Raw genomic sequence first — 144,179 nt, forward strand, 5'->3', positions numbered from 1 at the left:
GACTATTTCCATCAGCCATCATGGCTCTAGCAAGGCTGTGCTACATGCAAAAGGCTTTTTCCCAATGGGCGGTTGTGGTGTGATTTAGTCTGACAGGCCGCTCGGCACCACAGGGTTTGCTCCTTGTAGGGAGATGGAGGGGTGAATAGGAAAAAGGTTACACTTGTGGGTTTGAGATAAAGAAAGTTGAGTAGAACAGAAAAGGAAGACGAAGCAAGAGTCAGTCCACACACACAAAGCAAACTGCAGATATCACTTAGTCTCATATTTCCTAACTGAGCTTAGGAAATCTGCATCGTGCGTTGAAAGAGCAAAGAATAATTTCTTTTTGTATCATCTTGCAGAATGGAAACAAATTCAGAAGAAGATAACATTTTGAGACCATCCTATGTAGCTGGCATAGAGCTTCCTGAAAGAACAGGACTGGTAAATGTGGAAGACATAAAAACAAATCTCTCTGATGAGTTTAGTTCAGTTTCTTCCAGCTCAGACATGAGCCAGGTAAGAAAGCTTCAATGTTAAAATTAATTGGATCTTGTAAAAGAAACTTCATTCTTTTCTTGGTAAGAAGAATTAGAATCTTAAAGAAGAGATGACAGTCATCTGTGCCTTTAGACTGTGCATAGACATGTGTGTGTGTGTTGCTTTGATACCTTGTGAGGTGTCCCAGTCTCAGTGGGTGAAGCTGACGTCACTTCAGAGAAGCAGAGTGATGGAAGACTTGTGCTTATAGTTGGCCTGAATGCAGTACATGAGTGTACTGCAGTATTATTTGTTTTGAAACTCTAGGCTCTCACAAGGAAGTTTAGCAGGGGCCAAAGCACTTGTGAAAACAGAGTGAAATATTCGTGCTTCCCTTGTCATCAAATGAGTCTGTTACAACAGGCTGATGACAAGAATGCTGTGTAAATGTGCTAATCATCAAAGAGAGGATCTAGTCAGATTTGTAACTTCCAGCTCTTTCCATTTCAGAGGTCTAGTTTGGAGCCTAGGGGACACATACAAGTTTGCCTGCGCATTAAGCCCTTCACAGCACTGGAAAGAGCAAATGGATCACAGGTAGGACATTTACTTAATCTTAACACTAAAAACAAACAAACAAAAAAAGCAAACTACCAAACAAAAGAAAACAAACAACCCTTAATGTATACGTGTTTTCTTTTCCCCTCATGATGATCTTTTAAAACACTTTTGATGCCTGCGTTACTTGTGCTTCCTTTTAATAGGGGTGTGTTTCACTTGAGGACTCAACAAGCGTTATACTGAAACCCCCTAAGAGCTCCTGGAGTCGACCGACTGACAAAACTGCAGGACAGGCGATACAGAAATTCAGCTTTTCACGAGTAAATGAATTTTCTTTAAATGCCTCTGAGTTATGTGTGGAAGATGTTGCTTGTCTTCTGTTACTTAAGAGAAGCTTGTTTGTTTTATATTAAGAATTCTCTGTATGATTATAAGCGTGTATCTGACTCCTACAAGTATGTAAGGATTGCTTAAACAATCTAAAGAGATTAACCAGCTTCTTGGTAACGTTCAGGTGTTTGGACCTGAAGCAACTCAAGAAGAATTCTTTGAAGGTACAGTGAAGCAGCCAGTGCTAGACTTCCTAGAAGGATGTAATCGCCTTGTTTTTACGTATGGCATTACAAATGCTGGGAAAACCTACACATTCCAAGGTAAGAGTAGAAATTTTTTTTTTCCCTTGAATTAGTTTCTTAAAGCAGGATTTACTTCAGATTATTTCAGAGAGGGGAGGAAGCCTGGAAAACAGTTGAAAGCTTGCATATTTGTTAAATGTGGGATTTTGCTGCGTTTTCTTTTCCCCCTTCTCTTATGGCGAAGCTGATGCAGAACATCCTGGCTGTTTTCAAGTGATGCCCTGTAATGTCTAAGGAATGGGTTGTGTTTCACTAGTAAAACTGCAAACGCTGCTTCAGACTGTAACTGGCCTCTAAATTCTTTGTGCGTGCCTTGAGATTCAAATCAGTTATCTTCGTCTTTGTTCACTTTGTACGTTGCTCATGATAATTACTGGGGCCTTTCTTTTGCTTACAGGGACAGAAGATGATGTTGGTATTTTGCCAAGGACGATGGATATGTTGTTTAAAACTATTGGAGGAAGGCTGTACACAAAAATGGATCTGAAACCTATTCGGTGGCGAGATTACCTAAAACTGACCAAAGACCAAGTGAGAGAAGAAGCTGCTCTTAAAAATTCCTTGCTTCGTCTGACAAAAGAGGTAGGAGACTACTTCATAAAGAAACGATGAGTACATGCGTCTTGAGAGAGCTCAGTGTGATCCTGTGCATTGTGTGATGAAAGAGGCTTGTGTGTTCTCACGTAGTTGTTTATTCATCTTTCTGTTCCTGTCGAAAAAGAATGAAGCATCTTCTTAGTGGCATGCCACACCATAGTGGGGTATTTCAGTTGTGGAGTTAGATTGATCTTATTGAGGAGTTAGTTAAGTGTGCGTCAAAGGCAGGTGGCAGTCAGACTCTTTCTGAATAACTTTGAGAGCCCAGGCACGTGTTAAGTCTGGCTGCAATGATGTGTAAGTATGGCGGGGGGAAACAACACCTGTCTTCTACATGTGCATGAACCAAAGCTGTGTAAAACTGTTCCAGGTTTAGTGAGGATGTGGAAAGAAAATGCAGTGAACAGCTGTATGCTGATCTTAACTCTCTAATGGAGTAGGATGAGATGTGATCATGTGCTGGAGGTGCCTCCTCTGGTTTCAAGAGCCATGTTTGTAGGTAGAACACTTGACCTGATAAACTGAGTAGCTGCAAGCTTTGCTGCCTACCCAAAGCCAGATCTGTGTGCGTTGTGTAGATGAAAATTTCCCAGTTTTTCTTCTTAAGCATACTGTGTCTGGTAGGTGAGACTCCTCGTCTTCACTTTGGTAGATGGGAATTTCTTTCTACTTTTGTGCTTTAAGAGGAAAAAAAAAACGCCACTCAGAATCTGTAGCCTGGGAACTGATTATGCGTGTGTGAACATCATAAGTTCTGGATGTTGGGAACCATTTTATATTATTAAGCAGTTTGGACAAAGAAAATAGTATATTTACAAAGTTTAGAGTTAATTTCAGTTGTGTAAGACTTTGACAGCCTGTGTTAAGAAGCAATGAGCTGCTTACCTACACTAAATGATAAAGTATTCTACCTTAACTTCAGTTTCCAAGAGTTGACCCAATAAGCCATAAGATATGGAAGTCCTGAATTATGAAAATGACAAAAAGAAAAATACTTCAGGAATCCTCGTTTGATGAAATCGAGGGTAATACGCAGACTACAACCAGGCTGTTGAAAATCATTCTGTTAAGTAACTCCTTCCAGTTTGGGATTCTCCTCCATTTTTTCTTTTTTCCCCCTGTATCGGCAAGCTGTAGTATGTTACAGTAAAGGAAATGCCAGGAATGAGTAGTAAGGTAAAAACACAGGAATGTGTGAGTGCACTGAAGCAATTGTAATGTACAGCCAGGATTTTGGTGTTGGCATATTGAAACTATGCTGTATTGCTTTCTGGGAGGGCCATATAGCTGTATTTTAAAAAAAGAAAAAAACAAAACAAAAAAACAAGAAAACCAAACAGGCAACAGGTGGTGTGTTGGTACTGTACTTCAGTAATAAATCCAGAAGTCTCTCTTTTCTTTTGCAGGTAGACCATCGCAATAGCCCTAACGGCAAAGCACCGGCTGATTCTAAGGGTATGTTTTGTATTAAACAATACCGAAGCTTTTCTAACTGCTAAGGTCAAGAACTGACTCTTGGCTAATGTTAGTAATAAAAGGATTATTTGGCTTTTATTTGTGATGGATTGGAATAATGGGCAGGACATCTGGGCAGAAAACAGAAGGGATGAAGTGGTTAGGAGACTACTTGGACGTCTAGCCTAACCTGGTGTTAAGCACGAGGTGTAAGTAAAACGAAGAGAAAGAGTATGGCTTGTGATAAGATTCCTAGTGATATTCTGTCAGGCTTTTAGGGCATTTAAGAACTACATTAAAAAGCCTTTGAAGAGCTCAGAATATTTCTAACCCAACTAGACGCGTTAGATTAGGTTTTGGAAGTGAAAAAGCAAGCTCTCAAGTAGATGTGTCTTTGCGAAGGTGTAGGGCAAGCATATGACTTCCAGATGCTCTGTGTGTGTATGGGAGGAGGGGGATGTCCGTGGTTTTTGCCTGGGAAAAGTTTTCTTTAATTAACAAGGCTGCTGTAATCTTAGTCGTTACTTATTTTTAAATGCAATTAGTTTTGCTGTCTCTAGATTGACATGTAATATTTTCTACTTTGCAGGTGTAGGAAATCTCTCAAAAGGATCAGAACAATCTAGCAGATTATCTCTAGATAATTTCTCAAAGTTCTCTGTTTGGGTTTCATTTCTTGAGATTTACAACGAATGTTTTTATGATTTACTGGCTCCTATGTCGGATGACAAGAAAAAGAAGACACTTCGCCTTGCTCCAGACATCAAGGGATATTCTTACGTGAAAGGTAACTGGAGTGCTTTGCAAATCGCCAAGCTTGTCATGGAAAAGTGCTATTTCTGTAATAATGTTTCTTCTGAGATAGAAAACTCTTAAATGTGTTCAGTTTAGCTCTAGAAATGTCTGCTTGAATGCAGAGGCATACTGTATCTTGTCCTTTTCCATGGGAGGAAGAATCTTAGTCTTATCTCTTGTCAGCTTATTGTGTGTCTGAAGCAGACTTAATACAATATTTTCTTGTGTTGCCTAAATGTATTATTCTTTGTTTGTATACCTCATTTCTTGTTCACTTTTCCTTTTGCTAATGAAGCTGCCAAAGTCACTTTTCCTTCTTTTGAAAGGTCTGCAGTGGGTTCAGGTCTCTGATTGTGAAGAAGCTTTTAGACTTTTTAAACTGGGACAGAAACACCGGAGTTTTGCAAGCACAAAGCTGAATGCTTGCTCCAGCCGAAGGTGGGAGACTTTGTCTGAGGTTGGGTATAAGATGGTGTGGGGAAGAGGGATAAATGAAAATACTGCCTGTGGCTTTTGTAGGGCAGAAGACTTTAAAAAGGCTTGATATCGAGTGTTCCATTAGATGTCCTGTAACTGCATGTGATTCTAGTGCTTGAAGCAAGATGGATTAGTCCTTCAAGCAGATAAGCGTGTACAAAAGCCAATTGTTTCATCAAAAACTCTCAGCAGAATAACTAAGCCTTCTTCCATCTAAGTACCTGTGGTATGGGAGAGGGAAGAAAAGCAAAACAAGCTGAGAAAAAAGTCTCTTTAAAAGGCTTACTGCATCCAGTAGAATTATGAAGTTAATTGAATCTCAAGTAGATCCAGCAGCGTTTTGACTAGATGTTGTAGATTTGTAAAAATATATATGTATTTCTGACTATTGATCTTGCTTCATTTCTCCTTACTGGTTTTTAAATGTCTCCTTTTAGCCACAGTATATTTACCATCAAGTTACTAAAAATTGAAGACCTTGAAATGCCACGAGTGACACGAGTCAATGAGTAAGTTCAGAGCAAAGGTCCCTTCTTCTTTTGGGGTGAAATTGTCAGTTGTTTTCAGTGTTGGTGTATTGATGCTAGGCTACGTACTCAGTGTTCCCTGATGGAGCCTCGTGTATGAGTGGTGGTTCCCCATTTCCTATCGTCATACGGTACTAAACCATCCAGTTGCAGTGCTGTTCTGCATCTTGTGCCCTCTGTTCAGCACAGTGTTCCTCTATCCTGCTCCACTTGACTTCTGAACTAACGTTAAGTCCTCAGAAAGAAGCGCATGGCAGAAAAATGGAAGCTTTGTTGAAGAAGCATTTGGCAGGAAGTAGCGTGCAGCTTTGCTAGGAAAGCAACATTAAAAAGCATGGGAGGGTTCAAGAAATTCTTCCGTTGGGAGGAGTGGTTGTGTTAGAAATGAAAATAATCAGGGCACGTTCCGAGGCAAGAAAACTTAATTTTCCTTATCTGCCTTCAGGTTCTCCCTGTGTGATCTTGCTGGTTCAGAAAGGTATACCAAGACGCGCAACGAAGGTGATAGGCTGAAAGAGAGTGGAAATATCAATACGTCTCTCCTGACTCTAAGCAAGTGTATTAGTGCACTCAGGATCAGTCAGCAGTCAAAGTAAGTCCTTGTACAAACTGGAAACCAGGTGTGGATTTCAGGTATTGCGTGCAACGTTTAAGCTATTGTCTAAAATGCAGAGTACAAAACTAAGGCTTGAGTGAAAAGTATACGTAGACTTCTGCAGTTGTGTGAAGCCTTGTTGATCTAACAAAGTGGTCTATAAACTTGTCTGCTTTGTTTATTTTTTATTTGTTTTAATAAGCCTTTAAGTTCTGAATCTTTGAACATGTTATCGTGGACTAAAGCAACTTAACATTGTTTCTTCTGGCCTTGCCTTCTCAAAGAAATCCTGGGATAAGATAGACAATTTCTCTTCACTATTTTCTCTACAATACTGCAGGCAGAAGAGAAGCCTACGTGCTACTTTTGCCTGCGGTTGGGCTCTAAGTGAGTGCAGGCAGAACTTTCTGTATTTTAAAAGGATGTAGTATTTATTTACAGTCACAGCTGGATGCAACCGCTCAGGAGCAGCTTTCTCTGTAGATTCTCATTTCAAGATGTCTTTCTCCCACACAGATTAAGTGTGCTCTGTGCTTGGGAAATGCCATTGTGTGCTTTAAGAAATTCTCTTGTTTGCTAACACTCTGCCTGGTAGCCTACTCAAATTCTGTTGTGCTTTAAAGAAGATGAAAATAGGCCTAGCTAGAGGTTTACTCTCTCGTCGGTCCTTCCTTTCTAGGTAAGAAGGGTGCCTTTAAAGTTAGCTGCTTCTTGAAGAGCTGTGATGTATTCAGAACTGTTTTATGTTCTGGTCCTGATCACTTGACATCTTAACAACTCAGAAGAAATGTACTGAAGCTTAATCACTTATCATATTGATAGATGACTTTGATAGTCATTTTCTTAACACGACTCTTGTTTAGCACTCCTGCAGTAGAGCTGCTTCTGGGTTGTGTGTGTGTTGTGACAGCAGTGTAACTATCTGAAGCTTTCTTGCACTATTTGCAGAATTCAGTAGCTGTCAAGAGTGCAGTGGGCAACCTCACCAGGGAGGTGAGGTTTTCTTACAAGTAGAAACTGTTTTCTGAGAAGTAGATAGGCCGTTTTTGCAAAGATGGTAAGGGAAAGAGAAAGGAGAGAGAGAATTGAAGGTAATGTGAGGCCATGTGACCTAACAGAGGCCAAATGTTGAACGTACTTTTTGTTTTAAATATTCTCGTGCGATGTCCAAGAAGATAAAGGCTGCGTAGTAGCTGGAACAACCACACAACCTGTCTGCAGACTAGCAAAAAGCGATAGCATTAAAAACCGCCCACAACCCAAACTGATGTAAGGACTACTGCCGCTATTAATATGCTGTCTTCCACTTGGATAGCTCGTACACTGAACTGAAGGTGTTAACTTGTGGTAATGGGCTTTGCTGTGGTTTTTGTCTCCAAAGGGTGCAGCAGCACATACCGTTTCGGGAGAGTAAGTTGACGCACTTTCTTCAGGGATTCTTCAGTGGAAAAGGGAAGATACACATGTTAGTAAACATCAGCCAGTGTGCTTCAGCCTATGATGAAACATTCAATGTGCTGAGGTTCTCAGCTCTTGCACAAAAAGTGAGTGTGCTGTAGTCTCTCCTGGGGTTGTTGTGCTTCTTTGGGGTGTGAGGGCGGAAGCCCTTCTCTTCTGAGAATCTTATTCCTAAAAGGTATTCAGCCTAACAAGAAGCAACTTGTTATATTGGGAGGAAATTCTCCACTATTGACTTAATTTTCCTCTCTTCCCAAAATATGATCCCACCCAGGAAAGCAAATCCAGCTAGCCCATACGTGTTGTAATTTTGACTCTTGTTCAGGTCAAGCCCTGACAATATAAATGGAGCAGCAAAGAGTTTGAAAGGCTGTGTTATGGCCGTAAGAGGCTTCAGTGGGGAAGAAGCGGAGGTTAGTCAGAATGGGTAGGAATGAGAGTCATGATATAAGGCTGAAGAAGTTAAACTGTCCGATCAGTGCTGCAGGCTTGATGGAAGTGTTTGAAGCGTTGGCAGTTTGTTGTCTGAAGCGTGATTGGTGGATGTGTGCCCTCGGATTGTAGCCGTATCTAAGGAGGTTAAGTGGGAAAGTAGAAGGAGCAGCCTATGAGGGTGATGTGGTTGTGCAAGACAAAGACCTGAAAAGATGATGTCCAGTTGCATTGAGTGGAATTGGAGCAACTGGAAACTGAAAGCAAAAGCAGAAACCTGTGGCTTCGTGAAGTGGCAGTTCTTGCACGTTGTTTGGCTAGTGATAGTCTTGAGACTAAGGGGAGGATTGGAGTCTGCAGTAACTCCTTTCTACTTTCTTGAAAACTAGTTGAAGTAGTGACCAAACAAAGGCTATAGGCCAAGGGAGTAGTAAGCTCTGGAGAGGAAATGACAGCAGGTCCCTCTTGGAAGTTCTAGTCAAGGTTGAAGGAATACTGATGGCTTTGTTCTTTTATTTCCTGGGCAGGTTATAGTAACGGATGCATCTGTTCCTCCTCGTGATGAGTCATTTGGCCAGAACTCAGCCAGTGGGTCATCAACGCCTTGTTGCTCTAAAATGACCGTCCCAAGGAGAAGCACTGGATTTCTGTGGGACCGGACCCTAGAAGATGGAGTGGAAGATGATGACTATGAGATGGAGCAAGAACATAAGAAGTCAGGAGAAGAAACAGTGCTGAAATATGAAGAAAATAAAGTCCTGGTAGGGAAAGAAGAATATTCAGTAAGTGCCCAGACTGCTTTAAGAATTAGTGAATCCCTGAGGCTTGTAACAACATCCTTCTTTTCTTCCATCTCCCTCCTCTTCGTTCTGAGCACCCTTTCTGTCCCTAAATTCAATGTTAAGAACTAAGTGGAATTTCCGAATTACTGAATGGCCAGGGTTGGAAGGGACCTCAAGGATCATGGATCTCCAACCCCCCTGCCGCATGCAGGGACACCAACCTCCCCATTCAATACCAGACTAGGCTGCCCAGGTCTCCATCCAATCTGGCCTTGAACACCTCTAGGGATGGGGCACCCATAATCTCTCTGGGCAGCCTGTTCCAGCACTTCACCACTTCCTCTGTAAAGAACTTCCCCCTGACATCCAACTTAAACCGTCCCTCCCTCAACTTAAAACCCTTTGCCCTTGTCCTGCTGTTATCTGTCCTTTCAACGAGGTAATTCCCCTCCTGTCTGTGGATGAATTTGGAATGACTGTGACTTAGTGTCTTGTGTGGGGAAGCTGTGTGAAATGTATCCAAATTGAAATAGAGCAATGAGGCATGCAGATGTGTTATTATTTTCTTGTGGTCAGTACATAGCAAGGATACAGGTGTTTTATTCTCTTTTAGGACCTTGCTTTGCTTCTTTTAAAAGTAACTTCTAGATTGGGCAAAGAGGCAGGAACAGAAGGCTTGAGAATATTTTGGTAGCATTTAATTAGCATTATCTCTCCCACCACCCCCTTCCCCCTCCCACCCCCCCCCAAAAAAAGGGCATCTGCAAAGTAACAGCTGAATTCTATATAAGTTATCTGCTTTAGATTTCTTGGCAAATGACTTATCTGAGCAAGCCTGTAAGTTATTGAGCTAGGACCAAATGTGAAGGCTTCTGTTTATGAATAAGTTAATAAAAGAAGTGGGAGGTCATTTTCAAATAGAGTGAAGGGAGAAAACTCAGTTCTAGCGAAACCATTGCTTGATGAAAAACTTAATAGTGCTGTTATCCTAGGCACTGCTGAATCTTGTGGAAGACTTGAAGAACCAACTTATTGCTGAGAAGAAGGACAAGTTACTGCTGGAACTGAAAATTCGTGATGAAGTGGCCCAAGAATTTACCCGATATTTTGCTCAGCAGGAAACAGAGTTCAAGTAAGTTAGCTTTAAACGCTCTTAAAGTTATTGGTTGAAAAGGAAAGGTGAGGGTGTATTCCCGTGTTGATGAGAGTTGGATTCGATGGAAGAATAGTCTATTATTCTGCTGGACTTGCTCTTTTACTCTTACTTGGTCTCTGGTAAGAAATCAGTTTCTACCTGGACGGTGGATTGTAGGAGAAATACTGCGTAGGACAGGCTTTGATTTGGAGGCTGAGGAGAGGAGGGTATCTTTACTGACTGCTCTCTTAGTGGCAAACAGAATTTTTCTGGCTCGAGGAGCTCAGGAAGAAGTCTTCTAGTAAACATTTACATCTGTTGTCACCTGCTGCTGCTCTCCCTCACCTCCATCAGGTCTTGGGGAATGGGGAAATACATTTCTATGTCAGTGTAGCAATAATATTCTGTGTATTATTCTGTGGTGCCAAAATAGAGAAACATCTTTGTTTTCAAGAAACTGCGCTAATAACGTAGCGGTTGAGATGGGTTGGCTTTTAGCTGACGTATGTTCTGTCTTTTGTTCTACAGAGAATGCCTTTCCCAGGAACGAGAACGGCTTGAAGAAAATTCTGAAAAGCGCCTTGACATTTTCAAGGAACTTGTAAGTGGTTATGCTGACAACCCAGGCGAAGAGAAACTAAAGAATCTGCCTCGCAGCGAACAAGCTGAACCCCTGGTATTTTTTCGTTCTTGCTTTTTCTTAAATATTTTCCTTTTTACTAGTTAAGTGGTATGGGCGCGTCTTAGGGAGCTAAAAGGCTGGTCACGAGGAAACGCAGGCTGTGTTGCTGTATGGTGAGCAAGATGCATCTATTCTTCATCTAGTACGAATGGTTGCTGAGCCTTTCAGAAAGCTTTGGGAATTTGACGGCTTTTCTTTGTGTTTCTGCAACAGAAAACGAAAAATTACCCTGTGTTCAAGGAAAAAGGGAATCCTAGCTTATAGGTTAAATTTGCAGGAGTTGTATCTGTGGTAATATAAGAAAGGAGTGTGATAGTGGGTCGTCAAATACTATAAAATATAATAGCTGTTGCTAGATTGCCAATTCATATCTCCCACTCCCCGCGCCCCCCAGTACAACTCTCTGTTAAGTTGCACGTGAACTTGCAAGGTGGGCTTTGAAGCTGGAATTAAAAACTGTTTAGGTGGTTGACTTCACAGTGGCTATCCAAACTATCTGTAGAAGTAACAGCTATTGCGTAGGTAGCTATCCACCAACTGTAACTGACAAGAAATTGTGTTCCAGGGTGGAGAACATAGCGCTGTGCCTGACACCTGTGCTGATCTTGAGGGCATTCTTGATTCTCTGCAGCGTGATGTTATGGATATTAAAAAGCAAGCTGTGGCAGCACATGGTTACATTGCATCCCTGGAGCATGCACAGGAAGCTATTGGTCGGCTTGAGGAGCAGCTGGAAAAAACTGGCTTTGAACTCATGAAGACCAAGGAAGAGCTGACAGAGAAAAACACCAAACTACTGAAAACTGAGGAAGAGCTGAGACAGAAGAACAAAGGTGAGTTGTGTGATGCCATGGGTAGAAGAAAGAAATAGTTCACTAATCCGAAGTAGAAATAACCAATTTGAGCTGGAAGTAGAGGAGATGTTCTACGTTTGGAACCATCGCCTGTATATAATACAAAGCCTGTGTGCAACATGAAGTGATTGTTTGTTCTGTGCATGTGTTCAGGTTGAACAATTGCACGGTTCTTGGTTATTTCATGTGTTTTCCGCTTAGGCTGCAGCTAGCAGGCTGAAGCTTTCAGAAGTATGGGGTTAAAAGTCTCTGTGTAGATTTTGCAGTTATATTGTAATCCCTGCTCTTCTTTACATCTTGCTGATGCAACCTTTTCATTCCAACAAATACAACTGTTGAAACACTCCTATAAGTGCAGGCCACATTAATTTCTTCAAATCTACTCCAGCATCAGAATGCCTGGGAACATCTGGGATTACTGAATGAACTACCTATTGGCTACTTATTAATGCCAGTTTTTCTGTGTGTTACAGACTTTGAAATGAAGGTGATTCAATTGGATGAGTCTGTTGAGCAACTGAAAGAAGCAACCGAGGTAACTTTATCAAGAAAATCCTGTGCAGGATTATTTGTTTAAAACCAAGTTGTGGTAGCTTAAAATGCTGTTCCAGTAGGCTCCAGGAGTAGCTTTCTCACCAAGTTTAGCGAAACTGAACTTGCGTTTAAAATGCATTGTGCAATTCGGCTACTTAACACTGCATTAGAAGCTGATGACTGAACTATTTTTTTGTTTTTATTTCCAAGAGAATGAATGTGCAAAACGAAAGGATTCAAGAGCTAACAGACATCGTGGTGCAGAAAGATGCCATTATTACAAAGCTACAAGACTTGAGATCTCATTTAGAAGAAAAAGTGAAGGACTATGTGAGTTTTGCCCATCTCACTATCTTTACACCGAAACAACCCATCCCAAACCCTATGCTTGTAATGCATTCACTTCTGTAAAAGTGATTTTCTGTATGAAGCTGGTACTGTTTGAAACTGTAAACAATTCAGGTTAACCTGAAGATAGTTGTTGTTAACACAAGCAACAAAAATATCAGTGTGTTCCACCAACTGCTACCTCACGCTCCTACATCAAAGGAAGAGCAGCAGTAGGAGTATATTGAGCGGAGTTTGAAGTATGAGTGGATGGCCAGGATACCTCTACATTCTATGCAGTTAATAGAACTCTCCTGACTAATGTACTGCAAGCTACTGAGTATGTGAAGAGTAGCTTGGCTAGAAGTGTGTGTGCATACCACTTCTGGTGGCTTTTCTTCATTTTCTACCTTGATGTGTGGTAGCCTGAAGTAGCTCTGAAAGCATTTATAGTTAATTCTGTCACTCTGGTAAACTCCTCTTGATTGTGTGCAAGTCTTTTGCTTTGTAACCTGCTAGGCTCTTGCTCTCCCTTGTATACTGCGCCGAGTATTGTGCTCGTCCTTATCTGAAGGTGTACCTGTTCTTGCTGTTGCTGGGATTTGTAACTGACATCTTTAGGGTCACGGGATAAACGTTGCAGCTGTGTAGTTTTGTGAAAATGTTTGCCTACAGAAGATTACTGTGCGTTAAGTGGTCCTTTTGTTCAGCTTCAATGTAACTGGTCTTATATCAATACAGGAAAAGACTATAACTACTTTTAAAACAAAGCTGGCAAATGAGAACTCTAATAAAGCTAGTGAAAGCAGCCGATTCAAGGGACGTGAGGAAAGTGAGTTGGAAGTGGGCAGAAAGCGCTGTTTTGAAGATAAGCCTCCTGTGGAAGAGCCACCTCCAAAGAAAGGTACAGTTTCTTCCATCGCTGAACCAGGGGTCTTCCAAAAAACCAAATTGATTCCTATTCTGGAATGGAAGCAAAAGGTTGTGAAGCGCAACCTTATGGTATGAGGAGAAAATCCCGTGTTATTCTGTCAATAGAAGTAACTGTAATGTAAATATCCCTTTTGCAGAAGGTCCTATGCTGTTCATTTTTGAATGCTTAAAATAAAAGCTTTTTGCACTATTTATTTCCTTTTTGCTGCTTTTTCCTCATCCACAGCTTAGCTGTAGTCCCTTCCTTTCTTGCCTTTCCCTTGCGAAATATGTGCAAGAGAGGAAAGCAATGCCTTGTTTGTATGAGAATGCTTCTCTTGGATGATTTCCCTCTGCCATCTTTAGGATCCAGTATTCATGCCAAATAATGTGACCACTGAATGGTATCACGTATATTTGTATTACCAGAGACAGAGGAAGAGAAATACAGCTGATGTGGACTTTGTCGTACTTCAAATTGTAGTAGGCTTGTTATAATCATATGACTGAAGCTCTCATTTAAAAAGTTAATGGTAGTACTCTTCCAGCTAGGAATTAAAATGGATAACTGATACTCACAAGGTCAGCCTTGAGTTTTCTGTGAAGAAATACTGACTATTCAATCATGTTGAATGTTGGTTTTTTTTAATTTGTATTATAAGTGTCCAATTACTGTTTAATATATTTTCTTTCACTATATTAAATATACACAATGTAACAATGAGCACAGGTGTGTTGTGCTGATTCTCTTATAGAATTTAGTTATCCTAGTAGCGTGAGCAAAATTTCATTAGAGACGATAGGTTATCTTGGATTGAAGTTCAGGGTATTTACACCATTCACTGAGCTTTAGGTCCTGTTTCCCATGTTTTGGGATCATGCTTTTTCCTTACTTGGTGCATAAGGAGCTTCTAGACTAAACATCACATACCTTCTTGCAGTCTTACTTCTCTTGCTTTAGTGTTTGCTTGTACATTTCAGCACAAAACATTTAGATTACTTCCAAGTCTTCCAATGGAGGATTTTACTCACCTTTGCTAGAGGTGCTAGGAGCAATTAAAACCCAAAACCTGGTTTGGGATCGAAGATGCCACTGCTGTTGCTTCAGAACGACTGAATCACTTGGGGGCCGTCTATGGAACTTGTTGGATCGGTTAAGAGGCCGTTTCCAGGCAATCCACGTGTATCTGTGTGTAATGCTGGCTGTGTGTGGATGCTACAAAGTTTTTTCACAGTGCTTTTCTGTGGTTGTAGTAATAACAGGACTCTACAAAATTTCTGTGGAATATATTGTGCTGTCACAATCCCTAGTCATTTAAGTCTTGACTTATTTTTTAAAGGCTGAAGCAAAGTATGCATATTACTTAATGGACGTAGCTGGATTCTAAAGCAAGGAAGAAGTACAGCAGGAGTCACTTCTGATAGGAAGAAAATGCATGTAATTTTAGTTAGTGCTCACTAGTTCAGGAAAAACCAGCCCCAAGCTAATGCAATGTTTATGGAAACTTGAGTCTGCAAATGTGTACCTTTCTCTGAGCAAGCTTTCTATGCAAAATAGTAGGTGTGGACAGAAGTAGGAATCCTCATAAGTTGTTTAGAGACCAACTGAAAAAAAGGAGGCAGCAGATACCCACACTGAAGTGATCAACTTTTCCTGGATTTTATCTTTGTAAAGTAAGAGCACCATGAGCTTAAATGAAACTTCTCAGAGAACTGTCTAATACCTCTTAGATATATCTGTGTTATAGGGATTGCTGAAGCAGGGAAGGTGGAAGCAATATAGCTGAATTATCTATTTCATTCCCATGTTTCTTAAAACTAACCACATGTTCTACTAGTGTGCAGTGGAAGGTTGGAGTAGTGCCACGGTAAAAGCGTTCTTGCGGACTGAAAGCTTTTTGCTGCAAACTATGTCTAGAAGTCTGAGGCACGTGATTACGAGTTCAGAGGGCTTTAACTCCATTGGTACTTTCAAATACCACGAGATGTGAGGGTATGGCTTTCATGTTAAGACAGTTTTTCATCTAGTAGTTGATACTTGGTATTGTGAACTACTACCGAATATTGATTTTCATCAACGTGAGCTGCATTCCTTTTCTTTGTGTGGTGTTTTTTTTCCAGTTGTTGTGAAGGAGAGAAAGAAAAAGAGCAGTCTAGAGCAAAAGAGAATGGAATACATGAAGCAGAAGTGCTCTGCATACCATATGGAAGTACTAGCACTGAGGGAAAGATCTGAAACCTCAGAACGTCACTTAGCTGTGCTTGAAGAGCATTGCAGGAGAGAAGAAAATAAAAAAGAAGATCTCAGTAAGCAGGTCACAAGCCTGTGTACTAAGCTCTCTTTTTCTGAAGAAACAGCTGCTGACCTCTGTGAACAACTTCGGCAGTGTCAAGCTGAGTATCGGGAAATTGCTTCTGAGCTGGATGAACAGAGATCTGTAAATATGGGGCTGGAAGGAAAAAATGTTCAACTAAATAACATCATAGAAGCTGCCAAACAAAACATAATTGATAAAGTGTCACAAGTAAAAGCAGTGCAGACCAAATTAGGTGACTTATACAGACGTCACTTAGAGTCCTACGCTATCGATACTGACTTAGTCAATGTAGAAGATTCCTCAGGCTCTGAGGAAGATGAACCAGAGAGATCTCAAATTAGTTCTGCATGCCTTCAGTCACAGGCTTCTTCTATGTCAGATCTTGCACAGGACCGCTCCTTTTACCACGGTCTTGAAAGGATTTGGGAAGCATGCAAAAGTATTATTGATGTTTCCTCACAAAAAAGTCAGCGGATCGAAGCACTGCTTCAAGATGTTGAAAGCCTAAGGAAGGGACTGAAAGATGCTGAGAATTGTAATAATCGACTTGAAATGAAGCTAAGCGAGGTTACAAATCCAGGTAGTCAGAAAGAAGATCCTATGAATCAGTTACAAGAGCAAATAGAAAAGAAAACCTGGGACTTTGAAAAAAAGGCTGCGGAAGATCACAGAGTAATTGCACATTTTGAGGAGGAAGTTGCCAACTGTGAGGTAAAAATAAGAGAGCTTGAATGTCTCCTGGAAGCTTTCAGAGCAAAGGAAGGCAGCGTGACAAAACTCGAAGAGTTACTTAAGGAAAAGGAATCCATTATTGTAAATCTAGAAGCAGTTATGGCAGCTCTGCAGGAGAAGTCTGCTAATGAAGACATCAGTGTTGAAGAGCTAAATAATGAAAAAGCAAATCTGATGGAAGAAGTTGTGCAGCTGAAAAACAGCTTGGAGCGGATGAAACACTCTCTTTGGGAAAAGGAAAAGAGCGAAAAGGAGAAAATGCAAACTATAGAATCGTAAGTAACTCCTGAGATAATTTACAGCCCTTTGAGAACGAGCTAGAGTTAAAACTCGTTCTTGTGAACATCCCTTTGACTTAATGCTTTTGCATGTTTATCAGTAGCCAAGCTACTACTTTAGGATGCTTTGGTATGCTACTTGAGTTCAAAGGGAAACCAGGAGCGTGCAAGGAAGCAAAGAATAACTTGGGGATTTCTGGTGGTTTTGTTGTACATCCCTCAGAACAGAATCTGAAGTATTTGTAGCTTCAGAATCTGATTATGAGAGGCAAGCTGAAATTTGAAAGTAATTGTTTAAATCTTGTCACTGGTCTAGATAGATCTAAGATTCTATTTACAAGTGGATACCAGCAGGCAGGGCCTGGATTAAGCCACAAATGCTGTTTCCGTGAGATGCGTACAGTAATGTTCTTTGTTTCTTTATTTTTAACATAAGGCTTAAAAAGGCTGTTGCTGAGAGCTCTGTCCTTGTGCGGAATTTGAAAAAAGATTTGCAGAGGAAAGAAGAAGAGTATGCAGACTTAAAAGACAAACTTCCTGATGCCAAGAAACAAATTCTGCAAGTACAAAGCGAGGTTTGTAGTCAAGTTTCTTCTAGAAGATTGTGCTTGGCTTTCTGTTGTTAGAACTTGTTTGCTCAAACCTTACCTACAAAGCTTAAAAATGTGTCACGCTGGTGGGGCAAGCAGCAACACTTAGTGAATGTTGCCATTGAAGCTGTAGAGGAGACCAGAAGTCAAGACATGGTTTCATAAAGATAACAAACAGAGGAAAGTAAACTTTGTTGGTAGTCTTGAATAATGTTTGTGAAAAGAATGGCTAATCGGCTTCTGGAGGGGGACTTGTGGCGATCTCTGTAGTAACAGTAGCCTTGCCTCTGGTATTTGTGGCAACTCCAAAACCTCAAACCTGACTCTTGTGGAAAGTGCTGATAACTGGGAAGAAAAATGGTATTTACCTGACGAGAAATAGACTGATTTCCAGAGGCTCTTTGATATGAGGGATATATATATTTTTTTCTTTATTTTCATCTTAATGATATTAATGATTATAATCTAGTTATTAAGCAGGTAGATATTTTACAAGTGATTTTGCAGGCACTGAGTTGGAAATGTTATTGTTAGTTGGAAGTGTTTAGGGTGGAAAATTGAGGCATAAAAATGGTTTTAGGTAACTTGGTTTACAGAAGTCTTAAAATAACTGTGTGCTTTACTTATGTTACAGGTGTCCTTATTGCATTCTATGGAGAAATCTCTGAGGAACAGAATTGATGAACTTGAAAAGATTAAACAACAGTTCAGTGAAGAGCTGGATGTCAAAAGGCTTACTATCCAGCAACTTAGACAGGTACATGACTTTCATTAAAATTTCCTTGCTCATAATTTTTTTTTTTTTTTTAAACGAATGATGCGAGTATTCCAAGCACAGGAAAAAGCTTACAGAAATTGGGGTAAAATGAAAGTAGCCAACTGAAATTAGTGATAGACCATGAAAGGTGTTCAAATAATTTGTCACTGCAGAGTGCTGGCAGATTGCTTTAAATACAATAAGCTACATAGTAAATACATGTTTAATAGCTGCATATAACCTGATTCTGATGAGTGACATCTCTGTATGTTAATTGAAATGTCTCATCTCAAACCATTCTTATCAGCTTGAATGCTTATTTGTACTTTATGAAAAAATGACTAATTCTAGGCTGTCTTAAAAATTTGCTTGTTTCTACTGTGTATGCTTTTCTCTCAATGTGAAATATAGGAGCTGTTGAATAACAAGGAGTTGGAAGAAGTCACCAGACAATATGAGAAAATACGTGAAGGTCAGCCATTATTTTTCCTCTCTCTCTCTCTCTCTCACTCTCTCTCTCTCTCTCTCTCTATCTCTGTGTAGTATCCATGTCAATGTTGTCACATCGCTAATGACTTTGGCGAGTCTTACACTTTTATATTTTAAAACATGATTTGAGAAACTCCAAACTAGATGTTTAATAGTTACGCACTGCTTTAAATGTTATTGTATGACTATTATCAAGTAAACTTGAAAGTAAAGCAGCAGATTTGGGAGAAGTCTCCAAGAAAGTGCAGATTTGCAGTGCTTTTTAAAAAGTCTGCTGCTCATGTGCTGTTTTAGTTGTCCTTTTGAGGTAATCTCAACCTCTGAAATGTCAAGTTCTGCAATAACAGATTCTGTAGGCTGTAGGATGAACTTAGAGCAGTTGAACTACAGTCATTTTCTCATGTAATAAACTCCATATTCTGATTGTCCCTAGCATTAGAATTCTCACCTAAAACAAGTTGGTGAGAGTCACTTAAGAACTCTGTATGTATCTGTATGTGAATATTTCAATAGAGATGCTCTATTTCTTTCAAGAGAGCTTTTGGTCATGGGGGAACCTTGACTTGAAAACTCCTCGGGAAAGGATAACGGGAACTAATAGGGAGTTCATCTGTAAATTTTCAAACCTCCAGATCTGTGTGCAAAAGAAAAAATAATTGAAGCTATGAAGATGACATTAGAAGAACAAGAAGAGACTCAGCTTGAACAAGATCAAGCGCTTGAAGCTCAGTTAGAAGAGAATGAAAGATTAGCTTCAGGTAATCTTTCAGTGGAAAGGGAGCAGTGATGCGTAAGTGCTTTAGATGTATTGTGATAGCCACTTCCATTTTCATTTGGCTTGGGCATTAATGTTCCATAGTAAACAACAAATTTCTACTTGTTAAAAGCTTCTGTTATTTCTCTGTTCTACAGCAGGCAAAACCTAAGTGGCTTTAGTAAAAAGTCATTAATGTGGTGTTTCAAATACACATTTGAAACCATAAGGTGTCTAACCTCTTACTGTGTATTGAGTAGAACTGGAGACGTGGAAGCGTAGATGCAGAGAACTGCAGAACCAGAGCAATAGTGACCAGCAGCAAAAGGACAGGGAAAGGGAAGAGGCAAACGTGAATGAAAACCATACAGAATTAATAAAGCTGCAAAAAGAGCTGAAGGTAACTTCACTTTAAAGTTGTAACTTCAACTTAGGAGACTACTTATAACGTGATAAAGTAAACTGTTACACTGATGAAGAAAACTTCCTGTACAACCTGCAGTGCAGTGTGCAATAAGGACGAGGTACATCTAGGAATATTAACTCAAAGCAGATTATAACTTTTTGTCAAAGCGTTTTTCTATTAGTTGCTTGGGCAATTTGTATAAGCTATCCAAATCAGCACCTAGCTTTATCGCCAGGAAGCCTTTTTTTGTTGTGCTGAGGGTCTAATTTTAATTTTCTTGAAGAAACAAGTCTATTTAATGACGTCCTGGCTTTTAAGACTTTTATTCCTTAATCACTTAGTATTTCATTTCTGATTCCTTTGAAATAGACAAGTGAGGCCAAGTATCAAACTGATAGAAAGAAGTGGCTGGAGGAAAAAGAAGGACTCCTGAATCAGGTAAAAGAAGCTGAGAAACTTCGCAACAGAGAAATGAAGAAGTTTGCTGAGGACCGACAACGGCACGGAAAGCAACAAGCAGAAATTGTAAGTGACGAGGTCTTGGCAGAGTCATCCAGAGTCTGTAGTTTGGAGACAACTTCACGCCAAGTACTAACAGTATGGGCACGTAAGAGTAGCTTGTCCAAGTCCCCTTGCTTTCTTATGAAGCCCGTATGAGAACTGCTTGATTTGGAAAAGGGAGGAATAGGAGGGTCACAAAAAGACAAAGCTTTCCTAACTACGTAATGAAATGTAACGTACGTGGGACTTAAATAAGAAAATTACAGTTGACAAATAAATTACTGCTTAATGAGTCTAAGAAAACATTTTGAACAATAGGATTTGTTTGTTTTCTTTTCTGGAACACAGAAGGCCTCTAAGCCTTTATAAGGAAGAAAAAGGCAATGGAGTTTCCAAAGGAACCCCACAAACTTCTCTCCAGATACTGAATAAAACTGCTGGGTCAATCTGCTTCCTTTTTTTTGCTCCCTTATCACTTTCCAAGAAGTGACTGATAACAAAGTGGTTGCTTGAGCTGTTCACTGAGCTGTTGTCATGTAACTTCTCAAACATGTAAATCTGTATGGTGCACAAAACCTTTTTTGCATCCGGAAGTAGTTAGTCCTGACTTTCTGGACCTGCAAGCAGCACAGAGGATGTGAGGAGACCGGTACTGTTAGTAATCACTAAATGAGCAAACCAAAGTGGAGCTTCTTAAATAATACCAATGATAATTTTTCACAAGGACAGTAACAGAGATTGTCTAATAGAAGCATGGTTTTGCTTCTGTAGTTTGTAGTGCAGTAGTTCTAGAGCTCCCGTGGATCTTGAAGAGATCATACATTTACTAAGACTGTAAAACAGTGCTACCTACCAAACTGTAAGAACCCTTCAGTGTGTGCTAGTGCTGTTCATCGATAATCTTTTCTTTGTTTAGGCAAGACTTGTTGCCCAGCTGGAGGAAAAGGACTGCGATCTTCAAAAGTGGCGTGAAGAGAGAGATCAGTTAGTAGAAGCTTTGGAAGTACAGCTCAAAACGTTGGCTGCTAATGCCGTGCAAAGAGAGAGAGAAATAGCAGAACTGAAACGATCGGCCTTAAAGGATTCAAGCAAGGTCAGCTCTCTTTTGTTCCCGCCTGATTGGCTACCCATAAATCTGCAAAACGCTATGCCTGCTCTTTGTATTTTGGGTGTAGTTCTGTTCTTGAACACTGTCGTGTTGACATCGTGTGCAGTGCAGCTAACCAAAAAAAGCACCAGATTTTACTTCCGTTCTTCAGAAACAGGATTTCTGTTAGTGCTAGAGTTTCAAAATTTTTAGTAGTTCAAATAAACGGACGTCAGTTTGATGCTTTTGATCCTAAGGTTAGTCTGGACGTCTGTAACTTTTTCCCATAATTCACAGCGTTTCTTGGTCCCAAGCTGGGCTCAATACTTGGTATTATAGTAGTTCTGTCTCAGGTTTCTTACTTTCTTTGTTTTCTCTGAGCTAGTATCTACAATGGCATGGAAAGACGGAAGGAGATGTGAAGAGAGATGCAGGGAAGCATCAAAGGCAGAGGGGGAATGATCTCTGGAAGTTGCCTTTTTTATTTCACTGTCCAGCTTTAAATCAGGACAGCCAATCTAAGCAATAGCATGGAACTTCAGAAGCTAAACAGAAGACTAATTGAGTTGTGCTTTTTTGAGGATGTTTGGATATCTCCTTCTGTGGGATGGGAGCTGTGCTCATAACAAAACTTCCCCTACAACTGCTGACAATTCTCACAGTACAGAGGTCTTCGTGAACAAATAAAAACTCTTTTTATTCTTGTATCTTAAGAGAGGCTGAAGCACAAGAGGAGAAGAAAAGAAAAGAATTCAATATATATTGTATTACATCTTCCCAGGCAATTAGGTGACTACTGCACTTGTAGCAGTGACCATACAAAACCATGAAATGTTATTGTTCTTGATTAGCTTACTGCCTTAGCCTGCAATTCTGAAACGGTTGCTACTAAGTAACTGCAGTGCTGCTTGTGTGTGTTAGCTCCTTTTGCCAATCCTGCAACTGAGCAATTTTTACGGTGTTTATTAGGATAATGAAACTGTGATAGAAGAGGTAAGAAAAGAACTGGCTGACAAAGATGACTTTATAAAGGAATTAAAACAACGCATTAACCACAATTGTCCCCAGGCTTTATAACATCTGACCTGGTCTCTTTTGGAGGTAGAGTACTGAATGAGGCTGTTGGAGAGACCCAGTAGGGTGAATCTGAAGATTACACGATGAATGGATGTTACTGCCTTCACAGACTTGTGCTGTGTTTCAACTTACTTGTTCATGTGGTGTCTGAGCTTGAGATTCTATACTGGAACTTTAGAAAACTCAAAATATTTTGGAGGTGTGCTGCACAGCTTGATCTTTACTGATTTTAAATGTTTACAGGCTGTGAAAAAAGAAAGCAAAACTGAAAACAGAGATGAAGAAAGTATTCCAGGAAGACGTGAAGCTAAAGGGAATTATTCATCAACTCGACGTCCTAGCAGTGTCACTTCATTAAATGAATCTGAGGTTAGTATGCAACTTCAAATCTGAAAATGTTGTAGTTGTACTGATCTTGATAAGGAATGAGTAGGAAAAGGTCTCGAGTTCTCTACACAATTCTCAAGCTTTGTTTATCCCTTTCAAGGTGATCAGATCATCTGTTTTCATAGCCTTTGGTAGGAATAAAAGCTGTTGAAACCATTGTGTGATGAATTCCTCTTATTTGCTGTTGAAAACTTTCCTCTCATTGATGCTTATGACGTGGCTCATGATTAAATGAGTCACCTGGAAAGCAATTTACAGAGCCACTGAAATGGGCACAGCAAATTGAACTTGTTTTCTTCCCCTGCAGGATTTCTAACTGTGCTAGCTTTCGTAAAGTAGCAGTTCTATGCATTTATGGCAGTAGTAGCAGCCATCTGCCATTTCCTGATGTCCCCAGCAGCCCGTCTTCCATGCTCTGTTCAACATCTGAACTTGCTTTTGATACGCTAGCTACTAGCTGAATTCCTGCCATAGAGAAGGAGGAGTCCAGGTGATCACAGCTCTGACTCTGTTGTTCCTGCCGAGAAAAACAGGGTTGGGTGGATCTCTGCAACTCTAGTGTAGAAGAGGAAGGGCAAACTGCCTAAAACTAAGCTGGACGATAATAAGGCACTTGAGTCAAAAGCTTCTGTTCCTGCCCAGTTCTGCAGCAGCAGAGTTGAGATGAAGAAAATCATGTCAGTTAATTGTAGAAAGAGAATGGTTGTCTGTGCCCTTGAGAAAAATGACCTGTGAAGCATCAGGCTCAATGTAACATGGAAAACTTTTTCTGTTACCTTAGATTGGAAACAATAATTTTAATTGTAACAGGTTCTGGGAAAGAAGGGCTAAACTCTGCTGTAACTGAAATAGACTTCTTCTTCGGTTAGAAGTGTTCTGTAAGCTAACAGCTGGGATACTGCGTGTTTGCATATCCTTTTCCAGATGCATGATAGTTTTTTAACCTCATGGCTTCCCTAACACTTGCACTTAAAATTTCTCTGTGCTATCAGGAGCATTTGGAAACTGACCTCCACTCTTCTGAAGCATCCACAGAAAATGGAAAAACTGGTTGTTTCTCAAAACCAGAGGTGGAAATCCAACTGTCACCTCTGCAACCTGATAAGATGGAGATAAAGCGGTGCGACAGCATGTTACCTGCAAGGGTGAAAATGCCTAGGACAAGAAAGAAGAGAAAAAGTGATGACATGGATGAGGTATGACCTACACCAAACAGAAAACGAAATATCTGATGCCTTTCTACCGTTCCTCGTTTAAGCTTTAAAAAATGCTACTTCTACCTCAGGAAAGTGGTTGAAGCATTTAATTGATGAACCTTGGTGTGGAGAGTCCAAGCTTTAATGAAACTAAACTAGTAGCCAAGCTGGGTGATAATGATTTAAGAGAAGGGAAAGAATTTATCTCAACTCCCTTGTGAATTTTCTTTGAAAATCCGTAGACATCAGTCAGCTTTTTAGACTTCTTATACATTTGCTTTCTATTTTGTGTGAAATATCTGAGTGTTTCCTCTGACTTGTCAACATGCAGTTTTGCTTCTTATGAGTCTTGGGGAGAAAAAAGTCCGCTCCGTATGGGGATGGCATCGCATCACAGGATGTCTAATACTGATATCTTAATAATGCTACCAACCCGTTTGTGCACTTGAATGTTTATTTAGTATTTGATTCACATTGGAATTGTTACTACTTGCAAATACCTCCCTATTACTGAATGCAATAGCATTGAAAGTGTTTGCTTTTGTGATCTACCTAATGAAAAGTGAATCTTTCTAAACGATTTGTGGCTAAAACTTGTCTTATTTTCCCAGGATTTTGTGATAAGTGAGAACTCGAAAAATGCAAAGTCTGCCATGGCTTGTAATTCACCCTCTACAAGTGACGAGAAAATGGTTGGTTTTTGTTCTAGTTTGGAAGCTAATTTGGGACTTTCTGTCATAGTGTGGCCATTTGAAGGGAGTAAACATTCTTATGCAGCAGTGTCTTATCCTTATTTGTGTAGCTGAATGGGAATCTTAAACTCTTATGACCTCCTCCTATTAAATCCCATAAGCTTACCATAGAGCAAGTTGGTCTGTCCCAAGAGTGTATAATGGCTGGGCTGTAGTGTGGAATGATTTGGTGGAAAGCATATCGCAGACTGAATAGCTGGGAGGAGAAGTCTGAGCGTATTATCATGGGCTTTTGTAAGTGAAGCCCTTGTATTAAGCTGAGATTCATGTGATTTGTATGCATGGGAATGATTAAAAAGAGAGGTTTTAATGTCTTAGGAGTATCCTTGGCATGGTTAGAGTGTGAAGAGTAGGTTTTTCCCAATCTGTTGTCTTCTGTTTTGTATGTTTGTTTATTTTTTTATAATTAGAACTGCTTATGTAAGAAACATCTCCACAGCTTGGGATTTACTATTAAAGAAACTACTGCTTCTTTAACAAATGTTAAGAAACTTATGCCTTGGAATTGCTGAGACTTTGACAACTCCCTAAAGGGTATAAAACTGTCTACGTTACTTGCAGTTGTAATATCATTAGCATAATAAACACAGGTGTCAGTAGCAAAGCTCAAAATGTCGGCTTAAGATAACACTGACCTAAAATAAAGCTTAAACACTGCTCTTATTTCTTGTTCACGTGTCTGTTAAACAGAAATCCAGAAAAGAGTACTTCCTTAGAAAGCGAGTATGTACTTCCGGTAGAAGATTGACTAGCAGGAGTGATGGAACTCTACAAAAAGTTGGAGATTTTCTTCAAAGTACTCCTTCTATTATTCACTCTAAAGGTTGGTGTAGAATAAGTAAGATTTATTCCACCTTCTGTAGGCACTGCAGAATGGCTTGTTTCTGCTGTAGGCTATGAACGTATATATTCTTAGAGAACTTGTCTGCCATGGTAAGTTGCTCTTCAACTTATGAAATAAATGCATTTATTCATCTCTTCCGAGATTTACCACTACTTGAATGAAAATCTGCAAGTATGCAGAGGAAGCTGACTCCACCTTGTGCTTCTGTCAGCACAAAAGTGAGGCCTGTTGTTTAGCTCCTGCCAAAGTTCCTCACTTCCAGCGACTTCTGAGTCATGTTTGTTCTTCATACCCTTGATGGACCATTGCAATTTCTGAATATTTTAATTTAAACTTGATGTATCACTTATAAACCAAGTTTATAATGAAGCTTTTGGCATTTGTTGATATAAAGACTCACAAAATCCCTAAGTTGGCTAGTTTATGAATCAAAACAAATTCCTTCTAGCCAAGAAGCTGATGGCAGCAGTAAGCTCCCCAAAATCTCCTGAACCAGAAAGTCTTGGAAAGGAGGAGTTGAAGCCAAAAAGATCCAAAAGGAAGCTGTATTCAACTGACATTTCCTGCCCTCTAGACTTACCTGCTTCTTGGGTGAGCGATTATACATTACTGTTCTGTCCAATGTAATGCATTTCTGTAGTCTTGTCTCAACATAAACTACTCAGGAGTCCAACAAACTTGAAGATTTCACCTATGTGCAGGAGGAGGTTGAAAGTGCTGAGCTATTTCTTTGTTTGACCTAGTCATTCTTGTTGGTTTTCCTCCTGCAGTTTTATTTTATTTTCTCTTTGAAGATCTCTGTATTTGGCTGCTGGCTTACAGCAGCCTATGTAGGGAATGTAGCAATCATGGAGACGTCTTCCAATTTGGAATCATAGACACAGTGTGTTGGGTTGGGATTTTTCTACTACAGCTCTGCTTTTCTAAAGCACAACTTAAACAGCTCTTTAGGTATGCTGAAACTGCGTTGTCCTGCCTAAGCCACCTTGTCAAGGATCTGAAGTGCCAGGACTTGATGCACCATTTCAGAAAGCAATTTTGTGACTCTGCCAGCAGCTATGGTGCTGAGAGTTCTTGCTCTGTTGGAGCCGCATCCTTTAATTATGTTAGAGTCCTTTTTCTGTTCAATATAGTGTTCATTTGCCCACACTGTAACATCCCACTGAATTTTCTGTTGATTTGATGGATGGGGGGGGCAGAAACCAAAATGGTTTTTGTTAGAGCATGAAGGAAATGAGGCAATTTTTTCTCTCACTGTACTTCTGAGAGCATGGAACTGAACAGAGAAGTGAATTGCTGGGCAAGTCATAGCTACAGGGATTTAGGCTAGAAATGTTTTCTGAACACCCCATGTTTCACAAAACGTGCATTAGAATGCTCATTTGAAAATAAGCATTTTCGTGCTCTTTAACATCTTTATTAATGACATCGATGAGGGAATTGAGTGCACCCTCAGCAAGTTTGCTGACGACACCAAGCTGAGTGGTGCAGTTGATACGGTGGAAGGAAGGGATGCCATTCAGAGGGACCTCGACAGGCTGGAGGGCTGGGCTCGGGTGAACCTAATGAGGTTCAACACGGCAAAGTGCAAGGTTTTGCATTTGGGCTGGAGGAACCCCAGGCACCTGTACAGGCTGGGAGGAGTGGTCCTTGAGAGCAGCTCGGCAGAGAAGGACCTGGGGGTCCTGATGGACGAGAGACTGAACATGAGCCAGCAGTGCGCTCTGGCAGCTCGAAAGGCAAATGGGATCCTGGGCTCCATCAGGAGAGGGGTGGTCAGCAGGGACAGGGAGGTGATTGTCCCTCTCTGTTCGGCTCTTGTGAGGCCCCATCTGGAGTACTGTGTCCAGGTGTGGAGCCCTCAGTACAAGAAAGACATTGAGATTTTGGAAAGGGTCCAGAGGAGGGCGACTAAGATGATCAGGGGGCTGGAGCACCTCCCCTATGAGGACAGGCTGAGGGAGTTGGGCTTGTTCAGCCTGGAGAAGAGAAGGCTGCGGGGTGACCTAATTGCAGCCTATCAATACCTGAAGGGAACCTACACCCAAGAGGGGAGTAAACTCTTCAAAAGGCCTGACAACAGCAGGACTAGGGGAAATGGTTTTAAGTTGAAGGAGGGAAGATTTAGGTTGGATGTTAGGGGGAAGTTCTTTACTAGGAGAGTGGTTAGGCCCTGGAACGGGCTGCCCAGGGAGGTTGTGGATGCCCCGTCCTTGGACGTGTTTAAGGCCAGGTTGGACGGGGTCCTGGGCTACCTGATCTGAATGTGTATGTTTGGTGGCCCTGCTAGGCAGGGGGGTTGGAACTACATGATCCTTGGGGTCCCTTCCAACCCGGGTGATTCTGTGATTCTGTGATTCTGTGATTTTAATGTGAATGCTGCCTTCAGGTTTTCTTTGGGTGTGGTTATTTTTTAAAATAAACAGCATTTTGTACATTTGTCTTATTTGTTCCTTCTGATTAAGCTGCATCAAAACAATCTCTGTATCCTATAGATTTCTGTATCCTGTAGAATTCTGATTAAAAGATAATAAGCAAATGCCATTCTGAAATCCATTTAGGGGAAGAAATATGTTTGCATGGGTCATTGTCAGTCTTGTGTAAAAAGATGAGTAACTTTTGAAATATTTTCTTCAGGTTTCTGTGGAACAGAGCAAGAAGGAAAGCGACCTTGTAATCATCAAGTGACGACTACATCCAAAAAACGCTAAATAACCTTGAAGAAGCATGTTTGTTCCACTTAGTCACGACTTAGTTCTATTATATTGTTATTGTTATAACTGGTTGTTATTGAACGTTAACAGTTGCTTAGTTGTGCTCTTAGGTTTGTCTATAGTATAGTATATATAGGTGTATTGTGTCTTTCTGACGTTTCAAACTGACTCTTGAAGTTGAAATAAACACCAGTTTTCTTGAATTATGTGTTTGGCTTTTTTTTGTTTGTTTGCTTGGGTTTTTTTTTTTTTTTTTTTTTTTTTTCTTTTGCTGCTTTTGTTTTTTGTTTGTTTTGCCTCCCCTGTATAGGAATGGTGTCTTTAGAAATGTTTGTTATTTACCCATTGTGCAGTAGTAATAACATACTTGTTGAGGATGGCCTGAATTGCTTTTCTCAGGTGACTGGTGTGCTTAGCAGAACTTTGCGGGAGAGGAATGGGATCAGCGCATGATAATGCTTGATTTTTGAATCTTTTTAAAGAATTTTCTTTGGAGAGAAGATAGTGCCAGTTCCTCAATGTGGAAGACAGGCTTTCTCACCTCTTCATTCAAATACAACAGAGAATAAGCTGCCCGTCTCTCAAATTTGGCTTTCCTTCCTAAGTAGAGATGAATGCATCTGTCGTGAAATCTTGTTTAATGTTTTCATAGGTAGTTTTACGCTTTGAGGTCCTTTGTCCTTCTGTCCGGATCTTCTGTTTTCTCCCACCTGTGCTTTGGTTATCTGTCTAGACTGACCTTTTTCAGGGCTAGAGTTGAGCTCTTTCAGGACTTGAGAAGAGTGCATCGCTGATGACTCTTAGCTAGGTGGTAGGTGAGCGTTTCTGCCTTTTATGCAAGTGTCATAGCTGGAGGCATAATAAATAACAAAGTGAAAGTCATGGCACAGTCTTAAACAGTGGGCCGTACTTAGCGTATTGCTTCTTTGCCTTTCTCAGAGTTCTGTCTGCTTTGTTCCACGCTCAGCACAAGTTCAACCAGCTGCTCATCTTGCCCCCCATCTTGTTCTTCTGTACAGTTCAAGTTAATTTTAGAGCCCATCAATACATGCCTGTTGAGCAGGACTGTTCCTCCCGTTGCGCAACCTTGCTCTTGCCTGCAGAGAGATTCACGGTCCATCACGCTGCTTTGAATGACGGCTTGATTGCTTGTCATTAAATCACCAAATAAGCTTTGAAACCAAGAAAAATCTACAAGGTAAGTGCAGGATAGGAAGCACGTTGAATTCCTTGTGGTATGATTTCTTTGTTGATTTGATTGTTCTTTTCCCCACCAAATGTAAAATGTCGTAGTTTCCAATATTTTCTTCCAGCTCTTGCGGGTAAAAATGTTGCACGTGGAACAGCTGTGACAGTGGGTTTTCCTTGTTGGGTTTTTGCTCCTTTCCATGAAAGGAGAACCGAATATTTTGGGGAGTCTTCTTTGTGATAGGACAGCTTTAAGTAGGCATGCTAATACCTGAGCTTCTTGGGGCTCGACTTGTGCTGTGACTGAAGAAAAGTCGAGCTATGAACAAGAAGTGCGTATGTGGGTGAGCACGTGCGTCTGCATGCGTGTAGGCCAGCCGGCGCGGCGCCCGCACGATGGCGCTGCGGCCCTTCTGATCCCGAGTCAGCAGCCCTCCCTCTGCCAGCGGCGGGGAGCAGAAGTGCTTTGCTCCTTTCCGACGCGCCCGAATCTCGGCGCGCTTGGCCGAGCTTCGTGGAGCTGTGCTGCTGCTAGTGGAGCTCCTTCAGCTCCTGCATTTCCCTGTCGCCTGTAGGGAGCGTCTGTACTGCAGCACATTCCATGTCTCTCCCCTCTGTCACTTCTGGAGTTACCTTTTGCACACTCGCCCTGCTGAAGAGATGTACTGCCTATACAGTGTTGTTTCAGAACGGTGCCCAGCGCTTCATGGGCTTCTGTGCCATTTCCTGTACCTGGAAAGGATTGAAAATTACATTGCAACTCATCTGAACCGCCTGGGGGCAAAGGTTGGGCTGCCCTCTGCACGCTGGCACCCAGTGCCTGCATTGCTTGAAGGTTTTCCAGTTTTCTCATGAACATCTAGTGTTGTTCCTCAGTACATCTGTACCAGTCGCTAAGGCATCCTCTTGAAAGCTCTCTGAAGAGTGGAATTATTACCAAAAAGTGTATATTTGCCGAATATTTACTTTACTTCTTTTTAGTCTTTAATACTTCTGTTTAAATTACTTTACTACTTTTTAATCTTTACTTCCGTCTTCAGTGGAAAGGCTCTCCCTCAGGTTTCCCATACCCTGGAGGTTAGTGAGAGGGTCTGGGGAATGGGAGACTTCCCTTAGTCAGGGAAGAGGTGATCCGTAAGTGCCTAGGCAGTACTAAGGTCCACAAGTCCATGGGACCTGATGGGGTGCATCCACGTGTGCTGAGGGAGCTGGCAGAGGTCATTGCCGAACCTCCCTCCATCATCTTTGTGAGGTCTTGCATAATGAGGGAGGTCATGAAGACTGAAGGATAGCCAGTGTCACTCCAGTCTTCAAAAAGGGCAAGAAGGAAGACCTGGGTAATTATAGGCCTGTCAGCCTCCCCTCTGTCCCTGGAAAGGTGATGGTACAGCTTGTGCTGGATGCCATCTCCAGACAACTGGGAGAAAAGGAGGTTATCAGGAGTAGTCAGCATGGGTTCACCAAGGGGAGGTCTTACTCAACCAACCTGATGGCCTTCTATGATGTTGTGACATGCTGGGTGGATGGGGGGAGAGCGTAGATGTAGTCTACCTTGATTTTAGAATGGCATTTGATACTGTCTCCCACGACATCCTTATAACAAAGCTGAGGAAGTGTGGGATAGACGAGTGGACAGTGAGGTGGGTTGAGAACTGGCTGACTGGCAGAGCACAGAGGGTTGTCGTTGGTGGTGCAGAGTCTGCCTGGAGACCTGTAACCAGTGGTGTCCCCCAGGGGTCTGTGCTGGGTCCGGTCTTGTTCAACATCTTCATCAATGACCTTGATGGGGGGATAGTGGCCACCCTCAGCAAGTTTGCTGATGATACAAAGTTGGGAGGATTGGCTGACACGCCTGAAGGCTGGGCTGCCATTCAGCGAGACCTGGACAGGCTGGAGAGCTGGGCAGTAAGAAACCAGATGAGGTTCAACAAAAGCAAGTGTAGGGTCGTGCACCTAGGGAGGAATAATTGCATGCACCAGTACAGGCTGGGGGATGAGCTGCTGGAGAGGAGCTCTGCAGAGAGGGACCTGGGCGTCCTGGTGGACAACAGGTTGGCCATGAGCCAGCAGTGTGCCCTTGTGGCCAAAAAGGCCAATGGCATTCTGGGGTGCATTAAAAAGAGCGTGGCCAGCAGGTCGAGGGAGGTGATCCTCCCCCTCTACTCTGCCCTGGTAAGGCCTCATCTGGAGTACTGTGTCCAGTTCTGGGCTCCCCAGTACAAAGAAGACAGGGACCTCTTGGAAAGAGTCCAGCAGAGGGCCACAAAAATGGTGAAGGGCCTGGAGCATCTCCCCTATGAAGAAAGGCTGAGTGAACTGGGTCTGTTTAGCCTTGAGAAAAGACGAGTGAGAGGGGGTGGAATCCAGGTTAATAAATATCTGAGGTGTGGGGGCCATAGTGGTGAGGCCTGTCTCTTTCCAGTGGTACGTGGAGACAGGACAAAGGGAAACGGACATAAGCTGCAGCAGAGGAAGTTCCTCACGAATGTGCGCAAGAACTTCTTTACGGTGAGGGTGATGGAGCACTGGAACAGGCTGCCCAGGGGGGTTGTGGAGTCTCCTTCTCTGGAGATATTCAAGACTTGCCTGGACGCCTACCTGTGCGACCTGGTGTAGGTATTAGGCAGAAAAGAGATCCTCTGTAGTTTAAGGTCAAGTATGGGAGATCACCTTTGCTAAGGAAGAGTTTGTTTTTGAAGTTGCTGAATTTAACATTCATAGATCCCCCTATTAAGTTCATCTCTAGTTTTTCCCAGAAACATTGATGTGAAACAAAAATGTGATTCTACTCTGGGAGCTTAGAATGCATGTCTAGTAAATGCTACAATCTCCTTTTATTTCTGAGTGCTCTACGGGAATGAGATTTCTCCTTTTGAGAAACGGAGTTTGGATGTTTTATGGTACAAAAATTCCAAATTGCACCTTTCCTGCTGGATGCTGAAGACTTCTTGCGCTCTGCGATTTATTGTTGAAAGAAGGTGTCATTGTTTCCGGTGGGATGGAATTGTGTTGCTTCACAATGTCTAGTGACTATGCTATGTTTTGGCTCTATGAGGAAAACAGTGTTGATAACACATTGATGTTTCTAGTTGTTGCTGAGCTGCGCTGCACAGAGCTGAGGACCCCTCAGTCTGTCCCACTGTGCTACTGATGAGGAGCAAGAAAAGGAGCTGAGAGGCACAGGGTGCCCAAGGAGCTGGCCAAGGCGATATTCCTTGCAGAAGGAGAGTTTGCAGAGGAGGAGGAGTTAATCTCTGGCTCTCTCTTCAAGTGCTTGGAGACTTGCCGGGCACTTGTTGGTGGGTGGTGAGCAATTGATTGCTTGTGCATCGCTTGTTACGTACATATGTATGTATGTCATAATTATTTTCCTGTTCCTTTTCTCCATCTTTGCACATAGTTTTATTTTCACCCATAAGTTCTACTTTTTTTTTTTTTTTAATTCTCTCCCCCATCCCATTTGAACAACATTTCCAACTGCTTGAAGTGTGTTCTGTTTAAGTCTTTTTCATTGTAAAAGTGATGTCTTGGTGTCACTGCATGCCAGATGGGGAAGAATGAAAATACTGGGGAAAAAAAGTGGAAAAGGACAGGTGTACTATCTATTAAGGTGAAGTATTGTACCTCATGAGCAGGTACAGCTCAGAGACCTCATTGAACATGGGTAATTTTGACCATATCTGGGGAAAGCTGTTCAGTAATGCTTTCATGTGCCTGTGGTTAACCAAGAAAGATGTAGGTGTTCTTCTCTGCTACTGTTTGAAGCGTTCTAGCCTGGAGTACACATTTCAGAGTCTTCTCTATTCCTCCAGTCTCAACTACAGCTAGAACAGGTAATATTGAGGCAGAGGAGGCCTTTGCAGCGGGGTGCTGTGAAATCCTGGGCTCCCCGTGCCACGAAATGGCAGGATAAGGGTCGCCGTGTCCCCGGAGGGGGGGAACTGGCAGAGGGGCTGCCCCTGCCACCCCAGGCTGCCTCTCGAGGCGCAGCAGGCGCATGCAGGCCTGCCTTCTGCTTCTCAAGCGAGAAATCACAACGCGAGAGCAGGATCCTGCTAAATGCCGCTTTGCGAGCAGCCATCGCTGCACGTGAGTGAGGCGGCGGTTATGAGACGTGCGGCCCCTTTGGCGGCGTCGGCGGTTTGCGGTTGCCTAGCGACCTGCGGGAGCGACCGTGCTCGGCGGGGGTCCGTTTGTTTCCCGTAAGACGGCGTTTGCTGAAGCTCGGGCGGTATTTCAGGGCGGGCTTTCCCCTGTTTTGAACAGCTGCCCGTCGTGCTTGCAAGCTGTAGGGAGAGGGAAGGGAACGCCTGGCCCGTTCCCTTCAGCGTGACTTTCGGCGATGTCTGCCTAGCCCTGTCCGACTCGGTAGCTGCGTTTTGCTGGTCGGGTAGGAGGGCTGAGCTGTGTGTTGCTCCATCCCGGCTTTTTGTGCTGCTCGCGCAGATCAAAAACGTGACTGCTGTCAGCGAGCGAAGGGCCGTGCCCCAGCGCTGGTCCCATCGGCCGCTTTAACCGCTGAAGTTTATCAAAGGTTTCCTATTCCCTATTAGCACTTACGGACACTGTATGTGCGCTGCTGGAGCTTGGCGTGAGGGTGTAGGGTTGTAAGGCGGCTGAATCGCTGTCCAAGCTGTAGGAAGCCGGGCAGCACCAAGTGTTAGAGTGCTTTTTGCCGTGACAGGTGAGTGATATCCTGACAAGCTATTTCAGAGGGCAAATATAAACTGCAAAGATGGCACCTGTAGTATCAGAGGAAGAAGTAGCAGGAGAATGAAGTGTGGGCAAAATACGCGGGTATTTGTATGTCAGATGTGCGTCTTAAGGGTTATTTGGGTGTCCTGTCACGCTGAATCAATTACACTTTTCTGTAGCAGATCACTGCTGAGACTGAGATGCACTGAAGGAGTTAAATTGCGGATTTAAAAGCCAACAGTTGTACTCTGGCATGAGGTTTTCTGATGTTTAGTATCCTCTTAATACCAAAGCTACCTGTTAGACTTCACAGTGCCTCTGAGTCCTGCCTTGTGTAAAACTGCATCGGGTTATCCTTTTTCATACCAACGATTGATTAGGTGCCACAGGGATAAGCCATTGCAATGTTCTATTGTGATAAGCTTCTATTCCAAAAGGAGACTCGAACTGCAAAATGAGATGATGGGAAAGGTTATGTGGAGCGGGCCTGCTTTTACTAAATGGTATCTGTGACTATTTCCATCAGCCATCATGGCTCTAGCAAGGCTGTGCTACATGCAAAAGGCTTTTTCCCGATGGGCGGTTGTGGTGTGATTTAGTCTGACAGGCCGCTTGGCACCACAGGGTTTGCTCCTTGTAGGGAGATGGAGGGGAGAATAGGAAAAAGGTTACACTTGTGGGTTTGAAATAAAGTTGAGTAGAACAGAAAAGGAAGACGAAGCAAGAGTCAGTCCACACACACAAAGCAAACTGCAGATATCACTTAGTCTCATGTTTCCTAACTGAGCTTAGGAAATCTGCATCATGTGTTGAAAGAGCAAAGAATAATTTCTTTTTGTATCATCTTGCAGAATGGAAACAAATTCAGAAGAAGATAACATTTTGAGACCATCCTATGTAGCTGGCATAGAGCTTCCTGAAAGAACAGGACTGGTAAATGTGGAAGACATAAAAACAAATCTCTCTGATGAGTTTAGTTCAGTTTCTTCAAGCTCAGACATGAGCCGGGTAAGAAAGCTTCAATATTAAAATTAATTGGATCTTGTAAAAGAAACTTCATTCTTTTCTTGGTAAGAAGAATTAGAATCTTAAAGAAGAGATGACAGTCATCTGTGCCTTTAGACTGTGCATAGACACGTGTGTGTGTGTTGCTTTGATACCTTGTGAGGTGCCCCAGTCTCAGTGGGTGAAGCTGACGTCACTTCAGAGAAGCAGAGTGATGGAAGACTTGTGCTTATAGTTGGCCTGAATGCAGTACATGAGTGTACTGCAGTATTATTTGTTTTGAAACTCTAGGCTCTCACAAGGAAGTTTAGCAGGGGCCAAAGCACTTGTGAAAACAGAGTGAAATATTTGTGCTTCCCGTGTCATCAAATGAATCTGTTACAACAGGCTGATGACAAGAATGCTGTGTAAATGTGCTAATCATCAAAGAGAGGATCTAGTCAGATTTGTAACTTCCAGCTCTTTCCATTTTAGAGGTCTAGTTTGGAGCCTAGGGGACACATACAAGTTTGCCTGCGCATTAAGCCCTTCACAGCACTGGAAAGAGCAAATGGATCACAGGTAGGACATTTACTTAATCTTAACACTAAAAACAAACAAACAAAAAAAGCAAACTACCAAACAAAAGAAAACAAACTACCCTTAATGTATACGTGTTTTCTTTTCCCCTTATGATGATCTTTTAAAACACTTTTGATGCCTGCGTTACTTGTGCTTCCTTTTAATAGGGGTGTGTTTCACTTGAGGACTCAACAAGCGTTATACTGAAACCCCCTAAGAGCTCCTGGAGTCGACCGACTGACAAAACTGCAGGACAGGCGATACAGAAATTCAGCTTTTCACGAGTAAATGAATTTTCTTTAAATGCCTCTAAGTTATGTGTGGAAGATGTTGCTTGTCTTCTGTTACTTAACATAAAACAAACAAGCTTCTCTTAAGAATTCTCTGTATGATTATAAGCGTGTATCTGACTCCTACAAGTATGTAAGGATTGCTTAAACAATCTAAAGAGATTAACCAGCTTCTTGGTAACGTTCAGGTGTTTGGACCTGAAACAACTCAAGAAGAATTCTTTGAAGGTACAGTGAAGCAGCCAGTGCTAGACTTCCTAGAAGGATGTAATCGCCTTGTTTTTACGTATGGCGTTAGAAATGCTGGGAAAACCTACACATTCCAAGGTAAGAGTAGAAATTTTTTTTTTTCCTTGAATTAGTTTCTTAAAGCAGGATTTACTTCAGATTATTTCAGAGAGGGGAGGAAGCCTGGAAAACAGTTGAAAGCTTGCATATTTGTTAAATGTGGGATTTTGCTGCGTTTTCTTTTCCCCCTTCTCTTATGGCTAAGCTGATGCAGAACATCCTGGCTGTTTTCAAGTGATGCCCTGTAATGTCTGAGGAATGGGTTGTGTTTCACTAGTAAAACTGCAAACGCTGCTTCAGACTGTAACTGGCCTCTAAACTCTTTGTGTGTGCCTTGAGATTCAAATCAGTTATCTTCGTCTTCGTTTACTTTGTACGTTGCTCATGATAATTCTGGGGCCTTTCTTTTGCTTACAGGGACAGAAGATGATGTTGGTATTTTGCCAAGGACGATGGATATGTTGTTTAAAACTATTGGAGGAAGGCTGTACACAAAAATGGATCTGAAACCTATTCGGTGGCGAGATTACCTAAAACTGACCAAAGACCAAGTGAGAGAAGAAGCTGCTCTTAAAAATTCCTTGCTTCGTCTGACAAAAGAGGTAGGAGACTACTTCATAAAGAAACGATGAGTACATGCGTCTTGAGAGAGCTCAGTGTGATCCTGTGCATTGTGTGATGAAAGAGGCTTGTGTGTTCTCACGTAGTTGTTTATTCATCTTTCTGTTCCTGTCGAAAAAGAATGAAGCATCTTCTTAGTGGCATGCCACACCATAGTGGGGTATTTCAGTTGTGGAGTTAGATTGATCTTATTGAGGAGTTAGTTAAGTGTGCGTCAAAGGCAGGTGGCAGTCAGACTCTTTCTGAATAACTTTGAGAGCCCAGGCACGTGTTAAGTCTGGCTGCAATGATGTGTAAGTATGGCGGGGGGAAACAACACCTGTCTTCTACATCTGCATGAACCAAAGCTGTGTAAAACTGTTCCCGGTTTAGTGAGGATGTGGAAAGAAAATGCAGTGAACAGCTGTATGCTGATCTTAACTCTCTAATGGAGTAGGATGAGATGTGATCATGTGCTAGAGGTGCCTCCTCTGGTTTCAAGAGCCATGTTTGTAGGTAGAACACTTGACCTGATAAGCTGAGTAGCCGCAAGCTTTGCTGCCTACCCAAAGCCAGATCTGTGTGCGTTGTGTAGATGAAAATTTCCCAGTTTTTCTTCTTAAGCATACTGTGTCTGGTAGGTGAGACTCCTCGTCTTCACTTTAGTAGATGGGAATTTCTTTCTACTTTTGTGCTTTAATAGGAAAAAAAAAACACCACTCAGAATCTGTAGCCTGGGAACTGATAATGCGTGTGTGAACATCATAAGTTCTGGATGTTGGGAACCATTTTATATTATTAAGCAGTTTGGACAAAGAAAATAGTATATTTACAAAGTTTAGAGTTAATTTCAGTTGTGTAAGACTTTGACAGCCTGTGTTAAGAAGCAATGAGCTGCTTACCTACACTAAATGATAAAGTATTCTACCTTAACTTCAGTTTCCAAGAGTTGACCCAATAAGCCATAAGATATGGAAGTCCTGAATTATGAAAATGACAAAAAGAAAAATACTTCAGGAATCCTCGTTTGATGAAATCGAGGGTAATATGCAGACTACAACCGGGCTGTTGGAAATCATTCTGTTAAGTAACTCCTTCCAGTTTGGGATTCTCTTCCATTTTTTCTTTTTCCCCCCTGTATCGGCGAGCTGTAGTATGTTACAGTAAAGGAAATGCCAGGAATGAGAAGTAAGGTAAAAACACAGGAATGTATGAGTGCACTGAAGCAATTGTAATGTACAGCCAGGATTTTGGTGTTGGCATATTGAAACTATGCTGTATTGCTTTCTGGGAGGGCCATATAGCTGTATTTTAAAAAAAGAAGAAAACAAAACAAAACAAAAAAACAAGAAAACCAAACAGGCAACAGGTGGTGTGTTGGTGCTGTACTTCAGTAATAAATCCAGAAGTCTCTCTTTTCTTTTGCAGGTAGACCATCGCAATAGCCCTAACGGCAAAGCACCGGCTGATTCTAAGGGTATGTTTTGTATTAAACAATACAGAAGCTTTTCTAACTGCTAAGGTCAAGAACTGACTCTTGGCTAATGTTAGTAATAAAAGGATTATTTGGCTTTTATTTGTGATGGATTGGAATAATGGGCAGGACATCTGGGCAGAAAACAGAAGGGATGAAGTGGTTAGGAGACTACTTGGACGTCTAGCCTAACCTGGTGTTAAGCACGAGGTGTAAGTAAAACGAAGAGAAAGAGTATGGCTTGTGATAAGATTCCTAGTGATATTCTGACAGGCTTTCAGGGCATTTAAGAACTACATTAAAAAGCCTTTGAAGAGTTCAGAATATTTCTAACCCAACTAGACGCGTTAGATTAGGTTTTGGAAGTGAAAAAGCAAGCTCTCAAGTAGATGTGTCTTTGCGAAGGTGTAGGGCAAGCATATGACTTCCAGATGCTCTGTGTGTGTATGGGAGGAGGGGGATGTCCGTGGTTTTTGCCTGGGAAAAGTTTTCTTTAATTAACAAGGCTGCTGTAATCTTAGTCGTTACTTATTTTTAAATGCAATTAGTTTTGCTGTCTCTAGATTGACTTGTAATATTTTCTACTTTGCAGGTGTAGGAAATCTCTCAAAAGGATCAGAACAATCTAGCAGATTATCTCTAGATAATTTCTCAAAGTTCTCTGTTTGGGTTTCATTTCTTGAGATTTACAACGAATGTTTTTATGATTTACTGGCTCCTATGTCGGATGACAAGAAAAAGAAGACGCTTGGCCTTGCTCTAGACATCAAGGGATATTCTTACGTGAAAGGTAACTGGAGTGCTTTGCAAATCACCAAGCTTGTCATGGAAAAGTGCTATTTCTGTAATAATGTTTCTTCTGAAATAGAAAACTCTTAAATGTGTTCAGTTTAGCTCTAGAAATGTCTGCTTGAATGCAGAGGCATACTGTATCTTGTCCTTTTCCATGGGAGGAAGAATCTTAGTCTTATCTCTCGTCAGCTTATCGTGTGTCCGAAGCAGACTTAATACAATATTTTCTTGTGTTGCCTAAATGTATTATTCTTTGTTTGTATACCTCATTTCTTGTTCACTTTTCCTTTTGCTAATGAAGCTGCCAAAGTCACTTTTCCTTCTTTTGAAAGGTCTGCAGTGGGTTCAGGTCTCTGATTGTGAAGAAGCTTTTAGACTTTTTAAACTGGGACAGAAACACCGGAGTTTTGCAAGCCCAAAGCTGAATGCTTGCTCCAGCCGAAGGTGGGAGACTTTGTCTGAGGTTGGGTATAAGATGGTGTGGGGAAGAGGGATAAGTGAAAATACTGCCTGTGGCTTTTGTAGGGCAGAAGGCTTTAAAAAGGCTTGATATCGAGTGTTCCATTAGATATCCTGTAACTGCATGTGATTCTAGTGCTTGAAGCAAGATGGATTAGTCCTTCAAGCAGATAAGCGTGTACAAAAGCCAATGGTTTTATCAAAAACTCTCAGCAGAATAACTAAGCCTTCTTCTGTCTAAGTACTGGTGGGTTGGGGGAGGGAAGAAAAGCAAAATAAGCTGAGAAAAAAGTCTCTTTAAAAGGCTTACTGCATCCAGTAGAATTATGAAGTTAATTGAATCTCAAGTAGATCCAGCAGCGTTTTGACTAGATGTTGTAGATTTGTAAAAATATATATGTATTTCTGACTATTGATCTTGCTTCATTTCTCCTTACTGGTTTTTAAATGTCTCCTTTTAGCCACAGTATATTTACCATCAAGTTACTAAAAATTGAAGACCTTGAAATGCCACGAGTGACACGAGTCAATGAGTAAGTTCAGAGCAAAGGTCCCTTCTTCTTTTGGGGTGAAATTGTCAGTTGTTTTCAGTGTTGGTGTATTGATGCTAGGCTACGTACTCAGTGTTCCCTGATGGAGCCTCGTGTATGAGTGGTGGTTCCCCATTTCCTATCGTCATACGGTACTAAACCATCCAGTTGCAGTGCTGTTCTGCATCTTGTGCCCTCTGTTCAGCACAGTGTTCCTCTATCCTGCTCCACTTGACTTCTGAACTAACGTTAAGTCCTCAGAAAGAAGCGCATGGCAGAAAAATGGAAGCTTTGTTGAAGAAGCATTTGGCAGGAAGTAGCGTGCAGCTTCACTAGGAAAGCAACATTAAAAAGCATGGGAGGGTTCAAGAAATTCTTCCTTTGGGAGGAGTGGTTGTGTTAGAATGAAAATAATCAGGGCACGTTCCGAGGCAAGAAAACTTAATTTTCCTTATCTGCCTTCAGGTTCTCCCTGTGTGATCTTGCTGGTTCAGAAAGGTATACCAAGACGCGCAACGAAGGTGATAGGCTGAAAGAGAGTGGAAATATCAATACGTCTCTCCTGACTCTAAGCAAGTGTATTAGTGCACTCAGGATCAGTCAGCAGTCAAAGTAAGTCCTTGTACAAACTGGAAACCAGGTGTGGATTTCAGGTATTGCATGCAACGTTTAAGCTATTGTCTAAAATGCAGAGTACAAAACTAAGGCTTGAGTGAAAAGTATACGTAGACTTCTGCAGTTGTGTGAAGCCTTGTTGATCTAACAAAGTGGTCTATAAACTTGTCTGCTTTGTTTATTTTTTATTTGTTTTAATAAGCCTTTAAGTTCTGAATCTTTGAACATGTTATCGTGGACTTAAGCAACTTAACATTGTTTCTTCTGGCCTTGCCTTCTCAAAGAAATCCTGGGATAAGATAGACAATTTCTCTTCACTATTATCTCCACAATAATGCAGACAGAAGAGAAGCCTACGTGCTACTTTTGCCTGCGGTTGGGCTCTAAGTGAGTGCAGGCAGAACTTTCTGTTTTTTAAAAGGATGTAGTATTTATTTACAGTCACAGCTGGATGCAACCGCTCAGGAGCAGCTTTCTCTGTAGATTCTCATTTCAAGATGTCTTTCTCCCACACAGATTAAGTGTGCTCTGTGCTTGGGAAATGCCATTGTGTGCTTTAAGAAATTCTCTTGTTTGCTAACACTCTGCCTGGTAGCCTACTCAAATTCTGTTGTGCTTTAAAGAAGATGAAAATAGGCCTAGCTAGAGGTTTACTCTCTCGTCGGTCCTTCTTTTCTAGGTAAGAAGGGTGCCTTTAAAGTTAGCTGCTTCTTGAAGAGCTGTGATGTATTCAGAACTGTTTTATGTTCTGGTCCTGATCACTTGACATCTTAACAACTCAGAAGAAATGTGCTGAAGCTTAATCACTTATCATATTGATAGATGACTTTGATAGTCATTTTCTTAACACGACTCTTGTTTAGCACTCCTGCAGTAGAGCTGCTTATGGGTTGTGTGTGTGCTGTGACAGCAGTGTAACTATCTGAAGCTTTCTTGCACTATTTGCAGAATTCAGTAGCTGTCAAGAGTGCAGTGGGCAACCTCACTAGGGAGGTGAGGTTTTCTTACAAGTAGAAACTGTTTTCTGAGAAGTAGATAGGCCGTTTTTGCAAAGATGGTAAGGGAAAGAGAAAGGAGAGAGAGAATTGAAGGTAATGTGAGGCCGTGTGACCTAACAGAGGCCAAATGTTGAACGTACTTTTTGTTTTAAATATTCTCGTGCGATGTCCAAGAAGATAAAGGCTGCGTAGTAGCTGGAACAACCACACAACCTGTCTGCAGACTAGCAAAAAGCGATAGCATTAAAAACCGCCCACAACCCAAACTGATGTAAGGACTACTGCCGCTATTAATATGCTGTCTTCCACTTGGATAGCTCGTACACTGAACTGAAGGTGTTAACTTGTGGTAATGGGCTTTGCTGTGGTTTTTGTCTCCAAAGGGTGCAGCAGCACATACCGTTTCGGGAGAGTAAGTTGACGCACTTTCTTCAGGGATTCTTCAGTGGAAAAGGGAAGATACACATGTTAGTAAACATCAGCCAGTGTGCTTCAGCCTATGATGAAACATTCAATGTGCTGAGGTTCTCAGCTCTTGCACAAAAAGTGAGTGTGCTGTAGTCTCTCCTGGGGTTGTTGTGCTTCTTTGGGGTGTGAGGGCGGAAGCCCTTCTCTTCTGAGAATCTTATTCCTGAAAGGTATTCAGCCTAACAAGAAGCAACTTGTTATATTGGGAGGAAATTCTCCACTATTGACTTAATTTTCCTCTCTTCCCAAAATATGATCCCACCCAGGAAAGCAAATCCAGCTAGCCCATACGTGTTGTAATTTTGACTCTTGTTCAGGTCAAGCCCTGACAATATAAATGGAGCAGCAAAGAGTTTGAAAGGCTGTGTTATGGCCGTAAGAGGCTTCAGTGGGGAAGAAGCGGAGGTTAGTCAGAATGGGTAGGAATGAGAGTCATGATATAAGGCTGAAGAAGTTAAAGTGTCCGATCAGTGCTGCAGGCTTGATGGAAGTGTTTGAAGCGTTGGCAGTTTGTTGTCTGAAGCGTGATTGGTGGATGTGTGCCCTCGGATTGTGGCCGTATCTAAGGAGGTTAAGTGGGAAAGTAGAAGGAGCAGCCTATGAGGGTGATGTGGTTGTGCAAGACAAAGACCTGAAAAGATGATGTCCAGTTGCATTGAGTGGAATTGGAGCAACTGGAAACTGAAAGCAAAAGCAGAAACCTGTGGCTTCGTGAAGTGGCAGTTCTTGCACGTTGTTTGGCTAGTGATAGTCTTGAGACTAAGGGGAGGATTGGAGTCTGCAGTAATTCCTTTCTACTTTCTTGAAAACTGGTTGAAGTAGTGACCAAACAAAGGCTATAGGCCAAGGGAGTAGTAAGCTCTGGAGAGGAAACGACAGCAGGTCCCTCTTGGAAGTTCTAGTCAAGGTTGAAGGAATACTGATGGCTTTGTTCTTTTATTTCCTGGGCAGGTTATAGTAACGGATGCATCTGTTCCTCCTTGTGATGAGTCATTTGGCCAGAACTCAGCCAGTGGGTCATCAATGCCTTGTTGCTCTAAAATGACCGTCCCAAGGAGAAGCACTGGATTTCTGTGGGACCGGACCCAAAAAGATGGAGTGGAAGATGATGACTATGAGATGGAGCAAGAACATAAGAAGTCAGGAGAAGAAACAGTGCTGAAATACGAAGAAAATAAAGTCCTGGTAGGGAAAGAAGAATATTCAGTAAGTGCCCAGACTGCTTTAAGAATTAGTGCATCCCTGAGGCTTGTAACAACATCCTTCTTTTCTTCCATCTCCCTCCTCTTCGTTCTGAGCACCCTTTCTGTCCCTAAATTCAATGTTAAGAACTAAGTGGAATTTCCGAATTACTGAATGGCCAGGGTTGGAAGGGACCTCAAGGATCATGGATCTCCAACCCCCCTGCCACATGCAGGGACACCAACCTCCCCATTCAATACCAGACTAGGCTGCCCAGGTCTCCATCCAATCTGGCCTTGAACACCTCTAGGGATGGGGCACCCATAATCTCTCTGGGCAGCCTGTTCCAGCACTTCACCACTTCCTCTGTAAAGAACTTCCCCCTGACATCCAACTTAAATCGTCCCTCCCTCAACTTAAAACCCTTTGCCCTTGTCCTGCTGTTATCTGTCCTTTCAACGAGGTAATTCCCCTCCTGTCTGTGGATGAATTTGGAATGACTGTGACTTAGTGTCTTGTGTGGGGAAGCTGTGTGAAATGTGTCCAAATTGAAATAGAGCAATGAGGCATGCAGATGTGTTATTATTTTCTTGTGGTCAGTACATAGCAAGGATACAGGTGTTTTATTCTCTTTTAGGACCTTGCTTTGCTTCTTTTAAAAGTAACTTCTAGATTGGGCAAAGAGGCAGGAACAGAAGGCTTGAGAATATTTTGGTAGCATTTAATTAGTATTTTTTCTCCCACCACCCCCTTCCCCCACCCACCCCCCCAAAAAAAAGTGCATCTGCAAAGTAACAGCTGAATTCTATATAAGTTATCTGCTTTAGATTTCTTGGCAAATGACTTATCTGAGCAAGCCTGTAAGTTATTGAGCTAGGACCAAATGTGAAGGCTTCTGTTTATGAATAAGTTAATAAAAGAAGTGGGAGGTCATTTTCAAATAGAGTGAAGGGAGAAAACTCAGTTCTAGCGAAACCATTGCTTGATGAAAAACTTAATAGTGCTGTTATCCTAGGCACTGCTGAATCTTGTGGAAGACTCGAAGAACCAACTTATTGCTGAGAAGAAGGACAAGTTACTGCTGGAACTGAAAATTCGTGATGAAGTGGCCCAAGAATTTACCCGATATTTTGCTCAGCAGGAAACAGAGTTCAAGTAAGTTAGCTTTAAACGCTCTTAAAGTTATTGGTTGAAAAGGAAAGGTGAGGGTGTATTCCCGTGTTGATGAGAGTTGGATTCGATGGAAGAATAGTCTATTATTCTGCTGGACTTGCTCTTTTACTCTTACTTGGTCTCTGGTAAGAAATCAGTTTCTACCTGGACGGTGGATTGTAGGAGAAATACGGCGTAGGAAAGGCTTTGATTTGGAGGCTGAGGTGAGGAGGGTATCTTTACTGACTGCTCTCTTAGTGGCAAACAGAATTTTTCTGGCTCGAGGAGCTCAGGAAGAAGTCTTCTAGTAAACATTTGCATCTGTTGTCACCTGCTGCTGCTCTCCCTCACCTCCATCAGATCTTGGGGAGTGGGGAAATACATTTCTATGTCAGTGTAGCAGTAATATTCTGTGTATTATTCTGTGGTGCCAAAATAGAGAAACATCTTTGTTTTCAAGAAACTGCGCTAATAACGTAGCGGTTGAGATGGGTTGGCTTTTAGCTGACGTATGTTCTGTCTTTTGTTCTACAGAGAATGCCTTTCCCAGGAACGAGAACGGCTTGAAGAAAATTCTGAAAAGCGCCTTGACATTTTCAAGGAACTTGTAAGTGGTTATGCTGACAACCCAGGCGAAGAGAAACTAAAGAATCTGCCTCGCAGCGAACAAGCTGAACCCCTGGTATTTTTTCGTTCTTGCTTTTTCTTAAATATTTTCCTTTTTACTAGTTAAGTGGTATGGGCGCGTCTTAGGGAGCTAAAAGGCTGGTCACGAGGAAACGCAGGCTGTGTTGCTGTATGGTGAGCAAGATGCATCTATTCTTCATCTAGTACGAATGGTTGCTGAGCCTTTCAGAAAGCTTTGGGAATTTGACGGCTTTTCTTTGTGTTTCTGCAACAGAAAACGAAAAATTACCCTGTGTTCAAGGAAAAAGGGAATCCTAGCTTATAGGTTAAATTTGCAGGAGTTGTATCTGTGGTAATATAAGAAAGGAGTGTGATAGTGGGTCGTCAAATACTATAAAATATAATAGCTGTTGCTAGATTGCCAATTCATATCTCCCACTCCCCGCGCCCCCCAGTACAACTCTCTGTTAAGTTGCACGTGAACTTGCAAGGTGGGCTTTGAAGCTGGAATTAAAAACTGTTTAGGTGGTTGACTTCACAGTGGCTATCCAAACTATCTGTAGAAGTAACAGCTATTGCGTAGGTAGCTATCCACCAACTGTAACTGACAAGAAATTGTGTTCCAGGGTGGAGAACATAGCGCAGTGCGTGACACCTGTGCTGATCTTGAGGGCATTCTTGATTCTCTGCAGCGTGATGTTATGGATATTAAAAAGCAAGCTGTGGCAGCACATGGTTACATTGCATCCCTGGAGGATGCACAGGAAGCTATTGGTCGGCTTGAGGAGCAGCTGGAAAAAACTGGCTTTGAACTCATGAAGACCAAGGAAGAGCTGACAGAGAAAAACACCAAACTACTGAAAACTGAGGAAGAGCTGAGACAGAAGAACAAAGGTGAGTTGTGTGATGCCATGGGTAGAAGAAAGAAATAGTTCACTAATCCGAAGTAGAAATAACCAATTTGAGCTGGAAGTAGAGGAGATGTTCTACGTTTGGAACCATCGCCTGTATACAATACAAAGCCTGTGTGCAATATGAAGTGATTGTTTGTTCTGTGCATGTGTTCAGGTTGAACAATTGCACAGTTCTTGGTTATTTCATGTTTTTTCCGCTTAGGCTGCAGCTAGCAGGCTGAAGCTTTCAGAAGTATGGGGTTAAATGTCTCTGTGTAGATTTTGCTGTTATATTGTAATCCCTGCTCTTCTTTACATCTTGCTGATGCAACCTTTTCATTCCAACAAATACAACTGTTGAAACACTCCTATAAGTGCAGGCCACGTGCAAATGAATTAATTTCTTCAAATCTTCTCCAGCATCAGAATGCCTGGGAACATCTGGGATTACTGAATGAACTACCTATTGGCTACTTATTAATGCCAGTTTTTCTGTGTGTTACAGACTTTGAAATGAAGGTGATTCAATTGGATGAGTCTGTTGAGCAACTGAAAGAAGCAACCGAGGTAACTTTATCAAGAAAATCCTGTGCAGGATTATTTGTTTAAAACCAAGTTGTGGTAGCTTAAAATGCTGTTCCAGTAGGCTCCAGGAGTAGCTTTCTCACCAAGTTTAGCGAAACTGAACTTGCGTTTAAAATGCATTGTGCAATTCGGCTACTTAACACTGCATTAGAAGCTGATGACTGAACTATTTTTTTGTTTTTATTTCCAAGAGAATGAATGTGCAAAACGAAAGGATTCAAGTGCTAACAGACATCGTGGTGCAGAAAGATGCCATTATTACAAAGCTACAAGACTTGAGATCTCATTTAGAAGAAAAAGTGAAGGACTATGTGAGTTTTGCCCATCTCACTATCTTTACACCGAAACAACCCATCCCAAACCCTATGCTTGTAATGCATTCACTTCTGTAAAAGTGATTTTCTGTATGAAGCTGGTACTGTTTGAAACTGTAAACAATTCAGGTTAATCTGAAGATAGTTGTTGTTAACACAAGCAACAAAAATATCAGTGTGTTCCACCAACTGCTACCTCACGCTCCTACATCAAAGGAAGAGCAGCAGTAGGAGTATATTGAGCGGAGTTTGAAGTATGAGTGGATGGCCAGGATACCTCTACATTCTATGCAGTTAATAGAACTCTCCTGACTAATGTACTGCAAGCTACTGAGTATGTGAAGAGTAGCTTGGCTAGAAGTGTGTGTGCATACCACTTCTGGTGGCTTTTCTTCATTTTCTACCTTGATGTGTGGTAGCCTGAAGTAGCTCTGAAAGCATTTATAGTTAATTCTGTCACTCTGGTAAACTCCTCTTGATTGTGTGCAAGTCTTTTGCTTTGTAACCTGCTAGGCTCTTGCTCTCCCTTGTATACTGCACCGAGTATTGTGCTCGTCCTTATCTGAAGGTGTACCTGTTCTTGCTGTGCGTTAAGTGGTCCTTTTGTTCAGCTTCAATGTAACTGGTCTTATATCAATACAGGAAAAGACTATAACTACTTTTAAAACAAAGCTGGCAAATGAGAACTCTAATAAAGTTAGTGAAAGCAGCCGATTCAAGGGACGTGAGGAAAGTGAGTTGGAAGTGGGCAGAAAGCGCTGTTTTGAAGATAAGCCTCCTGTGGAAGAGCCACCTCCAAAGAAAGGTACAGTTTCTTCCATCGCTGAACCAGGGGTCTTCCAAAAAACCAAATTGATTCCTATTCTGGAATGGAAGCAAAAGGTTGTGAAGCGCAACCTTATGGTATGAGGAGAAAATCCCGTGTTATTCTGTCAATAGAAGTAACTGTAATGTAAATATCCCTTTTGCAGAAGGTCCTATGCTGTTCATTTTTGAATGCTTAAAATAAAAGCTTTTTGCACTATTTATTTCCTTTTTGCTGCTTTTTCCTCATCCACAGCTTAGCTGTAGTCCCTTCCTTTCTTGCCTTTCCCTTGCGAAATATGTGCAAGAGAGGAAAGCAATGCCTTGTTTGTATGAGAATGCTTCTCTTGGATGATTTCCCTCTGCCATCTTTAGGATCCAGTATTCATGCCAAATAATGTGACCACTGAATGGTATCACGTATATTTGTATTACCAGAGACAGAGGAAGAGAAATACAGCTGATGTGGACTTTGTCGTACTTCAAATTGTAGTAGGCTTGTTATAATCATATGACTGAAGCTCTCATTTAAAAAGTTAATGGTAGTACTCTTCCAGCTAGGAATTAAAATGGATAACTGATACTCACAAGGTCAGCCTTGAGTTTTCTGTGAAGAAATACTGACTATTCAATCATGTTGAATGTTGGTTTTTTTTAATTTGTATTATAAGTGTCCAATTACTGTTTAATATATTTTCTTTCACTATATTAAATATACACAATGTAACAATGAGCACAGGTGTGTTGTGCTGATTCTCTTATAGAATTTAGTTATCCTAGTAGCGTGAGCAAAATTTCATTAGAGACGATAGGTTATCTTGGTTTGAAGTTCAGGGTATTTACACCATTCACTGAGCTTTAGGTCCTGTTTCCCATGTTTTGGGATCATGCTTTTTCCTTACTTGGTGCATAAGGAGCTTCTAGACTAAACATCACATACCTTCTTGCAGTCTTACTTCTCTTGCTTTAGTGTTTGCTTGTACATTTCAGCACAAAGCATTTAGATTACTTCCAAGTCTTCCAATGGAGGATTTTACTCGCCTTTGCTAGAGGTGCTGGGAGCAATTAAAACCCAAAACCTGGTTTGGGATTGAAGATGCCACTGCTGTTGCTTCAGAACGACTTCTAAATCACTTGGGGGCCATCTATGGAACTTGTTGGATCGGTTAAGAGGCCGTTTCCAGGCAATCCACGTGTATCTGTGTGTAATGCTGGCTGTGTGTGCATGCTACAAAGTTTTTTCACAGTGCTTTTCTGTGGTTGTAGTAATAACAGGACTCTACAAAATTTCTGTGGAATATATTGTGCTGTCACAATCCCTAGTCATTTAAGTCTTGACTTATTTTTTCAATGCTGAAGCAAAGTATGCATATTACTTAATGGACGTAGCTGGATTCTAAAGCAAGGAAGAAGTACAGCAGGAGTCACTTCTGATAGGAAGAAAATGCATGTAATTTTAGTTAGTGCTCACTAGTTAAGGAAAAACCAGCCCCAAGCTAATGCAATGTTTATGGAAACTTGAGTCTGCAAATGTGTACCTTTCTCTGAGCAAGCTTTCTATGCAAAATAGTAGGTGTGGACAGAAGTAGGAATCCTCATAAGTTGTTTAGAGACCAACTGAAAAAAAGGAGGCAGCAGATACCCACACTGAAGTGATCAACTTTTCCCGGATTTTACCTTTTTAAAGTAAGAGCACCATGAGCTTAAATGAAACTTCTCAGAGAACTGTCTAATACCTCTTAGATATATCTGTGTCATAGGGATTGCTGAAGCAGGGAAGGTGGAAGCAATATAGCTGAATTATCTGTTTCATTCCCATGTTTCTTAAAACTAACCACATGTTCTACTAGTGTGCAGTGGAAGGTTGGAGTAGTGCCACGGTAAAAGTGTTCTTGCGGACTGAAAGCTTTTTGCTGCAAACTATGTCTAGAAGTCTGAGGCACGTGATTACGAGTTCAGAGGGCTTTAACTCCATTTTTACTTTCAAATACCATGAGATGTGAGGGTATGGCTTTCATGTTAAGACAGTTTTTCATTTAGTAGTTGATACTTGGTATTGTGAACTACTACCGAATATTGATTTTCATCAACGTGAGCTGCATTCCTTTTCTTTGTGTGGTGTTTTTTTTCCAGTTGTTGTGAAGGAGAGAAAGAAAAAGAGCAGTCTAGAGCAAAAGAGAATGGAATACATGAAGCAGAAGTGCTCTGCATACCATATGGAAGTACTAGCACTGAGGGAAAGATCTGAAACCTCGGAACGTCACTTAGCTGTGCTTGAAGAGCATTGCAGGAGAGAAGAAAATAAAAAAGAAGGTCTCAGTAAGCAGGTCACAAGCCTGCGTACTAAGCTCTCTTTTTCTGAAGAAACAGCTGCTGACCTCTGTGAACAACTTCGGCAGTGTCAAGCTGAGTATCAGGAAATTGCTTCTGAGCTGGATGAACAGAGATCTGTAAATATGGGGCTGGAAGAAAAAAATGTTCAACTAAATAACATCATAGAAGCTGCCAAACAAAACATAATTGATAAAGTGTCACAAGTAAAAGCAGTGCAGACCAAATTAGGTGACTTATACAGACGTCACTTAGAGTCCTACGCTATCGATACTGACTTAGTCAATGTAGAGGATTCCTCAGGCTCTGAGGAAGATGAACCAGAGAGATCTCAAATTAGTTCTGCATGCCTTCAGTCACAGGCTTCTTCTATGTCAGATCTTGCACAGGACCGCTCCTTTTACCACAGTCTTGAAAGGATTTGGGAAGCATGCAAAAGTATTATTGATGTTTCCTCACAAAAAAGTCAGCGGATCGAAGCACTGCTTCAAGATGTTGAAAGCCTAAGGAAGGGACTGAAAGATGCTGAGAATTGTAATAATCGACTTGAAATGAAGCTAAGCGAGGTTACAAATCCAGGTAGTCAGAAAGAAGATCTTATGAATCAGTTACAAGAGCAAATAGAAAAGAAAACCTGGGACTTTGAAAAAAAGGCTGCGGAAGATCACAGAGTAATTGCACATTTTGAGGAGGAAGTTGCCAACTGTGAGGTAAAAATAAGAGAGCTTGAATGTCTCCTGGAAGCTTTCAGAGCAAAGGAAGGCAGCGTGACAAAACTCGAAGAGTTACTTAAGGAAAAGGAATCCGTTACTGTAAATCTAGAAACAGTTATGGCAGCTCTGCAGGAGAAGTCTGCTAATGAAGACACAAAGGTTGAAGAGCTAAATAATGAAAAAGCAAATCTGATGGAAGAAGTTGTGCAGCTGAAAAACAGCTTGGAGCGGATGAAACACTCTCTTTGGGAAAAGGAAAAGAGTGAAAAGGAGAAAATGCAAACTATAGAATCGTAAGTAACTCCTGAGATAACTTACAGCCCTTTGAGAACGAGCTAGAGTTAAAACTCGTTCTTGTGAACATCCCTTTGACTTAATGCTTTTGCATGTTTATCAGTAGCCAAGCAACTACTTTAGGATGCTTTGGTATGCTACTTGAGTTCAAAGGGAAACCAGGAGCGTGCAAGGAAGCAAAGAATAACTTGGGGATTTCTGGTGGTTTTGTTGTACATCCCTCAGAACAGAATCTGAAGTATTTGTAGCTTCAGAATCTGATTATGAGAGGCAAGCTGAAATTTGAAAGTAATTGTTTAAATCTTGCCACTGGTCTAGATAGATCTAAGATTCTATTTACAAGTAGAAACCAGCAGGCAGGGCCTGAATTAAGCCACAAATGCTGTTTCCATGAGATGCGTACAGTAATGTTCTTTGTCTCTTTATTTTTAACATAAGGCTTAAAAAGGCTGTTGCTGAGAGCTCTGTCCTTGTGCGGAATTTGAAAAAAGATTTGCAGAGGAAAGAAGAAGAGTATGCAGACTTAAAAGGCAAACTTTCCGATGCCAAGAAACAAATTCTGCAAATACAAAGCGAGGTTTGTAGTCAAGTTTCTTCTAGAAGATTGTGCTTGGCTTTCTGTTGTTAGAACTTGTTTGCTCAAACCTTACCTACAAAGCTTAAAAATGTGTCACGCTGGTGGGGCAAGCAGCAACGCTTAGTGAATGTTGCCATTGAAGCTGTAGAGGAGACCAGAAGTCAAGACATGGTTTCATAAAGATAATGAACAGAGGAAAGTAAACTTTGTTGGTCGTCTTGAATAATGTTTGTGAAAAGAATGGCTAATCGGCTTCTGGAGGGGGACTTGTGGTGATCTCTGTAGCAACAGTAGCCTTGCCTCTGGTATTTGTGTCAACTCCAAAACCTCAAACCTGACTCTTGTGGAAAGTGCTGATAACTGGGAAGAAAAATGGTATTTACCTGACGAGAAATAGACTGATTTCTAGAGGCTCTTTAATACAAGACATACATATTTTTTTCTTTATTCTGATCTTCAGTGATGTTACTGGTTAAGATTTAGTTATTAAGCAGGAAGATATCTCGCAACCTATTTTACTGGATTTTTTTTTATATTTTAATGAATGATGCAAGTTTTCCAAGCAACAGGAAAAAGTTTACAGAAATTGGGGTAAAATGAAAGTAGCCAACTGAAATTAGTGATAGACCATGAAAGGTGTTCAAATAATTTGTCATTGCAGAGCGCTGGCAGATTGCTTTAAATACAATAAGCTGCATAGTAAATACATGTTTAATAGCTGTATATAACCTGATTCTGATGAGTGACATCTCTGTATGTCAGTTGAAATGTCTTGCCTCAAACCCTTCTTATCAGCTTGAATGCTTATTTATACTTTATGAAAAAATGACTGATTGTAGGCTGTCTTAAAAATTCTGCTTGTTTCTACTGTGTATGCTTTTCTCTCAATGTGAAATATAGGAGCTGTTGAATAACGAGAAGTTGGAAGAAGTCTCCAGTCAATATAAGAAAATATGTGAAGGTTAGCCATTATTTTTCCCTCTCTCTATGTCTCTGTGTAATATCCATGTCAATGTTGTCACATTGCTGATGGCTTTGGTGAGTCTTAAACTCTTATGTTTTTAAAATGATAGATTTGCAGTGCTTTTTAAAAAGTCTGCTGCTCATGTGCTGTTTTAGTTGACCTTCTGAAGTAAACTCAACCTCTGAAATGTCAAGTTCTGCAATAACAGATTCTGTAGGCTGTAGGATGATCTTAGAGCAGTTGAACTACAGTCATTTTCTCATGTAATAAACTCCATATTCTGATTGTCCCTAGCACTAGAATTCTCACCTAAAACAAGTTGGTGAGAGTCACTTAAGAACTCTGTATGTATCTGTATGTGAATATTTCAATAGAGATGCTCTATTTCTTTTGGTCATGGGGGAACCTCGACTTGAAAACTCCTTGGGAGAGAATAACAAGAACTAATAGGGAGTTCATCTGTAAATTTTCAAACCTCCAGATCTGTGTGCAAAAGAAAAAATAATTGGACTTATGAGGATGACATTAGAAGAACAAGAAGAGACTCAGCTTGAACACGGCCAAGCGCTTGAAGCTCAATTAGAAGAGAAGGAAAGATTAGCTTCAGGTAATCTTTCAGTGGAAAGGGAGCAGTGATGCATAAGTGCTTTAGATGTATTGTGATAGCCACTTCCATTTTCATTTGGCTTGGGCATTTATGTTCCATAGTAAACAACAAATTTCTGGTTGTTAAAAGCTTCTGTTATTTCTCTGTTCTACAGCAGGCAAAACCTAAGTGGCTTTAGTAAAAAGTCATTAATGTGGTGTTTCAAATACACATTTGAAACCATAAGGTGTCTAACCTCTTTCTGTGTATTGAGTAGAACTGGAGACGTGGAAGCGTAGATGCAGAGAACTGCAGAACCAGAGCAATAGTGACCAGCAGCAAAAGGACAGGGAAAGGGAAGAGGCAAACGTGAATGAAAACCATACAGAATTAATAAAGCTGCAAAAAGAGCTGAAGGTAACTTCACTTTAAAGTTGTAACTTCAACTTAGGAGACTACTTATAACATGATAAAGTAAACTGTTACATTGATGAAGAAAACTTCCTGTACAACCTGCAGTGCAGTGTGCAATAAGGACGAGGTACAGCTAGGAATATTAACTCAAAGCAAATTATAACTTAACATACATTTGTCCAACCTTTTTTCTATTAGTTGCTTGGGCAATTTGTATAAGCTATCCAAATCAGCACCTAACTTTATCGCCAGGAAGCCTTTTTTTGTTGTGCTGAGGGTCTAATTTTAATTGCCTTGGTTAAAAGAATTTTTTTTTTCAAGTAGTTTCTCAGATGCTCTATGCTATATGTGAGTGTGTCTGACAGTAAGGTTGATTGCGATAGAAAAGGAGATAAAGTTGTTGTGGATTGGAGTAACGTTCTTGAGTACACATGGACTATTCCTACAGCGTAAATTGTGTTACGTTTCTGTGTCTTTCAACCCCAAAGGAGGTGCAAGTTTTCTACATCTCCTGCAAGGCAGCATAAAATATTAGACACCTTTAAGTTAAAATAGTTTTTCATACAGCGACCTTTGGTGTAAGTTCTATAGTGCTTGTGAGAAAATTCATATAGAGAATTTAGAATTTAGAGAATTAGAGAAGTTCTATGGAGTCCCTTTGGTCTGATGAAGAAATACTGAAAATTATTTTTTTTAAATGGAAAAGAACTGATGAGTATGCAGTACATGCACTGGGAACATTCTGTAGTAAAAACTGCTAATGTTTCTGTGATCTTGTAGAAACAAGTCTATTTAATGACGTCCTGGCTTTTAAGACTTTTATTCCTTAATCACTTCGTTTTTCATTTCTGATTCCTTTGAAATAGACAAGTGAGGCCAAGTATCAAACTGATAGAAAGAAGTGGCTGGAGGAAAAAGAAGGACTCCTGAATCAGGTAAAAGAAGCTGAGAATCTTCGCAACAGAGAAATGAAGAAGTTTGCTGAGGACCGACAACGGCACGGAAAGCAACAAGCAGAAATTGTAAGTGACGAGGTCTTGGCAGAGTCATCCAGAAGACTCTATGAGTTGTGCTTTTTTGAGAATGTTTGGATATCTCCTTCTGTGGGATGGGAGCTGTGCTCATAACAAAACTTCCCCTACAACTGCTGATAATTCTCACAGTACAGAGGTCTTCGTGAACAAATAAAAACTCTTTTTATTCTTGTATCTTGAGAGAAAGGCTGAAGCACAAGAGGAGAAGAAAAGAAAAGAATTCAATATATATTGTATTACATCTTCCCAGGCAATTAGGTGACTACTGCACTTGTAGCAGTGACCATACAAAACCATGAAATGTTACTGTTCTTGATTAGCTTACTGCCTTAGCCTGCAATTCTGAAACGGTTGCTACTAAGGAACTGCAGTGCTGCTTGTGTGTGTTAGCTCCTTTTGCCAATCCTGCAACTCAGCAATTTGTACGGTGTTTATTAGGATAATGAAACTGTGATAGAAGAGGTAAGAAAAGAACTGGCTGACAAAGATGACTTTATAAAGGAATTAAAACAACGCATTAACCACAATTGTCCCCAGGCTTTATAACATCTGACTTGGTCTCTTTTGGAGGTAGAGTACTGAATGAGGCTGTTGGAGAGACCCAGTAGGGTGAATCTGAAGATTACACGATGAATGGATGTTACTACCTTCACAGACTTGTGCTGTGTTTCAACTTACTTGTTCATGTGGTGTCTGAGCTTGAGATTCTACACTGGAACTTTAGAAAACTCAAAATATTTTGGAGGTGTGCTGCACAGCTTGATCTTTACTGATTTTAAATGTTTACAGGCTGTGAAAAAAGAAAGCAAAACTGAAAACGGAGATGAAGAAAGTATTCCAGGAAGACGTGAAGCTAAAGGGAATTATTCATCAACTCGACGTCCTAGCATTGTCACTTCATTAAATGAATCTGAGGTTAGTATGCAACTTCAAATCTGAAAATGTTGTAGTTGTACTGATCTTGATAAGGAATGAGTAGGAAAAGGTCTCGAGTTCTCTACACAATTCTCAAGCTTTGTTTATCCCTTTCAAGGTGATCAGATCATCTGTTTTCATAGCCTTTGGTAGGAATAAAAGCTGTTGAAACCATTGTGTGATGAATTCCTCTTATTTGCTGTTGAAAACTTTCCTCTCATTGATGCTTATGACGTGGCTCATGATTAAATGAGTCACCTGGAAAGCAATTTACAGAGCCACTGAAATGAGCACAGCAAATTGAACTTGTTTTCTTCCCCTGCAGGATTTCTAACTTTGCTAGCTTTCGTAAAGTAGCAGTTCTATGCATTTATGGCAGCAGTAGCAGCCATCTGCCATTTCCTGATGTCCCCAGCAGCCCGTCTTCCATGTTCTGTTCAACATCTGAACTTGCTTTTGATATGCTAGCTACTAGCTGAATTCCTGCCATAGAGAAGGAGGAGTCCAGGTGATCACAGCTCTGACTCTGTTGTTCCTGCCGAGAAAAACAGGGTTGGGTGGATCTCTGCAACTCTAGTGTAGAAGAGGAAGGGCAAACTGCCTAAAACTAAGCTGGACGATAATAAGGCACTTGAGTCAAAAGCTTCTGTTCCTGCCCAGTTCTGCAGCAGCAGAGTTGACATGAAGAAAATCATGTCAGTTAATTGTAGAAAGAGAATGGTTGTCTGTGCCCTTGAGAAAAATGACCTGTAAAGCATCAGGCTCAATGTAACATGGAAAACTTTTTCTGTTACCTTAGATTGGAAACAATAATTTTAATTGTAACAGGTTCTGGGAAAGAAGGGCTAAACTCTGCTGTAACTGAAATAGACTTCTTCTTCGGTTAGAAGTGTTCTGTAAGCTAACAGCTGGGATACTGCGTGTTTGCATATCCTTTTCCAGATGCATGATAGTTTTTTAACCTCATGGCTTCCCTAACACTTGCACTTAAAATTTCTCTGTGCTATCAGGAGCATTTGGAAACTGACCTCCACTCTTCTGAAGCATCCACAGAAAATGGAAAAACTGGTTGTTTCTCAAAACCAGAGGTGGAAATTCAACTGTCACCTCTGCAACCTGATAAGATGGAGATAAAGCAGCGCGACAGCATGTTACCTGCAAGGGTGAAAATGCCTAGGACAAGAAAGAAGAGAAAAAGTGATGACATGGATGAGGTATGACCTACACCAAGCAGAAAATGAAATATCTGATGCCTTTCTACCGTTCCTCGTTTAAGCTTTAAAAAATGCTACTTCTATCTCAGGAAAGTGGTTGAAGCATTTAATTGATGAACCTTGGTGTGGAGAGTCCAAGCTTTAATGAAACTAAACTAGTAGCCAAGCTGGGTGATAATGATTTAAGAGAAGGGAAAGAATTTATCTCAACTCCCTTGTGAATTTTCTTTGAAAATCCGTAGACATCAGTCAGCTTTTTAGACTTCTTATACATTTGCTTTCTATTTTGTGTGAAATATCTGAGTGTTTCCTCTGACTTGTCAACATGCAGTTTTGCTTCTTATGAGTCTTGGGGAGAAAAAAGTCCGCTCCGTATGGGGATGGCATCGCATCACAGGATGTCTAATACTGATATCTTAATAATGCTACCAACCCGTTTGTGCACTTGAATGTTTATTTAGTATTTGATTCACATTGGAATTGTTACTACTTGCAAATACCTCCCTATTACTGAATGCAATAGCATTGAAAGTGTTTGCTTTTGTGATCTACCTAATGAAAAGTGAATCTTTCTAAACGATTTGTGGCTAAAACTTGTCTTATTTTCCCAGGATTTTGTGATAAGTGAGAACTCGAAAAATGCAAAGTCTGCCATGGCTTGTAATTCACCCTCTACAAGTGACGAGAAAATGGTTGGTTTTTGTTCTAGTTTGGAAGCTAATTTGGGACTTTCTGTCATAGTGTGGCCATTTGAAGGGAGTAAACATTCTTATGCAGCAGTGTCTTATCCTTATTTGTGTAGCTGAATGGGAATCTTAAACTCTTATGACCTCCTCCTATTAAATCCCATAAGCTTACCATAGAGCAAGTTGGTCTGTCCCAAGAGTGTATAATGGCTGGGCTGTAGTGTGGAATGATTTGGTGGAAAGCATATCGCAGACTGAATAGCTGGGAGGAGAAGTCTGAGCGTATTATCATGGGCTTTTGTAAGTGAAGCCCTTGTACTAAGCTGAGATTCATGTGATTTGTATGCATGGGAATGATTAAAAAGAGAGGTTTTAATGTCTTAGGAGTATCCTTGGCATGGTTAGAGTGTGAAGAGTAGGTTTTTCCCAATCTGTTGTCTTCTGTTTTGTATGTTTGTTTATTTTTTTATAATTAGAACTGCTTATGTAAGAAACATCTCCACAGCTTGGGATTTACTATTAAAGAAACTACTGCTTCTTTAACAAATGTTAAGAAACTTATGCCTTGGAATTGCTGAGACTTTGACAACTCCCTAAAGGGTATAAAACTGTCTACGTTACTTGCAGTTGTAATATCATTAGCATAATAAACAGAGGTGTCAGTAGCAAAGCTCAAAATGTCGGCTTAAGATAACACTGACCTAAAATAAAGCTTAAACACTGCTCTTATTTCTTGTTCACGTGTCTGTTAAACAGAAATCCAGAAAAGAGTACTTCCTTAGAAAGCGAGTATGTACTTCCGGTAGAAGATTGACTAGCAGGAGTGATGGAACTCTACAAAAAGTTGGAGATTTTCTTCAAAGTACTCCTTCTATTATTCACTCTAAAGGTTGGTGTAGAATAAGTAAGATTTATTCCACCTTCTGTAGGCACTGCAGAATGGCTTGTTTCTGCTGTAGGCTATGAATGTATATATTCTTAGAGAACTTGTCTGCCATGGTAAGTTGCTCTTCAACTTATGAAATAAATGCATTTATTCATCTCTTCCGAGATTCACCACTACTTGAATGAAAATCTGCGAGTATGCAGAGGAAGTTGACTCCACCTTGTGCTTCTGTCAGCACAAAAGTGAGGCCTGTTGTTTAGCTCCTGCCGAAGTTCCTCACTTCCAGCGACTTCTGAGTCATGTTTGTTCTTCATACCCTTGATGGACCATTGCAATTTCTGAATATTTTAATTTAAACTTGATGTATCACTTATAAACCAAGTTTATAATGAAGCTTTTGGCATTTGTTGATATAAAGACTCACAAAATCCCTAAGTTGGTTAGTTTATGAATCAAAACAAATTCCTTCTAGCCAAGAAGCTGATGGCAGCAGTAAGCTCCCCAAAATCTCCTGAACCAGAAAGTCTTGGAAAGCTGGGGATGAAGCCAAAAAGATCCCAAAGGAAGCTGTATTCAACTGACATTTCCTGCCCTCTAGACATACCTGCTTCTTGGGTGAGCGATTATACATTACTGTTCTGTCCAATGTAATGCATTTCTGTAGTCTTGTCTCAACATAAACTACTCAGGAGTCCAACAAACTTGAAGATTTCACCCATTTGCAGGAGGAGGTTGAAAGTGCTGAGCTATTTCTTTGTTTGACCTAGTCATTCTTGTTGGTCTTCCTCCTGCAGTTTTATTTTATTTTCTCTTTGAAGATCTCTGTATTTGGCTGCTGGCTTACAGCAGCCTATGTAGGGAATGTAGCAATCATGGAGACGTCTTCCAATTTGGAATCATAGACACTTACAGTGTGTTGGGTTGGGATTTTTCTACTACAGTTCTGCTTTTCTAAAGCACAACTTAAACAGCTCTTTAGGTATGCTGAAACTGCGTTGTCCTGCCTAAGCCACCTTGTCAAGGATCTGAAGTGCCAGGACTTGATGCACCATTTCAGAAAGCAATTTTGTGACTCTGCCAGCAGCTATGGTGCTGAGAGTTCTTGCTCTGTTGGAGCCGCATCCTCTAATTATGTTAGAGTCCTTTTTCTGTTCAATATAGTGTTCATTTGCTCACACTGTAACATCCCACTGAATTTTCTGTTGATTTGATGGATGGGGGGGGGCAAACCAAAATGGTTTTTGTTAGAGCATGAAGGAAACGAGACAATTTTTTCTCTCACTGTACTTCTGAGAGCATGGAACTGAACAGAGAAGTGAATTGCTGGGCAAGTCATAGCTACAGGGATTTAGGTTAGAAATGTTTTCTGAACACCCCATGTTTCACAAAACGTGCATTAGAATGCTCATTCGAAAATAAGCATTTTAATGTGAATGCTGCCTTCAGGTTTTCTTTGGGTGTGGGTATTTTTTAAAATAAACAGCATTTTGTACATCTGTCTTATTTGTTCCTTCTGATTAAGCTGCATCAAAACAATCTCTGTATCCTATAGATTTCTGTATCCTGTAGAATTCTGATTAAAAGATAATAAGCAAATGCCATTCTGAAATCCATTTAGGGGAAGAAGTATGTTTGCATGGGTCATTGTCAGTCTTGTGTAAAAAGATGAGTAACTTTTGAAATATTTTCTTCAGGTTTCTGTGGAACAGAACAAGAAGGAAAGCGACCATGTAATCATCAAGTGACGACTACATCCAAAAAACGCTAAATAACCTTGAAGAAGCATGTTTGTTCCACTTAGTCACGACTTAGTTCTATTATATTGTTATTGTTATAACTGGTTGTTATTGAACGTTAACAGTTGCTTAGTTGTGCTCTTAGGTTTGTCTATAGTATAGTATATATAGGTGTATTGTGTCTTTCTGACGTTTCAAACTGACTCTTGAAGTTGAAATAAATACCAGTTTTCTTGAATTATGTGTTTGGCTTTTGTTTGTTTGTTTGTTAGGGTTCTTTTTTTTTTTTTTTTTTTTTCTTTTTTATTTTCTTTTGCTTCTTTTGTTTTTTGTTTGTTTTGCCTCCCCTGTATAGGAATGGTGTCTTTAGAAATGTTTGTTATTTACCCATTGTGCAGTAGTAATAACATACTTGTTCAGGATGGCCTGAATTGCTTTTCTCAGGTGACTGGTGTGCTTAGCGGAACTTTGCGGGAGAGGAATGGGATCAGCGCATGATAATGCTTGATTTTTGAATCTTTTTAAAGAATTTTCTTTGGAGAGAAGATAGTGCCAGTTCCTCAATGTGGAAGACAGGCGCCATCTTCTTTCTCACCTCTTCATTCAAATACAACAGAGAATAAGCTGCCCGTCTCTCAAATTTGGCTTTCCTTCCTAAGTAGAGAATCTATCTGAAAGTAGAGAATCTGTCGTGAAATCTTGTTTAATGTTTTCATAGGTAGTTTTACGCTTTGAGGTCCTTTGTCCTTCTGTCTGGATCTTCTGTTTTCTCCCACCTGTGCTTTGGTTATCTGTCTAGACTGACCTTTTTCAGGGCTAGAGTTGAGCTCTTTCAGGACTTGAGAAGAGTGCATCGCTGATGACTCTTAGCTAGGTGGTAGGTGAGCGTTTCTGCCTTTTATGCAAGTGTCATAGCTGGAGGCATAATAAATAACAAAGTGAAAGTCATGGCACAGTCTTAAACAGTGGGCCGTACTTAGCGTATTGCTTCTTTGCCTTTCTCAGAGTTCTGTCTGCTTTGTTCCACGCTCAGCACAAGTTCAACCAGCTGCTCATCTTGCCCCCCATCTTGTTCTTCTGTACAGTTCAAGTTAATTTTAGAGCCCATCAATACATGCCTGTTGAGCAGGACTGTTCCTCCCGTTGCGCAACCTTGCTCTTGCCTGCAGAGAGATTCACGGTCCATCACGCTGCTTTGAATGACGGCTTGATTGCTTGTCATTAAATCACCAAATAAGCTTTGAAACCAAGAAAAATCTACAAGGTAAGTGCAGGATAGGAAGCACGTTGAATTCCTTGTGGTATGATTTCTTTGTTGATTTGATTGTTCTTTTCCCCACCAAATGTAAAATGTCGTAGTTTCCAATATTTTCTTCCAGCTCTTGCAGGTAAAAATGTTGCACGTGGAACAGCTGTGACAGTGGGTTTTCCTTGTTGGGTTTTTGCTCCTTTCCATGAAAGGAGAACCGAATATTTTGGGGAGTCTTCTTTGTGATAGGACAGCTTTAAGTAGGCATGCTAATACCTGAGCTTCTTGGGGCTCGACTTGTGCTGTGACTGAAGAAAAGTCGAGCTATGAACAAGAAGTGCGTATGTGGGTGAGCACGTGCGTCTGCATGCGTGTAGGCCAGCCGGCGCGGCGCCCGCACGATGGCGCTGCGGCCCTTCTGATCCCGAGTCAGCAGCCCTCCCTCTGCCAGCGGCGGGGAGCAGAAGTGCTTTGCTCCTTTCCGACGCGCCCGAATCTCGGCGCGCTTGGCCGAGCTTCGTGGAGCTGTGCTGCTGCTAGTGGAGCTCCTTCAGCTCCTGCATTTCCCTGTCGCCTGTAGGGAGCGTCTGTACTGCAGCACATTCCATGTCTCTCCCCTCTGTCACTTCTGGAGTTACCTTTTGCACACTCGCCCTGCTGAAGAGATGTACTGCCTATACAGTGTTGTTTCAGAACGGTGCCCAGCACTTCATGGGCTTCTGTGCCATTTCCTGTACCTGGAAAGGATTGAAAAGTACATTGCCAGCTCATCTGAACCGCTTGGGGGCAAAGGTTGGGCTGCCCTCTGCGCGCTGGCACCTAGTGCCTGCATTGCTTGAAGGTTTTCCAGTTTTCTCATGAACATCTAGTGTTGTTCCTCAGTACATCTGTACCAGTCGCTAAGGCATCCTCTTGAAAGCTCTCTGAAGAGTGGAATTATTACCAAAAAGTGTATATTTGCCGAATATTTACTTTACTTCTTTTTAGTCTTTAATACTTCTGTTTAAATTACTTTACTACTTTTTAATCTTTACTTCCGTCTTCAGTGGAAAGGCTCTCTCTCAGGTTTTCCATACCCTGGAGGTTAGTGAGAGGGTCTGGGGAATGGGAGACTTCCCTTAGTCAGGGAAGAGGTGATCCGTAAGTGCCTAGGCAGTACTAAGGTCCACAAGTCCATGGGACCTGATGGGGTGCATCCACGTGTGCTGAGGGAGCTGGCAGAGGTCATTGCCGAACCTCCCTCCATCATCTTTGAGGGGTCTTGGATAATGAGGGAGGTCATGAAGACTGAAGGATAGCCAGTGTCACTCCAGTCTTCAAAAAGGGCAAGAAGGAAGACCCAGGTAATTATAGGCCTGTCAGCCTCCCCTCTGTCCCTGGAAAGGTGATGGTACAGCTTGTGCTGGATGCCATCTCCAGACAACTGGGAGAAAAGGAGGTTATCAGGAGTAGTCAGCATGGGTTCACCAAGGGGAGGTCTTACTCGACCAACCTGATGGCCTTCTATGATGTTGTGACATGCTGGGTGGATGGGGGGAGAGCGTAGATGTAGTCTACCTTGATTTTAGAAAGGCATTTGATACTGTCTCCCACGTCATCCTTATAACAAAGCTGAGGAAGTGTGGGATAGATGAGTGGACAGTGAGGTGGGTTGAGAACTGGCTGACTGGCAGAGCACAGAGGGTTGTCGTTGGTGGTGCAGAGTCTGCCTGGAGACCTGTAACCAGTGGTGTCCCCCAGGGGTCTGTGCTGGGTCCGGTCTTGTTCAACATCTTCATCAATGACCTTGATGGGGGGATAGTGGCCACCCTCAGCAAGTTTGCTGATGATACAAAGTTGGGAGGATTGGCTGACACGCCTGAAGGCTGGGCTGCCATTCAGCGAGACCTGGACAGGCTGGAGAGCTGGGCAGTAAGAAACCAGATGAGGTTCAACAAAAGCAAGTGTAGGGTCGTGCACCTAGGGAGGAATAATTGCATGCACCAGTACAGGCTGGGGGATGAGCTGCTGGAGAGGAGCTCTGCAGAGAGGGACCTGGGCGTCCTGATGGACAACATGTTGGCCATGAGACAGCAGTCGAGGGAGGTGATCCTCCCCCTCTACTCTGCCCTGGTAAGGCCTCATCTGCAGTACTGCGTGCAGTTCTGGGCTCCCCAGTACAAAGAAGACAGGGACCTCTTGGAAAGAGTCCAGCGGAGGGCCACAAAAATGGTGAAGGGCCTGGAGCATCTCCCCTATGAAGAAAGGCTGCGGGAACTGGGTCTGTTTAGCCTTGAGAAAAGACGAGTGAGAGGGGATGGAATCCAGGTTAATAAATACCTGAGATGTGGGGGCCATAGTGGTGAGGCCTGTCTCTTTTTAGTGGTACGTGGAGACAGGACAAAGGGAAACGGACATAAGCTGCAGCAGAGGAAGTTCCTCACGAATGTGCGCAAGAACTTCTTTACGGTGAGGGTGATGGAGCACTGGAACAGGCTGCCCAGGGGGGTTGTGGAGTCTCCTTCTCTGGAGATATTCAAGACTTGCCTGGACGCCTACCTGTGCGACCTGGTGTAGGTATTAGGCAGAAAAGAGATCCTCTGTAGTTTAAGATCAAGTATGGGAGATCACCTTTGCTAAGGAAGAGTTTGTTTTTGAAGTTGCTGAATTTAACATTCATAGATCCCCCTATTAAGTTCGTCTCTAGTTTTTCCCAGAAACATTGATGTGAAACAAAAATGTGATTCTACTCTGGGAGCTTAGAATGCATGTCTAGTAAATGCTACAATCTCCTTTTATTTCTGAGTGCTCTACGGGAATGAGATTTCTCCTTTTGAGAAACGGAGTTTGGATGTTTTATGGTACAAAAATTCCAAATTGCACCTTTCCTGCTGGATGCTGAAGACTTGTTGCGCTCTGCGATTTATTGTTGAAAGAAGGTGTCATTGTTTCCGGTGGGATGGAATTGTGTTGCTTCACAATGTCTAGTGACTATGCTATGTTTTGGCTCTATGAGGAAAACAGTGTTGATAACACATTGATGTTTCTAGTTGTTGCTGAGCTGCGCTGCACAGAGCTGAGGACCCCTCAGTCTGTCCCACTGTGCTACTGATGAGGAGCAAGAAAAGGAGCTGAGAGGCACAGGGTGCCCAAGGAGCTGGCCAAGGCGATATTCCTTGCAGAAGGAGAGTTTGCAAAGGAGGAGGAGTTAATCTCTGGCTCTCTCTTCAAGTGCTTGGAGACTTGCCGGGCACCTGTTGGTGGGTGGTGAGCGATTAACTGCTTGTGCATCGCTTGTTACGTACATATGTATGTATGTCATAATTATTTTCCTGTTCCTTTTCTCCATCTTCGTACATAGTTTTATTTTGACCCATGAGTTCTACTTTTTTTTTTTTTTAAATTCTCTCCCCCATCCCATTTGAACAACATTTCCAACTGCTTGAAGTGTGTTCTGTTTAAGTCTTTTTCATTGTAAAAGTGATGTCTTGGTGTCACTGCATGCCAGATGGGGAAGAATGAAAATACTGGGGAAAAAAGTGGAAAAGGACAGGTGTACTATCTATTAAGGTGAAGTATTGTACCTCATGAGCAGGTACAGCTCAGAGACCTCATTGAACGTGGGTAATTTTGACCATATCTGGGGAAAGCTGTTCAGTAATGCTTTCATGTGCCTGTGGTTAACCAAGAAAGATGTAGGTGTTCTTCTCTGCTACTGTTTGAAGCGTTCTAGCCTGGAGTACACATTTCAGAGTCTTCTCTATCCCTTAAGTCCCAACTACAGCTAGAACAGGTAATATTGAGGCAGAGGAGGCCTCTGCAGCGGGGTGCTGTGAAATCCTGGGCACCCTGTACCACGAAACGGCAGGATAAGGGTCGCCGGGTCCCCGGAGGGGGGGGGAACTGGCAGAGGGGCTGCCCCTGCCACCCCAGGCTGCCCCTCGAGGCGCAGCAGGCGCATGCAGGCCTGCCTTCTGCTTCTCAAGCGAGAAATCACAACGCGAGAGCAGGATCCTGCTAAATGCCGCTTTGCGAGCAGCCATCGCTGCACGTGAGTGAGGCGGCGATTATGAGACGTGCGGCCCCTTTGGCGGCGTCGGCGGTTTGCGGTTGCCTAGCGACCTGCGGGAGCGACCGTGCTCGGCGGGGGTCCGTTTGTTTCCCGTAAGACGGCGTTTGCTGAAGCTCGGGCGGTATTTCAGGGCGGGCTTTCCCCTGTTTTGAACAGCTGCCCGTCGTGCTTGCAAGCTGTAGGGAGAGGGAAGGGAACGCCTGGCCCGTTCCCTTCAGCGTGACTTCAGGCGATGTCTGCCTAGCCCTGTCCGACTCGGTAGCTGCGTTTTGCTGGTCGGGTAGGAGGGCTGAGCTGTGTGTTGCTCCATCCCGGCTTTTTGTGCTGCTCGCGCAGATCAAAAACGTGACTGCTGTCAGCGAGCGAAGGGCCGTGGCCCTGCGCTGGTCCCATCGGCCGCTTTAACCGCTGAAGTTTATCAAAGGTTTCCTATTCCCTATTAGCACTTACGGACACTGTATGTGCGCTGCTGGAGCTTGGCGTGAGGGTGTAGGGTTGTAAGGCGGCTGAATCGCTGTCCAAGCTGTAGGAAGCCGGGCAGCACCAAGTGTTAGAGTGCTTTTTGCTGTGATAGATGAGTGATATCCTGACAAGCTATTTCAGAGGGCAAATATAAACTGCAAAGATGGCACCTGTAGTATCAGAGGAAGAAGTAGCAGGAGAATGAAGTGTGGGCAAAATACGCGGGTATTTGTATGTCAGATGTGCATCTTAAGGGCTATTTGGGTGTCCTGTCACGCTGAATCAATTACGCTTTCCTTTTCTGTAGCAGATCACTGCTGAGACTGAGATGCACTGAAGGAGTTAAATTGCGGATTTAAAAGCCAACAGTTGTACTCTGGCATGAGGTTTTCTGATGTTTAGTATCCTCTTAATACCAAAGCTACCTGTTAGACTTCACAGTGCCTCTGAGTCCTGCCTTGTGTAAAACTGCATCGGGTTATCCTTTTTCATACCAACGATTGATTAGGTTCCACAGGGATAAGCCATTGCAATGTTCTATTGTGATAAGCTTTTATTCCAAAAGGAGACTCGAACTGCAAAATGAGATGACGGGAAAGGTTATGTGGAGCGGGCCTGCTTTTACTAAATGGTATCTGTGACTATTTCCATCAGCCATCATGGCTCTAGCAAGGCTGTGCTACATGCAAAAGGCTTTTTCCCGATGGGCGGTTGTGGTGTGATTTAGTCTGACAGGCCGCTCGGCACCACAGGGTTTGCTCCTTGTAGGGAGATGGAGGGGAGAATAGGAAAAAGGTTACACTTGTGGGTTTGAAATAAAGAAAGTTGAGTAGAACAGAAAAGGAAGACGAAGCAAGAGTCAGTCCACACACACAAAGCAAACTGCAGATATCACTTAGTCTCATATTTCCTAACTGAGCTTAGGAAATCTGCATCGTGCGTTGAAAGAGCAAAGAATAATTTCTTTTTGTATCATCTTGCAGAATGGAAACAAATTCAGACAAAGATAAACTTTCCAGACCATCCTATGTTGCCAGCATGGAGCTATGTGAAAGACCAGGACTGGTAAGCATGGAAGATATTAAAACACATCTCTCAGATGAGTTTAGTTTGGTTTCTTCCAGCTCAGACATGAGCCGGGTAAGAAAGCTTCAATATTAAAATTAATTGGATCTTGTAAAAGAAACTTCATTCTTTTCTTGGTAAGAAGAATAAGCATCTTAAAGAGGAGATTACAGTCATCTCTTCTGTGCCTTTAGACTGTGCGTAGACTAGACCAAGATGTGTGGTGTTGCTTTGATACCTTGTGAGGTGCCCCAGTCTCAGTGGGTGAAGCTGACGTCACTTCAGAGAAGCAGAGTGATGGAAGACTTGTGCTTATAGTTGGCCTGAATGCAGTACATGAGTGTACTGCAGTATTATTTGTTTTGAAACTCTAGGCTCTCACAAGGAAGTTTAGCAGGGGCCAAAGCACTTGTGAAAACAGAGGGAAATATTCGTGCTTCCCGTGTCATCAAATGAGTCTGTTACAACAGGCTGATGACAAGAATGCTGTGTAAATGTGCTAATCATCAAAGAGAGGATCTAGTCAGATTTGTAACTTCCAGCTCTTTCAATTTTAGAGGTCTAGTTTGGAGCCTAGGGGACACATACAAGTTTGCCTGCGCATTAAGCCCTTCACAGCACTGGAAAGAGCAAATGGATCTCAGGTAGGACATTTACTTAATCTTAACACTAAAAACAAACAAACAAAAAAAGCAAACTACCAAACAAAAGAAAACAAACAACCCTTAATGTATACTTGTTTTCTTTTCCCCTTATGATGATCTTTTAAAAGACTTTTGATGCCTGCGTTACCTGTGCTTCCTTTTAATAGGGGTGTGTTTCACTTGAGGACTCAACAAGCGTTATACTGAAACCCCCTAAGAGCTCCTGGAGTCGACCGACTGACAAAACTGCAGGACAGGCGATACAGAAATTCAGCTTTTCACGAGTAAATGAATTTTCTTTAAATGCCTCTAAGTTATGTGTGGAAGATGTTGCTTGTCTTCTGTTACTTAACATAAAACAAACAAGCTTCTCTTAAGAATTCTCTGTATGATTATAAGCGTGTATCTGACTCCTACAAGTATGTAAGGATTGCTTAAACAATCTAAAGAGATTAACCAGCTTCTTGGTAACGTTCAGGTGTTTGGACCTGAAACAACTCAAGAAGAATTCTTTGAAGGTACAGTGAAGCAGCCAGTGCTAGACTTCCTAGAAGGATGTAATCGCCTTGTTTTTACGTATGGCGTTAGAAATGCTGGGAAAACCTACACATTCCAAGGTAAAGAGTAGAAAATTTTTTTCCTTGAATTAGTTTCTTTAAGCAGGATTTACTTCTAGAAGAGAGAGATGTTTTGATTTCTTACCTAGTGACTCAGCAGGCTTTGTACATTGCCTTCTATTGAATATTAGTAGCCTTGAAAAGTCTTCTTCCATGACATATATTACTACAGTGACAACTGTAGTCACTACCCGAATTTGCGTATACGTGCAGTGATAGTCCTTTGTAAGCCAGCAGGAATTTCAGAGAGATGTGCATGACTTCCTTGTCCAAGTACTCCAAATCTCAGGGTGAAGAGAAAGCTGTGAAAACAAACGATCAGTCTGTGAGAAGGGTGCAAATCAGCAACTTTGGTTTTGGTTCCTACAATAACATTATGCATCTTAGATGCTGTTTTTTATTTGAAGAAAGTATGTCTGAGTTTGTTGGTTTTATCGTAGGCAGAGATTAAACATTTTGAAACGTTTGAGCAGGCTATTTCCATCGTTTTTCAAGTTTCTGGGTTTAGTAATAACAATGTCATAGAAGCTTGTCTTTTTTGAGCTCTAAGAAAAGGCAGTGGGGAAAGAAGTTGAGTTCCTTGAGCAATAGTTACAAGGCTCCCAGGTATTGGTTAGTAAGGTTGTTGGGATGAATACAGTGGTGTTACAGAGACATCTCTCTGGTTGTATGTCAGGATTATTTCAGAGAGGGGAGGAAGCCTGGAAAACAGTTGAAAGCTTGCATATTTGTTAAATGTGGGATTTTGCTGTGTTTTCTTTTCCCCCTTCTCTTATGGCTAAGCTGATGCAGAACATCCTGGCTGTTTTCAAGTGATGCCCTGTAATGTCTAAGGAATGGGTTGTGTTTCACTAGTAACACTGCAAACGCTGCTTCAGACTGTAACTGGCCTCTAAACTCTTTGTGCGTGCCTTGAGATTCAAATCAGTTATCTTCGTCTTCGTTTACTTTGTACGTTGCTCATGATAATTACTGGGGCCTTTCTTTTGCTTACAGGGACAGAAGATGATGTTGGTATTTTGCCAAGGACGATGGATATGTTGTTTAAAACTATTGGAGGAAGGCTGTACACAAAAATGGATCTGAAACCTATTCGGTGGCGAGATTACCTAAAACTGACCAAAGACCAAGTGAGAGAAGAAGCTGCTCTTAAAAATTCCTTGCTTCGTCTGACAAAAGAGGTAGGAGACTATTTCATAAAGAAACGATGAGTACATGCGTCTTGAGAGAGCTCAGTGTGATCCTGTGCATTGTGTGATGAAAGAGGCTTGTGTGTTCTCACGTAGTTGTTTATTCATCTTTCTGTTCCTGTCGAAAAAGAATGAAGCATCTTCTTAGTGGCATGCCACACCATAGTGGGGTATTTCAGTTGTGGAGTTAGATTGATCTTATTGAGGAGTTAGTTAAGTGTGCGTCAAAGGCAGGTGGCAGTCAGACTCTTTCTGAGTAACTTTGAGAGCTCAGGCACGTGTTAAGTCTGGCTGCAATGATCTGTAAGTATGGCGGGGGGAAACAACACCTGTCTTCTACATGTGCATGAACCAAAGCTGTGTAAAACTGTTCCAGGTTTAGTGAGGATGTGGAAAGAAAGTGCAGTGAACAGCTGTATGCTGATCTTAACTCTCTAATGGAGTAGGATGAGATGTGATCATGTGCTAGAGGTGCCTCCTCTGGTTTCAAGAGCCATGTTTGTAGGTGGAACACTTGACCTGATAAACTGAGTAGGTGCAAGCATTATTCTTTCCAGTTTGGGATTCTCCTCCAATTTTTCTTTTTTCCCCCTGTATCGGCGAGCTGTAGTATGTTATAGTAGAGGAATTGTCAGGAACGAGTAGTAAGGTAAAAACAAGACTTAAAGCAGGAGTGTATGAGTGCACTGAACAAATTGTAATGTACTGCCAGGATTTTGGTGTTGGCATATTGAAACTATGCTGTACTGCTTTCTGGGAGGGCCATATAGCTGTATTTAAAAACAAAACAAAAAAAAACAAAACAAAACAAAAAAAAACAACGAAACAGGCAACAGGTGGTGTGTTGGTGCTGTACTTCAGTAATAAATCCAGAAGTCTCTCTTTTCTTTTGCAGGTAGACCATCGCAATAGCCCTAACGGCAAAGCACCGGCTGATTCTAAGGGTATGTTTTCTATTAAACAATACAGAAGCTTTTCTAACTGCTAAGTTCAAGAACTGGTTCCTTGCTAATGTTAGTAATAAAGGGATTATTTGGCTTTTATTTGTGATGGATTGGAATAATGGGCAGGACATCTGGGCAGAAAACAGAAGGGATGAAGTGGTTAGGAGACTACTTGGACGTCTAGCATAACCTGGTGTTAAGCACGAGGTGTAAGTAAAACGAAGAGAAAGAGAATGGCTTGTGATAAGATTCCTAGTGATATTCTGTCAGGCTTTTAGGGCATTTAAGAACTGCCTAAATAGTAAGTTTCCCTAAAAAGTCAGAGCGAGGCGTTTCTACCAGTTCAAGTCTCTATATTGTAAAGCCGTTGAAGAGCTCAGAATATTTCTAACCCAACTAGACGCGTTAGATTAGGTTTTGGAAGTGAAAAAGCAAGCTCTCAAGTAGATGTGTCTTTGCGAAGGTGTAGGGCAAGCATATGACTTCCAGATGCTCTGTGTGTGTATGGGAGGAGGGGGATGTCCGTGGTTTTTGCCTGGGAAAAGTTTTCTTTAATTAACAAGGCTGCTGTAATCTTAGTCGTTACTTATTTTTAAATGCAATTAGTTTTGCTGTCTCTAGATTGACTTGTAATATTTTCTACTTTGCAGGTGTAGGAAATCTCTCAAAAGGATCAGAACAATCTAGCAGATTATCTCTAGATAATTTCTCAAAGTTCTCTGTTTGGGTTTCATTTTTTGAGATTTACAATGAACGTTTTTATGATTTACTGGCTCCTATGTCAGATGACAAGAAAAAAAAGACACTTGGCCTTTCTCCAGACAACAAGGGATATTCTTACGTGAAAGGTAACTGGAGTGCTTTGCAAATCACCAAGCTTGTCATGGAAAAGTGCTATTTCTGTAATAACGTTTCTTCTGAGATAGAAAACTCTTAAATGTGTTCAGTTTAGCTCTAGAAATGTCTGCTTGAATGCAGAGGCATACTGTATCTTGTCCTTTTCCATGGGAGGAAGAATCTTAGTCTTATCTCTCGTCAGCTTATTGTGTGTCTGAAGCAGACTTAATACAATATTTTCTTGTGTTGCCTAAATGTATTATTCTTTGTTTGTATACCTCATTTCTTGTTCACTTTTCCTTTTGCTAATGAAGCTCCCAAAGTCACTTTTCCTTCTTTTGAAAGGTCTGCAGTGGGTTCAGGTCTCTGATTGTGAAGAAGCTTTTAGACTTTTTAAACTGGGCCAGAAACACCGGAGTTTTGCAAGCACAAAGCTGAATGCTTGCTCCAGCCGAAGGTGGGAGACTTTGTCTGAGGTTGGGTATAAGATGGTGTGGGGAAGAGGGATAAGTGAAAATACTGCCTGTGGCTTTTGTAGGGCAGAAGGCTTTAAAAAGGCTTGATATTGAGTGTTCCATTGGATATCCTGTAACTGCATGTGATTCTAGTGCTTGAAGCAAGATGGATTAGTCCTTCAAGCAGATAAGCGTGTACAAAAGCCAATTGTTTCATCAAAAACTCTCAGCAGAATAACTAAGCCTTCTTCCGTCTAAGTACTGGTGGTTTGGGAGAGGGAAGAAAAGCAAAACAAGCTGAGAAAAAAGTCTCTTTAAAAGGCTTACTGCATCCAGTAGAATTATGAAGTTAATTGAATCTCAAGTAGATCCAGCAGCGTTTTGACTAGATGTTGTAGATTTGTAAAAATATATATGTATTTCTGACTATTGGTCTTGCTTCATTTCTCCTTACTGGTTTTTAAATGTCTCCTTTTAGCCACAGTATATTTACCATCAAGTTACTAAAAATTGAAGACCTTGAAATGCCACGAGTGACACGAGTCAATGAGTAAGTTCAGAGCAAAGGTCCCTTGTTCTTTTGGGGTGAAATTGTCAGTTGTTTTCAGTGTTGGTGTATTGATACTAGGCTACGTACTCAGTGTTCCCTGATGGAGCCTCGTGTATGAGTGGTGGTTCCCCATTTCCTATCGTCATACGGTACTAAACCATCCAGTTGCAGTGCTGTTCTGCATCTTGTGCCCTCTGTTCAGCACAGTGTTCCTCTATCCTGCTCCACTTGACTTCTGAACTAACGTTAAGTCCTCAGAAAGAAGCGCATGGCAGAAAAATGGAAGCTTTGTTGAAGAAGCATTTGGCAGGAAGTAGCGTGCAGCTTTGCTAGGAAAGCAACATTAAAAAGCATGGGAGGGTTCAAGAAATTCTTCCTTTGGGAGGAGTGGTTGTGTTAGAAATGAAAATAATCAGGGCACGTTCCGAGGCAAGAAAACTTAATTTTCCTTATCTGCCTTCAGGTTCTCCCTGTGTGATCTTGCTGGTTCAGAAAGGTATACCAAGACGCGCAACGAAGGTGATAGGCTGAAAGAGAGTGGAAATATCAATACGTCTCTCCTGACTCTAAGCAAGTGTATTAGTGCACTCAGGATCAGTCAGCAGTCAAAGTAAGTCCTTGTACAAACTGGAAACCAGGTGTGGATTTCAGGTATTGCGTGCAACGTTTAAGCTATTGTCTAAAATGCAGAGTACAAAACTAAGGCATGAGTGAAAAGTATACGCAGACTTCTGCAGTTGTGTGAAGCCTTGTTGATCTAACAAAGTGGTCCATAAACTTGTCTGCTTTGTTTATTTTTGACTTCTGATTTTTTTAAGTAAACCTTTGAGTTCTGAATCTTTGAACATGTTATCGTGGACTTAAGCAACTTAACATTGTTTCTTCTGGCCTTGCCTTCTCAAAGAAATCCTGGGATAAGATAGACAATTTCTCTTCACTATTTTCTCCACAATAATGCAGACAGAAGAGAAGCCTACGTGCTATTTTTGCCTGTGGTTGGGCTCTAAGTGAGTGCAGGCAGAACTTTCTGTATTTTAAAAGGATGTAGTATTTATTTACAGTCACAGCTGGATGCAACCGCTCAGGAGCAGCTTTCTCTGTAGATTCTCATTTCAAGATGTCTTTCTCCCACACAGATTGAGTGTGCTCTGTGCTTGGGAAATGCCATTGTGTGCTTTAAGAAATTCTCTTGTTTGCTAACACTCTGCCTGGTAGCCTACTCAAATTCTGTTGTGCTTTAAAGAAGATGAAAATAGGCCTAGCTAGAGGTTTACTCTCTCGTCGGTCCTTCCTTTCTAGGTAAGAAGGGTGCCTTTAAAGTTAGCAGCTTCTTGAAGAGCTGTGATGTATTCAGAACTGTTTTATGTTCTGGTCCTGATCACTTGACATCTTAACAACTCAGAAGAAATGTGCTGAAGCTTAATCACTTATCATATTGATAGATGACTTTGATAGTCATTTTCTTAACACGACTCTTGTTTAGCTCTCCTGCAGTAGAGCTGCTTATGGGTCGTGTGTGTGTTGTGACAGCAGTGTAACTATCTGAAGCTTTCTTGCACTATTTGCAGAATTCAGTAGCTGTCAAGAGTGCAGTGGGCAACCTCACCAGGGAGGTGAGGTTTTCTTACAAGTAGAAACTGTTTTCTGAGAAGTAGATAGGCCATTTTTGCAAAGATGGTAAGGGAAAGAGAAAGGAGAGAGAGAATTGAAGGTAATGTGAGGCCGTGTGACCTAACAGAGGCCAAATGTTGAACGTACTTTTTGTTTTAAATATTCTCGTGTGATGTCCAAGAAGATAAAGGCTGCGTAGTAGCTGGAACAACCACACAACCTGTCTGCAGACTAGCAAAAAGCGATAGCATTAAAAACAGCCCACAACCCAAACTGATGTAAGGACTACTGCCGCTATTAATATGCTGTCTTCCACTTGGATAGCTCGTACACTGAACTGAAGGTGTTAACTTGTGGTAATGGGCTTTGCTGTGGTTTTTGTCTCCAAAGGGTGCAGCAGCACATACCGTTTCGGGAGAGTAAGTTGACGCACTTTCTTCAGGGATTCTTCAGTGGAAAAGGGAAGATACACATGTTAGTAAACATCAGCCAGTGTGCTTCAGCCTATGATGAAACGTTCAATGTGCTGAGGTTCTCAGCTCTTGCACAAAAAGTGAGTGTGCTGTAGTCTCTCCTGGGGTTGTTGTGCTTCTTTGGGGTGTGAGGGCGGAAGCCCTTCTCTTCTGAGAATCTTATTCCTAAAAGGTATTCAGCCTAACAAGAAGCAACTTGTTATATCGGGAGGAAATTCTCCACTATTGACTTAATTTTCCTCTCTTCCCAAAATATGATCCCACCCAGGAAAGCAAATCCAGCTAGCCCATACGTGTTGTAATTTTGACTCTTGTTCAGGTCAAGCCCTGACAATATAAATGGAGCAGCAAAGAGTTTGAAAGGCTGTGTTATGGCCGTAAGAGGCTTCAGTGGGGAAGAAGCGGAGGTTAGTCAGAATGGGTAGGAATGAGTGTCATGATATAAGGCTGAAGAAGTTAAAGTGTCCGATCAGTGCTGCAGGCTTGATGGAAGTGTTTGAAGCGTTGGCAGTTTGTTGTCTGAAGCGTGATTGGTGGATGTGTGCCCTCGGATTGTGGCCGTATCTAAGGAGGTTAAGTGGGAAAGTAGAAGGAGCAGCCTATGAGGGTGATGTGGTTGTGCAAGACAAAGACCTGAAAAGATGATGTCCAGTTGCACTGAGTGCAACTGGAAACTGAAAGCAAAAGCAGAAACCTGTGGCTTCGTGAAGTGGCAGTTCTTGCACGTTGTTTGGCTAGTGATAGTCTTGAGACTAAGGGGAGGTTTGGAGTCAGCAGTAACTCCTTTCTACTTTCTTGAAAACTAGTTGAAGTAGTGATCAAACAAAGGCTATAGGCCAAGGGAGTAGTAAGCTCTGGAGAGGAAATGACAGCAGGTCCCTCTTGGAAGTTCTAGTCAAGGTTGAAGGAATACTGATGGCTTTGTTCTTTTATTTCCTGGGCAGGTTATAGTAACGGATGCATCTGTTCCTCCTCGTGATGAGTCATTTGGCCAGAACTCAGCCAGTGGGTCATCAACGCCTTGTTGCTCTAAAATGACCGTCCCAAGGAGAAGCACTGGATTTCTGTGGGACCGGACCCTAGAAGATGGAGTGGAAGATGATGACTATGAGATGGAGCAAGAACATAAGAAGTCAGGAGAAGAAACAGTGCTGAAATATGAAGAAAATAAAGTCCTGGTAGGGAAAGAAGAATATTCAGTAAGTGCCCGGACTGCTTTAAGAGTTAGTGCATTCCTGAGGCTTGTAACAACATCCTTCTTTTCTTCCATCTCCCTCCTCTTCGTGCTGAGCACCCTTTCTGTCCCTAAATTCAATGTTAAGAACTAAGTGGAATTTCTGAATTACTGAATGGCCAGGGTTGGAAGGGACCTCAAGGATCATGGATCTCCAACCCCCCTGCCGCATGCAGGGACACCAACCTCCCCATTCAATACCAGACTAGGCTGCCCAGGTCTCCATCCAATCTGACCTTGAACACCTCTAGGGATGGGGCACCCATAATCTCTCTGAGCAGCCTGTTCCAGCACTTCACTACTTCCTCTGTAAAGAACTTCCCCCTGACATCCAACTTAAATCGTCCCTCCCTCAACTTAAAACCCTTTGCCCTTGTCCTGCTGTTATCTGTCCTTTCAAAGAGTTAATTCCCCTCCTGTCTGTGGATGAATTTGGAATGACTGTGACTTAGTGTCTTGTGTGGGGAAGCTGTGTGAAATGTGTCCAAATTGAAATAGAGCAGTGAGGCATGCAGATGTGTTATTATTTTCTTGTGGTCAGTACATAGCAAGAATACAGATATTTTATTCTCTTTTAGGACCTTGCTTTGCTTCTTTTAAAAGTAACTTCTAGATTGGGCAAAGAGGCAGGAACAGAAGGCTTGAGAATATTTTGGTAGCGTTTAATTAGTATTATCTCTCCCACCACCCTCTGAAAAAAAAAAAAAAAAAAAAAAAAAAGCCATCTGAAAGGAAACAGGTGAATTCTATATAAGTTCTCTGCTTTAGATTTCTTGGCAAATGACTTATCTGAGCAAGCCTGTAAGTTATTGAGCTAGGACCAAATGTGAAGGCTTCTCTTTAAGAATAAGTTAATAAAAGAAGTGTTTATGAATAAATTAATAAAAGAAGTGGGAGGTCATTTTCAAATAGAGTGAAGGGAGAAAACTCAGTTCTAGCGAAACCATTGCTTGATGAAAAACTTAATAGTGCTGTTATCCTAGGCACTGCTGAGTCTTGTGGAAGACTTGAAGAACCAACTTATTGCTGAGAAGAAGGACAAGTTACTGCTGGAACTGAAAATTCGTGATGAAGTGGCCCAAGAATTTACCCGATATTTTGCTCAGCAGGAAACAGAGTTCAAGTAAGTTAGCTTTAAACGCTCTTAAAGTTATTGGTTGAAAAGGAAAGGTGAGGGTGTATTCCCGTGTTGATGAGAGTTGGATTCGATGGAAGAATAGTCTATTATTCTGCTGGACTTGCTCTTTTACTCTTACTTGGTCTCTGGTAAGAAATCAGTTTCTACCTGGACGGTGGATTGTAGGAGAAATACGGCGTAGGAAAGGCTTTGATTTGGAGGCTGAGGTGAGGAGGGTATCTTTACTGACTGCTCTCTTAGTGGCAAACAGAATTTTTCTGGCTCGAGGAGCTCAGGAAGAAGTCTTCTAGTAAACATTTGCATCTGTTGTCACCTGCTGCTGCTCTCCCTCACCTCCATCAGATCTTGGGGAGTGGGGAAATACATTTCTATGTCAGTGTAGCAGTAATATTCTGTGTATTATTCTGTGGTGCCAAAATAGAGAAACATCTTTGTTTTCAAGAAACTGCGCTAATAACGTAGCGGTTGAGATGGGTTGGCTTTTAGCTGACGTATGTTCTGTCTTTTGTTCTACAGAGAATGCCTTTCCCAGGAACGAGAACGGCTTGAAGAAAATTCTGAAAAGCACCTTGAAATTTTCAAGGAACTTGTAAGTGGTTATGCTGACAACCCAGGCGAAGAGAAACTAAAGAATCTGCCTCGCAGCGAACAAGCTGAACCCCTGGTATTTTTTCGTTCTTGCTTTTTCTTAAATATTTTCCTTTTTACTAGTTAAGTGGTATGGGCGCGTCTTAGGGAGCTAAAAGGCTGGTCACGAGGAAACGCAGGCTGTGTTGCTGTATGGTGAGCAAGATGCATCTATTCTTCATCTAGTACGAATGGTTGCTGAGCCTTTCAGAAAGCTTTGGGAATTTGACGGCTTTTCTTTGTGTTTCTGCAACAGAAAACGAAAAATTACCCTGTGTTCAAGGAAAAAGGGAAAGTGGGTCGTCAAATACTATAAAATATAATAGCTGTTGCTAGATTGCCAATTCATATCTCCCACTCCCCGCGCCCCCCAGTACAACTCTCTGTTAAGTTGCACGTGAACTTGCAAGGTGGGCTTTGAAGCTGGAATTAAAAACTGTTTAGGTGGTTGACTTCACAGTGGCTATCCAAACTATCTGTAGAAGTAACAGCTATTGCGTAGGTAGCTATCCACCAACTGTAACTGACAAGAAATTGTGTTCCAGGGTGGAGAACATAGCGCTGTGCCTGACACCTGTGCTGATCTTGAGGGCATTCTTGATTCTCTGCAGCGTGATGTTATGGATATTAAAAAGCAAGCTGTGGCAGCATATAGTTACATTGCATCCCTAGAGGATCCACAGGAAGCTATTGGTCGGCTTGAGGAGCAGCTGGAAAAAACTGGCTTTGAACTCATGAAGACCAAGGAAGAGCTGACAGAGAAAAACACCAAACTACTGAAAACTGAGGAAGAGCTGAGACAGAAGAACAAAGGTGAGCTGTGTGATGCCATGGGTAGAAGAAAGAAATAGTTCACTAATCCGAATTAGAAATAACCAATTTGAGCTGGAAGTAGAGGAGATGTTCTACATTTGGAACCATCACCTGTATACAATACAAAGCCTGTGTGCAACATGAAGTGATTGTTTGTTCTGTGCATGTGTTCAGGTTGAACAATTGCACGGTTCTTGGTTATTTCATGTTTTTTCCGCTTAGGCTGCAGCTAGCAGGCTGAAGCTTTCAGAAGTATGGGGTTAAAAGTCTCTGTGTAGATTTTGCTGTTATATTGTAATCCCTGCTCTTCTTTACATCTTGCTGATGCAACCTTTTCATTCCAACAAATACAACTTTTGAAACACTCCCATAAGTGCAGGCCACTTGCAAATGACTTAATTTCTTCAAATCTACTCCAACATCAGAATGCCTGGGAACATCTGGGATTACTGAATGAACTACCTATTGGCTACTTATTAATGCCAGTTTTTCTGTGTGTTACAGACTTTGAAATGAAGGTGATTCAATTGGATGAGTCTGTTGAGCAACTGAAAGAAGCAACTGAGGTAACTTTATCAAGAAAATCCTGTGCAGGATTATTTGTTTAAAACCAAGTTGTGGTAGCTTAAAATGCTGTTCCAGTAGGCTCCAGGAGTAGCTTTCTCACCAAGTTTAGCGAAACTGAACTTGCGTTTAAAATGCTTTGTGCAATTCGGCTACTTAACACTGCATTAGAAGCTGATGACTGAACTATTTTTTTGTTTTTATTTCCAAGAGAATGAATGTGCAAAACGAAAGGATTCAAGAGCTAACAGACATCGTGGTGCAGAAAGATGCCATTATTACAAAGCTACAAGACTTGAGATCTCATTTAGAAGAAAAAGTGAAGGACTATGTGAGTTTTGCCCATCTCACTATCTTTACACCGAAACAACCCATCCCAAACCCTATGCTTGTAATGCATTCACTTCTGTAAAAGTGATTTTCTGTATGAAGCTGGTACTGTTTGAAATTGTAAACAATTCAGGTTAATCTGAAGATAGTTGTTGTTAACACAAGCAACAAAAATATCAGTGTGTTCCACCAACTGCTACCTCACGCTCCTACATCAAAGGAAGAGCAGCAGTAGGAGTATATTGAGCGGAGTTTGAAGTATGAGTGGATGGCCAGGATACCTCTACATTCTATGCAGTTAATAGAACTCTCCTGACTAATGTACTGCAAGCTACTGAGTATGTGAAGAGTAGCTTGGCTAGAAGTGTGTGTGCATACCACTTCTGGTGGCTTTTCTTCATTTTCTACCTTGATGTGTGGTAGCCTGAAGTAGCTCTGAAAGCATTTATAGTTAATTCTGTCACTCTGGTAAACTCCTCTTGATTGTATGCAAGTCTTTTGCTTTGTAACCTGCTAGGCTCTTGCTCTCCCTTGTATACTGCACCAAGTATTGTGCTCGTCCTTATCTGAAGGTGTACCTGTTCTTGCTGTTGCTGGGATTTGTAACTGACATCTTTAGGGTCACGGGATAAACGTTGCAGCTGTGTAGTTTTGTGAAAATGTTTGCCTACAGAAGATTACTGTGCGTTAAGTGGTCCTTTTGTTCAGCTTCAATGTAACTGGTCTTATATCAATACAGGAAAATACTATAACTACTTTTAAAACAAAGCTGGCAAATGAGAACTCTAATAAAGCTAGTGAAAGCAGCCGATTCAAGGGACGTGAGGAAAGTGAGTTGGAAGTGGGCAGAAAGCACTGTTTTGAAGATAAGCCTCCTGTGAAAGAGCCACCTCCAAAGAAAGGTACAGTTTCTTCCATCGCTGAACCAGGGGTCTTCCAAAAAACCAAATTGATTCCTATTCTGGAATGGAAGCAAAAGGTTGTGAAGCGCAACCTTATGGTATGAGGAGAAAATCCCGTGTTATTCTGTCAATAGAAGTAACTGTAATGTAAATATCCCTTTTGCAGAAGGTCCTATGCTGTTCATTTTTGAATGCTTAAAATAAAAGCTTTTTGCACTATTTATTTCCTTTTTGCTGCTTTTTCCTCATCCACAGCTTAGCTGTAGTCCCTTCCTTTCCTGCCTTTCTCTTGTGAAATATGTGCAAGAGAGGAAAGCAATGCCTTGTTTGTATGAGAATGCTTCTCTTGGATGATTTCCCTCTGCCATCTTTAGGATCCAGTATTCATGCCAAATAATGTGACCACTGAATGGTATCACGTATGTTTGTATTACCAGAGACAGAGGAAGGGAAATACAGCTGATGTGGACTTTGTCGTACTTCAAATTGTAGTAGGCTTGTTATAATCATATGACTGAAGCTCTCATTTAAAAAGTTAATGGTAGTACTCTTCCAGCTAGGAATTAAAATGGATAACTGATACTCACAAGGTCAGCCTTGAGTTTTCTGTGAAAAAATACTGACTATTCAATCATGTTGAATGTTGTTTTTTTTAATTTGTATTATAAGTGTCCAATTACTGTTTAATATATTTTCTTTCACTATATTAAATATACACAATGTAACAATGAGCACAGGTGTGTTGTGCTGATTCTCTTATAGAATTTAGTTATCCTAGTAGCGTGAGCAAAATTTCATTAGAGGCGATAGGTTATCTTGGATTGAAGTTCAGGGTATTTACACCATTCACTGAGCTTTAGGTCCTGTTTCCCACGTTTTGGGATCATGCTTTTTCCTTACTTGGTGCATAAGGAGCTTCTAGACTAAACATCACATACCTTCTTGCAGTCTTACTTCTCTTGCTTTAGTGTTTGCTTGTACATTTCAGCACAAAGCATTTAGATTACTTCCAAGTCTTCCAATGGAGGATTTTACTTGCCTTTGCTAGAGGTGCTGGGAGCAATTAAAACCCAAAACCTGGTTTGGGATTGAAGATGCCACTGCTGTTGCTTCAGAACGACTTCTAAATCACTTGGGGGCCGTCTATGGAACTTGTTGGATCGGTTAAGAGGCCGTTTCCAGGCAATCCACGTGTATCTGTGTGTAATGCTGGCTGTGTGTGGATGCTACAAAGTTTTTTCACAGTGCTTTTCTGTGGTTGTAGTAATAACAGGACTCTACAAAATTTCTGTGGAATATATTGTGCTGTCATTTAAGTCTTGACTTATTTTTTAAAGGCTGAAGCAAAGTATGCATATTACTTAATGGACGTAGCTGGATTCTAAAGCAAGGAAGAAGTACAGCAGGAGTCACTTCTGATAGGAAGAAAATGCATGTAATTTTAGTTAGTGCTCACTAGTTAAGGAAAAACCAGCCCCAAGCTAATGCAATGTTTATGGAAACTTGAGTCTGCAAATGTGTACCTTTCTCTGAGCAAGCTTTCTATGCAAAATAGTAGGTGTGGACAGAAGTAGGAATCCTCATAAGTTGTTTAGAGACCAACTGAAAAAAAGGAGGCAGCAGATACCCACACTGAAGTGATCAACTTTTCCCGGATTTTATCTTTGTAAAGTAAGAGCACCATGAGCTTAAATGAAACTTCTCAGAGAACTGTCTAATACCTCTTAGATATATCTGTGTTATAGGGATTGCTGAAGCAGGGAAGGTGGAAGCAATATAGCTGAATTATCTATTTCATTCCCATGTTTCTTAAAACTAACCACATGTTCTACTAGTGTGCAGTGGAAGGTTGGAGTAGTGCCACGGTAAAAGTGTTCTTGCGGACTGAAAGCTTTTTGCTGCAAACTATGTCTAGAAGTCTGAGGCACGTGATTACGAGTTCAGAGGGCTTTAACTCCATTTTTACTTTCAAATACCACGAGATGTGAGGATATGGCTTTCATGTTAAGACAGTTTTTCATTTAGTAGTTGATACTTGGTATTGTGAGCTATCTAATATTGTTTTTAATCATTTTGAGCTGCATTCCTTTTCTTGGTTGTTTTTTCCAGTTGTTGTGAAGGAGAGAAAGAAAAAGAGCACTCTAGAGCAAAAGAGAATTGAACACGTGACGCAGAAGTGCTCTGCGTACCATATGGAAGTACTAGCACTGAGGGAAAGATCTGAAACCTCGGAACGTCACTTAGCTGTGCTTGAAGAGCATTGCAGGAGAGAAGAAAATAAAAAAGAAGGTCTCAGTAAGCAGGTCACAAGCCTGCGTACTAAGCTCTCTTTTTCTGAAGAAACAGCTGCTGACCTCTGTGAACAACTTCGGCAGTGTCAAGCTGAGTATCAGGAAATTGCTTCTGAGCTGGATGAACAGAGATCTGTAAATATGGGGCTGGAAGAAAAAAATGTTCAACTAAATAACATCATAGAAGCTGCCAAACAAAACATAATTGATAAAGTGTCACAAGTAAAAGCAGTGCAGACCAAATTAGGTGACTTATACAGATGTCACTTAGAGTCCTACGCTATCGATACTGACTTAGTCAATGTAGAGGATTCCTCAGGCTCTGAGGAAGATGAACCAGAGAGATCTCAAATTAGTTCTGCATGCCTTCAGTCACAGGCTTCTTCTATGTCAGATCTTGCACAGGACCGCTCCTTTTACCACGGTCTTGAAAGGATTTGGGAAGCATGCAAAAGTATTATTGATGTTTCCTCACAAAAAAGTCAGCGGATCGAAGCACTGCTTCAAGATGTTGAAAGCCTAAGGAAGGGACTGAAAGATGCTGAGAATTGTAATAATCGACTTGAAATGAAGCTAAGCGAGGTTACAAATCCAGGTAGTCAGAAAGAAGATCCTATGAATCAGTTACAAGAGCAAATAGAAAAGAAAACCTGGGACTTTGAAAAAAAGGCTGCGGGAGATCACAGAGTAATTGCACAATTTGAGGAGGAAGTTGCCAACTGTGAGGTAAAAATAAGAGAGCTTGAATGTCTCCTGGAAGCTTTCAGAGCAAAGGAAGGCAGCGTGACAAAACTCGAAGAGTTACTTAAGGAAAAGGAATCCATTATTGTAAACCTAGAAACAGTTATGGCAGCTCTGCAGGAGAAGTCTGCTAATGAAGACACAAAGGTTGAAGAGCTAAATAATGAAAAAGCAAATCTGATGGAAGAAGTTGTGCAGCTGAAAAACAGCTTGGAGCAGATGAAACACTCTCTTTGGGAAAAGGAAAAGAGCGAAAAGGAGAAAATGCAAACTATAGAATCGTAAGTAACTCCTGAGATAACTTACAGCCCTTTGAGAACGAGCTAGAGTTAAAACTCGTTCTTGTGAACATCCCTTTGACTTAATGCTTTTGCATGTTTATCAGTAGCCAAGCTACTACTTTAGGATGCTTTGGTATGCTACTTGAGTTCAAAGGGAAACCAGGAGCGTGCAAGGAAGCAAAGAATAACTTGGGGATTTCTGGTGGTTTTGTTGTACATCCCTCAGAACAGAATCTGAAGTATTTGTAGCTTCAGAATCTGATTATGAGAGGCAAGCTGAAATTTGAAAGTAATTGTTTAAATCTTGCCACTGGTCTAGATAGATCTAAGATTCTATTTACAAGTAGAAACCAGCAGGCAGGGCCTGGATTAAGCCACAAATGCTGTTTCCATGAGATGCGTACAGTAATGTTCTTTGTCTCTTTATTTTTAACATAAGGCTTAAAAAGGCTGTTGCTGAGAGCTCTGTCCTTGTGCGGAATTTGAAAAAAGATTTGCAGAGGAAAGAAGAAGAGTATGCAGACTTAAAAGGCAAACTTCCTGATGCCAAGAAACAAATTCTGCTAGTACAAAGCGAGGTTTGTAGCCAAGTTTCTTCTAGAAGATTGTGCTTGGCTTTCTGTTGTTAGAACTTGTTTGCTCAAACCTTACCTACGAAGCAAGCAACGTTGGGGCAAGCAGCAACGCTTAGTGAATGTTGCCATTGAAGCTGTAGAGGAGACTAGAAGTCAAGACATGGTTTCATAAAGATAACGAACAGAGGAAAGTAAACTTTGTTGGTAGTCTTGAATAATGTTTGTGAAAAGAATGGCTAATCGGCTTCTGGAGGGGGACTTGTGGTGATCTCTGTAGTAACAGTAGCCTTGCCTCTGGTATTTGTGGTAACTCCAAAACCTCAAACCTGACTCTTGTGGAAAGTGCTGATAACTGGGAAGAAAAATACTATTTACCTGACGAGAAATAGATTGATTTCCAGAGGCTCTTTGATATAAGACATACATATTTTTTCTTTATTCTCATCTTCAGTGATGTTACTGGTTTAGATTTAGTTATTAAGCAGGAAGATGTCTTGCAACCTATTTTACTGGAATTTTTTTTTTTATTTTAATGAATGATGCAAGTTTTCCAAGCAACAGGAAAAAGTTTACAGAAATTGTACGTTTGCTTTCTATTTTGTCTGAAATATCTGAGTGTTTCCTCTGAAAAGGAGAAAAAAGTCCACTCCGTATGGGGATGGCATCACATCACAGGATGTCTAATACTGATATCTTAATAATGCTACCAACCTGTTTGTGCACTTGAATATTTATTTAGTATTTGATTCACTTTGGAATTGTTACTACTTGCAAATACCTCCCTATTACTCAATGCAATAGCATTGAAAGTGTTTGCTTTTGTGATCTACCTAATGAAAAGTGAATCTTTCCAAAAGATGTGTGGCTAAAACTTGTCTTATTTTCCCAGGATTTTGTGATAAGTGAGAACTTGAAAAATACAAGGTCTGCCATGGGAATCTTAAACTCTTATGACCTCTTCCTATTAAATCCCATAAGCTTAGCAAAGAGCAAGTCGGTCTGTCCCAAGAGTGTGTAATGGCTGGTAATGTAGGTAATGTAGCAATCATGGAGACGTCTTCCAATTTGGAATCATAGACACTTACAGTGTGTTGGGTTGGGATTATTCTACTGCAGCTCTGCTTTTCTAAAGCACAACTTAAACAGCTCTTTAGGTATGCTGAAACTGCGTTGTCCTGCCTAAGCCACCTTGTCAAGGATCTGAAGTGCCAGGACTTGATGCACCATTTCAGAAAGCAATTTTGTGACTCTGCCAGCAGCTATGGTGCTGAGAGTTCTTGCTCTGTTGGAGCCGCATCCTTTAATTATGTTAGAGTCCTTTTTCTGTTCAATATAGTGTTCATTTGCCCACACTGTAACATCCCACTGAATTTTCTGTTGATTTGATGGATGGGGGGGGCAGAAACCAAAATGGTTTTTGTTAGAGCATGAAGGAAATGAGACAATTTTTTCTCTCACTGTACTTCTGAGAGCATGGAACTGAACAGAGAAGTGAATTGCTGGGCAAGTCATAGCTACAGGGATTTAGGCTAGAAATGTTTTCTGAACACCCCATGTTTCACAAAACGTGCATTAGAATGCTCATTCGAAAATAAGCATTTTAATGTGAATGCTGCCTTCAGGTTTTCTTTGGGTGTGGGTATTTTTTAAAATAAACAGCATTTTGTACATTTGTCTTATTTGTTCCTTCTGATTAAGCTGCATCAAAACAATCTCTGTATCCTATAGATTTCTGTATCCTATAGAATCTCTGTATCCTGTAGAATTCTGATTAAAAGATAATAAGCAAACGCCATTCTGAAATCCATTTAGGGGAAGAAGTATGTTTGCATGGGTCATTGTCAGTCTTGTGTAAAAAGATGAGTAATTTTTGAAATATTTTCTTCAGGTTTCTGTGGAACAGAACAAGAAGGAAAGCGACCATGTAATCATCAAGTGACGACTACATCCAAAAAACGCTAAGTAACCTTGAAGAAGCATGTTTGTTCCACTTAGTCACGACTTAGTTCTGTTATATTGTTATTGTTGGTGTATTGTGTCTTTCTGACATTTCAAACTGACTCTTGAAGTTGAAATAAATACCAGTTTTCTTGAATTATGTGTTTGGCTTTTTTTTGTTTGTTTGTTAGGGTTCTTTTTTTTTTTTTTTTTTTCTTTTGCTGCTTTTGTTTTTTGTTTGTTTTGCCTCCCCTGTATAGGAATGGTGTCTTTAGAAGTCTTTGTTATTTACCCATTGTGCAGTAGTAATAACATACTTGTTCAGGATGGCCTGAATTGCTTTTCTCAGGTGACTGGTGTACTTAGCAGAACTTTGCGGGAGAGGAATGGGATCAGCGCATGATAATGCTTGATTTTTGAATCTTTTTAAAGAATTTTCTTTGGAGAGAAGATAGTGCCAGTTCCTCAATGTGGAAGACAGGCGCCATCTTCTTTCTCACCTCTTCATTCAAATACAACAGAGAATAAGCTGCCCGTCTCTCAAATTTGGCTTTCCTTCCTAAGTAGAGATGAATGCATTTGTTGTGAAATCTTGTTTAATGCTTTCATAGGTAGTTTTACGCTTTGAGTTCCTTTGTCCTTCTGTCCGGATCTTCTGTTTTCTCCCACCTGTGGTTATCTGTCTAGACTGACCTTTTTCAGGGCTAGAGTTGAGCTCTTTCAGGGCTTGAGAAGAGTGCATCGCTGATGACTCCTAGCTAGGTGGTAGGTGAGCATTTTATGCAAGTGTCATAGCTGGAGGCATAATAAATACACAAAGTGAAAGTCATGGCACAGTCTTAAACAGTGGGCCGTACTTAGCGTATTGCTTCTTTGCCTTTCTCAGAGTTCTGTCTGCTTTGTTCCACGCTCAGCACAAGTTCAACCAGCTGCTCATCTTGCCCCCCATCTTGTTCTTCTGTACAGTTCAAGTTAATTTTAGAGCCCATCAATACATGCCTGTTGAGCAGGACTGTTCCTCCCGTTGCGCAACCTTGCTCTTGCCTGCAGAGAGATTCACGGTCCATCACGCTGCTTTGAATGACGGCTTGATTGCTTGTCATTAAATCACCAAATAAGCTTTGAAACCAAGAAAAATCTACAAGGTAAGTGCAGGATAGGAAGCACGTTGAATTCCTTGTGGTATGATTTCTTTGTTGATTTGATTGTTCTTTTCCCCACCAAATGTAAAATGTCGTAGTTTCCAATATTTTCTTCCAGCTCTTGCAGGTAAAAATGTTGCACGTGGAACAGCTGTGACAGTGGGTTTTCCTTGTTGGGTTTTTGCTCCTTTCCATGAAAGGAGAACCGAATATTTTGGGGAGTCTTCTTTGTGATAGGACAGCTTTAAGTAGGCATGCTAATACCTGAGCTTCTTGGGGCTCGACTTGTGCTGTGACTGAAGAAAAGTCGAGCTATGAACAAGAAGTGCGTATGTGGGTGAGCACGTGCGTCTGCATGCGTGTAGGCCAGCCGGCGCGGCGCCCGCACGATGGCGCTGCGGCCCTTTTGATCCCGAGTCAGCAGCCCTCCCTCTGCCAGCGGCGGGGAGCAGAAGTGCTTTGCTCCTTTCCGACGCGCCCGCGTCTCGGCGCGCTTAGCCGAGCTTCGTGGAGCTATGCTGCTGCTAGTGGAGCTCCTTCAGCTCCTGCATTTCCCTGTCGCCTGTAGGGAGCGTCTGTACTGCAGCACATTCCATGTCTCTCCCCTCTGTCACTTCTGGAGTTACCTTTTGCACACTCGCCCTGCTGAAGAGATGTACTGCCTATACAGTGTTGTTTCAGAACGGTGCCCAGCACTTCTTGGGCTTCTGTGCCATTTCCTGTACCTGGAAAGGTTTGAAAAGTACATTGCAAGCTCATCTGAACCGCTTGGGGGCAAAGGTTGGGCTGCCCTCTGCGCGCTGGCACCTAGTGCCTGCATTGCTTGAAGTTTTTCCGGTTTTCTCATGAACATCTAGTGTTGTTCCTCAGTACATCTGTACCAGTCGCTAAGGCATCCTCTTGAAAGCTCTCTGAAGAGTGGAATTATTACCAAAAAGTGTATATTTACAGAAGTGGCATCAGTTTCACCACTACATTCTATGAAGCTTATACAAATGTCCTTCACCCAAAGCAGAAATCACATGCCGTATTTGTCAGAAGCTCTCAGGAGATGTTCTTGGCTTATAAGCCAGGCCTTCACCCTTTAGCCTTATTTCAGCTGTGTAGCCTTATATGCACACTGCTTGCAAGCAAAAGCTACAGCAAAAGATCTCCTTTTCTCAGATGCCTTTTTTTCTTTTTTTCTTTTTTTTTTGCCATGGTTTGAAGCCTCTGATGTTATCTTTCATCTTGAGCCTCCACTGCCATCCTGGTTCACTCAGGGTTTGCCCTGAAGTGTCAGCAGCAGGCACATAAAAAGTGCTGCCAACTTATTGTTGACAGGCTTGGCACCAGTTGGTGGGTTGTGAGCAATTGATTGCTTTGTGCATCACTTATTATGTAGATATATATGTATGTCATAATTTTTTTCCTGTTCCTTTTCTCAATGTTCGTAAATAGTTTTATTTTGACCCGTGAATTCTAAGTTTTTTTTTTTTATTCTCTCCCCCATCCCACTTGGGGGGGAGTGAGGGAGTGGGAGGGGGAGAAGGGAGCGAACAAACAAACGCCTGTGTAGTGCTGAGCTGCCTGCTGGGTTAAGCTACAATAGATGACTTCTGAAGTTGCAACATTTCCAACTGCTTGAAGTGTGTTCTGTATAAGTCTTTTTCATCATAAATGTGATGTCTCGGTGTCACTGCATGCCAGATGGGGGAGAATGAACATACTGGGAAAAAACTGGAAAAGGACAGGTGTACTATCTATTAAGGTGAAGTATTGTACCTCATGAGCAGGTACAGCTGAGACCTCATTGAACGTGGATAATTTTGACCATATCTGGAGAAAGCTGTTCAGTAATGCTTTCATGTGCCTGTGGTTAACCAAGAAAGATGTAGGTATTGTCAGCTGAAGCTGCCAGTCTTAAACTAGTATTTCTGTTTGAATGTTGGCTGCAAAACAATACCAAAATGATTATGCAGGTTCTGTGCAAAATCCCATATACTGTTCCTCCACTCAGTGAGCTTTCAACATTTGGATGCAGTTGGAAGAGTTAACTGAAAGGTTTTCAGCTGGCAGTTTGTCCTTACGTCATCTCCAAGTCCAACAGTTCCATAGATTCAATCACTCAGGGGGTAGAAATGTGGAAGAAAGCTGACTTAGGTGAATATTTGAGAGTTTGATGGGAAGTGAACTGCCTTAAAAGCAGCTGGCAATAGAAAAATATACTTCTAGTGTTTGAAAAAAAACCAATCATATTATTTGTTGTTGTGCAAATAAGCTTTTTCCTTGCTTGCAGGCTTGTGAGATCCAGGTTTTTGATTTTGAAGGAAATGATTTGTGAAAGATCATGGGAATCATATGGTTTTATGCTTAGCAATCTTATTAAAAACTTGAACTGACCTTTAGAAGCTTTTCTCCATGGTGTTATCTGGACAGATCTGCAAGTGGATGTCAACATGGAAGTCTGTATTGATCTTGAGTAGAAAACAGCATTCATACCTACCAGGTGAGACAGGCAGCTACTGCACACTGATGAAAGCATGAGTACTTTAAATCAGCCTCCTTCCCATTTATTAACCTGCATATGTGAATGCCTCACAGAAATGCCTCATGCCCAGATGTCAAAATGAAACACTGCTGCCTGTGATGATTCTGGAAGATGATTCTGATTAGCTGCAATTTGCAAACTACTTGCAAATATTTCATTTCCAGAAGACTGCAAGTTATTGACCATGTGACATCGGAGAAAAAGTCATAGTGGGAGGTGAGAGTGAACTTCTTGTTCCAGAAGCTATTAACAGAGCTCTCGTTGGTACTGGGCACTTCATGATATGCACTTAATTACACCACAGAAGTGCTACTTTTAAAATGGTATTTTTGTGAAAACAGGCTCATTGCTGCCTTCTCCTGCGTGGGAGAAGTAGTTGCACACTTGGTGTAAGCTTATGTTGTTCTTGCTGCAAAACTGACCTTTTTCAAAATGTCATGTGTTTGGTGTTTGGTGAGTCTCAGACTTGACTTATTTCTGTGCGTTTTCATAAGGAACAGCAAGTGAAGAAAACAAGTTGCTTTGTTTAGGGAAAAAAAAAACCAACCACAAATTTTTAACAGCAGTTCTATCAATTTCACAATCCCTGGCGCTTAACCACTGTGTCTTAAATTATCTCAAAAAGCTGTTGACTTTTGAAGGCTCAGTTATCACCAGGCTCCATCTGAGCTTGGGCTTTGCTGAGTGGCAAGGGCAAGAGGCACGGTTACTGCATCACTTTTCAGTACAAATCTTTTGCTGCTCAGAATTCCTAACCAGATGGATGGTGGTGTCCCTTCTCTGTCTGCAGCTTTTGAGTGCTGTCACCTGAAGCCTGGCCGTGGGCCTGCTCAGTTATTGGGAAAGAAACAGACTTCTTGGCTCATTTCTTCTGCAGTCTGAGCTCTCTGTTGTACAGTGGTAAGAGGAATAAAATAACTAGCATTGGCTCCCAGCTCCTCTGGCAATCTTTTGGGAGAAAGTGTAGTGCAGGCACTGTCCAAGTTCTTCAGGAGGCTGCTTCACAAAGATGCCTGTGCTCGTGGGTATTTGGAAAAGACACATAATCCTCCATTGGCAGGGATGGATCTCACTAGTCCTGGTCTGCTATCATGAAATGTGAGGCTGAGTCAGGTAGTAAAACATTATGTGTTCTTCTCAGGAGTATAAAACCCCCAAAAGAAACCGACTCCCTACAAAGAGAAAACCACAGCACGAACTTCTCAGGAAAGCTCCACTGACACATTCTGTCATCTCTCCAGTTAAAGAATTTCTGTCTTTGCTGAAATGTGGTGGGAGGTCAGGAGAAAGTTAAGATTTTCCCCTACAACGCGTAAATCCCTTGGAGTGCAGCTTTCCAAGCACTAAGCCCTTTGCAGTTGCTGAGAAACCAAAAGTCTTGGTTTGCTTTCAGCTGTTCAGTGAATAATTCTGGAAAGAGGGGGAATGATTGCTTTGTGTGCAGGGTTCTCTGGATGTTGCAGGGTTCTCTGGATGTCAAAATTTCCAAGTAGTTTAGCAAGCAGAGTCACATTATCCAAATAATATATTTGAGTAATCTTTGTTTTTTTGAAGTTATTTTCAAACAAATTCTGAAGGAAAGGCATTGAGCTCAATTCATGTCATCTTAAGCACATGATAAATATGCAGAATGATGATGATAGAGGAAAATTTTCTTATATACAGACAGTGCCAGAAGACAAAGTACTTCATAAGTCAAACACTTCAGTGTTGTGGGAGGTACACATCTACATTCCAGCATGAGGTATATATCCTTCATGCAAGCTGTTTCCTAATTTCCTAAACTTTTGTGATTTATGTAAAATGAAGTATTCTTCTTGATTCAAACATGTTATATGTATAATTCCCAAATAATTTTGAAATATCCAGTTTACTTCAGAAGAAAGGTTTGGCAATCAGTGCAAAAATGACCTTTCTCATCTCTGCTATTGTACTCTTTCAGCTATTATGGAAAATACTTTATTTAGAACTTAATATTCTACTGATAAAAATGGAGGTGGACCCTAACTGCTAGGGTTACTCACTCCCTGACTGACAAACAAGATGAAGGTATAGCAAAAAGATATCTCTATAATTAGGGAGTTTTCCAACACTGTAAAGCTTACATGTTGCATCAAATTATACCTGTGACTATATTGAGTGCATTTAAGTATTGATTAATTTTGATTTTTACTGTTGCCTTGCTGCCTTTATTGTTTTGACTTTTTGTTCTTCCTGTTGTGCATTGTTTTTCTGCCCCATACAATACTGGGACTTAAAATATATTTTTAATGTCTATCATTCAATTTGTTCTCCCTTTCATAGAGATTAATGCTGTACTGTGTGCTGGTTTCGTGTAATTTTACTCTCGCTTTCTTTCTCATAACCGTTACATCTGAGCAACAGCTATGCACAGTTCCAAGGGTCTGTTACCTGATTCATTCCAGACACTTCAAAAGTTGTTATCAGCACTGTAAGGTAAGACAAAATTGCTTGGAATTAGTAGATGATAGAGGATGTGATATTTGACTGAACTTTGAATCACATGCAGTCAATACAATTATGTCTTAGCGCTGACAATAAAGGCTTGTTGCTTGCATTAAGACATGAAAGAAGTGGGCTGCAGTGGCATTATTGCCACGTGGAGGGAGGGCTGTCCTTCCACACTGCAGCCTTCAGAACAGCAGTCAGCACTGTGACGTGGTGCCAAGACTGTTACCAAGTATGGGGAGAGGGGAAAGATGGAGCTCTGCAGGTGCTCTGTCAGTCCCCTGGCACTTCTCAGCCTTCCTGGGAAACTGTTGTAGTGGTGGGGTCAAAAGGAACCCCCCTGTACACTGATTACACATCATGGTCAGCAGGATGTACAGTGTCAGTTGGATTGCCCTTTAATATCCTGTTGTTTTCTAATGTATCACAACTTTAAAAAAAAAAAAAAAAAAAAAAAGGTAACTGTATTCCACTCTCCTGTTCTCTTGTGCAGATCTATGCTCTTTGTGAATATTCTGTAGCTCAAAACTCATCTGAGTGTTCCATTTGCTACAATGGAATTGGGCTGATGACCCTTAGTTCTCTCTATAATCAGTGTTAATTCATTTCCTTTCTTCCAAAAAATCAGTATCAACTTTGATTTTATTTTTACTTTTATTGACCTCATTGCTAGAGAAAACACAGTGACACTTTTCACTTTTTGTTAACACAGTTTTTTCAGTTTTTGTGAACAGTTAGTTTTAAAAAAATCTTATCATTTAAACCAAAATCAGAGCATCATATGCAATGAGTCACTAAATAAAGTGAGGTTTTTTTGCTTGTTAGTCTCAGATGATTGAAACTGAATTAATTTATTACCACCTGGAAAAAAATGAATTAAATTTAAACTACGGGTGGCGAAATTCAAAATTACTTTTTACATTACTTCCTTCTGACGTGTTTTTCTCTTATTTACTGACATTTTTGCCTTTCATTAACTCAAAACATGTGCCTACGTAAGTGGGACTAGTTGGTGGTGTTTTGGAACAGTTATTGTAGAAGCAATGATGGAGAGGAAAACAAAAGTATGTTCAGAACTATGGCACGGTAGGACATGGTGTACTTGGCTTTTGGACTAGCACAGCAGTGCTGTAGAGCATACTAATATGAGATGTACCAGTTTTTAGATTTTAGGTAATGAAATTTTTCGAGACTTTACAGCTTTACTCTTCATGACTGATTCAAAGACATGCACGCTAAAGGCTAAAACGGCAAGTGGAGACTTGTCATTGTTGGGAGCTCACGTACCATTTTTAATAGAGTATCCTATCCTGGCTTGGAAGGTAATCTAATTTGTAAATTGAATTGGAATGAATTGGAATTGAATTGGCCATGTGATAAATCAAATTTCTGTATTAGCTGCCCTATTGTTCAAGTTGCCCTGACTGACTGTTAACTGAAACGCGCCAAAACCTGTTCTTAAAGGCATTCCTAACTGACTGTGTTGGCTTCCGTGAAAGCCTGTTCCGTTAAGCCTGCTAGCAGCGCTTAACTCTGTTGCTTCCTGAGAGCCTGTATTCTGAAGCAAACAGCTCGGGAGATAATGATCTCTGAGTTCCGAATGAAAAGTGAGAAATCTGCGGCTTGGAATCTGCCAAAGCAACAAAAAAATTGCTGTTTCTTGAGCATTGATCAAAATGATCAAGCACTGAATTAATGGCTGCTGATATCAGAGATTCATTTTATCGAGAGGAGGAGCTAAAGAAGCTCTCAGTAGCTACTACTAAGAGTGAAACCTACTAGCAGAAGTGTGAGATTGAATTACCTCAGGCGTTTTAGCTACTTTTTCATCAAGGGCTGCTGAGTCTCTGGGGTGCTTCCTCGGGGCACTTCAAACAACAAAGGGCTTAAAAAGACGTGAATAAAACTGCGACGTTTCTAGCCTGCTGTCTTTAGAGAACAAAGACATTTTCTTGCCCAAAAGCACCTCTACAAGTCTGCCTGCACGTGTTCACGTTTGTTTCCTCCTGTTCTCAGTAGGGTGTCAGCACTTTCAGCATCAGAGAAACCTCCCAGAGCTCCCTCAGTGCCCAGAGAGAGCAAACCAGCCTGGTGGAATCTGTGCTCCTCTTCCTCCCAGCTCTCATCTGTATTCTGTGAAAGCTGCTAAGGGCTTGTTGGATCTGAGATGGATCTAACAACTGTTCCTAGTTAGGTCTTTGTTCACTTACCTTAACTTTGCAAGTAATACTCCAGAAAGGATCGAAGGCCTTGACTTCGTCAGCCACTTTGATCCCCCTTTTAGACCTTGTACTAACTGATAAACCAACAAAACTATGATATAAATTAATGCACTGGTAAAGAGATTGCAGCTTAGTTTATCTTCATATGCATCTGTGTATGACACTTTTTTTTTTTTTGCTTAATTTTCCTTACTGACTGATGTGTCCTGAGGTATGCACCTCAATAAACATTCTTCCCTTGGAAAACTTGTAAGTAATATAGGAGGAAAATCTATCTCTGAGTCAGAAAATGCAGTGTGGCACAGCACCATTTGTCTGCTTTGGCGCTATTTGTAAATATTTTAACTGTGTTAATTAAAACTCCTAGAAAAAATACTATGCTTTGAAAAATCTTACAGTGTCCCAGCTATCAGCTCAGTTTTCTCCTTTGCAGACCTTGGTATTCTGATTTCTGCTAATGAGTGGAAGGAAGGATTTTTGCACTATGTTCATATGTTATAAGGAGTTGATCTGAAGCAGTTTATGGGTAGAATTTTTGCAGTTTTCTTTCACTTCAGATTTTATGGAATTCCCATTTGCCTTTCAGACTGTTTCAGCCTCAAAGAGGGTAAAGTGTGTGTGTGTGCATTTGGGGAAGAAAAGGACTTTTAAACTCTAAAATCCATTATGACAAGCAAATCTCTGCTCTGCCTGGTTACCATAATTTTACAGCTGTTCTCAGTTAAGCCAATTGTTCACAACTCTTTTAGCAACCCAGTGTCAGGAAGCACAGATCGAGCGTTGTTTAAGTATAACTGCTACAATAGGCAGTATGGCTGGATATCCAGAGAGATTTCCTCTATGTCATGGAGGATAGGAGGAGAAGACTGAACTAAAAAACAGGTCTAAGTGCTTAAAAAGAGATTATTTTTTTTAACATCTACAATTCCCATTTTATAGTATTTTGCTGTTTAATACTGAATTTGAGAATCGTCATAGTGGGTGGCCTTTAGTCAACAATTTCAAGTAAAAACGAATATTTCCATGGAAAATAACAGGGTTTGAACCTTCCAGAGAAGTGTCAAGTCCTGAGGAAGGGAGGGGATGAAATTTTGTGTATTGATATTCCTTCGACAGGCTTCAACTGACCTCAGTGTCTGAACTATTGGTGCTCTCCTGTGGTGCTCTAGGTGGCCAAATCTGATTGCAAAGGAGCCTTGAATGCCTTGTCAGTGTGATAGGCATACATAGGCTGAGAAAGAAAAAACATTCCTCATCCATTCAGCTCAAGATGCTCTATTGCAAACTGAATTTTTGCTGCCCATGTTGTCTCCCCCTCTGGTGAGATCCTGGTGCTGTTGGAAATGGAGGTCAGAGAATTAAATGATGTTTCTCTTGGATGCAATTCAAACAAGAAAAGCACAGTTCAAACTAAAACTGCAAGGAACAGTACACAGATTTAAAAAATAAATAGAGTAGCTGTTTGAAGGCACAAGCACTGCATGATTTGTCTCCATAACATGAAATTGGTTTTGCTACTGCTTCTTCAACTGGTCTCGAGAGTGCTTTTGGATTCATAACAGGCCTATTCTCCTGGTTTTGCTCTTCATTTTCTGCGTTGTTCCCTTGAGGATTTTGCCTATTTCTGTGCACTTTTCTCAGAAGGGTGAAGGAAATGTATTTAATGTCTCCTGCCACTGAGTGAGGGCCTGAAGGGGCCATCTGGCTGCACCTCACTCCACACTTCTTGGTGGGGAGGGGGCTATGCAGCAGCTCCATTGCGGTCTGCTCAGGGTGCAGGTGCAGATCTCTGCTACTTCCCAGCTCAGTTTTGAGCACTGAAGGATTATCCGGTATTTTGGAGGAGTATCTGTTCTGTAAACCATATTAACACTGTAATCAATCAAACACAGGGGAATTTACAGAAGTGTTCCACACCTTTGGTTTGATGTCATCTGCTACAGGATTGCCAGGCAAGCTCTCTTAGTAGAGCAAAAATGGCACTCAAATTCACTCCCTGAGCCACCTAACAGTTTCTCTTTGCAATTGAAAGTCTCATGAAACCTAAATTATCATCAAGTAAAAAGTCCTCTGTCAAAGTGCCTGTAGGATTCCCAGGACAACTGCAGTTCTAAGCCATTTGTGTGGCAGCAGCACGCAGCAGCAGGACATTGCTGAATGTTTTAAGGAGGGAGTTTATAGGTGTTTGACTACATGACACACTCCTATGGGAGAGAACACCCTGAGGAGGCTTTCTCCTGTGGACTATAAATAGAGCTAGAGGTGTTATTCAGTAATGTGTCTCAAAGTCATCCCAACAACTGCTAAATATCATCTCCCATTCCTCTACATGGCAACAAAAAATGCCCTGGAGAAATGGCATGAGGACTGGTAAATCCCCCAAAGTGGCTGTTAATGGAAGATCACTGAATAGCAGTTCCCATGGAATGGCAATGAGTAGCTCTAGGTCTGGCACAAGTCAGGGCTTTTTTTGAATGACAAGTAAAGGAAATGAGAAATTATCTACCATCTTTTCCCCTTAAAAGGATTAAGTTTTTCTAAAATATCACTCTGGAAATGGGAGAACTCCTCATTGCCTGACATTCTCAGGCCTTTCAGGAAAAGAAGTATTAGCCAAACACAAGGAGTTTTGGTAAGAGATGCTACTATGTCTTATTTAAAATCTTTTCAGAGAAACCTGAGACTGAGGAGGGACTGACAAGTCATATCCTGACATCCCCACAAGGATCCTTTGGCATCCATTTGCTTACAGTGGGGGAGCAGCCAACTGTATTTAAGTGAAGGCATGTTAAAAGAGAATGCTTCCATCTCCATGCTGCTCCTTCTCACAACATGAGCCACGATAGAATATCTGCTTCCAAAGACAGTGGGGTTGTGAGTGGGGATTTAAGAGAACATCTGGATGCACTGAAGGAGAAGAAGGCAGAGCTTCCAGCAAGCCTGCCCAGACAGGTTCACCAATACCTCAAACTGCTGGAATTTCCTGAACATGAATATTAATCACAAGATACATTTTTTCATGACAAGTTCTTTATCTCTGCATTTGTCTGAAAACTTAGTCTGCATTTTGCTTCATAAATATTTTTAAATTATTTTCTTCAGAAGGAAAAACTGTGTAAGAAAATCAGGCATCAGCATTTCTTACACTGCATAAAGAAAACCTTTCTCCAGTTTCTCCAGTGGTCAAAGTTGGCTGTAGTAAAAACACTCAGTATTTGCAAGGTAATATGAATAGGTCTGTGTTATCTTGTGATGTCTAAGAATTTGTTGTATCTTGGCAGTACAGCTAAAGCACTGAACCAGGGACTACTTGTGGCCTTTGTTATTTTAGGCTTCTCAAAAGACACAGCTTATACCCTCATAGCATCTAAGTGTGTCCACATCTTAACTGTTGAATCCATTGGCTGGCTTCAGCCAGATTTAGAGACAGGCAGCCAAATCATGGTCACTATATCTCTACAGATTTCTTGACAACAGGCATCTTGATAGGGGAGAGGAGAAGGCCACAGAATGATCTCATTCCTGACCAGATAATCAAATTGATGGAGTCACTGTACAGGAAATCAAGTGAATCTCAACGCTGCAATTAATAAAACACTAATAAAAAGTGTATTGGTAACAATAAAAAGGTTTGTGGTGGTGGTAGTGATGTTCTTGGCTTTGTTTTTCTCTTCTCTTCTCTTCTCTTCTCTTCTCTTCTCTTCTCTTCTCTTCTCTTCTCTTCTCTTCTCTTCTCTTCTCTTCTCTTCTCTTCTCTTCTCTTCTCTTCTCTTCTCTTCTCTTCTCTTCTCTTCTCTTCCTCTTCTCTTCTCTTCTCTTCTCTTCTCTTCTCTTCTCTTCTCTTCTCTTCTCTTCTCTTCTCTTCTCTTCTCTTCTCTTCTCTTCTCTTCTCTTCTCTTCTCTTCTCTTCTCTTCTCTTCTCTTCTCTTCTCTTCTCTTCTTTTCATGCACTACAAGAATTTCATACCCATCAGACTCAATGTTAGCTCACACAATGGCTTGCGTTAGAAATCAAGACATGAAATGTAACTGCAAAAATCTCACTATACATATCTATGCAATAATCTTGTTATCTTGAATTAAGTGCTTCAGCAAGTATAAAGAACATTTAAGGTAGATTTAATCCAGGAAAGCACAGCATGGTTATATCACAGTTGAAGGTAAGAGGTTCACTGATATATAAAGTTGGAACATTGCATGCCAGAACTCAGACTGCTTTTGATCATCCCAGCAGCTGTCTGCTCTTCTCTGTGCAGATCTAATGTGTCTGTACTGTATTAGATCTGGACTGGCAGTGGAAACTCACGCCTACCTTTAATCATTGTACATGTCACATGGGGCAGTGCTTTACAGTCTCCATCTTCTCATTGCTAAAGGAAGGAACTTGCTGGCTGCTGTATCTACTTAGCCTGTGGAAGAAGTTGCACAGCTTAAAGACATATTGCTCTAATTTTAAAACTTCTTGAAGCATTTTTGGTGTGTGTCAGATATTTGGACTCTACTATCAAAACTGTTTCTGTGACTTTGTTGAATATAATTCTATTAGCAATTGTTTTGAGCTCTATCACATACCTTCCCCAGGGGTGTGAGAAAAGCAGCAAAAGGATTTTGGCTGAGAATCAACAGCAGGAGGTGATGTGGGGGCTGCTAGGGTACCCTCAATGTTCTGGAGAAGGCATTGGATGGTTTCTGAGCAGTTAACTGTGGAGTAGTGCAATTCAATGGCAAGTAGACACAAATGAACTGTTCTTTAATTTTTAATACCAGTCTTTTTCTGAAGGCTGGGAATGCAATCCCTTTAAATCAAAATGACTACTCACTTTTCATGCAGGTTTGTTTGTTTTCAGCTGAAATGTAAGAAAGAAAGACAGATGGGCTTTTGCAATAAGAATTAAATATTAACCGGCACACCACCATTTAAAGTGACTGGCATGTGTTAGAACTAGAAAAATTTGGCAAATTCAGTGGATAAATTTTTTTAGGACCAAGTGCTGAACCTCCAGCATACATGAATTGCAGCTGGCTGGAGGTTTTTGCATTTGGAACACCAAACACTGAAAGTAAATACAGTGTTTGTGGAAGAACTGCACTTGTTACAATGCCTATTTGCCAATTAGGTCTTTAATTTTCTATAAAATAGAAATCAAAACTCTTCTGAGGGATGGTTGGGGAAATCCACGTTTTAAGTGAAAATGTAATGTATGTATTTTAAACAATCCTTGAAGAGCTACGAAGATTGTTCTTTGCTAATGCACTGGGAGAACATAGGGCAAAGTTTGGGTGAAGGACAAATGCAGTTTCATATGGCTTTTCAGCTTCAGTTGTTTGCCCAGACTTCCAGGGCAAGGTTGATTATGAGATTTGGTAAGTAAAAATGAAGCTATATGAAGGAAATATGGTTTCATAGTAGACTGAGTGAGGCTATGAATATGCAGATAATTTTAATTGATGTGAGACTAGCAGACTTTGCATTGTTGTCCTAGGTAAATCTTCTCTGCCATGTCATCTGTGTGGGCTTTTTCACTCCTGAAAGACAATGCCTTTTCAAAGCCCTTAACAAAAATTAACAATGTTTGCCATGTTGGAAAGCCAGTGCAGGTCCTTTGTTAATTGTTGTGAACTTTAAAGACCTTCACGGAGATCCAGTGGCATTTCCAGAGGGATAATTCTTTTGGAAGTTCTTTTCAAATCAGTCTCACTGATCATCAGGTTCATTGCTACTGTAATTCTGTAAGAAAGAGTAGATCCAATGAGGGTGTTTCTCTGGCTTGGAAATTGGTTGTAGTAAAAAAGCACAGACAGAAACAGCAAAATAACGTAATTTGCTACTAAGTTTGTGTTTTTATGGAGTATAGAAATGAGCAAGCACACGTTGTTCCATACAGCATGGCAGCAGAGGATATGCCAAGACCAAAAAACCATAACCTCAAAAACACTACATTCCTGCCTCATAAACCCTACTGCAATATTGTCAATAAATGTCAAGAGAAGTTTTCTGCTTGAAGTCAGTAACTTGTTTTAAGGTAAGTATATAACACAAATACATCACTGAAAATTTATTTGGCAAAGAAAAAATGAGACATATATTGGTAGATACAATTTATGCAATTGATCTTGCATGGAAGAACTACTGTCCTTTTTCTTCTTTCAATTTGCAAAATTCTGGATCAAGAAACAGAAAGATAATTATTTATTTCCAAACAACATAATTTCCTTAAAATGTAGGTTATTTAGAGAGTAAGATGGGGCTATTAGAATCTTGTTTTTAGATACTTTAAAATGCAAAAACGTATGTAAGTTGAAAATGTTGTCTTTCACTCCTAAAAACTCCTTGATTTTCTCCTCGATTTTCTAGAGAGTGCCTGCATCTTCTAGAGGCCTTCCAGAACACAGCAAAAGAACTGGGTGCTGCTAATCCTTGCTCACTGCCTGCAGAATTATGTATCGAGGTAAGTTATTAAAGGTCTTAGTGTTGCTGCAGGTGTAATCTGAGGCAGTGAGGTTGTACAGGTGCTAGTGATGATGACTGAGGTGATGCAGATTGGTGGCAGCTGAAGCCAGAAGCTAAATAGGTCTTTTGCTGGTAGAGAAGTGTGTGGTGTGAGGGTATGTTGTTGTGTTTGCTCTGTGTGGTTGTGAGTCATAGAGGAAGATTTTGGGGGAGTAGCTGCTGGTGTGAGGGCAAATTCGGGGCTCTGACTGCTGAAGGTGTTGCTGTAACTAGTGCAGGCCCGGTCCTCTGCAAGGTAAGTGCTTGGCCAATTTATTATTGCTATGATGATTGTCTTCTTTATTTCTAATTAAATCTTCTTTTTCTCAAGAGGGTGTTATTTTGTCTTGTGCTCAGGATCCTCATTTGTGGCATGTTTTGCTACTTGTCTGTGAGGTTGCTGAAGTCACTTGTATTGTAGGCTTTATCTTCTGTGGTGCAGTGAGAGATAAGAATACTAAATGTTTTTCAGGTTCTCTGATCTTTCCTTAGCCTGCATTTTGTAAAACTTTTTTTTTTTTTCTATTTCAAGAGTGTTCTGCTTCCATAAGAACTGAAATAAGCGTTTTCAAGTAACAGCTATTTCTGCAACAGATGAGAGGACTGAATGCTTTTTCTATTTTGTTTTGCTGCTGTGGTGCTATGGGAAGGATTACTTGACCAAGAATTCCCTGTAGTTTGTGTTGATCTTTGGGTTTTCATGGGAGCAATATATTTCCTGCTAGTGTTTCAAGAAGCAATTTTTAAAGTATGCTTTCAGGTAAATGTTGTAAGAGGATCTGAACTTAGCTGAATATTGAACAATGTTCTTTGTTGTTCTCCCTTAATGGTAAGAAAAAAAAAAATCTTCTACGTAGTCATTCAAAAAATAGTGAAGTATCTCTGTAGTATAATGAGAGAAATACCATGTTTTTGCCACCTCACTCTCAAGCTGTATAGTTGTTTTGCCCTCTTATTTCTAAATATTGTCTGTGAAGGTGAAAAACAAGTTATTTTGGTGAAGTGAGTACTGAACCCTGTTTTAAATTTGTTTAGCTTTCTCCTAGGGCATAAGGGAGAAGATGGTTATGAAAACTTAAACACAAACTTAACTCTGATGACCAAAGCTTTAAGACCATAGATTTTATGTTATATGAGTTCTTGAAACTAAAAAAAACTCAGTAAGTACAGCCAGAAGGTATTACATCCCTTTTTTAAATATGCCACTTCTTAGTTCTTCAGCTTTAACAACTAATTCTATATGTGGGTATCTTTTGTTTATTGTTAACCCTATATAACAGATTCAGTGCTTCACTCTATTTTTTTTTTTTATTTCTGTTCACCATACAGATTTATGTTCTCACCTGTAGTACTGCTGGTAAAGGGAAAGCATCAAGAAATAATGGAGAGCCTTTTCTATAGGTGTGTTTATGATCTGTTAGGCTCAAGTATAGGATCTAGATTCGTCAGTTACTGTGACTTAATACTTGAGGAGTCATGAAATATGAATGTATTTGTGTTATATGCAAGAAAAAATTGGGTAGTTGCTGACACGCAGAGGGAGGAATTTAGATTGGTTTATCTACGTTGCTACTCCATGTGGACATGCTGCAGTAATCTAACCCTGATTTTTAAAAATAAAAAAAAAAAAATCAGTGGAAGAGAAACCTTTTCCTAAGTGTTGTGAGTATTGTTAATAACACTACTTCTTAGGTAGTATTTTTTTGAAGAAGTAGTGCTGTCTGCTTTGCTGGTTGAATGACATGTGAGTAGGTAGTGTCAAAAAGGGCACAAATCTGATGCATTTATGTAGGAAGTGAGCTGTCACTGTTTCAGTGTTGCAGCAGTTTGTTGTCATTAGGTGCCCTGGGTTTCAGTCTCATGCAGATAAATGTTGTTAGGATGTGTGCTAGTGGGTCAATATATAAACTGCTTTATACACATACTGAAACTTGGTGCAAAGTATGCTGAATCTGTTATAAGTCACCATGTGTTAACCATGAGTTGTACAGTGGCTGCTGGATGCAAACATGAGCTGTGGGGCAGCCTGTCTACAAGAGGTCTCCTGAAATTCTTTCCAGTAAGCACAGAAGGCAGTGCTGAACAAGCCATATTTTGCATGGGTAGATATCTGTATTTCAGATTAAAGTGATTTTTGGCATGAAATCTACTGGCTGTCTCTGTCATCTAGTGTGCCCTAAAGTAGGGGAATACCTGTTTGTTTATGAGTGTTAATGCAATGGAGCTGCTTCTTAAAGCTTAGGCCCTCTGAGGAAGAAATTTTTTGCCTGGTTAATCTAAAGATGGTGAACACCACTGGCCTGTAAAGCAGCTGTGTGCTGAAGCTGAAGAGACCTTTCCAGTTCCATGTCTCCTCACACCTGAGTCTGGATCACAGAATGAGTTGTGAGGGTCTGCCAGGTCATGCCACATAGGTGACAAACAAGGCTGCATGCTGGGTTGAGTGCACACAAGTGACCTTGAAGTTGAGCGAAGATAGCTGCTGAGAGTCTGAGCAGATGAATGACTTAATGTGGTTACTGGTTTAGAACAAGAAAATGCAGGAATGGACATGAAACAAAAGCTTTGCTCTGGGGGAAATGTGCTTGAACAACTCTGTGAAGTGTAAATGAGTTGGGAAATTGGAGGATCCATGGGTGATATGGGGAGTGGCTTTCTGTTGCGATCTCTGTCTAACCTGTCAATTTTGTAATGCCTTTGCAAGCAGCCTATGAGAGAAATAACAATTTTCCATCCAATGTGACATCCTGAAATTGGAAGTTGTTAGTTGGAATGATTTGCATGAAGGTTGTAATTCCTCAGCCACTTCTCTCAAAAATGTTACAGGAACTTAATTGCTAAATAGCAACTATGACTAGAAATAATAAAAAAAATGCAGGAGTGGGGGAAGGATGGTTCCATCCATAAATCATTTATATTCAATAAATAGCAATTGCTATCAGTAGATCTGTGTTCTATCACTATGAGTTCTGCTAGGACAAAGTCAGTTGTTTCTGTTTGATCTCTAAACTTAACTATTGCCACTGTGATGACTCTGCATGGTACTTCTAGCAGCATAGAGGTACTTTTGGGTGTCACTTAAGGACACCAGCATTAAAAGATGGAAATACTTCTTCTTGAGTACTGTGAACTCAGGATCATGGTACAGAACTAAACATCATATGGCAGCCTTAATTTGCAGTTAATACAGCTATTTAGATAAACTTTTCAGGGGATGGAGTGGAGAGTACTTTTAAGTGAAAGTTCTTATGGATTAGAAAATATATCCTGTAAATCATAGTTGTGTATGAGACCAAGTGCAGATGTGTGGTGCTGTAACCTTGTTCCAGCACAGTCTTGTTGGACTGGGCATGAAGCCTCCTGCTAGGCCCATGCATTTAAATGAAGCTGCTAACATCACTCCTCTTCTGTGTCCTGGCAAATACAGGATGTGAGCATTACACCAGACTGTAGCTGAAGTTATGCCTTGGCAGCAGGTCTCAGTACTGCCAGCTCATTCTCGAGGATAGGAGAATTTTGTATGCAGGCACCAGGTATTTTAGGAGCAGCTGTGATTCAGGGGTGGAGTGCCTGATCTATAGATCTGCCTCTATAGATACAACTTGCATCTCTGAAATGTTAATGGATGGTTTGAGTTCAGTGTTGAATTTTCTTTAGAACCTGCTTGGTTGATGGAACTCTTCAAGGTGACAGTGGTTTAACTTCAGCAGGAGAATGAAGCTGAGAAAATGAAGATGGAGGTTGCTCTTCCACATGTTCAACTTCAGATCTTACTGTGCTTGGAGTTGTCAGGTGATCCTGACACCTGCTGTTGATACACCTGCTGTTGGAGAGCAGATGGGTACCTTCCCAACCTGGCTCATCCTTACTGGTGTGTTTCTGGTCATAGAACTAGGAAAGTTGCTCCTCTCTACTTTAATTACCCAGCTTCCCCTCCCCCCTCTGATACACAATGAGACACATGCTGAAGCCACCTCATTTTTCTCAAGCAGAACTGTTTTTGCTCTGGCTTGCTGTATTTTATGCATTTGATACTGGTATGGCAAATAACACTAAGATCTCTCAAGGAAAATGAACAGAATCAGGTAAGGAGAGACTTCTTAAATGCTTATTCAAAAGCAATAGCAACAAAAAAAAATCTGGGGAAGTCATTGGTCAGTGAATAGCAAACCATGGAATGGCATTCCTGGAAAATGGTTACTACTCAATTTTGAAAGGCTAATTTGCATTTGGGTAACAACAAACGATATTACTTTTTGAAGGAGGGCAGGTGTGTAATCATTTCATTTCCTGTAGAAAAATGAAGCAAGTTCATAATGATTGGGTGGAGAATTTAATAGTCTCTAATTTGAATGTTTTGAATAAGTAAGGTATAAAAGTACATCCAAACAGTGAAATCGATTGTTCAGGATCTAGCATATGTACAATACATGCCAAGCTTTAATATGTTTTTAGCAGAAGTAGAATTAGATGCTTCTGTTGTCCTCATAATTAGGGAGATTGTTCTTCTATAAGCTTATGTAATTAAATCCTTTCTCTTGCCTTGCTCCAAAAGTACATGTGATGTCCTCTACTTACATCCTTCTGATTCCAATTTTATTGCTCAAGACTGGCTTGGACAGAGATAAAAAAAATTAACAATTGACTGATGTGCCTTCCATGACAAGGCAGCTGTGTTCACTGGCTTTTACTTGCAAATTCACTACACTTCCTGGAGAACCGTTTCCTTGGTGTATTCTGTGATCCAACTAGCTGTCACTCACTTCTCGAGAAAATTATTGCCTGACTTCTTTTTTTTCTGGAGGTTTTACTTGTAATCTAACATCCTGTAGAGATTAATGTCTCAGAAATGTCATTTAGTTCTTTGCTCCAATATGATAATTGTTCTTTTCGTTTTGCGGCAACAATGTATCAGTGAATCTCAATCCATTAAATTGTCTTCCTAGATACAAATTTGCTTTTTGCCTTATATACTCCAGAATATTTTAACAATGGTAAATATTATCACTAAAGGAAAACAAATTCCATTATATAATTTCTTCAGCTATGGTACTACATTAAACAAGACACCAAAAGTAGTTTATTGGGCTGTTCCATTAACTCCAAAATCTGTCAGCGCAGGACCCAATGGACTTTAAAAATGAATAGGTCTTGCCAGTCTGGTGGCAAGATGACCAGTCTGGTCTCAGATGAACTTAACAAACTTTCATGATGCAATAGTCGTATTGCTTGACTTGGGTTTTCTTTGTTTTCTGAGGTGCTGAGATGAACTTATACATGAACTGGTTTACTTACTGCAGGCACAATTAACAGAAATGTAAATTATGGTATTAAAATTTTGGCAACTAATTTGGCTTAGGCATTTAATTTCAATGTTTAAAGTATTTTGGCATTCATTCATGAAACTTAATTATTGAAAATGCACATTTTTAATGTATAGAGTGACGTGTCCACTAAAACAATACTTTCAGAATGTTCCATTGCTTCAGTTATAGACCCAAAACATTTCTGAAAGCCTTCAGTTGAGTTTTCTGTCACTTCATGTAGATTAAAACCTACACAGAGAAGCAGATGTTGCCAAGGTAACTGTAGTATTCACAATTCTCAATCTAAGTAATATTTCTCCCTACTATTGCTACTTATTTACACTTCTAAATTACTTTTAAGGTTAGCTTTTTCTAAAAACAGAACAAAAAGCTATCAAGCTTAACATGATCTCTCTGGTTCTGTTCTCTTCTGTTCTCCTCACCTGAATACCTGTATGTGTATGTGAGAAACTTCATATGATGTGGTTGCTGATATGACTGCCAGGATTAAAAGATCAAATGTACTGATGATGTATAAGTAGAAATCTTCACTTACCTTCCTGATTTTCTCGTACTAGTGCATGAATTTATTATACAGAGTTTTACTCAGGTTTGTTAATAAGGGTTTTAAGCAGATGCTCTTCTAGATATACATATTAAGCAAAAAGAATCTAAACACTTTTTGGAAATGGATACTGCATTTTTTCCATTTCCTTTTGGGATGAAATTACATGAGGTTCACGTGAGAAACCCCTTCTTGGCTTTCCTTCTATGAATGGGTATTGCGTAAGAGCAAACACTGCATCTTGAGCAGTAGAACTCTTGGCTATACAACTAGAGAACAAGCTCTAAAATTTCAGGTGTGTGATGTACGGGCAGCTAGAGGAAGTGTGAGCAACAGCCAAGCAGCAAAAATCTGAAGTGATCAAGTCTGAAATTCCTTAATTGAGACAAAATACTTCATATGCAGTCATGGGGAACTTAGAGGGTTTCCTTATTTCCAGTTCTTGTGTCTTGATGGTACTTGCTTGTCCTCCGGCATACCAGGGAAGGTGGTATATGTGCATTAGCCCACTGAAGATGTTGAAGGATTTTGAGGTAAGGGAAGCTAGCTTTCTATAGAGGGTTAGAATTTCTACTCTAATACCTGTGTGTAGGCAGGATGGGTGCTGGGTCTGGGAGGGCTAGGGGCTAGGCTGCTGCTGAGTTTGTAGTTATTCTGACTATTCCAGCAGAACTCCCATGTCATTGGCAGAAGACTTGCACAGAGCAAGCAAGCAAACACATTCTGGGGAGTTTCACTGGAGGTGAAAATACAAAGAAAGAGCCTCTTATAGAGGGCATATATATATTGGTTGTCAAGTTTTAGAACTCAAGTATGTAACTCAACAGAAGGTGTCTCATTTGTGCTTGAAATGTGTATTTTTATATTGCATGCTCTCAGAATACTGCTGATACAAATACACTGATAGTGTGTGATTCCTTTGATTATATGCTATAAATTGCTTGTTTAGAATCATTCAGCTCTGCTTTGTCACTAAAGAGCTTCCATCACCTGTATTATGTCTATGTATGTTGTAGCTAACAGTGGGGAAAACATAATCTATCATAATTGCTGCAAATGTATCTTCACTGACTAGAAGACTTCAACTGCTACTGAACAGTGGAGGATCCACAAATGTGATTCTCTGTCTGCAGCACTGCTGTGCCTTTCTGTTGATGGACTAGGGCTGCTATCATTTTAGGTGCTATAGCTCCATAATATTGTATGAAAATGTTCCTGTTGCACGCTTGTCTTTTAAAATAACACTTTAAAAAATGTTGGTTAAGTGTTTTTATTAGTTATATGTGCTCCTGGTCTGCAGGTCAGGCATCAACTTAGTTTTCCCTTGTGCTGTTTTCATACTAAGTAGTCGTGCTGCCTGGTAAATTCTATGTAAGCAATACTGCTGAACAACACTTTACTTAATCTAATGTAATATAAATAACATAAAATGAGACTTACTCCATATATATAATCTCAGCTCAATAATAAAAACAGTAACTTGGAGTCTTTCATTAGTAACTTCTGAGGTTTGAAAAAAAAATCAGGAGCATGACTATATAGTTACCAGTTTTCAACAGGACTAGCTTATAAAATGATTTCTCTAATGTTAGTAGTCTCTGAACTTCAATGGAGTCTTACTTGGGAAGACTTTCATTTTGTTGAAATAAATGCCATTTTGGTCTTATTCTAGTAAGTGAGGAAACAAAATCTTTCCTTTGTACTCCATGCCTCATCCTCAGTGACTTCTGCTTAAGATTTCCCATGTAAAGGCTGCTCCAGTAATAATGCCTCCTATTTTATTATGCTGACTACCACATCAGAGGCAGATCTTGGTGGTATGGCAGTGAAGGATGAACCTTTCTCGTAATATGTCACATTTTGATGCTGTGTGACAGATGGCAGCAGAGGGGCATGTGTCTGACATGAAAGTGCATCTGAAGCAAAGGTGTCACTGAATTTCTCCATGCTGAAAAAATTCTATTATTGACATTCATTGATGGTTGCTGAATGTTCACATCCACTGTTTGTGCTCCAAAAACAGAGTGAAGAAGTGGATGGTACATTCCAGCAGTGGTGATAGTGATGTGAAAGACAAAACACTTTGTGTGCTGTCACGCCACAAAATGACAAGTCTTGACCAGCTCATCTATGTGAATTGGTGGTCACAGTGGTGACTGGAAAAAGCTTTTTTTTTTTTTTTTTTTTTTTTTAAGCTGAGAATTTGCTCTATCAACTAGTGTTACTGTGCTCTGTATCTGTTATACTTTCCATGGAATAGGAGGAATTACTTTTGGAGCAACCTATGTCTGTCAAGAGAAAGTAATGAGAATTGAAAGTTTGGAATCGTATAACTAGGTAAAATGATGACCTCATGGCTCATATCAAAGTCCAGAATTTGTTTCCTTAGTTGTCCCCTGTATCGTGCCCTGATAGTTTCAGGCATTCTTAAACTTGGGTCCTTGGTGTGTATGACAAAATGCTCCTTTTCCTGCCAGTTGCATGAGTGAGATGCAGACTTAAAGGCCTTTGGGTGCTAGAGATCTCATGTGAGGACTCTACAGTGGTAGTCATCTCTGCTTCCTGGGGAGGGTGCTTCGTATAATCATGTAATATGTTACATCACGTGCCAGTTAAGTGATTTACTATCATAATTCTGGATTTTAGCTCTGACAAGTAAATGCATCACTTCAGCCAAGTAGTATCTATTTATGATGCGATGGTTCAATTTTCTCTTGGCTCAGAATATCTTATCTTCTCCAATTTATATCCAGTCTGTGCTTTGTTGCACATTTCTCACAATCCTGTATTTAATCAATCTGAAACTAACCTTCAGAGTTCACTGCTTCATTGTCATAAGGAAAGATAGGAATGTTAGTCCCAGAAAGAGTAGATAGTTACTTATTGCTGTGTCTCAAGTCTTTTTGACAGAAGTACAGGTTGAATATCAATTGCTTTAGGAATGATGAGGATTGCATGCAGGAAAGGCGAAGGCAGTTGGAAAACAGTTTGAGTAGGTTAGGGATCTTGTTAGAAGCAGAGCAAACACTCCTCTGTAAAGGATGCTCTCCCTGCAGCAAGTAGTCATTCTTTTACCCTTCCTCAAGATAAGTGTTGGTTTTCCAGAGATCTCTCTCAGGCTGTTTTCCATTTCTACTACATAAATGATGATTTATTGCCCATTTACATAAACTTCATGCTATTTTGCTGTGAAACTTAAATAGGAAATGAAACAACTTGTACTGCAGTAAAACGGAATACTGAGAGGCAGTCTCTTATTATTCCTGTAATGACTTCTGCATTTGTCATACAAAAAAGTTACTGCTGTTGCTCTGCAAGACCCACATGCAGCGCTACTAATATAGTTCTGACTCAAATGGTAGCCTGTGGATTTGTGTCCTTTCTGGGAAGACTGGCTTGTTTCTGTTCTTGCTGAGATTTGTTTTCAACTCTTCTGAGAAATAAATGAATGAAAATAAAACTAAAAATATCCATCAAATCTTTTCCCTCAGAGTCATTCTGTCTACCACAGTGCTCCACTTGAATGTTCTCCCATGTTACTAATGCACTCTCAAGAGATTGTGGCAGTATGATGCTGTTGTTGCTGGAATTGGTCCTTAGCAAGCAGAAATTTCATCGTTTTGCTACTTTGTCAGTATTTTATTATCCTTAGTAGGAATTTTTACCTCCTCTGCTTCATTTCTATGTAAAGAATAATGGCATGAAGAGCCGATATGCATAATGATTGTCACCATATGTGAATGTTTTATTGTTTGTTTTTTTTTTTTTAGTTTATTCTGAAGTACTTTTTAAGGGGGCTCTCTGACTCAAAATTCGTGAAAACAACACAATACAAGAAATGTTTTGTACATATCTGTAAAAGATGGCATTTAAAAATGATTTGTTGTCTAGTACCTGTTTTAATTAAGTTATAAAGTATCAGTTACAAGAAGATCTAAGGCATTTGTCATACTGCTGTTCCAGATTCCCTTTCTCTTTAGCTTCCTCCTACAGATTTCATTATTTAAAATCTCAAATCCTTGTAAGCAGAGTTAACTCGTTAATACGACTTTCACTTTAAGGAAAACCAGACTGCAGGCAGTACAGAAAATGGAACTGACTGCAAAATGATTCTGTAGGAGAATACTATGAATGACAAGTTAAGTCCTACCACCAAAACTTAAGTAGAAGTCATCACTTTGAGGTGACAGGAAGTTTATAGTGAGTTGTTATTTTTTTTGTCTAGGCAAAAAACAGTGCCTGGTAGCTTTGTGTGGTTGAGCAAAGCTGTAAACAGGCTATAAGCCAGTGGTTTAATGAAGGAAAACTTTCCTGGTGAAGTGGTCAAGGTTTTAGTTGTCTACTGTATCATTGCCCACTCTACTGTATCACTGCTTCTTCATGCTTCTGCAAGCTGCTTCTGGGGAAGGATAATACTTCTGTCAAGGACAAAATGGACAAGCTTTTCCAAGCGGAGATAGTGGCATAAAGTCTCTAGCTAAACTTTTCTAGCTCAGGAGACAGTTTAAAAGAATACTTATCACTTGATAGATGGGAAAGTTAATTGTGAAAAAGAAAACATTCAACTACTGTACATCCATATCGAACAAGCAGTACTGTATGTGTCAACAGTTCACATTATAATGGCTTGCTTATTCTCTTTACTGTATTCATCTGTCTCCTTCCAGTAAATTCACTATTTTGGTAAATCTTATGGATGATGTAAATAGTCATACAGTCTTTGCTGGAGCAGCGCTTGAAAAGAGGTGAAATGGCCACATTTTCCTCCACCAACTTCTAAATACTGGAGGAATGACTCAAGGGACAGTTGTTTGGAAGCAAACTCTTATAGATATTGCCTGGTTTTAAAAAACTTTTAGTATAAAGTGTCCTAATTGCTGAGGTTTTTGGACCCCTTTCCTTAGCATCCATTTTGTTTTACTGGGATTACAATTAAAAGTTATGCGGTCAAGTAGCTGCATGTGAGTAGAGCGTAATAAAGACGGCTGTGAAACTCATGTCTGTGCTTTGGGTTGTAGTTGTGAAGACCTGCATAGTCACAACAGGACATCTTTTTGCTAATGTCTGTTATTGTAGTTACGTGCAGGTCAGGTCAAGTTGCTGTAGAAGCCATGTAGAAATGAACAAATCTGTAAACTGTCTGTATCTAGTAACTTACAATTGTGCCCTCTCAGATACTCCAAAACATACTCTGGTTGTAGTCGCTTCCCACTCTTACATCTGCCACTTCTTCCTATCTTTAGTTTTCATATGTCTGTTTTCTTTTCTACCAGAATGACTCTGGTCTGTCCTCTCATTTCTGTGACTGCCACAGTTTTCATCCTCAGTCATTAAATCATTTCTTCAGCCTTTTCAGTTGTTAGTAGACTTCTTTTCCTCTCATTCCTCTTTGTCTCAACACAGTTGTTCCAGCTTTGTGATTCTTCCACTGTATGGGACAAAACAAACTGCCTTTATTTTTCAGCTTTCCGTACCACTAGTTCTTCTTTACTGTGCTTGGGTAGGCTTTGAGATAGAGATTATTAATCTGGATAACTGATGTTTCCTTAGAAATAATAGTTGAAAAAAGAACATTAAAAAAAAATCATCTCACTGTCTCATCATTTTAAAATATTTTTTGGAAGGCAGTGAGAGGAAAATGACTTTCACTCTAATCCTTTCCTGCTTTTTCCCAATTTCCATTGACTTCAGTAATTAATAGCTCAATAATCAGAAAATGCTCTGAAGAAGCCACTGAAGATGTCACCAGAAAAAGTGAGCCTTTCTCTAAAGCTTTTACTAGCTTTTCTCTCTGCAGTGTGTCTCCTGCTCTTTTGTTTTGTTTCCCCACACCAAGTGGCTCATGAATAGAGGGTGATGCCATTCATCCTCTATGAGCTAGAGACAAGTGAGCCTGGCATCAGCAAATACTGTGTGCATCTCCAATAGTTCTGGTTTCAGCTGTTCCAAGCCATGCAAACTCAGTCAGTGTGTGTTCTGCCATTGGTGTAAGCAGCAAGGAAATCTCTCTGAGCTTCTCATTCTCTTCTGCCAGTGAACTGCTGGCTATTAAAGACCAGTGTTTGTCAGCACTGAAAGTAAAAAGCAGCAGCTTTATATGTGTACATCTGTAATTTGTTGTCTCCAGAAACAATTTTAGGACAGTTAACAGCTGTTTTGATGTGGGAATCCTTTTTGACTGTTTTGACTTTAGGTGATGACTTCTTGAAACAATAGATCCTGAAACACAATGACATATTTGGTCCCTCTCAGTGTCTGACTACTAAAATCATCAGGAAAATGTCAAGATGCACTCTTGATTAAACTTAATGACTGAGAATGTTTCAACATATAAAGTCTCTACTTGAGAATTGAATGGGAAATGTACTTAGGATTTTCATTGTCTTTGACAACAGATGAGAGCTTTAATGCTCAAGAGTCAGGAGGTGGAAAAAGATGAAGTAATGCCTATCACTGTCTTGACAAATATCAAAACGTACCTTGCCAAACATTTCTCCTCTTTTTATCTGGGAATGTGAAGACAAATACAGAATATTTGTGTTGCTGAAAATAATTGGTGAAATACGATAGATTTGTACAGCTGAGCTGGACAAATGTCTTGCCAATTGCATCTCTTCCAACTATGCAGAAAAAGAGTGGTTCAGAAACATCTTGGGGAAAATCAGTCAAATCTATATGAAGAATTTGTAAAAATGGAATCATAACCTACAGATTTGAGTCTTCACTTGCTGATGCTCAGAAAGTTCAGTGCTCTGTGGTGGCATAGTTTTTGCCTTTGCATGTGAAAAGTAATATACCTTCTTGACACTCCTTTTTCCTTTAAACATAAAAAAAAATCTCTGTCTACTGATGTCAATGAAAGAACTGACTTAAATAGAGCTGGATGTCACCTTTACGCTTTGTGTGTTGGAGGAGAAAGATGCTTTGTGACTACTGTGGTTTACAGTTCACAGTATGAAAATATGAAAAAGCAGTATCAGGCTTCTATCAAAGCAACTTTAAGGATGGACTCAAACACTGTAACATTTAATGTAAAAATAAACAATATCTCTATCATTTAAAAAAAAAAGCAACACTGCTTGTATGTAAACTGTCATAGTATTGTGTAGTTTAACTTACAGTTCTGGATGTTCATCAAATTTGAAACATTCAGCAAGTAGTTGGTCTGTGGCCAGACAAAGGTATGAAAAACTGGAAAATGGCTGAAAAGTATTCATAAAACTACAAGGAGTAACTTGAAAAACATTTCATAAGTGAAAAATAGAATGAATTGTTTTGACTTCATAGTCAACCTTTTTATTCATACAGTACTAAAAGAATGGCAACACTTTTCCTGTGCTTGCAATAAGCCTCACATTCATTCAAATAACGCATCATAAATGATGATGGATTATCTCTTAATGGAGGTGAGGAAGGAATGTTCTCGGGAGATTAACTTAGTAATTGAAGTTAATCAAATGTAGGCAACACAGATTAACTTATTCCAAGTTATTTTCTGCTCTGTTGGGATTTTCTCCTAGGAGACAGAACTGCATGATCAGCAAGCACCACCTGGTATCATGCTTGGATGTCCACTCTGGTCTGAACATGTACTATTCCACACAGCTCCCAGTAAAACCTTTTCTGGTTCAGATGCACTTATTCTCTGGTTCAGTAAAATTAATTGATGATCTCAAGTCTCTTATATAGCAATATAATAATATATCAATTACCAGATAGAACTGAAGCATTTGAAACACCTCTGTTCTTTACATTTTTTCTTACTGTAGAGAACTAGACATTTTGTTGCTGTAATCTTAAATGACTTTGTGGACACAGATCTCTGACACTTTCTAGATACTTAAATGCGCATATTAAAAATAACAAAATGCAAATCAACTAGTAAGGAAAAACACAACCCAGTACCAAGCCAAACAGCAGAACAGTGAACTAGAAGGGCTTGAGTAGAGTTTGCGAACCTTAATAAGATACACCTGGTAGAATTTATTTTATTAAAAGCAGGAGAGGTAACCTTAGAGTTAGCCTTTGCAAATCACATGAGGTGTGAAGCTCAGTGCTCCACTGTATAAAACTGCTATGGCATCTCCTTTCCAAACAGATTAGACATGATAATCTAATAACTTTTCCTCAGTGCCTGCATCTCTTTCATGCAGAACACTGGAATAATGCAGTCATTCCCTTCTGCATTATGTCTTCAGAAGACGGAAGTTTTTGTGACTTTCAGGAGAGAACTGAGGTGCAATAAGCATAGGTTGCACAACTGAAGGGGAGACAAAAAGCAAGGTTGACAGTTGCATTCACTTTGTCCTGTCAAAGTATAAATATTGGTGTGTTTCCTGTTATTTGATTTCTATTCTATCCTGAGTTCTCCATGCAGGACAGTGATATAACCTTAGCCCTTTTCTCAGCTGTGCTCGTACATGTGAAAAGCAGTTAAATGTGTGAAGGCTGTCACGCTTCCCTCCTTTGAAAGAAAGTGTTGCAATGAAGCCCATAGCATCTAACAAAATTAGAATGTATGGTTCATTTCTCGTAAGAAAACATTCTTCATGAGGAGAAGTTTGTGAGAACTGCAGCATGAATTGCTAGAGTGGCTTTTAAATTCTTCAAACTATGATTATTTTTAAACTGAGCTGCTTGTGCAATTGCAGTGCTATGAGAGTGATTTATTAGCAGATCTCACTTGGAGCTGAACAGAGGTAGAGTCCTGCACACATGGAAGGAAGTGAGGAACCAGGACAACTGAAGGCTAGCATCTGTATGCTAACAGGATTTATAATCATGATTATAATCATGATTTGCGGTTTACAACTCATATGTTTGAGCTCCAGAACTGACAAGAAGTGACACTTCACCTTGGCTTCACTTTGTTTCCTTTTCCTTGCACACAGTTGCATTCACTTCTAATGACTCTACTGCTGTTTCCTAGCCCTGAGCAAACTGTGGTTCTGCATGTGTTGCTTTTCATTGTGCTTTGCTTGTCTGCATTCCTTTCCTTGCATTGAGTTTTTCCATATGCTTGCACTGGGAGCTTTTGAACTATTTGTCATTTTGTCTATGATGCCTAGCACAAGGTAGTGCCGTTTGTGATTGATGCCTAGTTGTGTTCGGAATAGAAATGAAGACAGTAAAGAGGCAGCAAAAATGTAAGCTATTACTTATTCAAGTTAATTTAAGTAAAATATTGGAGACAGTGTAAATCAGGTGAAATGGGGGGGATGAGTGCATCAAATGTACATTTATTTCTGCAGACTTCAGTTCCTCTCCCCATGTTAATGCAGAATATGCTGAACTCTTTGAAATAAAAAAAAGTATACTTAGCTATGAAAAGAACTTAAAATAATTCTATAACTATGCTTTATAGGAGGAGATTTTCTCGTGAGTTTTCAAGGTTTCCAATATGTTGTTTTTTGAGAATATGTAGGTTGCTGCAAAAGTAAAACCTCTTTTTTTTTTTTTTCCCCCCCCCCCCATGGAAGTTGCAACAGATACAAAGAACACAGTGACACTTTAGTAGCTGTGAATTTGCTGTCAAAAAACACTCCTTTTTTCAACGTAGTCACCACTACTAGCTATGAATTTTTACCAGTGATGAACAGGAGCCCGCATGTTATGGTTGTCAACATCTTCACCAGTGGATGTGTCCACTGTTGAAATGCTTCAGCCTCCACCTCATTGGGTTCATATCAATTGTTTGGACTCCGTAAATGTTCAACAAGTATCAGTGAATTGCAGAATTCCAGGGTCTGGAAGGGGCTTCTAGAAATCATTGATTCCAACTCCCTGCTAAAGCAGGTTCCTTACAATAGGATGCACAGGTCCAGATGAGTCTCAAATATTTCCAGAGAAAGAGACTCCAGAACCTTTCTTGGCAGCCTGTTCCAGTGTTCTGACATGCTCACTGTAGAGAAGTTCTTCTGCATATTTGAGTGGAACTTCCTGTGCTCCAGTTTTTGGCTATTTTTTCCTGTGTCCTATCACTACCTACCACTGAAGAGAGTCTGTCCTCATCTAGCTGATTCCTATGCTGTAGATAGTTATAAACAGCAATGAGATCCACCTACAGCCTTCTCTAGGTCAAACGATCTGTCAGCCTTTCCTCATATGGAAGATGCTTCAGGCCCTTATCGTCTCTGTGGCCCTCTGTTGGACTTTTTCTAGGAGATCCTGGACTTTTTTGTTGAACTGGGGAGCCCAGAACTGGACATAGTACTCCTGATGTGGCTTCACCAGGGCAGAGTGGGGGGAGGAATCATCTTCCTTTACCTGCTGGCCACATTCTTTTTAATGCACCCCAGATTGAATGTCAGTGGGTGCCATTGACACATGTAGTTATTCAGTGCCCCACTTCCTTTTCATCTGTATTTCCGTGTCAGATGCCATTATGTCAGATTGTCATTCTGCTGTCATTTGTTACATGGCAACAAAATGTAACAATGTTGGTGGGAAGTTCAGTCTCTACAGACATACTACCAATATCTGCCTCTGACATCATGTGCCAACAGAATAAATTAGGAGTTTCAGCTTCTGGAGCAGCCCCTATATATTCTACGTAAACATGAACTGATCTACGAATGTCCCTTGCTCAAATTAGAAAACAGCCTCCCCTTGAATTACTGCTTTCTAAGTTTTGGACTTAGGTCTAATGTAAACATAACATTCATTACTCATTATTCATTTGCAGTGAAAGTTTTATTTCTGTTCTTCTACCCCAACTATGCAGTGCTTTGCACGTCTTCAAGGCTGAACCTCTAAAACATGTGCATTCATCCTGGAGAAAGTCTGCTGAGAGCAAGGATAACAGCAGCTGTGGTAAAGCTAATGCAAGATAAGAAATGCTCATGGCTGTGTGTACCCTTTGCTTGTGTTATTTTTATTTTAAACAGCATTGACCTCAGTTCTTCAGGGCAACATTTCCCAAGTAGTACTGTCAGCCTGTAGACCAATGGCATTAGTCCTGATTCTTTTATAATTCACTGCTTTTGGGGGAAGACAAGGATGATGGCTGATTATGGATATGCGTGCTTCTCCTTATCCCTACGTGCCCCATGGAGGGAGAACTGTAAAAGAAAGCACAACGGAAAAGGAAGGCAGCCAGCTGGCCTTCACCACTGTCCCAGACAAATTCAGCCTGACCTTGAATCCTGAAATAACCTGCCTGCCTATTACTGTTAGACTGGAGCTCAGGCATGCGTATCTTTATTAAAAGTAGGTCAAGATAACAGAGTGAAGACAAAAGAGAGCAGGTCTGCTCATTCTGTGAGGCTAATGAACAGGTTATATTTCTGCTAAAATAATTCTGAAGGTATTAATTATGTTATGAAAATCTTATATCTGAGACTTGATGAATGGATTTTTTATTGCTTCTGTCATCGATCAGAGTGTTCTTGGTCATTGTATGGGCACCTGATTCCAGGCAAATGATTCCAGGCAAGGTAGATGGATATGGATGTAGTGTATCTAGTAATTTATACACAGGTATATCTAGACTAGATAATGATCTAGAACTTGTTTGGTTCTTCCCTGTTTTCTATCTGGAGATTACAGTATAGTTGTTATTGTGCACAAGGTATGTTATTGCTGCCAGTGAGGCAAGGGGCAGAGTACTGCTAATTATTTTTTTGTATTTTTAGTGTAGAATTGCAAGGCAGAGTAACATCCCAGTGTTTTTTGAGACATCTTGTTTCACTCAAGATCATACTAGTTTTTCTCTCTCTATACAGAAGGCATTTTCTTGGGTTGTAGGACCCAAAGGGGCTGGTAACCTATGGTTTTTACTTAATAAGGAGAGATCCCTTGGTAAAATATTAGCAGTTTGGTTTTGTTTGTCAACTGCATCATCACTGGTATCCTTTTTCTTGTCAGTGGTGACTGCACCTTCTCTGCTTTAAGAGGTGATTATTGGAGAATATTTAAAGCTGACGAATAGGGAAAATTGCACCTGTGGCTGAGGAGGCAATGTGAAACTCTTTACCCTTAGAAAAAAAAGAGTGCTCTGGCACTATGGTTTTATCTTTCCTTCGAGTTCAAGTAATGTATCCTTCTGTTCAAGCCTTATTATGGTTGTTTTATGAAGGACACTAAAAGCCTTCATGATGGCAAATCTTAAGACCGAGGGTGTGAAGTTTAGAAACACTTTAAAGTAGCTGAAACACTCTTTTGTTTTCTGACCGTTTCAAGCCCTCTCCTTTTGCTGCAGGCCCATGATTTTAGTGAGGAAAATATCTGCTGTATCTTCTACAAATGCCTGTAAAATGTATTTTAATTACAACTTCTCTGATGAGAATAGAGGTAAGAAATCTAAGTGTTCTCTCTATGCTTCAATTGCAAACTATAATATTTTTGAGTTTTTATTGAGCTTTTTAAAGCTATTTTTCTACTTTTGGAATTAGTTTCACCTTTTTTAATCTTTGTCCTTTTAAAAACTTGTAACTTTTGTACTTTGTGTGGAAAAAAGTCTTTGTGCTAATGGAGTTATGTGGGCTATGAAAGAAGAACTTGATGGTCTTAGTACAGGTGGAATGGCAACACCTTAAAACCACCTCACTTCCCTTTTTTTCTTAACAAACAATCATTACCTTGATTTGATATTTGTTACAAGCATAAGGATACATATACTAAACAAAATCTCTTACGAAGTATATCACAGGTATTTTTAATCAGGCTTTTAGAAATACTTTTAGTTTACTCATAATGTAAAATATATTCTGTTAATTTACAAGAGTAGGTGGGAGGTAACTTATTTCTTTCATTATAATCTCCACAAGGAGATGAGACATATAAATGCTACTTCTCCTTAACAAATAGAAATTTGGACTAGAAGTCAAGAACTGTTGCTCAGCAACTTGAGATCTGGTAGGTGTGTGCACTCTAACTTTCTTCTGGTGCTGGAGATGAATTGGGCTTGAAGGGGAGCTTCTTGAAATGCGAATTGTCTGTCTCTCTCCAAATGAGTGTACACAGTGGAATACTCCTTTGAAACTGTACTGATTTTTAGAGGCAAATCAGTTCCTGAAAAGACACACCAGGATGCTGCCTGAGCATTGGAAGCCTGCTTTTACTCTTTTCTGTTTGCCCTCTCTCACAGAAGTAGTGACGACTTACTAATTTTGAGGAACTGAAAACACAAGTGTAATCACCAGACAAGCTTTTGTGTAGTTCAGAGGCCTAAATATGATAGGAAGACTATTGGGAGGACTACATTTCTGCTGCATCAGCTTTCAAGGGGAAGTTTGACCTTTACAGCAACTCAGTATGCTCTTTCAGACTTCAAGATAGTAAAAAGATGTCTCTGAGAATTGTAAGGCTGGAAACTCTGGACCTACAGAAACTAATATTGCTTCAAGGGGGGGGATGATTTTGGCAATAAATACTATCCAGAAACTTCTTATGCAGAGGTTCATGCTATGACGGTCTTGTAAGCAAGGAAAGCAACCTGAGGAGTGAAACAGATTCCAGGATGAAATTTTGCTTACACATGGAAATGTGCCAGAGAAAACCCTTCTCAGTAATTATAGTTTCAACAAAACTGGTTATTCTGAACTAACTGTTCTGGGAAAATGCCAAGTATAGACAAGCATTTATAGACACAGGTCTATCACTTTGCTCACCCAAGCTGTAATTCTACAATTAGCATTCTGTTTGCCTTCTTGGTGGCTTTGCTTTGTGTATTGTTACAGTTTATCAATCTAAAAGGCTTTTTGCGCTAACTTCAAGACCTGCCATGCAAAGGTCATAGAAACTTTCTTCAATTCTTGCAAATAAGCATATTTAAATCAATTGTGAGGCCACAACAACCAAAGCAAGACCTTCAATCCTATTATAATTTAAGTATAGTGTATATGCTATTTAAAAAGTGTCTAATTTGATGTGGCAAAATGGATCTGGAAGGATTTCTCCAACTTCAGCAGTGATACAAATGAGAACATGTGGCTGAATATGTTTTTAAAAACAACTCTCAACCAAAAATGCTCATCTTTTTAGATTCCTAATTTCTTCAGTGTCACATTATTTCAAATTGTCAAGAACAGAAACTTTTGCTATTTTATTAATTTTTACTTATTTAGCTTTTATTTTCAAGCATGTTTTCACTTTTTGAATAGTCTCTTGGAATATGTTGTTGAATTGTTTTATTCCCACAAGAAGTGATAGTATGAGAGGAATGCTGTGTATGTTCCTCATATTCTGCTCAGAGAGAATGCTCCCTCTCTGAAAACATTTTACTTCCAGTGCTGCTTTTTCCTGTTCTTTCCACCTATCTTCTGTGTCATGAGTGTGCTCAGCCCTACTCTGGCATGGATTGTTTTGTTTGCAATCCGGGTGGTCAAGAGGGGAAAAGGAATCTGTGTGTTGCCTTTGTGCTTTGCACAAATGTAGAAAAAATCATATTCCCTCTCTGAGGAAAATCAGTTCGTATCCGTTGTGACTGGTACAGTTTTCTCTGCCATTTGCAGAGTGGTGTTGCAGCCGGCTCGATGTATGTTGCTTGGTGTGCTTTGCTCACTCTGGCACAACAGAAGCTTTTCTCTAAGAGATGACCAATGTACATAGGTCACACTGAAGTAATCCTTCCTATTTTCATTGAAGCTACAACAGATACAACACTTTTTCAACATAGTCATCACCATTAGCTATGTGTTTTCACCAGCAATGAAAAAGAGCTGCATGCTGCACTTGTCAAAGTCTGCACTGCTGAAACACCACCCACTGCCTCATTGTGCTCACATCTACTGTTTGGTCTCGATAGATGTTCAGCAAGCTTCAGTGAGTGTCAGTGACTTTTTTTATGCATGGAAGAATTCAGTGACAGGCCTTTACTTCAGATACGCTTCTATGTCAGATACCACTCTGTCAGACTGCCCCTATGCTGTCATCTGTCACACAGCAGCAGAGTGTAATGGAATATTGGTGGGAAGGTTCAACCTCTACAGCCATACCAGCAACATCCACTTCTGACATCATGGGCCAACTTAATAAAATAGGAGGCATAACTTTCAGAGCAGTCTTAATAAACAGCAGGAAGCATTATATAAATCAGCAAGAGAACATTTCTCAGAGCTGCTTAGCTTTTCAACACTGGCTGTTTTTGGATTTCCTGATGCTTAGATCTAGTGGAATCTTCCATTTTATTTTCTTTGTACTTAAAACACTTGTCACTCTATGTGCCACATCTTCAAAGATACTGCTTTTTAAGAAAGAGAAAAGGTCATCTGAGAACAGGACTGCTGGAGTTATGCTCCTTTTCTGACAATAGCTAAGTGTGTGGGTCTTGGAAATGGACTCTGAACAGAAACAAACATGAAGTGGAAAATTGCTCTTAAAATCTTCCAAATGCTTTTCAAACTGTGAATGTTGATGGAGCTGCCAGCATAAATATGACTGTTTAATTTTAAATACAATCAAATAATATCTTCTACTAATCTTGGACAACGCTTTTATTTTTAACTTTATTGAGAGAAAAGAAAAAAACAACTCAGCAATTCCAAAAGAAAAATCTTGAGAATCTTTGTCATTTTAGCTAAAATGTACAGATATAATTAAATGGAGGAGGCTGGCAAAGCTGAATTCCAATGAAGACCATAATCACATCTAGAGAACTCTGTTCAGGAAGCTGATTAGTGAATCAAAATGCAAATAATTTGCAATCTGCATAATATCTTGAACTATGTGATTTAAGGGAACTCTGCTGAAAATATCCATAAAACATTCACTGTGTTTGCATTTGAAAACGTGTGGTTTGTAAAAGGATTAGTGAACCAAAGCAGAGTGGTGTGATGTCTCTGGTAGAGGGCAAGCTGTTTCTGTGAGCCTTTGTGTAGGCTCTGTGTGGATACAAGTTTGACTTCACAGGCCTGTGCCTGTTCTCTCACATAAAATTGAATTCACTGTACTCGGAGTCCTTGGCTCACAGCTCTCCTGAGAGACCTCAGCAGACCCAAAGGGTTTTGTTTCATTAGAGAAATCTGTTCAGGTCTTGTAAGTGGGGTTATGGGAATAAATGTCTTTATTTCCCCCCACCCCCTTACCCCAATGTCTTTTGTGGAGTGAATTACAGCAAGCAAGGATTGTCTTCTCAAGATTATTCAATGGTTACTTATCCATGGAGTAAGCGAATTATCATTCTAATCCTTAATATAAGGTTTTCCCTATTTGCTGTCTCTTATGTATGCGAAGCTCGTTTCAGCATTGCCCTCAAGTATTGTGACTCTGGGATGGGTGCAGCTCTTCATCCAACTCTGCCGTGGCTTTCTCCGTGTCTGAAAGTCAAGGCTACCCACTTTGTTTGTCTCTTGTTCAGTGGTTGTAACATGTGAGGTTGGTTTTATCAAGAAGTGTGGACTGGATTAAAGCCCTTATTTAACTTTCTAGAGTGTATATTGAAACTTGTAAAATTGGAGTTGAATTCTTTTAAATCTTTGACTGCTGATTAGTGGGCGCATTAGTAATAACAACACCCAAATCCCCTGTTATTTTGTACTTTGCAAGTTAAAAGTCAAAAAGAAAAATTAAGATGACTAATGCCTAAGAATACTGTCAGCCCACCTCCATTGGTCGCTATCCCCTCTTCAGTGTTATCTCAAGTCCTTTGTGTAGGCACCAAATGCTGTACGTCTTGTTAGCTGTACCGCTCACTGGGCAAGAATAGGTACATATACATAGATGTGTACAAAATAAAATACAAAATGTATCAAGAAAATGAATTTCTTCTTCAAAAATACTAAAGGTATATTAATAAGGCATATTAACTAATTTCATGCTTCTCAGAAGTGCCAGTTCTTCTTTATTCAGCACCATTGTACAGACTACTCCTGGAAGTCTTTTGAAAACTGACTCTCTGGTCATTCGTTTATTACTGTGCTGTCTCCTTTATTAGTAATAGCCTCTAAAATCCTGAGCAGTACTGCCAGTAAAGTACTTGGAATGCCTGCTGCCTTATACTGGAGAAGGAATGTGATCAAATTCAGCTGTATTCTGGGCATGGTTAATAATATTCTTTCTCTGAATATTGTAAAAATCTGTATTAGTGTTTTAATGTAGTGGGAAGAGACTAAAAGAAGCCAAAGGTGGAAGAAGCTTATGTAATCTTAACAATGAACTCTGTCGTTGTGAATCAAACTCTGGTTCTGCCAAAGTCACCTGGGAATTTTGCCATAGAAACTGCCACGTTAGATTTTCTGCCAATACATGAAACTAGTTGAAATTTGTTCTAGCCTTTATTTGTTTATTTTAACAAAAAAATCCTATTCAAAATTCTTCTCATGAAGGTTGACAATTATTGTTCTGAGTATAACTAATTTCTTAAACAAATAGAAATCTCAGTAAATGAGCATGAATGTGTTACCATTTATTTGGAAAATGCTACCTAGCATTGGGACCAAGGGCCATGCGGTTTCCTGCCACAGTCTAAAGCAGTCAGTAGTGGGTACATTGGGCAGAGCATTCTACAGTCATCAGCTTGCTTTCAGCCTTCTGTAGAGCCTGGGATATGTTTATACAGGAGAGAAGGGAGACCTGAAAAGGAACTGCTCATGAGATGGAGTACTTGCCTTTCACCCTGGTAAATATTACTGTGCTTGCAGATCTCCTAAGGAAGCTGCAGGGATGCAAATTAAACTGTGCTGTTGTTACCATAGCTTGGTTTCTTTTGGGTAGTAGGATTGTGCAAAGCACAGCTCTGCTCATTCATTTGTGCTCCTCTTGGTTTGGTATTTCCCATGCCAGTAAAGAGCTCCTGCTGTAATGAGATACTGATCTGCATGTTTCTGAAATCTCACTTTGATGGATATTTAACTTGTAGCAATAGTTACTGGTATTTAACTGAACTGCACAGGCTGAACTGAGATCTGCAAGTTTCTGGGAGAGGTCACAATTTTTTTCTGAATGCTGGGGAGAATTGGTTGTCTGATGGACAACCAAACTGGAGAAGCTCAGAGTAGTTTTACTGATACGGTAAGCAGTCTGGGTGGAAGACCATGTGTTTTAGAAATACAGATTGTACTTAGTACAGTGAATGGCTTAACTTATAGGAGAAAATGACTGTGGCTTGAACAGAGATACATTGACTTCAAGATCATCACATGTGTATTCAAGTCACTTCAGTGATTAAAAAGGAGACCCTTCTGATCTTGCAGTGTGCCCTAGATCAGGTACAAAGTCTGAGTGGCATTGTTTGTGCCACAGGAGGTGTTCTCCAGCTTCTGCTTGTCCATCTCCTGGACTAGGTACAGTCACGTCAACTTACAAAATGAGTTATGCTGTTAGTTGTTTTCTGTTGCTTTTCTTCTGTTTGTTTGATTGTTTTGTTTTTAGAATTAGGGTAACTTAAGGCTGAAAGAAACACTTTTTTCATGCTTGGCAGAATTTGCTGGTTAAAAGCTATTCACACAGGGAACTTGCTGACAGTCTTATGAAGAGCTTTAAGTAGGAGGCAGAACAAAAAAGCTTACTGTACCAGCTGAAGCACGTATAGAGAAATCAAGTTATTTTATTAGAACATGTATAACAGCTGATTCTGCAGAGCATGTGGGTTTCACAGAGACCTCACTGCATCAGCTGACAAATTCTAAATGTGATTTTGTATTTTTAGTTACTAATTGATTTATCCTACTGGGAAGTGCATTATGATATTTTTTCACATATTTATTAAAAATAATACAAAAATGTCAAACTGACTTACAGAAGGATTATAAGCTTGTTTAAAAACAAAGAATTAAAGCCTATTGCCATTAAGATTGCAAAGCCAATCCCAAAGGTGTTTGGGGTCTCTGCCTCACTGGGATGCAGGAGGAGGCAGGAACTCAGGGACAGGGCAGCAGTTGGAAGGCTGTGCTTGGGTAGCTGTTAGAGCCTCTGGGGTGCTTGGAAGAAAGCTAGAATCTGTGAAACTTACATAAGGTGATGTATCTGCAAGTTTGTCTGCAAAGGTCTTATTCTTTAATTCCAAAGTCTGGTTTAACTGAAGTGTAACAATTTGAGTGTACTATTATTTCCTTGACCTGTTCTTGAAGAAGAGCATAATAATCCAGAATATATAAACATCCTGCATGCCCTTTTCCAATTATAAAAGCAGCTTCTGCTCAGAAGTTATGCAGATCCTTTTGGAAACTTTCCTTTCCATCAGGAATACCAGAAGAATAGCAATGCATAAGATCTTCCTTAGAGGCAAATTCTGATCGTTTCAGATGAGAGGAGACAAAAAGTGTCTGGAATAAAGAACACCCATGAATAATTCATTTCTTGATTTAAATAAATGAACGTTCATGGTTACATTTTAATTGATGAAATTTGTTTTCAATACAAGGCACTATGAATAGCTTCACAAAATCTATTTGCTCATATAATGCAGTGGAAGCAAGATGCACAATTGAAGCTCTGCTTCCTACTGGATCCCAGGTGACTGTGCTGTCAGCTGGCTCTCCAGATGGCACAGATCTTGAGATGACGACAGACTGGTTTATGGAGTGGAAAGTGTAATTACTATGTTAACAATGCATAATGTTGAATTTCTTGGTACTAAAGTTAGAGCAGTTGAATCATGCATTAGTAAAACTTCTTCCAAACAAAACAAAACAAAAACCCAACAACAACAACAAAAAATAACCACAAATATTTGAAGAATGGCTTCAGTGAAAAGGAAAAAAAATCATGTTCTTCTCAAAAGAGTTTTTTCTCTTTCTCCTTCCTATCTGTATGCATCAGAAATAACAAGCTATGAACAGAAAAAAAGATTCCCATCCAATTCTCAACTTTTTCTATAAATTTAATTTTGGACAAACCCATCTGAAGAAACTCGAAAAGAATTAAAATGGCAAGAGAGTAGAAAGCATAATCATTTGAGACACCTGTACCACCCCCTTAAAGTATTAATTTTGAGGTACTGACAGAATGGGTCTTTCATGACTCAGGACTGCAAATACAACCTGTGATGCTACAACTTCCTTGTCACCCAAGGAAATTCTTAATGCTTTTCTAATCTCTTCAGCCCTTTTGAAATTGTAGATCTACTATGAAGTGATTTGTCACGAAGGCAGTAACAAATATGATTTCCCAACTGTGTGTGTGATGTGGATACTTAAAAGCATTAATTTTGATTTGTGGGATTGAGTGTGAACTCAGCACGTCCATGGTAATGTAACAAGGGCAAGCCATAATGTTGACCTTTGAGCGTGTTCTGTATGTGAAAGGAAGCATTTTCTCTTCTTGTCGCTACTCCTGTTCCTGTGGTCTTGAGCTCTCTGTTTGAAGTTATGGATTTCTTCACCAGCTTATGTCCCTGAAACACAATTGATGAAATATTTGATAGCCTAAAACCACTTTATAATCTCTTTTGACTGAAAAAGCAAATTTACATTGATCCATCTGAGACTTTTTCTCTGCTTCTCTAAAGAAAAAATAATTAGGGGGTGCACTTGAAACTTGAGATGATGACACATACTTGTCCTTTAATTGCTACCTTAATTGTGTTTTTAGGGCAGGATATTGAATTTGGAATCTCCATGTACATGTGAGTATGGTTTGTCCTTGGGATATGACAGTTGCTGCCTTATGAAGCATGTATGAAATACATATGGCAGAAGGTGGTGGTAAGCATAGTTCTGTCAGATGCCACACAGCTTGAGGGATTAATAACAATAACACAAAACTGAAACTGTGTGTAATGAAAGAGAAGTTCTGTAGCTTTCACATAATCTTCAGCACAGTTTTTAGCACAATGAGAACATGCAAGCAATAAATTGCAATGGCCTGTCTCACTGCTCATTTTAGAGCAGTTCAGGGCTTTAGCTAAACAAAAGACCATGGGCATTCTCTTTTTAATCCCTTTTCTACTTGGAGCAACATCTGATAGAATATCTGTCCTTATAGAAGCCTATAAAATAGGAAGAAATAAGGATCACAGTTTTCCTTGACTAGAAAAAAATATCTAATTAGAATGTTTTTCCTTTGTGTCTTCTTACTGAGTGCTAAGACTTATTTGCAAAAGCATTTTTTGTTACAAAAGTGTCCCAGTGTAACTAAGCAAAATGTATTCTTTCCCTCGTCCTTTTATTTCAGTATCTTCAGTACCACTGGTTTGCATGAAATTCCTTTCAGATCAGGCTGCTGATCAGTTCAGTGTGATACAGTATATTTTTCACACACTGAAAAATGTTTTTCTATTTGAAATTGAATTTTTGTCTGTGAGCATATGCGTTTCCCCAGCTGCTGCTTTGCTCTCTTTAAACATTTTGACTTATGACAGTTTCATTCTTATAATTGCTCTGTCTCTGCTACAGAAAAGAGGCTGCTGTTTACTTTCATTGTAGACTCTTTTTTACTTTTATTGGAATAAATATACATGGGGGCTCTGGGTGACAAAAGAAAATCACTGAAGCGATGGTCTGATATTCTGCTTGTGAAGTGTACAAACAGCAAATGCCAGTGACCCCAGTAGTTGCCCTTGTAGCTGACAAACAGACTCTGCCAAATTGTGGCATAGTAGGGGCAATGTACAGGGAAACTGAATATTGCCATATCCACTTAAATGTAACAATATGCACTGCCAGTGGGCATGCAATGAGGTCTAGCTCAGAGGCCTTGTTGGTCTCCAAAGTGATAGTGGCAGTCAAATTGTTTTGATAAAGACTGTATCTTTTTATGATTTTCTTATAGGCAAAATGCCATACATGCCAAATGTCTCTTGTGATATCTGAAGGAGGTATGAAGTTAGCAGGGTGCTGCGACAATAGCCATGCCCTTGCTGTATGTGATACTTCCTTCTCTGTGCTGAACAGAGCAGTGTGCCGTGCAAGCAGCACCAATTTAACCATATTTTGATATACATTTTTTTTTCTTAGAAAATATAGCTTCACTTTAAATGCTCAGAGAGTTTAATCATAGTAGAAAGCATGAATTTAGCAAGCTCTGTGGCTTCCAATGGGTGCCATTGTAATCTGGAACTTCATGGAAAGCAAACTGCTCTCAGTGTTTCAGAGCATAAAAAACAGCAGTCACACAAGTGCACATTTAAAGTTCAAGACGTGCAGAACTTTTTTTTTAGAAGGTGTTCCACTCACTGGAATTTCTTTGAAGAACCTTAAGGCAGCATCGCGTTGAGCATATGGCCACTATGCAGCGTTTTACAGGAAAACTGGTCCTGCATGTTGCATGTTGGTTTGTCCCAGATGACAGTTCCCTTCTGAACTTCTGTAAGCTTTCTCCACCAAGTGGTTTCAACCCTCTCAGTACCAATTCTGTTGAAGGAAGTGATGTTTCCACTCTTCATCCAGAAAAGTCAAGTGCCTGTGACAGGTGCCTGGCAGGTTGGCAGAGAACTGTTGTCTTTCACAGGTAAAATGGTTCTGCAGTTTGTCTCCTTACCTGCTGGTTGCAATGGGTTATATTGCAACGTGTTCTGAATACACTGATTAAACTGCTAACCCTTCTGGAAAGGGAGTAAAACATGCTTGGATATTGGCAGGATATTAATCTGTGTATCCACTCATAGAGAGCCTTAATCCATGCAAAGGAGAAGATCTTTATGGCACGGGTGGTAAGTTAACGCTGTTTTTTAATAATTGCAAGAAAATATTCTAAGGTTAGTAGCATGTACTAATGTAAAAATTGTATTTTGTATGTATTTATGGAAACAAGAAGAAATGTTGTCATGAGTATGTTTGGTATGTAGATGATTCTTTGACACCAGGGCTGCCTGCAGCCCTCGTGTGTAAACTGCCTAATAGTCAGCACCAAGGCATTCTGGGTCAGGTCAGAATCAGCTCATGAATCCAGTTCTTCACACCCAGAACTACATTCCTGTGTTTGTGTCTTCTAAACAGACCACCCATTGTATTGATCTGAGCACCGATGCTGTTAGTCACACCACTGAGAGATGGTTGATTCTCTATGAAACCATGGGGCTTTTCACCGAACCAAAAGGATATACATCCCTTCTCCAAACTAAGGCAAATTTAAGGCTGCTTAGTTATATGCACTCTGCGTCTAAAGACGAGAGTCAGAGAAAGAGGAAGTTTGATTCCACAAGACTGTCTTCACCCTATGGACACAGAAGGAACTGACCTGAGCTAGTGCTGGTTGCTCAAGTCAAAGGGATAATGCTACTGTGCAAGTCAGGATATTACTGAATGCATGAAAAAGTGGAAAAAGTTAATATTGCTTTTAAATAGGTCTACTCTATAGAAAATCAAGCAGGGGAGTTAAAAAAAAAAAAAAAAAAGAAAAAAAGAAAAAAGAAAAGAAAAAAGAAAAATTGAGTTAAACTGGAGAAATTCAGTGATTTTTATTTTTATGTAACTTGTGTATATTTGTGACTTGCTGAAAAGAGACTAGGAGAAAGAAAAATATGATTTTTATCAAAATGCAGATTACATCTCGATTCTTGATTTTCTTCTTGATTCTTGATTAGCTGATCTTTGTCACAAATCTTAAACTAACAGTGTGAACACTAATTGTTGCATGATTATATTTTTAACGGTTCTGTTAAGATACAAATGTGGAAAATGAATAAGGTTTCTGCCAGGCATACTCCTCGAAAGGTTGAGTGTTAGCTGCTGCATTGCTCTGTGTAAACAATAGCCCTTAGCTGAATTGGTGATACCTTTTTCCAGAAAGCTGCTTCTACTATTTCATCGCTTAACCTTTTTCTTGATGCTGGTTCTGTTTGCAAACATCTCCATTAGTTTTGAGGAGTGATGCTGCAGGACAGATAAACTCAAATAAGCTATTGCAAAACTACCACGTCTGGGGAACTGCCATTAGACTCATTCTACCAGCTCTTTCCTGTTTAAAAACTACCTATCTCATGTGTTAATCTAAAATAACTGTGAGGAAGATGAAGTCCCTCCCACAGAATGCACTGGAGTAAAGTGGGATGTCCCTGCTGGCCCCTGTTCATTGTGCTGAGGAAGGCAGCAGTGCTCTGAAGCAACAGTTGTGTCATTATTTGTCCTCTGTACAGAGGCTGTTAACAGCGTAAATGTGCAAAGTTCCTACTATTCCCTTTTGTGAATTATACAAACAGGACTATATTTTCCTTGCTGGGAGAAGTTAGAGAACTGTTTACATGTGAAATGATGGATGGTCTCAGCTTAGGGACAGGGTTTAGCTTTTCTAGGGGCATTAGTGTGGTGAATGAAAGCAAAAACAACATGCAGTTGGGAAGAGTAGCAGCTGCACAGTAATTTTCAAATCATTATGGTAGAATAATGCTGGATTCAAACATTTTAAGGCCACAAAACAATAAAAAAGGTTTAAAAATTGCTTTTGGGCTACATGTGGTTTTCAGGAGTGGTAAAGGGAGTAAGAGGGAGAAGCATGGGACAGAAGGAGCCTGTTACAGCATCTTGGGACTGCTGTTTTCTCCAAAGCTCAAATCTGAACTTGAGAGAAGGGGAGAGAGTAGGATGTGCTGGAGTGTGGAGGCAGCTATGCTGGATTTCACCCTGCAGGAAGTTTGTGTTTACTGTCCCCTGAGAGGAATGAATTTGCATTCCCAGAGCTCAGACAAAGCGATGAGACTGTGCTAGCTGAGCACTGTATTTATTAGCTGTGTCCTAATGTTGCCTTGAAAACGCTCAGCTGCTTTTTTAGTCTATGGGATGTTCAAAAGTGTCCTTTGAGTGCCCCATGTTACAGATGCCTTAAAACAAAGCTGTGACTCCTGTAACTAAGCAGAGCTGTGCTAATAGGCATCTAGAGGCTGCAGTTAACATGTTACAATATACAGGATCCAGGTTTTTCCTCTTCCTCCATTTCCTTTCCATTTCCTTGGGCTCTTTGCCTCTTTCCCTTTTTCCTTGCTTTCCTGTCCCGTTATCACTGAGAGGACAGGAAGAGAACAAGAAACCTGGATCTTCTCAGACCACTGTGAATGTTTTCCTGGCTCTCATCCTCCTATTCCAAACCCTCTTTTGTCTTGTCCCTTAGTTCAGGGTATGATTGTTTCTGCTTGTATAATGTCTTCAATAATGATTTCTTAATCCTCATTAGGACTGAGTGTTGCCAACATATAAACAATAACAGATTTATGATATTTTGAAGACTATGAAAGGTTGCTGTTAAAGAAACAATTGCAGAAAAAAGCTCATTTGCCATTAATTAGTAGGCTTGATTGGTCTTTTGGTCTTTTCTTTAGGCTTTATTTCCTTCTAGTGAATTTCTCAGTCCAATCAATAGTGCTGGAAATGTGCTCACAATATTCTCTGCATGATTAATTTATAAATGATCTCCTGTGCTTGTCCCCCTTCATGAACCTAGTGAGATCCAGTTTATCCCATAGATTATTGCCACTGCTTAAGGAACAGTTATCTTAGATTAACAATAAAAATATATTACTCAAGATTTAAGAGATGGTAATGCTAGGAACAGGCTAGTGGATAGCAGTAGCATGCTCATGTAAGTGGGTTCATAAATGCAGTGACATGGAGACACTAAGCTAGGTGCTCCACAGTGGAATTCTGAGTTCAGTCAAGATTCTGGAAGGTAATACCAGGTGCTATTGAGAAAAATTATCATTTGCGAACTGTGCCTTAATGCTGTTTTCATTAATAATTTGAGGAAAGAGGTGTGATAGCTGGGCTGTGTTTGTGAAATGACTTTTACTGATATGCCTCCCTTTTGCGTGATCACAGTTCAAGAAATATCTTGGGGTGAAAATTTAATTTCTGATAACTCAGATGTAATTGTCGGCAAATCAGGTATAAGCTTTTCAGTACATTAAGGCTGGCCAAAAGTTTGATTTGCATTCAGTAGACTTTCAGAATAGTTTAAAGTTGTAGCAAAGCAATCTGTACTCATCAGCTTAAATTTGGTGTAGAATTAGTGAGCCTGATGGCATGTGTGGTGAGGCTCTTGAGCCTTCTGATCTTCAGAGTGGGTGTTTTACATTTTAACGTGTCCCACATGGTTCCTGCCTGTTTCCCTGCTGTGATTGGTGGGGGTGTTATTACAGCAGAACACATGTAATACTAATGGAAATTGGAACAATATATTGTAGCATAAAGCAGCATCCCAAGTATAGCTAAAAATACTATTTCCCCCCCTCCCCCCCCAATTTTGGTCTCAAAAGAGCCATTTTTGTTAAAAGAACTGTCTTAAATTAAATTGAATTATATATTTTATATTTCAATTTGCCAATGGAAGAAATCAAAGAAGCCTCCAGACATTACAAGGAAAGTATTTGTGGTGTTTTAGCCTATAATAGAGCCAGCTGCACACAACCAGCCAAGGTCAGAGATGTGTCAGTGGTGTTAATGTTGTGCTGTGAGTCAGAGTCCAGATGCCTCCCATAATTTCCATGACATTCAGAACAGCGTGGTGCGTACAACCCACTGTGGGACTGAGCCTGCTTCTTCTCACCCTTTGCTACTGCTCCATTTCAGCTGCATGGATGTCTGCGTCCTTAGGGTGTGTTTCATGCTGCCTTCAGGGTCCTCTGTTCTCTTTGTCAGCTTAGCCATCTTACAGAAGTTGGTGTAAGGAGAGTTATCTTTATAGTATCCTTGTGCTTCTTAATTAAGACCTCTTCACACATTAAGTATGATACCATACTTTTTTGTTGACTCTTTTGTGTATTACTTTTGGGCAGATTGCCAAGTGTGCTCCAGCTTCCCCAGCAAACTTTTGCTCTCTTTCTTGCAACAGAGAGAACAAAAGGTGTCTATTTATTAATTTTTATACAAAAATGTGTTTTTAATCCTGACTTCCAATTGAGTTCATGCTCTGCCCCACCTGCCTTCCTGCCTCGTACTTTGTGTCAGAGCTAAGTCACACTGCTGAGTACTACTTCCTTCGTGGGAGCTATTTCATCACCTTTCTCTATATCATTAGGCTGTTTAATTTGGATGTTTTCAACTTGACTTAAGATCAGAGGGAGAAGACAACACTGAATAGAGATTAGGTATGGGCATACTGATTAGAAGTGTTCCTCAATAATTATTATTAATCCAGATATATTTTTCTGATCCAATATTGCCTCAGATGGGGTCTGTGTCTCCTATGGGTGGATAAGGCAAGGGCTAAACACAAAGGTCAATGGGGAATATGCATGGCACCTCTAACAAATATCCTGTGAGGACAGGCTGTTGATGGATGAATTTTTCTGAAGCCAGCACTGTCTTTTTGTTGTTACTGTTTTCAGAGAAGTGAAAGGTAAGAAGAATGAAGCTCATCCCTCTCTGTGACACACTTAATGAGCAGGGTGCATAAATTGCAGTAAGAGAGGTTTCTTAGACATCTGGAAAAGCTCTGAGGAATAACAGCACAGCACTGCAATAACCTACACCTGCCACATGTCCTTGAAGATCTGCACCAGGCATCCAATTGGGATGGCTCCTTTATGAAGGAGACAAAATTAGCTTCTCTTTCCTGAAGAAGTGGTCAGGGTTCTAGCACTACAGAATTGAAACTGCAATTGGCTACCAGGCAGCTGTATCCTGAAGAGGGTGTGGTCTCATACATTCTGATGCAGAGCAGCAGCAATTAGAGTGTTATAGCACAGATCTATGAAAAAATCCCTCAAACATGCGTACTTAGCAGCAGTCACATCAAGAGCTGGCCTAAAGAGCTGGAAGGTTATTAATCCAATGGTGATTGCTGCAGGACAGAGGTGAGAGTTTGAGCCAAACTGCAAATGTCTTGAAAGGACCTCAGATTCAAAGAGCAGAGGGAGTTGTGGCAGTTACTGTAACAGGTTTGCTGCATGATGTCTTTGCTGATCACATCACTATGAAATGAGATTTTCAGTCCTACTGCAATGTGAACAAAATGGTTTTTGTGGGTTATGTTACACTCATTTCCCTTTGTTCTTGCACGTAGGTTGTTCTGAGGTTTCAGTTTGTGTCAGGTCCCTTCCCAGGAAAAAAAAAAGGATTTTCAGAGAATGAAACAAGGCGGGGAGGGAGCAGTCTCCACATCCGGTTGGCCTGCAGAGCTCTCCGCATTGTTCTTGAGAACAATCACAAAGATATTTAATATAGAGCTATTACAGTTAACCTTAGGGGAAAAATAGAACAACAAAACCAAACCACACAGTATTTGTTGTGGAAGGTGTCCTATGGAATAAGCATGCATGTGCATAACTGCACACGCTATAGCTGAGCTCTGGGCACCTCATCTACAGGTTTGCTTTGAATGAGGGGGATGCTTGCATTTACTGACAGCATCAGCTCTAGTCTTCTGCATGCACACAGACTGAATAGCCAACAGCATGTACGTATCCCATATATATATATGTATACAGGTTATATTGGGATTAGATAGATGAGTATATATGTATGTCCTGTTGCTGAAAAGCTACACAAGAATGTGAAAGATTTACAGGGAAGATTGCAGGAGTTTCTGTAAGCCTCCTAACTTGTTCTTTAACTAGAAGTGATTATTAGTTTTTGGAACAAGTGCCTTTGTATAGGTTCTACGTAGCTGGTTTGTTTTACATGTCTAATGTCAAAGAGCAATGGAATAATCTTGCCATAGAGTAAATAGGCTTCTCAACTTCTTTTCAACAAACAATGCAAAAGATGGATTTACCATAGGTGTCAAAGAACAGTCTGTTTTCTATCCCATGCTGGAGAGCTCAGCCCATTAGCAGAGACCCAAGAGACTGCTTGTGGACTTTTTGATAGAAAACAGAGTAGCAGTAAACAGGAATTTCTTCTGTGTTGTAGAATCCAGCTATTGGCTTATTTAGATGACTTACAGCTCATTGAAAGACTCAGCTTACTGAAGTTACAATCTGTAACAAAGAAAGAATTGAAATGTTCAGATATTGCACAGAAAATCTTCCAAAAACATAGTTCTTGCAAGATGATTGCTTTATGATGCATGTTTACATAAGTATTTTACAAACATGCAGCTAGATCAGTGATGGACTTTGCTTTGAAATTCAGCCTCTATTAATAAACATATTTTTCCTTTTACTTGTTTATCTTAAGTAATATCAGTGGTTTTGTGCACATAGTCTTAAAGAGATTAACAATCTACTTATAAAACACAACTGATAAATGGGTTCTAGTCTGATCTACTTTCAAACATGTGATAAACATTCTCCTTTCCGTTGAGGAAACTGTCCAAGTATTGCATTCCAAAGGATGAACTATAATGTAAATAGTTTTAGGGGATTGCAGCTGATGATATTTGAGTGAAGAAAAGCTAACTGGAGTATTGGACTTGATAAAGAATATTCAGAATGAAGTTGGAAGGAAACCTAATGCTGTTTCTGCTTGGTCAAGCTGTTAGAATCATAGAGCATTTTGGGTTGGAAGAGACCTTTAAGATCATCTTGTTCCAACCCTCTGCTGTAGGCAGGGACACTAAACCAGGGTTTCAAAGCCCCATTCAGCCTGGCCTTAAATGCTTCCAGGGAGGAGATATCCACAGTTTCACTGGGCAAACCTGTTTCAGTGTCTCACTACCCACTCAGTAAAGAATTTCTTCCTAATGTCTAAGAGCACCTGTGCCCATTTAGAACTGTATTCATTATGTATTTATAACCAAAATAACTTTGTTTTTTGTTGCTATTGATTTTTTTGTTGTTGTTTGCTTTGTTTGAATGCTTTAAACCAGGTTTGGTCAAGTAAAATTGCATATGGACTTCAGTTCACAAATTTTACTCGTTATTTAACTAAATTAAAAATGATGTTGATTGGGAAAACTGTATAACAGTTTAATTAAAAAAAGAAATTACTACTATTTTTAAAACTGTATTAAACACATTATGAAGAATTTTAATTAAGGTGTTACAACATCTTTAAAAATATTCCTCATACACTGTAAACTCAGTATGAAGTGGAGAACAGTAGCCATCCAAGGGCTGGGATGCCCAGAGGGATGCGGTGAGGGAGAGATGCAGGAAGGTCACAACCCATCTCACAGTGCTGCACTGATGAAAAGCAAAAGCCCTGAGCAACTCCTGTGGTTTTCTACCATGAGGACTTTATTTATGGTTCAGATGTGCTTCGATTATCTCTGCAATGGCCTGACAACATCACCTGCTCTGCTTGCTGCAGCAGGGTAGGGGCAGCTGGGAGCAGTCTGAGGTTATGGAGTAGGTGTGAAATGGGTAACTTAGAGTCAGAAGCTTTTTGTCCTCTAGACAATTTCTGTGACTGTTGTCCTTAGTCAAGAAATTAAAGAATGGAAGTGCTATGTGCCTACATGCAAATAATAAGAATATGTAAAATGGCTTTTGAAAATGATTTTTCTGGGTACAGAATACTTCAGTTGTTATTTAAACCAGACAGCAAAAGCTACTGTGGCTTAATGGTTGTTCTTTTCAGTAGTTATTCTTTCTCATACTTTCAGTGCTCATTATTTCCATATAGTAAAGAAAGGAGAAAATGCATGCAAATCCCCAGTAATAATTTGAAAACCAGTAACAAAATCTTGTATTTGGGAAAAAATCAGTGTAAGAACAAAGTGATAATTACTGTAGGCAATCCAGAAAAACTTGTGATTGATGGGCACTCTGATTTGTGAGAACTGATTTGCTATCCACATACATTAGAGCTACAGTAACTTGCCGAAACTGCTTTGTCAGCATAATTGCACCTTGTGCCGGCAGCTCTAAGCAAAACTTGCTATTAGCTTAATTGAGGGAAGAAATGAGGAGAAAACAGATCTGATCTAATGGCCCAAAGCTGTAACAGGTGTGTAGGAAGCCAAGAAATAATCCCTCTGGATCACACAGAGGTGAATTCCTGACCCTGGAGCATGAATGCAGCCAATTACTCCAAAGGTACTTCAGGAATAGGTGCACTGAGTGCTTTTGTCTGTTTTGTAAGAGGTCTTAGACAGAAATCAGCCACACACTTCTGTATCTCTTATCAAGTAGTTGCCTGCTGGGTGAACTGCTACACTGAAGTCTGTGCAGTGAATTAATATAAAAGGGGAAGAGGATTTTCTTGGTGTTGTGGTTCATAGAAACCCTGGGATCTGAATTTTTGCTTTTCAGGTTCATCCTTGCCATAGCACGGCTGTTATATAGTTAATATTATATAGCTAACATTTTTTATTTGTAAGGAGAAAAGTGTATTCAAAGAAAATGTTTGAAGGCTGAAAAATTCACATAATTTCAGCAAAAACTGAATTCAAGATTGTTTCCAGCAACTTTAATTAGAGTATATTTCAATAGCATTTAAGACATATTGCTAGTTTCTTGAACTAAACTGGCAAAATGAGGGCTTAGCTACTTTTTACTGCATGTCTCATATAGCACTGTGTGATGCTTGGAGTATCTGTTTCGTTAATAGAAAGCAACTAGAGCTTACTTTTCATCCTTTCTTTTGGTGGCATGCTGAAACACTTAAAGAACAAAATGCTTGTGCCATCCAATGGGCTTTACCTGCAACAAAGTCTGGGAGTCTCTGAAAATGCTGCACGAAGAGTAAAATGTGTTTGTGCTGTGAATGTGAGATGAAGTTGCCCAAAGTAGCAGATATCTGCTTATTCTCTCAGCATTTTTGGGTGGTAAATAACCATCTGAAGACATCAGTTTAGTTTTTTGACTGAAGGGAAGCATCCTTTCAGAGGCACTGCAAAAAGTCCATCAAGGAATTCAAAATTCAAATGCTCTGTGGGTTTTTTCATAGAAGCAAAACTCCATTGTTTGTACTGAGGTATCTTCAGAGGGGAATTTAATTTAAAATCCATTATTTATGGGTGTTTATCTGTCACAGGTATAAATCTTAATTAAGTCACTTCCTCATTGTTTCATGCCTTTTCTTGCTTTGAGATTTACCTGGAGGCCCAAAAGAAAGCAATACTTCAAGAGAACATTAATAAATAAATAAGTGTAACTTGCTCTGTAAGTGCTAGCACAAAGTTACAAAGTCTTAAATGTGAAGGAAAATACTTGATTGGTATATTATATGTAAATTAGTTCAAAATAAATTGTTCCCATTTATCAACAGTGATTAAAATGTAGTTCAACAAACTCATTGATTCTGGAACTAAATGTTTAAGGTCCCTGGAGTCTCTAGGCATCTCTAAGAGCTAATGATCTACAGATATATGCCTTGAAGTGCCCAAGTCACACCTTTATTTTCTTGTCCTTTATTTTCTTTCTTTTTTTTCTTTAAAAACAAATAAAAAGAAGAAAAACAAATAGTGAATGAAAGTGTTCCTTAAAATTGTCATTAATCTTTCATATTTGTGTAAAGTAATTCAGTTGTTTATGAACATCAAATGATGCTACCTTGCAAAAAACACTGACCTTTTATGGATGCTAATTCTCACTGAAAAAATCAACATTAACATTATCAAGAACCTCATCAAAATGCTTTGGCTAATTGCTAACAGTGAAGCATGTCTCTTGTAATCTTGAATAGCAGTATACAGTACTAATTATTTCCTACCTTGAATACCAAACTGCTAACTCTTTGAGCATTTATTTTCAAATGCTTATAATGAGATTTCTGTAATTGTAAAAAATAACAACACTTAATAAATATTGGGTCTAGAAACAAACAATATTTTGGGCACTGGAACTAGCTGCTAATTGTTGACAGGTGTACAAGTTTAAAGTTTGCATAAAACATCACATTAACAGACAATCTCCTTGGGAAAGGTTTTAGCACTTAATTAGAATGGAAGTATAATAATAAGCCTGGGACTTGATTGCCTTTTATTCCTGCTTGTCTGATTGTTCTGGTGTTACCCTCTTCTGTTTTTATTAGTCAGTGTCAATGAGCAATCTAATCCAGCAGCATTGAGAAGGATAGCTCACATGGGAGCAGAATCTGCAGAGCCTGAGGCCTGGGCTCAGTTCTTCAAATGTGTTGTTTCCTAGCACATGTGTTTTAAATATTCGTTATGAAAGGATTTTATATGGACATTACTGAGAACTTCTCACTTTGGATTGTAGAATAGAAAAGAGATCACATCAACAATTTTTTAAAAAGTTCAAATCTATTTTATGATATGCCAATATTTAAAATATCTATATATAGCTGGAGAAGAGCAACTGAGGTCATGTTTTTGAGCAGAAGTCAGCAGCTGTTAATGATGCTGCCACATCTCTGAGATGTTTCTTTTTATGGAGAGCAATACAGTTATGATAGTGCATCAGTGCCAGTGTTTCTTATGACTACCACCTGTGGCTGTGGTAGGAAAAGGGAGGAGCAAACCAATTTTCAGCAGCAGAAAACAAACATTCCTGGGGCTCACCTGAAAATACAGGAGCTTCCAGCTTTAGCTTCTGAAACGTTCTTGCAGTTACAGACTTACCTCCTGTCAGGAGATGTCATGGTTCTATGTTTTTGTTTTTTTGTTTTTTGTTTTTTTTGGGGGGGGGGATTTCAGTATTCCACATCAAAACATCATGTAGTGTACGGGGCATTGAAGTGTCACTGCCCCAATTCCCGGGTACCTATCCCTGTACATTACAGAAGTCACGGGATCTGGCCCTTCCAGGTGGGGGGGGCGCTCTCTTGCTGCCTTGCAGTGGGTGCTGGAGGTGCTTTCCTAGCCGTTCCAAGCTTTTCAGGTTTGACTCTGTCCCGGGAACTCTCTGTCTCATCTTGTCTGATTTATTAATCTCAATTTCAATTAAATTGTATTATATTGTGTTATCTTGTATTCCAATATTATAGTAAAATAAGTTTTCCTCCATAGATTGCCGCTGTTCTTTTCCTCCCTTCCTTCCTTCCCATTTTTGTGGGACTGGGGTGGGGGGGTGAGGGCAGAGGCCTGTCGCCCCTGTCACGGACATAGATTGATCTGGTCAAATCCGTGACAGGAGACCATCAGCTATCATCTTCAGTAACCACAGTATCTGGATTCATAGCCATTCACACGAGTATTAATAATGATCTGTTTGAGCAATGGTGTAATCATGCATGTGACTTGCTTCAACACAGTTTGCTGGCTGAGTGACATCACAACAAGCAGCTGGGGGTAGTACTGTAACTGAACGTAGCAGTGCTGCTTACATGGGGTTAATGATGAGATCCAGCCTCAGTAAAAACTCTGCTTTGCTGCCTTGTCTTGCTGCTGTCAGAACTGTGTTGCTGGTAAAATAATTCTGAGTGAATGGTTGTTCTGCAGCTTACGTACTTCTGTGGCTGATATGTGTATGAGCAAATGTTGTGATGTTTATAGCAGACTGATGTTCATATCTGCAGAATTACTACGTATAGTAACAGTGTCCAATGTCAGCAGAACTGAGCTGCATAATTCCAGCTTTCTGTTTATCTGACTTAAAAGCATGAGAATTCCTGTGAATAGATTGACTTGAATAAATTACTTTTTTAATGCTCTAGATAGACCTGCAGTTATTGCGTGCAAATCACAGTGCAGATTCTGAAAAAAGGTATCAGAGCTGCACAGCCCATGTGTGCCCTAAGGCAGCAGCTGCTGAGTCTGTATCACCTCTGACAGGTGTTTGTCCAGGCTGGTCTTAGGCTCCAAAGTAGTTTCTGTCTGTATTTAGTTACAGCTAGACATCTAGACTTCTCTTACCTTATTTAGGAGGTGCTGCTTGTACAAATGTCTCTCCTGGATCATGGGATCAGCAACACTGATTGCTGTTGCTTTTCTGTTTCTCATCCAAATCTTTCCCAAAAAGGTGAGCTTGAAACTCAAAAAATGCTTCTATTGAAGCCTTGCAAAGCACAGGTAAAGAAAGATTAACTTCACATGTGATCGGAGGGAGGGGGAATTTGTCCCTCATGCCATAGCTATTATTTGCTTTCCCCTTTTTCATATTCAGCTTGTTTTCTGCAGAAATGTACAACATATTTCACATTCTGAAATGCTGTTTATAGCTTGGACAATTTACTATTCATAATCTGCTAGCCGTGACACAGTTACCTAATCATGGTTACCTAAAATACAGGAGTTTTTTTGGGGTTTTTTTTTTTTTTTTTTATCCCTTCTTTCCTGCCTCATAGAGATAGCTGGCCAACAACTTAGAAGCATCATGAATCATTTCATGCATTTGTGTGTGATGGAACAATATTACTATATGCAGAATAGGCAACTGTGGTTTCTGATGGCTGGGAAGCCTGGGTCATAGTTTTGCTACTTCAATTTATTTGCAACATGTTGTCTTAAAGATGATATAGCAGCATTTCCAGGCACTGAAACGTTTTGCAAATTCAAGGCTTTTGTGCTAATGTTTTGGGTTGATTGGTATTGAAGATATTTTATTTAATTAAATCTTTCTCTTCTATCTTTATTATAAAACAAGCTATGGTGTACTATTAAGTACCAATACCAACATCAGCTATTTGTTGATTTGATTGCCAAGATGTTATGATAGGGGTTTTTCTCATCCCATGTATCAGCAAAAAAGCTGTGGTGGATCATATGGCAATTCTGTGCTTTTTAATGAATTCAGGTTGGTCGCCAGTAATCTCAGGATGATGTAACCCTACTAATTGTAGTAGGATGATGTAACCCTACTAAATGTAACCCTAAAAGAGTATTGGTCAAGGATGCAACACCTAAATCAGTACTGAAATTTTTTTGGATCTTCGTTTTAGGAAGTATGATAGTATGAAAGCATAATAGTATTTTCGAAAACCTTCTGATGTTCCCCTTAAGGAAGAATTGCAGAATTGGATCTTGAAAATGGAGGTGGTTAAATAAGTTTTAACAAATTAATTAAAGGCAATTAACTGATGGAACATGGCATGGTAACTGGGCAGTATCTGGTTTTGAAGTTATGTGAAGTTAATTATTTGATAAGGAATGTAAGAAATGTATCTTTCTTCTTTGAACTACCAAAAAAGTGACATATGCATATTAGTACTTATGTACAGTATGTAAAAGTGTGGATGACTTAGTTTGGGGTTTTGCTTGTTTACTGTGGTGAGAACCACTAAACTAAGATAAAACCCCACGGCAGAGATTCATTAACATAAATATCTCCTTTTCTCTCTGTACAGATAAAAGTAATCCTGGCAAAGTTAAAGAGAAAAATTGTCTGCTCTGTCAGTGACATTTATACTGAACGCATTGGTTTACTGCCAAGTTAACACTTATGTGCTTCCCAGACTTAGTAAATGAAAGCACAAATCAAATATTTTGCATAAGCAATTTAATTTAGTTACATTTTTGAAGCTGTGGAATAGCAGTATTGTGAAGATGTATGCAGCAGTTCACCCCATTTTCACAGTTCCTTTTTAGTAGTTGTAGATTGATATTTTCCCAGTAGCTTTTCACATGTGCATCATATGTAACGTAAAGCCTGGCACTTCCTACGAATTCTTCTGTATTACTAGTTTTTGGCGTACTGCTTCAGATTCCCGTTCTGATTTCAGTGGCACAAACCCGTCAATTAAACTGGGAAAAAGAACATGCCTGTTCAGGGCTCGGGAAGAGGGAATGTGCTACTTTTTGGAAGACTTGTTGCACAAATTTAGAAGATTAATTCCACACCCCCAAAATTTGACACAACTGATATGTATTTATCCATTGGCCACACAGTCGAGCTATTTCTTTTACTTCAAGCTCCTCTTTCACTCCCTTTTATCTTAGGGGATAAGTTGGCAGTGGTAGCGTGGGTTGGGGTTCTGTTCATGAAATCATGATCTGCTTTATTTCTGTTCATCCTGGGTTATATATTTTCATCCGGCCAGCTTAATGAATCTGTTTGAATGTATTTTTGAAAGATAATCCAAGATGTTAGTGACATTAGCTAGCCGTGTTTGCACACTCCAAAAAGATAGTATGATAAGCTGTTAAAATATTTGCCAGTAAGTATTTCCTCTTCCTTCTATGCAGCGTAAGTGTTTCCATTTTTACAATATAAGGAATAGGTTGTCTGTTTACTGAGTAGAGAAGGTGCCTGCAATAATAGCAATCCTCTGTTCCCTGCTCGGTCCCCTTCCAGATGGAGAGGTGTAGCAGCAGTGACACATCACCCAGAGCAAGGTCAGAGATTGACTCGATTATTATATATCCATCTGCCTATCCTCTTCTGAACAGCCTCTTCGTTACCTGGGTTGGGTTTGGCCCTGCTGTAGGCAGAGAAACAGAGTAAGTCCTGTGTATGGCTGCTTAGGTGAGCACTCAGCACTGCTGATCTGATGCTGCCCATGTGAAGCCAAGAGGCTTGGACATGTGCTGGGCACAGCTGCTGGAATATGGCAAGGTTTGTAACCACCTTCAAGTTCTGGGGATGTTTATGGTCTCACAATGGCCCTGAACTTTTTTTCCCCTGCACAGAGAACAGCTTTACTCTTAGTTTGGAAAAAAAAACGTGTGTTAGGAGAGCCACAAGTCGCCATCACAGTACTCATCTTGGAGCTTTGCCACACCTATTAAGGTCATGTTCACTGCTTGGGGAACAGTGGTATAAAACCTGTAGAGGGGAGGAAACTAACAGAATAATTTTGGTTTAAAATTTGGTGTAAAATACCTCTCTAGCAGCTGTAAGAAAATTTAACCTATCAATTTCAGTGCTTTTCTTTTCCCCATACGTTTTTCCACAAACATAATAGGAACTTAATTTCATTTGATTCCATTTGGTTTCATCAAATTTTGGCATATCCAGAGGTGGTGAAGCCTCCTTCCTGTCTCCATCTTTTCATCCTCCAGCTGAATGAATGCACTGCTAAGCTCTTGATGCTCCACAGCGTATACTGACCTTGTGCAAGGTACCTTCTTTGCTGCTGCTCAAAATACATCATTCAAAACCATTTCTGTCTGGATGTTTGCCAAGAAATTCCTTGTTTTTCTGTTAAGCCCATTGATAATTCCCAATCAAAAGATAAATATTTAACTTCTGAAATTTTAATTGCTTAGCAAGAAAATAAACCTTTTTATCCGCTGATTAATACTTGCTGATGCTGTCAGTTTGCAGAAAGTCTTCTAGAATTAGAACAGATTTAGTAAAACCTTTAAATAGAATCTAAATTGAAATTAGTTGAAATTAAAATTGTGCATGCACTTTTCTTTTGCTAGGA

At 40.3% G+C, this 144,179-nt stretch overlaps 1 protein-coding gene, 1 long non-coding RNA gene and 1 pseudogene across 3 annotated transcripts in view; all 3 read left to right on the forward strand.

The window, feature by feature from the left end:
* Nucleotides 1-345: 345 nt before the first annotated feature.
* Nucleotides 346-28,103, forward strand: LOC125693685 (kinesin-like protein KIF20B; annotated as a pseudogene).
* A 5,284-nt stretch (nucleotides 28,104-33,387) lies between these two features.
* LOC125693686 (kinesin-like protein KIF20B) lies at nucleotides 33,388-85,555 on the forward strand. The gene is made up of 22 exons (XM_048945880.1): nucleotides 33,388-33,492; nucleotides 66,718-66,799; nucleotides 67,357-67,443; nucleotides 67,611-67,727; nucleotides 67,922-68,060; nucleotides 69,057-69,241; nucleotides 70,146-70,194; nucleotides 70,845-71,042; nucleotides 71,377-71,488; nucleotides 71,965-72,036; nucleotides 72,500-72,646; nucleotides 74,038-74,200; nucleotides 75,065-75,319; nucleotides 76,338-76,477; nucleotides 77,009-77,156; nucleotides 77,665-77,932; nucleotides 78,437-78,498; nucleotides 78,708-78,827; nucleotides 79,566-79,728; nucleotides 81,838-83,041; nucleotides 83,481-83,619; nucleotides 85,505-85,555. The coding sequence occupies exons 1-22, from the start codon at nucleotides 33,398-33,400 to the stop codon at nucleotides 85,553-85,555; spliced, it is 3,996 nt and encodes a 1,331-aa protein (XP_048801837.1). The 5' UTR covers nucleotides 33,388-33,397.
* A 14,981-nt stretch (nucleotides 85,556-100,536) lies between these two features.
* LOC125694169 (uncharacterized) overlaps nucleotides 100,537-144,179 on the forward strand; it is a 54,651-nt gene continuing 11,008 nt past the window's right edge. For both annotated transcript variants that reach the window (XR_007377441.1, XR_007377442.1), the window contains exon 1: nucleotides 100,537-100,663. This is a non-coding gene — a long non-coding RNA (uncharacterized LOC125694169). The remainder of the gene's footprint in view (nucleotides 100,664-144,179) is intronic.

Source organism: Lagopus muta, chromosome 5 (assembly GCF_023343835.1).
Source record: "Lagopus muta isolate bLagMut1 chromosome 5, bLagMut1 primary, whole genome shotgun sequence".
Taxonomy (NCBI): Eukaryota; Metazoa; Chordata; class Aves; order Galliformes; family Phasianidae; genus Lagopus; species Lagopus muta.

Bases quoted from the DNA above. Each gene is read 5' to 3' on its own strand.
- LOC125693686 (XM_048945880.1), top strand. From the start codon at position 33,398: ATGAGACGTGCGGCCCCTTTGGCGGCGTCGGCGGTTTGCGGTTGCCTA. The intron at 71,489-71,964 runs GTGGGAGACTTT...GTCTCCTTTTAG, and splicing joins AATGCTTGCTCCAGCCGAAG to CCACAGTATATTTACCATCA. The intron at 77,933-78,436 runs GTGAGCTGTGTG...TGTGTGTTACAG, and splicing joins GCTGAGACAGAAGAACAAAG to ACTTTGAAATGAAGGTGATT.